Source organism: Hemicordylus capensis, chromosome 3 (genome assembly GCF_027244095.1).
Source record: "Hemicordylus capensis ecotype Gifberg chromosome 3, rHemCap1.1.pri, whole genome shotgun sequence".
In the NCBI taxonomy this organism is placed as follows: Eukaryota; Metazoa; Chordata; class Lepidosauria; order Squamata; family Cordylidae; genus Hemicordylus; species Hemicordylus capensis.
In genome coordinates this window covers 110,646,107-110,774,226 of record NC_069659.1, presented here as the reverse complement: position 1 = coordinate 110,774,226, position 128,120 = coordinate 110,646,107, and the positions used below count along the sequence as shown (strand labels likewise).

The 128,120-nt window shown below is 43.5% G+C and overlaps 1 protein-coding gene and 1 long non-coding RNA gene across 11 annotated transcripts; one reads left to right on the top strand and one right to left on the bottom strand.

The window, feature by feature from the left end:
- Positions 1-12,304: 12,304 nt before the first annotated feature.
- LOC128349636 (uncharacterized) lies at positions 12,305-24,154 on the bottom strand. Of its 5 annotated transcripts, none has more exons than XR_008318901.1 (4): positions 23,954-24,154; positions 15,093-16,305; positions 13,437-13,573; positions 12,305-12,622 (listed from the first exon to the last, which is right to left on the bottom strand). It is a non-coding gene; the product is annotated as an uncharacterized LOC128349636 (long non-coding RNA). The 5 variants fall into 5 exon arrangements; XR_008318902.1 differs by having other exon boundaries at positions 15,093-15,199; XR_008318900.1 differs by lacking the exon at positions 23,954-24,154 and having other exon boundaries at positions 15,093-15,199; positions 15,513-23,936.
- Positions 24,155-24,577: 423 nt separating this feature from the next.
- On the top strand, positions 24,578-124,361 carry PDK3 (pyruvate dehydrogenase kinase 3). Of its 6 annotated transcripts, none has more exons than XR_008318897.1 (12): positions 24,578-24,710; positions 50,581-50,722; positions 52,851-52,922; positions 63,521-63,705; positions 66,733-66,822; positions 69,049-69,126; positions 70,767-70,843; positions 80,168-80,269; positions 95,335-95,445; positions 113,991-114,104; positions 118,305-118,602; positions 122,488-124,361. XR_008318897.1 is itself a non-coding variant. In XM_053306249.1 (11 exons), exons 1-11 carry the CDS (start codon positions 24,605-24,607, stop codon positions 118,446-118,448), a joined length of 1,221 nt encoding a protein of 406 aa, XP_053162224.1. In that variant the 5' UTR covers positions 24,578-24,604; the 3' UTR covers positions 118,449-124,361. The 6 variants fall into 6 exon arrangements, 3 of the variants coding, with proteins under 3 accessions (XP_053162224.1, XP_053162226.1, XP_053162225.1); XR_008318896.1 differs by having other exon boundaries at positions 118,305-118,611; XR_008318898.1 differs by lacking the exon at positions 122,488-124,361 and adding an exon at positions 98,542-98,647 and having other exon boundaries at positions 118,305-118,442.
- Positions 124,362-128,120: the final 3,759 nt, after the last annotated feature.

Sequence of the window (128,120 nt, the reverse complement as noted above, 5' to 3'; positions counted from 1 at the left end):
TAAATATGCATGCATCTTAGTTCAATGTCCCTGGTTTCATATGTAGGCTAGTAAAAAGAGAAAATATAAGGTGTGATAGTTTTGTTTTCATTTAACATCTGGGTTGAAGAAATAAGGTCCAAATCATGTCTTTATTATTTGTACTCTAATTGTACAAATGCAGTCTTTTGGCCAAAGCCCTCTGTACAATATTAAAACAACATGCCAATAATAGAAAACATCCGCTGACAGCAGCCAAGACAATCTACAGGTGGTGCAGTCATCCTCAACTGAAGACCCAACTCATAAATGGTGTGGTGTTAACTCAGCTATAGTGTGGGACACAATGAAAGCAGTGATGAGAGGCAAATTAATCAGCGTGGATTCTTTCTGGAAAGCAAGAGCCCAAAGGGAATTCAAGAAAGTCCCTTCAAAGGTGCAAAAACTAGAAAGACTACATAAAAGACATAGAGGCCATAGGATATACAGAAGAATTTTAAAAGAGAGGAGAAAATTAGAACTGCTAGAAACACAAAAGATAAGAAAAGCAATATTATACCTAAATCAAAATTGCCATGAAGCAGGAGCTGAAGCTAGCAAATTTCTAGCTCATCAGCTTTCCACTAAACTTTCATCTAACACAGTGGCTACATTGGTGTCCAATTTAAGAGACCCTATAGTGGAAGCCGAAGATATTTCAGCAGAATTTGCCACCTGCTACAAAGAGCTGCATACATCTCAGAAACCATCAATGAATCAAAATTAAATTTCTTAGAGATTAGTAACTTACAGATTCAGTCAGAGCAACACATGAATCTCCTCAACAGACTTTTAATTGAGGAAATAACTGCAGGCATAAGACTAAAAATCAATAAAACACCAGGCAGAGATGGGTTTATGTTAGAATGTTATAAGAATGCTAAGGACTTTCTAGAATCATATTTGATGATTTTGCAGAAGGGATAAATCCCTAAATCCTGGGCAGATGCATGAATCATTGCCTTGCCTAAGCCAGGCAGAGACCTCCCATCACCTGTGTTCTTTCACCAAATATTGCTTCAAAACCAGGGTGTAAAACTATTTGCTGCTCTACTTGCATCCAGACTAAACATATTCATTGAACATTACATCCATAAAATCAGACAGGATTTATCCTACACAGACAGATAGCTGACAGCATTAGCAGGACATGGAATGTGATAAATTACTGTGACAAACAAAAGAGACAATTGGCAGTGGTCTTTCTTGATGCAGAGAAGGCTTTTGATGGCCTTGAGGGGAGCTTTCTAAAGATGCAATTTGGGGAGAGGTTCCTGTGGGTGATTAAGCTTTATATGTAAACCCAGTGACACACACAAAGCTGAATGGACATCACTCTACAGTTTTTGCTATAAAGAGGGGTACATGTCAGAGATGTCCCCTCTGTCCTATCCCCTTTGCTATTTAATTGCAACTGCTTACAAATGTCATCAGAAATCAAGTTGACCTAATGGGAATACAAATTGGGCAAAGTAAAAACATATGGAGTGCATTTGCTGATGATGTGACACTGTACCTCTCAAATCCAAAAGTTGAATTGCCTATTATTTTACACATATTCCAGCAATATGGGCTGGTTTAAAGGCTGATAATCAATTATTTATTTATTATTATTTTTATTTAACACATTTGTATACCATCCCAAACTCGTGTATCTGGGCGGTTTACAACGAAACAATACACATCGTGTTAAATTTTCAACTATTTTGAACAGGGGCGTAACAAGGCTGGAGCGGGCCCAGAGACAAAATTTTAAAATGGGTCCCTCGCTCACACACACACACACACACACACACACACACACACACACACACTTACTTCACATGTGACTTGCCTCTGGGGGGCCCCTCGAGGCGTGGGGGCCCCCAGGCAGCTGCCAATCTTTGCCTAATGGTAGTTACGCCCCTGATTTCAAACATGATGTTATACTATTAAAATCTGTAAGTCTAATTAAAAGCCTGGATGACCAAATGTGTCTTAACTGCCTTTTAAAAAGTTGTCAGAGATGGGGAGGCTCTTATTTCAGCAGGAGCTCAAGAACTTTCAAAATGGTGACCACAACACGAGTCCTTGTCTTTCATTGTTAGTGCTGTGCTAGCACCAGCAACTGCCTCACTCTCTCCCATACTCACTCTCTTGCTCTCTTCCAGCATAGGAGTGAGTGAGTCAATAGCTGATGCTAGTGCAGTGCTGGCAGCAAGAGACAGGGGCCAGTGCCATGATCACCGTTTTGAAAGTGCTTGAACTCTTGCTTTTGCTTCAACTGAGCTGCTAATGCTGGCAGGAAGGACAAAGGGCAACAGACCTGGATGCATGCACGCTACTGGCTTGCCTGATACAGCAAGCAGCAGTGCATGGTGACCCCAGAACAGAGCGCATGCCTGGCGCACTTGATAAGACAGGCAGTATAAGCACTGCACTGACCAGGAAAGAAGGGGACAATGAGGGCAGGGCCAGGAGAACAGAGGTGGCAGCGGAGCTGAGGTGGGAGTAGCAGCAGAAGCAGGTGATGCTCAGGCCATGATGTCTGCATTTGCTGCCTTGTAGCACATGTGCCATGAGGCCGTTGCTTCACCTGGCTCCATGAGGGAGCCACCACCCTTGAGTCCCATGTAGAGCTCATTGCATTCATCTAGTCTCCATGCAGTCAGTGCCAAAGTAGCCACCTCAGCACGCAACTGTGCAGGCTGGTCCACACAGCAAGACATCTGTGCAAAACAGTTCCTCACATGGTTGTGGCAATTTTCACCAATGTCTCTGTAATCTCTCATTTGTGCTTTGTGACTGTGTTGGCAGAAGTTGCTGAGATCACCTCAGAAGCAGTGCACATAAGCAATTTGCCAAACAAAGAAGCCTCAGCACTGACAATGAATGTAAACTAGGCAGAAATTCAGCATGAAGTGACCGGCCAGCTCTGGTCTGGGATTGAGAATAGTTTTTCAGAGCCTCAATAGTGGTTGGATAGAGGTGTTTGTTTTTAATTTTTCCTACAGATTTAAATGGGATTCACCCCCTGTTCAACAAATATGGTTTGCAGGTTTTTGTAGCACTTTGAATACCAGCAACATCTGTTTTACCATAGTTAGAGTGAATGAATGTCTGCACCCATAAGCAATTACAGCTCTATCATAGAACCATAAGATCTCTAAAAAACTAACAACTATATCCAGACTTCATAAATCACAGACTCAAACTTGGCTGGTTCTGAAAATTGGGGGGGGGGGGGACACAGAATGGTATTTTGAATGGTCTATAGTTTTTGTGCAGTCTAATCCTATGTATGTTCACTTGGGAATATGTCCCACTAAGCTAAATGGATATACTCCCATGCATGTGCCCATAAGATTCTAGTCTATATTTATTTTTCCTTTTACCTCAAAATAGTTAGAGAAATATTTGTCTCTTCTACATAACCCTGCTGCATTCAGCCAGCAAAATGGCAGTGGGGGTGGGGGAGCTAATTGTTAAATTCAGTTCAACAAGTTCCTCATTAAGAACAAATTACCTGAGTTTGAAATCTGCTAATTTTCCAATCAGGGTGAGTGTTTGCACTTGTGATTTGGAAATAATTACCACAATGTATAACATCTGAACCTATGTAGAGGCTAATGAGAGAGGGATTCATTTCTTTGGGATGAGAAAAGAGCTGAAATCACCTATGTTGTTCTATGGCTTTTTATTAGTTACACGTGTATGCCTCTCATGCCCTTGACAACTTTTCATGGACCATTGCTTCAGTGTTACTTGATTCTGTACCAAGCTTTCTTCTGGTTCCAAGTGACTGACTTAAAGAGAGTGGTAAGATGTCTTCCTTCAAGAAATTCAGGTCTTCATATGCTACAAGTAGGGATCTGCCACAAAATGTTGCACTACATAACTGGTATGTGTAGCCTCTGGCTGAGCATGGTGAAAAAGCAAAAATTAACAACAAAGATAGGAGTCCTGGCTCTAACTTGGGTCTTACATCATGTGCAATCCCACCCCCAACCCACTGTTTTCATGGGGGGGGTTGTGGGGGGGGGCACTGGTGCTCCATCCCAACTCATTTTCATTCAGCCCTAAAGCTTAAAGAGTTAATGTTAAGAACTAGGGTTCTTCCGCTTTGTATAACTCTTAGAGTGGGCTATGCACATTTCTTCTGTTAATTCTTATTACTAGCCGACCCCGCACAGAACATCTGTGCACTCTTTGGGGCCAGCAGTTACCTCTCCCTCCCTTCTGCCCCAGTCTCTGCTTCCGGGCCCAGCCACCTCTCCTCCCCACTGCCACTTCTGCCCCTCCAACTTTCTTTCACCCCTCCTGGGCCTTGCCTCCGCAGCCAGGCCAGGCCCACCGCCTCTGGCCTCCATGGCTGGGCCCCCACTGTGGCAACCAATCCTCCTGGGTGTGCCTCAGCCAATCAGGCGCATCCGCCATCCAGACAATCAGCTGGGCTCTGGGACGCACATTCCAAGGAACACCCAGGAGAATTAATATAATAGATGGTTATCTGAACCTCTAGAATGTTCCCATAAAGCTGGAGCGTTGTAAGGAATTCTCTCAAAACTTGCCCACAAGCACCTGGGAGGGAAGCACTTCATTACACCAAGCAGGGGCAGAGCCACCATTGTGTGGACAGGCCACTCCCAGTCATTGCCCTATGCAAGCTAGCCATGCTCCTGCGTCTGACGTCAGACACAGGGCCATGTGTGTAAATGGAGTGCCTGGTCCTGTTTGCCAGCTGCTTCAGCCAGCGGAGCGCCTTTTCCTGCTGTGTGGCCTCATTTGTGAGATGCTTCAGTCAGTGCTGGGTTCCCAGCCTGGCTGAGAACATGTCTCTCTGCCTTTCCAGGCAGGGAAAGGCACTTCTTTGGCTTCAGTGCCTGGCAAATAGGGTCATGTGATGACATCTCTGCATATATCCATGCCCCTGCATCTGATGTCAGATACAGGAGTGTGGCTGGAGGATTGCACCTGCTCCACTGCCGGCTTCCACATGCCTGACAACAAGAGATTAACTCTGGCAAACTCCTTCCTCTTCAAAAACAAAACTGGGTTACCTGGCGGGTGAGGAAGCCATAGAGTTTCAGCATTTTTTTCCCTGTGGAGACTATTGGACAGCTTTCTCCTCAGAAACAGAAGGGGTTGTTCAAGCTGAGAAATTTCCCACTCTTTTTATTTTTTGCTGAAGCTTTCTCACCACTTGTTTCCATTAGCTCTCTCCGTCTACTTGTCTTAACTGTCAGCTCAGAAACATTCTGTCCCATTGACTAACATGGGGGCAACTGGGGTTTGGTTTCCTCCCTTCTCCTTAGGGGCCTGCTCCCTGGATTTTTGTGAAATTGACAAATCTGCAGGTCACCCTGATCCTGCTGGTACCTCTCACTTGCCCACAGGCACTCTGATTCTCTGTCCATAAGGATTGTAACATTTCCAACTTTTTGGAAATAGTATATTGATGCTGCTCGGCACAATTTTCATTCCAAATCAGTGTTATTCCACAAATACAGATGGGACTGCGAGTGTTTCCTTTGCAGGAAAACACTGATTTTACCCTTAATTTTGTCTAATGTGGGCATGGGACACTGGAAGCTGCATGCTAATAGTTTGACTTTGGGTGCTTCCACATCATGGTTTATTCCATCATGAACACTGATTGTTACAGAAGATTTTACAGGACATCTGCATGACATCACCCACATTCTGTGCTTGATTTATTTATTATGCAACTATTAAAAAGTGGAGCTACTGATAACTATAACTTTTTTTTTTGCTGCTTCTAGATGTATTTATTTTCTCATCAGTTGCAGTAATTCAACAGAAAAATGGAAAGAATCTCATTAATATTATGCAATAGCCAGTGCATATTTTGCAAGGCATGTAAGTATCTGACTTAGACAGAGATGCCTGTTCAGTTCTTATTTCATAAGAGCACAACACAAAATGTGTAGAAGTGATTCATTTGGTGCGTGCAACTGCATTTTGTACTATTGAGTGTACAGACATCACGAACTAAATAAAAGTCCACATTGTATCTCCAACTATCGCCGAAACTGCACTATTACACAAATACCACGTACAAATGATCGCTATGAGTTTGATGGAATAGCGAATCTATGTGCTTTCAGTGTGCATGAATGCCACAAGAGTGGGGTCAATCACATTGGTCTTTCCCAGCTGATCAGCACTCACCTAAGAGTTCATCCACTAGAAATGTCATGGCAACACAGCACATAAACCTACAATTATAAGAATACAGAGTGGATCTGATCTGAGGACATGGAACTTCGTTATTACCTCTGTTGTTTAATGTCCGTGTATCTGAAGAAACAGATGAGATGTCTGTGAAGCCTGGCCTTCGTGATTTTGTCATGTTGAAAGTAAATGGAATATCAATTTCACTGGAAACACAATAACCAATCATATGTGTGCAAGTCTGTGCTATACAAGTAGCAACATTAGCTGGCCTATACAGCCATGGAGATTCTCTTACAATTTCTTGTGACCCTCAGCTTCCCGGACGTATTATCTTTGGATTGTTTGTTGGGCCTCGGATTCAGCATTCCAGTTCCATTATCTTTTGTCTATTCCACTGTCACCATGAGTCTTCCTGCTGTTATCAATGGCACTAGAAGCCACTACCTGTGTACTACATACAATAGAAATCTTTCATATGTGATTTGGTTGCTCTGGATACAGGCAGTTTACTATGTGTTAGGTCCTTTAGAGCCATAAATTAAAGTGCTGGGGGGGTGGCGGCTAGGGTAGACATTTGCTGTGCTTTTATATGCAGCATCCATCTTCAATGAACTGGCTATAGCTCAGATTACAAATACATATCAGCTTCACAGATGAATGAGCTGCAACACAATTTTATTTGGGTGAGGGATTTCTTACTCTTTTTAATCCAGAAAGGAATATTTTGTCCCAACAGTTAAGAACTAATTATAATTGGCTGACGTGCTGTGCAAGACTCTGTCAGCCTAGGAATGAAGTGTTTACGCAGTTGTGCAACAGCACTTTTGCGCAAGACCTCAGAGAGCACTTCAATTCAGCAGAGACAATACTGACCCAGACAGACCAATGGTTTGATGCAGTATAGGGGAGCTTCATATGTACATCTGTCTTCATGTCATACACAAAACTGTTTATGCATAATGAAGTTTGAATATTCTAATCAAGGTTTGTGAGCAAATGGCCAGCAGATGGCACTGTGGAATTGCACAATGGCTGAAGAAGTAATCTGGACAATAAGTAGAAAAGCAGCAAAAACTTCATTTAAAAAGTCCTGACTGAATTACCCATTAGTACTATTCAGGAGTTACTCTAAGGGCTACTTAAATTTCAACAGGGCTTCCTTCATCCTAATTTAGTTAGGATGCCCGCCAACCATTTCTCCATCTGGAAACACTACCAGGACTGGTCTTTGGGGGAAAGATTTTTTGTAACAGCTTGTCAAGTTCTTTGCACCTTTGTTAGCAGATAGCTGCACAAATCCACAATATAATCCAACTCTTGGACCTAAACAAGTTTATGCAGACAGAAAACCAGTTGATTTCAATTTAACTTTCCTTTAAATAAATGTAGTTGTGTGGAGATAATGCAGCCCAATCCTATATATTTACATAAAAGTTAGCCCCATTGTATTCTATGGGGCAAACTCCCAGTTAACAATGCACAGGATTTCAGTCTTGGGGGTTTTTTGGGTGAGGGATGGGGGATTAGGAAGCTCTGCATTTTTAGTTGTAAGAAAATAAAAGCAGTTCCGGAGAGCACATATTATTTCCACATATATGTACAGTGCTGAATGAGACTAATTTTCACTTGACTCTTGCAAGTATAGCTTTCATATATACAGGCAGATTCTGAAGTCAAGACTAATTTGTCCCATTAATTTCACTGAGACTGATTACAAATAATTTAGGCTGGACGTCAGCTGTTCTTTGATGGAGGAACATGCACCGAGAAGGAATGATAAATTATTATGGATACTAGGTTGGTTCCTGCTTGTTACTGCTCATAGATTTTTTTTTTTTTAAAAATCAACATAGACTTGCTACTCTGACATAATGTTTTTATTCCATTTCCTTCCTGCCCCCAGCCCATAAAATTGGAATTGTTTCATAGTATGGTCTCCCCTCACCCCCTTCTGTTCAGTTATGGGACATCCAAAAGATTAAAATTCCTTTAGTTGTGTAAACTTATAGCTTCTGGATAGTATCTCAGATCTAAAATAAGCAAATATCCTTAACTATATGAGAGATGTGTGTGGTCTACCTTGCAATTCAAATGGTCACTAGATGGCACACTAAATTCACCATTATAGATCTCTTGCCATTCCCACCTGCTCAGCATCTCTACTTTGTAAACCTGCTTTGCAGATAAAGGAGGAGGTATGTGAATAAACACAGAACCTTATTACAGATTTTAGGTGTTTGTGCTTGGTTCTGTTCTCTGATAATTTAATGATTTTGATCAATATGCTTTATTAATTCTGCTTGTAATAGTTCAACTGCTATGCCTATTTAAGATTTTTAAATCGTTTACTTTATTGCTTATTGTACTGTAGATCAGTTTTTTTCTTGCGGCCTTTTTGCAAAAGTGACATGAAGAATTATCCCTCTTGCTCCTGCCATTTGTGCTGATAAATATGGGTCCCTTGTGACTTGCTTTCAGTAAAACAAGATAAAGTAATTTTTAAAACTCTCTGAATTGTTGCATACAGTTTTGAAGAGAGTTTTATTGATCTTGGTACCTTTTAAGATACATGTTTTGAGAAAATATCAAACTGAAACAAAATGCTTTTTCGTTCTGCAGACTGAAAAGACAGTCAAATATCTATACAGAACCCAAAAGAAATTTGTTTTCATGACAAACCTGTTTTGAATATATAGTCAAAATATAAAAACAACCCTGTTTGAATATATAATATGAAAAGTCATGCTGTTTTTAAAATTTTTAATACAGAAATTTTGCAAGAAAAAATATGGCAACTTGAATATTGGATTCTTGCAATTCATAAATTTAACATTTCAAACAGAAATAATACATGTCAGATATGGCAATCAAATACAATGCACACCAAAGATAAGAAATTAAATTGTACATTTAATTTTGAGAACACTTGAGAAAACTTCAAGCTGATTTCCGAAATCTTAATATTAAAACAGTTATTTATGTTTGAAAACAAACATTAGTAATGAATTGTGATAGATTTAAGGTGAAAAAGACCTGAGAAACAAACAAATATTTGTGACACACACATGAACATTTGCATTTTAAAACAGCAGGCCATTATAATAATATTATTATTATGAGCACTGTATGCATGTTTTCCTATCAACTTTTATTTTCTGTTACTAGTGAAATATGAAAAACTACATTAGAAAAACCAACATCTTAATAGTTAACTATGAAGGAACATCTATCATGTAGCCTAATTCTTAAGCTGAAATCTGAGGCAAAAGTAGTCTTTGCCAAAAAGCTTAGTATACACACTTTTTTTTAAAGTTGCAATTTTAGTTCTATGTGATATATGATGTATAGGGTATAGATTCTGTGGCCAGATATTGGAGTTGGCTCCAAGTTTCAGAGGCCTTCAGCTAACTGTCCTCCATGGGTTATAGGAGGCTTGCCAGATGGTTAAAAAAGTCAAAACATGTTTGGTGGCAATTTGAGACTGGGCCTTCTCTGTGGCAGCCCCAGGGTTTTAGAACACACTCCCTGCTGAAGTAAGAGCATCTTCTTCTCTGTTTGTTTTTAGGAGGACCCTGAAGACATACCTATTTTTCCATGATTTTAACTGAAATCTAATTTAAAAATTTTAATGTGTTTTTATTGTGATTTTTATCTGTTTTATGAACTTTAAATATTTTATATTTTATATTATGTTTTAATCTGTACACCGCCTAGAGAATTCTATATTAGGTAGTATAGAAATTCAATAAATAAATATCCATCACCAAAAAAGTGGAAATAGGGGACGCTTTTCACCCCCAAAAAGTCTGAAAAAAGTCTCCACTTGGTGTAAAATGTGCATATGTTTATTGGCATTATATATGCATATTTTGATTAAAATTGGATAATTTGAGAATACAGCTCACCACTGTGAAGCTGATGATCAGATGAGTTGCATGTCTGTTCAGTCCGCTGTCTAAGTGCAGAATTCTCAAGGCCCCTACTTCTTAACCGTCAGTTTATCTCCTGGAGCATTCCTACCCAGACAGGGCTTTTAGCTCGCATCTCCACCGAAATGGAGGGGTATGTTCACATATGGGCCAGATTTACCCTGAAGTCCTATCAGAGGGCACTATAGACACAATTCGGGTTTCCCCCACATATTGGAGCCTAGCCCAATTTATGTCTGGGATTAAAAAATCCACTTTTTGCATCGGAGTATTCAATATGCTCCAAACTCACAGTAAAGCCTTGCAGTAAATCCACAGTAAAGCCTGCTGTCTGAAAAAACTCCTGGTTAGGTATACCACACACACAGTCCAGTGTCCTCTTTCCCCACAGGCCACCCAATCTGCCCTTCCCAGTCAGGCCAGCAACTTCACCTCTTGGCTCAAGGCAAGTCAGCCAGCTAGCTACCTAGTCAGCCTCTTTGCATGCTGGCACAGTGGTGTGTGCATGGTTTCCCACTCACTTGATGTCCTCTACAACGACAAACATTTATATATTGCTTTTCAACCGAAGGTTTCAAGGTGGTTTTCAAAGAAAAATAAATAATCAGATGCTCCCCTGTCCCCAAAAGGCTCACAATCTAAAATGAAATGGAAGGCAACACCAGCATCAGCCACTGAAGGGATGCTATGCTGGGGTTGGATAGGGCCAGTTGCTCTCTCCATGAAGAGACTCGTCACTTTAAAGGTGCCTTTTTACTCAGGGGTAGTTACCCCTTTTTAGCATGGGTAGCTGCTATCTGAGTAAGTTAGCTAACTTCTCACTGCCACCAGCACCACCACATGAAGGAAGGAAGGAAGGAAGGTGCACCGGCAGCGCCCATCTATCCGTGCTCTTCGATCACATGGTTCTACAAGCTGCCACTGAAGCAGAAACTCCACTCTGGCTTCCCCATTGGATGGATGGTCAGTAGGATGCCAACAGAAAAGGAGACAAAGGAAGAGAAGATGCTCAGGAGAGCAAAGTGTTCTGAGCGAACAAAATGTTCCAGCTGCTCTCGGACACCAAAACACATTCAAAAAAAGTTGTTTGGTCCCCAAAATAGTTGCACATCCTCTATAAAATTCCAAAGTTGGCAACCCCTCTACCTAAGTAGGCCCCAAGAATTGTTCCTACCACCACTTGAAGGCTATAGGCACAGAAGTGATCTCAGGGATCATTGCTGCTGAGCAATGCAGATCTTGGACACCAACCCTGCCCAATGCAACATCATTTGCCATAGTTATAGAAACCACAATGAACAAGGTCCCCAACTTTGCAGGAAAAGTGGGGAGGCCTTATTTGGTCCTCTACTGCAGTTTGTAAAAAAACAAATGACCTGAAACTGGTTTGCAATCCAAGGGAGAAAAATAAGATAGAATGCAGAGTATGCACGTTTCCTGTGCAAATGAACAAGACAACATTGTATTCACACTCAGCTCACAGGAAATTTTTCTAGTTCCATCAAGATTCCCCTTTTACTTCACCTGGTGTTTATTTTCCAGGTGCACAATGGCAATAAAAGTGCTTCTGAATTGTGTTCAGTATTGAGTGAGTTATAAATGAAAAACATAAATGGACAGATAAGTCTGGGTAAGTGGTGTCCCCGTCTCTACCTCTTATCAGTTGTTTCTGGGCACTTCAAAGAAGCCCCAAAATGAATGCAGCCAGCCAAGGGGGCTCACCACCCTACAGGCAAAGTTGTATGCACTGCATAAGTCATTGCAAACACTGCAAGTGCAATATTAGGCACTGGGTGCAGCATTCCGATAAGCTCTGTTTAGAGCTGTTTATTCTAGGATAAGAAGACACATTTATAGCATATTGCTTCTCTGAAGTTCCCCTGAATAATCTGAACTGAGTAAGGTGGAAAGTGAGATGAAACTGATAGAGCTGTAATCCTGTACATGATGAGGCTGTAATCCTTTGTATACTTTGGTAAATTCCACAGAACTGAGTGGGATATACTTCTAAGTAAACATGCATATGACTGGGTTATATGGGAGCTAAGGGGGTAAAAGTACATTCTGTTTGTTTGTTTGTTTGTTTGTTTGCTTATTACATTTCTATACTGCCATGCACAAATGACCCATGGTGGTTTACATTCTAGATGAAATGAATATTCACACACTCAAAACTTGGAAAATGTCTAATTTCATCACTGAAACTTTTAATAAGAAATTGCAAAGGATATTTCATGTTTTGAATTTCAAAAAGTCCAATCTGAAATCGACAAAAACCATCCGTTTTATTGGCATTCAATTCGACTCAATAAGCATCTCTACCTCCAGACCATGTGGACAACACCTCTCTGGTTCTTTGCATATCGCACAATTGCTGCCACCCAGCCAGAAGGGTACAATGGATCTTAGGCCTTGGGGCATCAGCCACCTCCGTACTTCCTCATGCCCATCTCCACATGCGGATTCTTCAGCGTTGATTCTTAGACCATTTTGACTCCCTAAGGGAGGACCAGGCAAAAAGACTGTATTCCACCAACAATCCTTCAATCACTCATGTGGTGGTCCTCCCACAGGAACTTACGCATGGGGACATCTTTCTCTCCGGTGACCCGGACTATGTGGTGACCACTGATGCCTCAGAAACAAGCTGGGGCACCCACTGTGCCACTTCCACACTTCAAGGTTGATGGAATGCGGAGGAGGGTCTCGACCACATAAATTACTTAGAACTGCTGGCAATTTTCAAGGCACTGAAGGGTTTTCAACCTATTCTCAGGGGCCATTCGGTACAAATTCAGACCAATACAACTGCAAAGTCCTATGTCAATAGAGAGGGTGGCACCAGTTCAAGGACCCTCCTGCATCTCACGCTATGGCTTTGGAACTGAGTCCTCTCGCAGAATATGCACATATCAGTCATTCACATCCATGGGAAGGCTAACGTTCTCGCAGACTCCCTCAGTCAAAGTTCAATGGACTCACATGAATGGTGTCTGGACCCAAACTGCCTAAGGTCCCTGCTCTGTCATTGGGAGACTCCAGACATAGATGTCTTCACCTGTCCAATGAATCACCAGTTCACCCTATTCTGCACAAGGGCAGGAATAGGAGAAACATCACTAGGAGATGCCTTCTCCCTGGATTGGAGCATAGGTTTCCTTTATATGTTTCCTCCCATCCCTCTGATTTCAAGAGTGATTCAATGCATTTGCATCCAGCGTGCCAAGGTACTTCTAATCACACCCTGATGGCCCAGGAGGCTATGGTTCCTTCACCTCAAACTACTAGCAACAGGGGGTTGGCGCCACTTACCTTGATCGCCACATCTCCTGACTCTACAGGACAGGCAGCTGGTCAACCCCAGTATGGATCATCTCCACCTAATGGTGTGGCTGCTCCTCCTTTCTTAGATTCAGCACTTCAGGAAATACTGGCAGTCTCCAGAAAACCTGCCACAAGAAAATAATAACATCATGAGTGGACACGGTTCACCGTCGGGATGCACACCTTACAGGCAGACCCATTGAACCCTATGTTTTCAAACATTCTTACTTACCTCCTTGAACTGAAGTCTTCTGGCCTCAAGTTATCCTCCATAAGAGTGCACCTGGTGGCCATTACATGTTACCTAACCAATCTTGGTCACCTTTCCCACTTCAAAGACCCTACAGGGAAGCATTTCTTGAAGGGCCTGACACTGAGTTTTCCAGATGCTCCTAGGATTGCCCCTCCCTGAGGCTTTCCTCTCGTTCTTATACAATTAATGGGGGCCCTGTTTGAACCCATGGCTTCCTCCGCTCTCCGGCTTTTCATATGGAAGTCAGTGCTATTGGTTGCACTCACCTCAACGCGCAGAGTAGGAGAACTGTGTGCTCTCCAGACAGATTCACCCTACCTAGTTTTCCACAAGGATAAGGTACAACTTTGACTTGATATCAAATTTTTACCTAAGGTGTTCTCCACTTTTCATCGTGCTCAGACATTTCCTTGCCAGTGTTTTTCTGGAACCTTTCATCAGACCCGGAGCATAAGCTCCACTCCCTAGATGTCCGAAGAGTGCTAGCTTTCTATACCCAACGGACCAAAGAGATCCAGAGGGGCCTCATTTGTTTGTTTCCTATGCCGAGAACACCAGGGGACAACAACCTTCAACCTTTTCAAGATGGATTGTGGAAGCCATCAAATTGGAAAATGTGCTCTGCTCCATTTTCCAGTGACTGCTGTCCCACCTCCTTTCAAGTAAGCTTGCTATGCACCTATGTGTGACAGAGACCACGCCAAAGAACAACAGGTTGCTTACCTGTAACTGAGGTTCTTCTAATGGTCATCTGTCTGTTCACCCTCCCATCCTGCCCCACTACAGTCTCTTTTCTTCTAGTCCTTACATTTCCAGATCGAGGCTGGAGGGGTGGAGCTAGTCAGAGGGAGCTTGAGAGTTCCAAGCACTGCTCCTGCACAGATGCAGAATCCATTTGTGAACAATCAGATGACCACTAGAAGAACCTCAGGTACAGGTAAGCAACCTGTTGTTTCCTTTGGAAGAAGAGTCACTGCAGACTGATGGTGTCTTTGTAATATTTGGTTTTTCAAACTATCTTCTGGAGAATTCTGACTTCCTTGAAAGCTATTTAGAGGTCCTTCAATGAGAAGAGTAACTGGAAAACAAGTTTGCCCTTGACTACTGCATTTTCTCTATAATATGTGGAGTTCTTCAGGTGTGATATTTATGCCCCGGTAGTGGTGGTACCCATAATTAGGAACCTGTCTTAGCTTGGCTCCCACCTTGGCAGCTATATAATCTGTTTTGCAAATAAAATTCTCACATCATACATAAGGCAAAAAAGAGGCAATGCTCTTGTCAGTGAGAAACATAGGAATAATAACTGCTCATCACAAAATCCTTGTTCAGAAGTCATGCATTCCCTGCATTAATGAAAGAATGGGAATGTGCTAGGTAAGTAACTATACCTTCCACACGGACATGCCTGATGAACACATCTTTGTGTGCAGCATTTGGTTCTGAATCACATGTGGAAAATCCCCCCGTATTCTACTCTGCCTTCTGCAGACAAATGCTGAATGAGAAAACATAAGGAGAATATGGTCAGTGCAAATGTTGGTGTGCAGGCTGTGGCTAAATAGCATGCTCCTGTTTCCCTCTACTTATGTTCAATGAGCATGTGGAACATAACCTCTGGAGAAGGCGAAAATTGAGCACAAATATATGGCTGTCTCTTGACGTCATGGAAAACCTGAGGCAAACCCACCTCAGGTTGGCCCTCCATGACATCTGAATAATCGGAACTGTGGTTCCCAGACCCAACCACAGTTCCAATTCCTCCCCCAAACCTCCAATAGAACTCTTGGTTTGAATTAAGGTGAACTCACCAAACCTAGTTTCCGGAGGCTCCAACATGTCAAGCTGCACAAACCGGAGTTAAGTGTTGTAAGCTCCCCGCTCTCTGCAAAGCAATTGGCTGCCATGGCTTTCCTTCATGTATTGGAGAAAACCAATGCAACCAGTTCCTCCCCCTTTGCAGTCTCCCAGACTGCAGATTGCAATTGTCTGGGAGTGTGCTGGGGGAATGGAGGCAAACTGCAAGTCGATTGGACCAGCAGTTTGCCATTATGTCTGAAGGTGGCCATTGTGTACTGGGGTGGGGAGGCATACAGCTGTCTTCTACTTCTTAACCAGGTGGTAGGGGAAACCAAGGGAAATGTAGTATCCTAGTTGCTTTCCCTAACAAAGAGTACTATTTCCCTGTTTGGCACACACATGAATGGTAGGCAGAAAAGAATGGGTGACAGGTATATAGACATAGCATAGGTGACATAGCATGGACAGAAACAGCAGTGCATGCCTCATTTTCTGCACTTTCACAGCCTTTACTATGTTTTTCAGATGTCTTGGCAAGGAATTCATCAGCACACCTAAGAACAACCTTTTTTCATTCCGCTTAGTACGGTACTAAATTTTCTCTCTATGATTTGGAAGCTCTATAAATAAATACACACTATCACCCATTTAAGTTATTTTAGACCTCTTATTTTCAAAGCAAACAATATCTTTTCACCTTTAATCCTCTGTTTTGTTTGGAATAAAAAGAATTCTAAGCTTTCCACAGACTGTATGGCAAAACTGTTTCAAGTTGCATGTCAGCTGGATGTTTCAAGTGGAAGCCTGGAGCACAGTGATTAAAAAACACTTCCATGTTGTGTTACCATTGAAAAGATGGCAGGAGGTGCATTTAAATTATACTGCTTAAAGCCTCTACAGTTCTTCTGTCTCTCAGTAATGTTAATATTTATATTCCTGATGACTTTTTTCTTTTCTAGCAATTCAGTTCTTAGATAGAAAAATGCAAATCACTTAGTAAAATTATGCTTTTTTAGTTAAGAAATTGAATCAGCAAACAAAATAGACAGAGAACGCTCTTAATATGACAGGTTGAATGGTGAAGCTGCCTTCAGTCACTGAGTTCCATAAAGGGGATTCTATAGGTGATACAATTTTCCTGCACAGGGTGGGGCCAACTCACATAGTCATTTGTGTGAGCCGGTATGGTTCACATAATTAAAAGTTCTATGCACAGCCAGGGATGGAGGTGGGGGCACAATCCCACAGATTGCTCTTTGCCCAAAAATCTCGTTACTTGTGGGGGATCAATTCCTTTTCTGGCGTTCCATTTTGGGTTTCCATACTGCGAGTGATGAAACTGTGAGTAACGAGGCATTAGGCCTATGGGGAAAGTGGGGTTAGGTTCCAGGGTGGAGGGGAAAAAATTTAAAACCCCAAACCATGAATAGCTGTTCTGCAAATAATAAGGTTCTTCTGTACAGTCTACAGCCGAGCTGCACAGCTTTGGCCCAAGGTCTAACATCTGTGGGAGGGCCAAGGTTGTGCAGCTCTGGTCTACAATATGGTACCATGTGTTGAGCCAACCCAAGGAAGCTGGGTTGAGGCCCAACATAAAAGAGGAACTCCAGATTTTTATATCATCTCTAGATGGTACTGAGACCCCATTCTTGCTTCCAAGGTAAGCTAGTATAATTGGAGCTCTTCCCCCCATCCCAGACTTTTTGCTAAAATAGTCCTCACAACAGTCATGTGAAATGAATGTACAATATTAAGGCAATATGGCCCATAGCTTTGGTAATCTGAAATAATGTGATCTACTTGCACACGTGCCATTTGTAGCATGCTTGTAGTCAAAATTATACACCACAGCTCCCAGATTGGTTGGTCCTGCACCTTACATGTTCACAGGCATGTCCCTATTTTCATTAGTGAAATATTGGAGGGTATACATGAAGGTAAAATGCTTTTATTTGAATGAGTCATCTATGCAAGCTTTTCTTTTAGTATGGTCCTGTGAGCTTAATCTGTGTTCTTTTTGCAAATTGTATGGATGATATATTCCATTGTTTTGATGTTGATCCCATCCTCATCACTCAATGCAGTGCTTATTAGTAGTAACTCAGAAATGTGACCTGAATAAATGTAGATATAATACACAAGTTTCTACTTGCAACATGAGTCAGACTCAAGTGGACTTTGGGGAGTCTGGCTTCTAAGAAGCAAGTTTTCGAGTTCTCCAAAACTACCCAATTCTTTACCTAGAGTATCACCTAAAATTAATTAGAGTATCACCTAAAATTATTAGAGTTAAATTATTAGAAAAGTCAAGTATCACCTAAAATTAGAGTATCACCTAAAATCTTTACCCTGGTGAAACAGGTCAACCAAGGTAAAGATTACTACATTTATCTTTATTACTGCTTTATGCTTTCCAAGAGATGCATGTGTTCAATTCAGTGGAGATAGATCTTTTCCCCTTTTAAAATTTTTATTGGTTTTTACAATATCTTAACAATCCTGTTACATCTAATTAAGTAAATATAGACTTCCCGCTCATCAATCTGCATGATTCATTAACTATACAAGTCAATCATTGCTATAGTAATTCAAAACATATATCCTACACATTGCAAACTTGATTTTACTCTACCCAACCTGCTAATTATTACTAAATTTCAAACCCTGCTGAAAAGTCCATATTAGAAAAATAGTTCTTTAAGTATAGTAAGAATGGTTTCCAATCTTCTTTAAAAGATTCCAAGTTTTCATCCCTTATCAGTACTATAAGTTTTGCCATCTCAGCATATTCCAAAATTTTTATCAATCAATCTTCTTTTGAGGGCATTTCATTGTCCTTCCATTTCTGTGCATATACTATTCTGGCTGCCGTGGTTGCATACATAAAAAATGTTAAATTTCTTCTGGAAAACGATCCTTGGGTTATTCCCAGCAGGAAGGATTCTGGCCTCTTAGGAAATGTCATTAAAATTTTTTTCTTCAACTCATTATATATCATATCCCAAAAGGCCTTTGCCTTCCCGCAAGACCACCACATATGAAAAAAAGTTCCTTCACAATGTCCACATTTCCAACATTTACTTGGAACATTTTTATACATTAATGCTAATTTTTTGGGTGTCAAATACCACCTGTACATCATCTTATAATAATTTTCTTTTAAAGTAATTTTCAGTGGAGATAGATCCTGAGCTGGTCTTGTGGTAGCAAGCATGACTTGTTTCCTTTGCTAAGCAGTGTCTATCTTGCTTGGATATGAATGGGAGACTACATGTGTGAGCACTGTAAGATATTCTCCTTAGGGGATGGAGCTGCTCTGGGAAGAACATCTGAGGTTAAGAACACAAGAACAGCCCTGCTGTATCAGGTCCAAGACCTATCTAGTCCAGCATTCTGTTTCACTTTGTGGCCCACCAGATGTCTCTGAGAAGCCCACAGGCAGAGGGTGAGGGCTTGCCCTCTCTCCTGTTGTTCTTTCCCTACAACTTATATTTAGCGACATCTTGCTCTGAGGCTGGAGATGGTCTATAGCCACCAGACTAGTAGCCATTGATAGAACTGTCCTTCATGAATTTGTCTAAGCCCCTTTTAAAGCCATCCAAGCTAGTGGACTTCACCACATCCTGTGGCAGAGAATTCCATAGATTAATAATGCGCTATGTGAAAAAGTATTTCATTTTGTCAGTCCTGAATTTTCCAACCTTCATTTTCATGGAAAATGGAAGGTTCCAAGGTCCCTCCCTGGCATCTCCAAGATAGGGCTGAGAGAGATTCCTGCCTGCAGCTTTGGAGAAGCCACTGCCAGTCTGTGTATACCACCCGATACAGAATCTCTAGGTGGTATACAAAGTTAAAACATAATTAATATAAAACCGTTAAAATTCACAAAACAAGTAAAAACAATCTCAAAAGATAAAAACTTTTTAAAAAATACAGTTAAAAGCTTGAGAAAATAGGTAGATCTGTTTAGACAATACGGAGCTAGATGGACCAATGGTCTGATTTGGTATATAGCAGCTTCCTATATTCCTAACTATTATTATTATTATCTTATGGGAGATTATCCATTTTTGTTATTTTGTTTTAGTAGTCTGCTATGCAAACTCAAACTTGTCTTGCACTTAGCAGAAGCTACTCTAAATTAAGGGATCAATCCTATGTACATTTACTTGGGAGGGCCTATTGAACAAAGTGGGACTTACTGTATAGTGGGACTTTCAATAGGAAGGCCTATTGAGCATAGAGGGAATATTGTTGAATATTGTTTACTTTATTTCTAAATGCACATGCAAAGGATTATGCTGGTCGTCCACATAAAACCACCTGCATTCTTTAAGTCTTAAACTGCGGCCTTTTTAAAATTAGTCCCAACTATTACCTCTGCTCTGTTCCCTCTGGATGTTGTTTTAACATCCTTCCTGAAGAAGAATTCTGGAGAACTCAAAAGCATACTCTCTTATTTGCTAAATTTGGCAGAAAGCCCCAGATTCATGCCCGAGTATCAGCAAATTACACTAGTGTGTATTTAAAGGTCATGGTATCAGAAAAAGGTTAAAGATCATACTTTAATCCATTGTACATAAAACCAGCTTCTGTATGTTTATGTTTTGTAATGCGGACTGTACAGATGAAACAATAACAAAAAAACACCCTGCTGTGGTAACTGGATAGTTTCTGATTTAATTATATTCTGTGTAGTGGCGATAAAGTATAGAATTTAGATGAAAAAATTTGCAGCAGGGGAAGAATTCCTCGAGTAATAGCAAAATTAATGAAACTAATACTTGTACATGGATACGGTAGCTCAAAAGGCTTCATTTGATAAATGTAACTAGTGCCTACAATCTTGAATAAACAACTTTGGATTAACAAATCTTGGTGATAGGAGGCTCATGCCCATATGATGAAAACATAATAAAATAAATTAAAATGTGCAAGGTGAATTGTTATGCTAAGACTTCACCTACATTTATTTTCTAGCACTAGTTACCTCCCTAAGTGACATCAGTACTAATTTTTTCTTTTTTCTGCTTCCTACATGATTTAGTTATTCCTGGTTTTGCATATATATTGGGAAATTTGCAGATAAATGGTTATTCCCAAACCCCCTGCTTAAGTGGCTGAGACAGAAAGGAATAATAGAAGGGGGGGGGTCTCACTTTTTGCTCAGGTAGAGAGAAATAACTAAGGTTGCAATCAATCATAAGCACTCGTATTATCACCCATAATGATTCTGTGGAGGACTCCAGGTCCACCTAGGTTTTCTAGCTTGTTGGAATCTATCCCTTCTTTAATATACAGTGCTACTCCTCCCCAGTCCTCTCCTCCCTGTAGAGCTTATGTCTAGGAATAACAGTGTCCCACTGGTTTTCACCATTTCACCAGGTTTCCATTATGCCCATTATATCTATGTTTTCATTAGTAACCAAGTAACCAAGCACTCCAGCTCACCCATCTTTGCTTGGAGGCTTCTGGCATGGTATATAGACACCTATATGCTGAGTCTCTTATCTGGTGTTGGGGTGTGCTATCTCTCTTACCATCATTTGACCTTTTTGCCCAGTTGTCATATTAGCTATAGCCCATGCACAGAGGTCACCAATCACTGTGCAGCAACAACCAAATAATCCCATGATGTCATCACCAAACACAGTACACACATCCCTGCTCATATATTGTGCACAGTCAGGGAGTAAGAAAGAGACCTCAGCAATTCTTCTGCACAAGCCAACATGGTGGAATTGTTAGGAAGTCAAGTCTGCATGGAGAACCAAGCAGCTTCCCAAGGCAAGGATCTACATCCTGCTGTGGAAATAATGTGTCCATGCAATTTTTTTAAATAACACACTTGTATTTGATTCTGGGAGGGAAACAAACCATTTTCAAGGGAAAGGGGAGGTGACAAAGGGAAATAGCAGCAAGCTCACAGAAGAGAACACTAGGCAAGGGCAAAATCCATGGGGGAAATGGATTTGATTCCTATCCTGGGAAATGTGAATGTGGCCTCCAAAAGGCAAATTTTACATTTTAGCCATCATGCTGGCAACAATTTCAAACAGAAAAAGGAAGTGTTAACAGTACCAGAACCCAGTAGCCCTACATCTCAGAGCAACATTCACAACCACACAGGCGAAGACAAAGGCAAGGCCCATGATGAGGCACCTGCAGTTTCCAAGGGCCTTAGCCCATGAAAGTCCTCTTTTCCAACTCCATACATCATGCTCAGAAATCTCAGTCATGTAGCCTAGCCCTGAAGGGCCCCTAAGCATGACCAGCCTAAGCACCCCGGTCAGCACCTGAGGTGGGACAACAAGGTGTCATCCCCTTGCATGGCCTACTCCTACTGCTTCTTGCTGGATTTTTAGGAAGAGGAAGTATAGCCTAGAACATTTTCCAGAAGGCACTCTAGACCTCTTCCATACTCCCTCTTCCTTCTTAAAACCCAGCAGGAACTGGTAGGAAGAGAATGAAGAGAAGAAGAAACAGTGGATAGTAAGCTGCTAGGTGAGGCAGGCAGTGACCATGGTCAGAGATCAGCTGGAGGTGGTTGGTGAGTGCAGGACACACACACACCCCCCCCACACCAATTCACTTCCTTTGCTAATCCCCACACTTAGCTTCATGGATTGGCACATTGCTTCTTAGGTTTTGCTATATCTTAGCAGAAAGATACAGGATTAACTTACATAAAGTTCAAGATTTGATCCTTGACTCTAGTATCCTGAGGAAGATATATACTTGGGACAGTGTAATGAGATAGTTAATCAAAGTGTTTGGCACATGAACCTATGGTTCCTGTTACCTTAGGTAACTTTGACCCTGAAAACCACATTATTTGGTTTTGTAATTTTTTCCTGGTTCTTCAAAAACTTAAAACTTGACTCTAAATGGCAGTAAGACAACTGTGTATACAATGGAAAACAACTTCATTATATCACCTTCAACTCTCTTAAAAACTGTTGTCGGTCTTCAGCTTTCATAAAGTCTCTTTTTCTGAGAGCCAAACTACAAGTCATGTTAAACCCTCATTAGGGCTTACATGCTTTTTACAATAGCAGTTTCTGGGGCAACCTAATCAGGATCAAAGCCACAGGTGGGGGGATGCAGATTGAAAGCTTTCCCCTCGCCATGGCCCCTATACCCAATAAATCACTGTTCCTATTTTACTTTTTGGGTAAATGACATCTTATAATGTTGTTAGTACATGCACATGTGCACTAGAGTTCTAAAGGCTCCATCTCCTTCACCCATCTTCCTAGATATGAAATATATCTAGGGATGTATTGTGATTCTTAGTGTACATGCATGTTATTACATTTATTTATTTATTTTAGATTTATGTTCCGCTCTTCCTCCAAGGAGCCCAGAGTGGTGTACATAGTTAAGTTTCTCCTCACAACAACCCTGTGAAGTAGGTTGGGCTGAGAGAGAAGTGACTGGCCCAGAGTCATCCAGCAAGTATCATGGCTGAATGGGGATTTGAACTCGGATCTCTCAGGTCCTAGTCCACTACGGTCCTAGTCTAACCACTACATCATGCTGGCTTGAGCAGAATTGCACATGCACACGGACATGTCATTGTTCTGCTTCTGCTCTTCTCACTGCCTATTTAGATAGCAATGCTACTGAATGTATTTGAACTGCAGCTATTTCGTTGTAAGAACAATCAGATCTCTTTTGACAATGTCTCTGGGCAGATCTGTGTCACAGAAGCCACCAGAGGTGTCATTCACCTTGATGATGGAGAAAGTCAAGTCCCCTACTACTACTAGGATTTTAACTGCCATCAAGTCAGCAATGTTTAGGAACAATTATGTAGCAAAAGCAGTGCTGGAGTCACCACTGGCATGGCTAGGGAAGAAGGCAACCCCATCAAGCCTCTTTTCCTGGAAAGTGACTAGCCAGACAGTCCTCACACACACTATACTAAGCTTAAGCATGTGAATATGAAATGGACGCATATTCTTCCCGAGCTTATCCCTACTTCCATTTTCCTCCCCTTAGAATCATAGAATTTTACAGCTGGAAAGGATCTTGGATGTCTTCTAGTCTAACCCTTACTCAGTACAAGAAACGGTGATAGCATCCCTGGACCCTGACAGATGGTTCTCCAGCCTCTGTTAGAAACCCTCCAGCGACAGAAAGCTCACGACCGCAGTTGGCAGACCGATCCACTGTTGAACAGCTCTTACGAGACCTGTCGTCTTCCTATGTCGATTGCAGATTGTGCGCCCACTGGGACAGTGTCATTTCTTCTCATTACTTGTAAATATTGCCATGTACGTGAATGGTGCTACATATATTATCATTACAGTATACTATTGAGATTAAACATTCAAAAGGTTCTCCCCCGGCCCCGCTACAGGAAACTGTTATGAAGCAGGGTTCCTAACATACCCTACTTCAGAAGCAGGACAGGCTTCCCCCCCCAGAATAAATGAATGCAACGTACAGGAGAAGACGCAGAAAAGGGACACAAGTGCGTCCCTATTTACCCTTGCGACCTGCCAGAACGGGCGCAGCGTCAGCCTCGCCACTTTGTTTCAATTTCTAAAGGCCCGGAGGCCAACCAATGAAGGCCGGCGCATGCGCACTGTTTTGGGTGTCGCGGTAAAGGCAGGCGGTACTTAGCTGGATGGGCAACCAGGAAAGGGAGGGGTGCGGGGATGCCGGGTTGCCTGTTGCCCAGTCAGAAGGCTGGGGACGTGCGGAAGGCGGGCGCTCGCTGTAGTTGCTGGGCCAGGGGATACCACCAGCAGCCAGTGGAGGCGAGGGGAAGCATTTACGTGCCCGGGCGCTGGATATGCGAGGGGGCGGTTGTGTGAAGGACGCGGAGGAGGGATACCAGCAGCAGCTGTGGCTAATGCCATCCTCCCTGACGTGAGCTAGACTGGCAGTGAGGAGCCGGGCCCTTGTGACAGCTGCCAGTGCCTTCCCTCCTCCCCCTTTCCCCCCTCGCGCCGCTTGTGTGCGTGAGTCTCCGCACGCGCCAGGCGGTTGCTCGGCCGGTTTGTTGACGGGCCAGTCGCGGCTGGTTGTGCCTGGCGCGCGCGCCCGCTCCTTCCGTCTCGTCCGCGCTGCGCTCTCTCGCAGTTTGCGAGCCATGCGGCTGTGCGGGGCGCTCCTCAAGAGCCCCATCCCCAAACAGATCGAGTACTATTCCCGCTTTTCCCCGTCGCCGCTCTCGATCAAGCAGTTCCTGGACTTCGGTGAGTGACGAAACGGCACCTGCAGCACGCAGCGCGGCACCAATACACCCGCCCCTCCCCCAGCCACCCGGGATCTCTCTCGCTTGTGGGGAGCAAGCCCCTCAGGACGGCGTGCTTCCTTGCGCGGGCTGTGACGTCGCACCCGGCGTACCGTCCTGGGGGGGGGGAGCGGCGGAGGGCTCGAGGTGGGGCGCCAAAGCAAACGGCAAAATCTGAAAGTCCACTGGGGACCCCCTGAGAGCTTCAGCGGGGCCTTCCTAGGAGCTTCCCCGAGAAGAGCCGGTGGAGAACGCCGGCATGAGAAGATTGTCAGTAGGCTGTAGTTGAGGATAAGGTTAGGAGTATATTAAGGAAGGACGTAAAGATGCCTAGGAAATTATAGGGAGCCTAGGCCCCGCTTCTTTCCCTTTAAGAGCTGCAGGACAGGCAGAGATGAGGGGCCTTTCCCCTCTAAGCTGGGGATGTAATCCTGAGGAAAGTTAGGAACATAGGAAGCTACCATATGCTGAGTCAGACCATAGGTCCATCTAGCTCAGTATTATCTACACAGACTGGCAGCAGCTTCTCCAAGGTTGCAGGCAGGAGTGTCTCTCAGCTCTCTCTTGGAGATGCCAGGGATGAAACTTGAAACCTTCTGCTGTTCCCAGAGTGGCTCCATCCCCTGAGGAGAATATCTTACAGTGCTCACATATCTAGTCTCCCATTCATATGCAACCAGGGTGGACCCTGCATAGCTAAGGGGACAAGTCATGCTTGCTACCACAAGACCAGCTCTCCTCTCCTATTCCACTTCTGTGTATGCCATGCAGCTGTTGAAGGTACATGGTCCCTTTAAAAAACAAAAAACCCACCACCAGCTAACATTAGTGGGAAACATTTGCCAGGTTCTGTCTCTTTGTTTAACTATTCACTACATTTGTCCAGGAGCTGAAGGTGGCATACATGAGGTGTGCAGAGTGTTTTCCAGTCTATGAGATTTGCAACGGGTAAAGCATTGCAAAGTGTGACGGAATAGTGCAACAGTTTAAAACCGAGCGCAAAGCGTTATTCAATGCTTCGTTTTAGGTTGGTGGCCATTCATATTTTCTGTCCATTGCAATGTGTTTTCAAGGCAGGACTGTCCATATTCTCCTTGAAACACATTTATCTGCTCCTCTTTCTGCTCCATTTGGGCCAATGGAGTTGCAGGGGAAGGGGTGACATGAACACTTTTTGATAACTTCTCAGCTGCCTTGTGCAAATCCGCCAGCAGGGGGAAGCGCAGTTCCAAAACAAAAATCTAACTTTGCCTTGCATCATTCCAGTCTTGTGCAAGAAAACCCAGGGGGAATTTAAAAAAGAAAAGAGGGGCAGTGGGGTGCGTGAAGAGATCTTTTGGAGTGACAAAACAACGGAACTGTTTATGGGGGGGGGGAGTGAAAGGGAATCCTGTGGCGAGCCAAGAAGGGGGAAAGACAGGAACTGACATGCCTCCAGAGAAATAAATAAATTGGAGGGATGAGGTGGAGAGGAGGCGAGCGCTCCTCCAGTGAGGGCTGTGAGATTGCACAGAAGTAAATAAATCATGATTCATTTCAATGTGCTTCCTTTTAAGTAAGTGACTGTTCTCTCTCACCACCCTTTGCCTTGTAGTAAGCAAGTGGGATTGCACAGAAGTAAATGATTTAGTTCAATGGGCTTTCTCTTCAGTAAAAAGTGCATGAGAAAGGGTTGGATTCAGAAATCTGTTCAGCTGCACTCCGTTCCCCTTCTGTGTAGACAAGCTCAAGTTAAATTGGAAGCAAGCAAAGGAGGAGGGAGGTTTGGGGTTTGGGATATGTGGGGAGGAAAGGAAGGGAAAGCTGAGATTTCTCCCTGCCTGTTTCTCTCCCTGCAGTGAGGGGGTGAAGGAAGCAAGCACAGGTGGTGGTGGGGAAAGAACTGTCCATACTACAACACACTGCAATGCATAAACTCTGTTGCAAGCCTCTCTACCACAGAAAGGTACAGCTACTTTCCTGCAGTGCAATTACCACATTATAGGGCCATATCATTAATATTTGCAACAAGGCATCAGAAATGTGGATGGCACCCTGCTGACAGTGCAGCAAGCGTGCCAAAACACTGGCAATACTGAGGGGCACTTATGGGACACATGGCAGCGTGTAATCTGGAAAACGCCCAGGTGATCTCCCATCAAGAGAGTGACCAGATTCACTTTGTTTTAACAAGGTGGCGGAGTGATGTATCTTCATACAATTATGTGAGCCAATTCAGATATTATGATCTAGTTCTTCAAATCATGGAGAATTGGGAACGTGCCATGGACTTGTGAGCACCCTCTCTCTTCCTCACCCCCATGCATAAATCTCCTCTAACCATAGTCTGCCATTGTCTAAATAGGGCAGCTATATAGGTAAAGCTAACCTCAAAACGTGGTTTGATGTGGATCCCAAACCTGGTTTGGAGGTCACCTATTCAGATGTTGGCAAGTGATGGTTAGAGGAAACCTGAACATGGAGAGGGAATTGGCATGTAAGAAGGGAGGGCAGAAGGGAAGGAGGTCCCACCTCTGTTTCTCTCCCCTTCCTCCATTGCCTTCCCTGTGTTATCTATGCCCTGCCATAGATTGCAAGCTCTTTGGGGTAGGGACCTGTAAAGTACATGCTATGGCATTCCTCCCCCTCCCCGCCCTGCGTCACCACTGACCTAAATCCAGCCCTGCTTCCTAGTTTGTCTCAAAATAACATCATGTCCCTTCCCATGTGCCATGGCTCAAATGTGCTGCTCCCAACCCAGAGCTGTCCTAGGCAGCCACCAAGGGACTCCTGAGAGAAAGCACAGGGTAGCAGCTAGTGACATCTCGGGAAAGTGATAGTGGACAGACAGCCCTGCCCATGCCAGAGTGGCCCAATGCACAGATTTCCACTGGGGGTGGTCAATATGTGGAAGATGCTGCTGTCCCTGAGGAATAAAGTGCTGCGGCAGTTTCCATGGCAACTACTTTTTTCTTTCTAGAGCAGCAGAAGCAACCCTGAACTCCGTGTTAGTGTTCCCTTATCGCCACACTGCCCGTTTGCTCATGTGGAAGCTGATGTTTGCTTCTCAGGAAAGCTGGTCTTGTGGTAGCAAGAATGACTTGTTCCCTTAGCTAATCAGGGTCCACCCTGGTTGCATATGAATAGGATACTAGAAGTGTGATCACTGTAAAATATTCCCCTCGGGGATGGAGCTGCTCTGAGAAGAGCAGAAGGTTTCAAGTTCGCTCCCTGGCTTCTCCAAGATAGGGCTGAGAGAGATTCCTGCCTGCAACCTTGGAGAAGCCTAGGCCAGTCTGTGAAGACAATACTGAGCTAGATAGACCAATAGTCTGACTCAGTATATGGCAGCTTCCTATGTTCCTATGAGGGAGCATATGAGCCCATGGCATATTCCTAACTATGGAGAATCAGCTGGACCAGGCTTGTTCCTAATTACTTTCTCTGTTGCCACTGATGAGCTGCGATTTTCTTTGGTCAAATGGTGTTGCAGGGTTGGTCTCTCTCTTTAAAAAAAAAACACCACCACTCAACCCAGCCCTTTTTATGGAACTTCTTATTCTTATTGGTCTAGAATGAGGTAGGAAAGGAACCTATGTCATGTTTTAGGGTCATTTCCTGTCTGATTCTAGAGTTTAAAAAGGTAGCAACCTGGGCCTCCCCCAAGAATGCCACTGCTGCAAAAAGGATTTAAAAAAGTGGGGGGGAGCTGCCCCTGACAGGTGAGTACATTTTGAGGGTGGATTGTGAGTTTGGGGCGGGCGGGCTAACAGAGTTGCTCGAACTGAGCCACTGGCTTATTTCTACCGTACACTGATTATTCTTAGAAGCACTGAGTACTCTCAGGGCACTGAAGGAAACCTAGGATGAGGCTTTTTTGTTCCTCTAGTACTGTTAAGGAGAACTAACATATAGTGCACAACCAACCCCATCAAGAGCTAGTTCAGAGTTCATTAGTACCAGACTAATGATGGTACTTAAACAGTGTTACCAGTGAGGTTATGTCTTTGATTTAGTGAGTTGAATGTGAGTCTTCATGGAGTTGTTTGAAGGAAACCTAGGATGAGGCTTTTTTGTTCCTCTAGTACTGTTAAGGAGAACTAACATATAGTGCACAACCAACCCCATCAAGAGCTAGTTCAGAGTTCGTTAGTACCAGACTAATGATGGTACTTAAACAGTGTTACGGGTGAGGTTATGTCTTTGACTTAGTGAGTTGAATGTGAGTCTTCATGGACTTGTTTGGTTTGGAAAAGCAGACTTTTCCCATAACTGCATGTTTTCCCCCAAAACTGTCATCCTGTACCCTTTTCTAAAATGTTGTAGTGTTCTTCTCCCTCTTTCATGGCTGTTCCAAAAAGGCTTTTGTCATTCTCCTTGATTCTGTTCCAGCCACCATACTCTTTCTAGCACAGTTCCTGAAAATTATCTCTTAGTCCCAATTAAAGTTGCTGGTTTGGGGCAATATCCAGACTACATTAGTCTTGAATCTCATTGATATTAATGGAGTATTGTCTTATTGGTTTGTTTAAAATATTTATACTATTCTCCTCCAGTGCTCTACTATGCCAGGTGGCTCACCAAATTAGTAAAATAGGAAAAAAAACCAATATAATATTAATAAAAACCATATTGAAAAGTAGCAAGTTAAAAAGTTAAAACCCACCAGATATGAGCAACAGATAAAAAATGAAAAAGCCTTTCTCAAAAGACGGGTTTTAAACTGTTTTTTAAAATCCCTGAGGGAGGGAGCATGGCAAAGCCCTTCTAAGAAGACATTCTAAAGGTGAGGGACCACAGCTGGAATGGCCCTGACTCTAGTCCCTGCCAACTAAATATCTGTTAGTGATGGGGCCATGAGCAGGGCCTGTGATGTTGAACAGAGGACGATGGCAGGTTCATATAGATAGATGTGGTTTGAGAGATACCCTGGCCCCAAGGTGTGTAGGCTTTAAATGTCAAGACCAGCACTTTGATTCTAGTCCAGAAACAAATTGGTAACCAATGAAGTCTGACAAGTTAATCATGACTGACATGTCTCATTGATTTAAGGCAGGGCTGCTCAACTTCGGCCCTCCTGTAGATGTTGGCCTATAACTCCCATAATCCCTGGCTATTGGCCACGGTGGCTGGTAATTATGGGAGTTGTAGTCCAAGAACAGCTGGGGGGGCTGAAGTTGAGCAGGCCTGATTTAAAGGGTGCTTACCCTTAACTGACTAGATGGCAGTTGCTTGTTCTTATTTTCTCCAGTGTTGTTCTGTGAACATTCTGGTTTTTCAGCTTGTTTGTATTGTTTCCATTTTGAGTACGTACACAGTTTTCTTTGTACATCCATATGTACCTCCCTGGCAAGAGGAGGCATAGTACTGAACTGGAATGGCTTCTGAAAAAGGTTCTAGAGATGCCAGTTTGTATGGACAAATGTTAATGTAGAAAAAATTGAAGATTTTATACACCTGTTTCACTAAGAATGAAAGTGGAAGTTAATCTACAGGTGAAACTCGGAAAATTAGAATATCGTGCAAAAGTCCATTAATTTCAGTAATGCAAATTAAAAGGTGAAACTGATATATGAGACAGACGCATTACATGCAAAGCGAGATAAGTCAAGCCTTAATTTGTTATAATTGTGATGATCATGGCGTACAGCTCATGAAAACCCCAAATCCACAATCTCAGAAAATTAGAATATTACATGGAACCAAGAAGACACGGATTGAAGAATAGAACAATATCGGACCTCTGAAAAGTATAAGCATGCATATGTATTCAGTACTTGGTTTGGGCCCCTTTTGCAGCAATTACTGCCTCAATGTGGCGTGGCATGGATGCTATCAGCCTGTGGCACTGATGAGGTATTATGGAAGACCAGGATGCTTCATTAGCGGCCTTCAGCAATTCTGCATTGTTTGGTCTCATGTCTCTCATCCTTCTCTTGGCAATGCCCCATAGATTCTCTATGGGGTCAGGTCAGGCGAGTTTGCTGGCCAATCAAGCACAGTACACTGTATACTTTTCAGAGGTCCGATATTGTTCTATTCTTCAATCCTTGTCTTCTTGGTTCCATGTAATATTCTAATTTTCTGAGATTGTGGATTTGGGGTTTTCATGAGCTGTACGCCATGATCATCACAATTATAACAAATTAAGGCTTGACTTATCTCGCTTTGCATGTAATGCGTCTGTCTCATATATCAGTTTCACCTTTTAATTTGCATTACTGAAATTAATGGACTTTTGCACGATATTCTAATTTTCCGAGTTTCACCTGTACTTAACAGCAGGTTTGGTTGCCTTTTGCTAGCTGTCTGGGAAGTTTCTTTCACTTGAGATATAGGGAGAGACGCAAGAATAGGTAAAATTCCAATTTGTATATTGGTTAATAATCCCTTTGAGGCAAAATCCATGTGGAAATACTTCATAGATAGGATACCACAGTCTTCATTTGGGCTGCTGATGTAAAACTGCCTGAATGCTCTGGAAGGTGAGACGAGGCTTTAGGTCTGGGATTTCTGGAAGCGTTTTCAGTTGTTTTGAGAAGCAAATGCAGCAAGTGTGAGTTGTGTTAAGTAGCAGTGTATAAAAACAGATTTAAAATATGCACATATATAAAATAAATTGAGGCCGCACAACTTTGGCCTGCCAGCTGTTGGACTACAACTCCCATCATGTCTGACTACTGGCCTCTGGGGATCAGAGTTCTCTCTAATTTTTCTTCATCTGTGTGTGGAATGAGTTTTGTTCTGGGCAGCAGTATCAAGGCAGTGTGTTCACACGTACATTCAACTGAGCGGATATAAAAAAACTTGTGAGTGCGCGCCCATGCTCACGCCTTAGCGGGAACACTGCTGGGGATGAAGGGACTTGTCATCCAACAACAGCTGGAGGGCTGAAGTTGTGCCGCTCTGAAATAAATAGAATAAATTAAATTTTAGCCAAAATAGGACTTGTATCAATTCTGAAAAATGCTCTCCTTTACTATGATGAACTGTCAGTAGGAATTTCATAAAAGTTGGAATGTGGATGTATGGTCAAGAGGATATGCACTGCTTGCAAAGGTTTCCATCAGGTATAGGAAAGTTTATGTTTTTCATTTATGTAAGGTTTGTTTCAGAATCAGTTTATCTGTTTTTTAAAATGGTATTGGGGAAACAGTGCAGGGTTATTTCTTTTTAAAAATGCACTGCTATGCTTTATATTTAGATGAAACACAAAGTGACAGACTTGGTGGCGGCAGCAGGGTAACTTAGATGCACAGATTGTCTAGGTTACAGTTCAATCATGATCCTGTACTATCCACTTAAGTTCATTAAATGTGAGTTGTTTTGAGGTATGAACTAGAAGCAGGCTTTATATTGCTTGAGCAAGGTGTTCTATCATATACATATTTTAAGGATATCTTTATGGTCTCTGAGATGCACTGCGATGTTAACCTGAGTCTTAGAAGTAGTGTTCTTTTTCATTGGCTAAGGCTACAGTCAGACCATTGGTCCATCTAGCTCAGTATTACACAGACTGGCAGCGGCTTCTCCAAGGTTGCAGGCAGGATTCTCTCTTAGCCCTATCTTGGAGATGCCAGAGAGGGAATTTGGAACCTAGATGCTCTTCCCAGAGTGGTTCCATCCCCTAAGGGGAATATCTTACAGTGCTCACATGTAGTGTCCCATTCAAATGCAACCAAGGGGACCCCGCTTAGCTAAGGAGACAAGTCATGCTTGCTACCACAAGACCAGCTTTCCTCTCCTTTGCATTTGCATTTTATTTTTTAAAATAAACTAAATGTTTTTTAAAAATGAAGTACATTACAAGTGACTGACAGTCTGGTTTGATTTTATATCAGGTTACAAAGCAAATCTAATCAACTCAGAATAGTTAATAAATATGGATCAAGTTTTGAAGGATAGGCTCTCTTAGATTTATAAAATACCCTTGGAAGATTCACTGAAATATTGAGAGAAATGGATCTCTGTTGCTTTTGAGAAGATAGCAAATATTAATCATGCACACCGATTCTATTGAAGGGTAGCGGAAGGTGGTGGAGGTGATGGTGACAGTGCTCTCTCTAATTTTCTTCATCTGTGTGCAGAATGAGTTTTGTTCCGAGCAGCAGTATCAAGACAGTTTGTGCACATGTGCATTCAGAATGGCGCCTTCCTGATTCAACCTGAGTGGGAACTAAAATTAACTGAGTGGATATCAAAAAAATGTGTAAGCGTGTGCATGCTTTAGAGGGAACACTGGATGGTGACTTCTTTGCCTAGCTGCCACATCCTCCCCCACCCACCCATAGACAGTTGGTGGTTCTGTGTGAGAAGGGAGGGGCCTATTTTTGTCTCTATAATTCACACTTTTGCTTGTTGACTTTTCCTGCAGTTTGTTGTTAACCAGAACTGCTGTTCAACTCAGTTATAGAATGTTTGTTGCATTTGTACTGCTCTGAATGGAAAAATTCAGAATAATGGTAGCCCATAATGTACTGTTCACTATAATTATTTATTTATCATATTTATATACTGCCTGATAGTTATATCTCTAGGCATTTTACACAGTTTAAAACACAACAAATATAAAACAGAGTAAAAACAATTTCACAGAACAAAAGGTTAAAACAATTTCATGGGATAAAAGCAATTATCTTCCCCTGCTAACTTGGCAAAGAGGCACCTTTTAACATGGTGATTCTCTTTATTTAGCAGTGGGAGAGTAACTGGTCCTATCCACCCCCAGCACAGTACTTCCAGTGACTGTTGCTGGTGTCTATCTTATGTTTCTTTTTAGATTGTGAGCCCTTTGGGGACAGGGATCAATTTTATTTATCTTATTTATTTGTTATTTCTCTGTGTAAACCACCCTGAGCCATTTTTGGAAGGGAGATATAGAAATCAAATACATAAATAATAAAATTAAACAGTTTAAAATTAATTTCAGTTAAAAACCTTAGGAAACAGGTGTGTCTTGAGAATCTTCCTAAAAGCAGCCAGAGATGGAGATAAGTACATATTGAGAGCATATTCCGAAGCTTTATGGGCAGCCATAAAGAAGGCCTGGTCCCAGGTCACCACCAAACAAGCCAGAGGCAGCCGTAACAGGAGCTCTCCAGGACACTTTACAGCCAGGACTTTTATTTCGAAACCACTCCAAATTGAAGTTTCCCAGTCCACATATTAGCTGGATTTACCCCAAAGTCCCTGCAAGCTATCAGGGACCAGGACAGATAGGACTTTGTTTTTCCACAAATGGATGCTGTGCATTCTAGCTTAGCTTGAAGTATGTCTGGCTTTTAAAAATCCTCTAGTTGCAGAGGCTTTGGTGGAAGGAAAAAACCAGGGCTTCTAACTGTACTCTTTTACTGGTCAATGACTGAAATAAAATTTATCTATCTAACTAAAACCAGGGCATCTGTTATGCCCCACAGTTTCTCTGTTATGTTGGGGGTGGTCATGCCAGTAAATCGGCGTTTTTCAAAAAAGGGGGATTTGACAGCTGTTTGGGGTATGGTTTGCTCTAAGTGTTTTGCAATTGTAAGTGCTGGGGGCGGGGATGTGTTGTTGCAGATTGGTGATACTCTGTGGAAGGAGTCCAGAAGGGGAGGGGAAGGAGAATTTCCTGAGTTAAACATAAGCACAAACTGCAAAATGTGTGTCTTCCTATGTTTTACATTGGCTTTAGATATGCAGAATGGATATAACCTGAGCCCCCTTTTGTCTGAGCTGATTCTATCAGTTGTGTGTGGGACGGGGGGGCACAAAACATGAGATGATGAAGGCATTCACTCACAAACGCAAGGATTAAGCGTCCTGGTGTTTGATCCAGCTTGGCAACTCGTCATGCCGTCCTGCTTTTAGCTGTCAAACTAAAAAAAACCCAAACACTCTTTTGCCTCTTCCTCTGTGGCGTGATTGGTTGGAGGAAAAACCCGGAACAAGGAGGAGGGGACACAGGAAAAAGATCTGCCAGGGAGTGCGGGGAGGAGCCAACAGCTCTGTGAACTGTCAATTTAATCTTTTGAATTAAACATCTTGTGAATCTGCTGCAAAGCAGATTCGCTCTTCGGATACCCCATGGCATGAAGGCATGTGTGAATAACTCCCAGAACTCAATAGGCAGCAGGGTTCATGACAAAGGATGCACTCACTTAACTACCCTGGAACCAGGCTGTTTAGGGCTTTATAGGTAATAACCAGCACTTTGTATTTCGCTTGGAAGTAGATCAGTACTAACCAGTGCTAGGGATGTGCACGAACCTGTTTGGAGGCCCTTTCACAGGCCTCTGAACAGGTTCGAAAGACAGGTGGTTCAACCAGTTCGAAGGCAGCGGGGATACCTTTAAAGATTGGGGAGGGTGCACTTACCCCCCTCCCCGCCGTGTTTTTCCCACTGGGTCCAGCAGGGCAGCAGCATACCTCCATGCCGCCCTGTTGCTTCCTCGTATCGGAAGTGACTGGAAGTACCTGGTGCACATTCCAGTCATTTCCAGTCCAAGGAGGCAATGGTGTGGCAGGGAGATATGCTGCTGCCCCACTGGACCCTTTTAAACTGCAGCCCCGGCAGAGGAAATGTGGGAGTTGGGGGTGGGGGGTAACGCACCCTCCACAGTCCTTGACGGTATCTCCCCTCAAGCCACCCCCTGCTGGTTCCGTGTACATTTCTAGCCAGTGCAGTTCTTTTAAAATCAGTTTTACATGGTCCCTTCAGGTTGTCCCAGAGACCAGTCTGGCTTCTGTATTTTGTACCAACTGTAGTTTCTGAACTACTTACAAAGGCAGCCCCATGTAGAGTGCATTACAGTATTCAAGCCTGGATGTTACCAGCATATGCATCACTGTTTTAAGGTAATTCACCTCCAGAAATCGGCATAGCTGATATATGTGCATTCCCAAGCTATGTAACTGATCTTTCAGGGGAAGTGTAACCCCATCCAGAACAGGCAGATCTAAATCATCTCTTGGGTCCCCACCTCCCACAGTAAGTTCTTCCGTCTTATTTGGATTAAACTTCAGTTTGTTATCCCTCATCTAGCCCATTACTGCTTCCACGCAGGCATTTAGCGAAGACATAGAACTTCCTGATGAGGTCAGTATGGAGAAATAGAATTGGATGTCATCAGCATATTGATAACACCCTGCACCAAATCTCTTGAAGATCTTTCCCAGTGGTTTTATGTAATATATAAAGAGCATTGGAGACAGTATGGAGCCTTGTTGAACTCCATACTTTAGTTCTTGATTTTCAGTGCTGCTGTCCCCAAGTGACACCATCTGGAATCAACCAGAGATGTAGGAATAGAATGACTGTAAAACAGCATCACCCATATCCTCCTCCCTTGGGTGACCCAGCTACAATGGAATCTCAAATGATCTTCTCCCACTTGGCTGGTGAACTTGTCAAAGTGAAGGGGAAAGTGACTGCAGAGGCCAAGAGCTTTATCCTTGAGCTGGGCCGGGATTGTTCTGATCTGATGCTTCACTTTAACCCTCGATTTGAAAGTGATGGAGAGGCCAAGACAGTTGTGTATAACTCCATGACAAGTGGAGAGTGGCGTGAGGAGAAATGGGTGATCAATGGTACTGAAAGCTGCCAAGAGACCCAAATGATCAGCAGTGTCAATAGCCAATTGGAGATCATTCATCAGGCTGACCAAGGCAGTCTCATCCCCATAGCCCCCTCGAAAGACAGTTTGAAATGGGTCTAGGTAATCTGTATCATCCAAAACTGCCTGGAGCTGAGAGGCCACCACCTGCTCAATCACCTTGCCCAACTATGGAAGATTGGAAAAGTGTCTGTAATTGTTAACTCTGAGGAATCCAATGCAGGTTGCTTCAAATAAGGTTTAACAATAGCCCCCCTAAGGCGAGGTATCCTGCCCTCCCTCAGAGAAGCATATAATAATTTATAATATTTACCAGACCCTCCCTGATAATACAATTACCAGATGAAATAAGCCAAGTTGGGCAAGGGACAAGAGAACAGGTTGTAGGATTTACAGTTTGTCCTCATCCTCAGGAATCACAAACTGAAAGTGATCCAATCTAATGAGTTGCTGGACACCTCCACAGGAGACTGTTTATACATGACATATGAATCAAAATCTGCAATTAGCTTTTGCTTATGTTTATGGTTCCAAGGAATGCTCATTTATATCTGTTTATAAGGTATGTTGGTATATTGATTACATAAAACATTAAAGAAAAAAACACAGGTACACTTGATTTTATGCTTGGTATAAATGGTGTGGATAACTGATAAAAGCAAATTAAAATATTTTATTTATTTATTTATTTTATTACACTTTTTTTAATACCACCCCAAACTTGTCTCTGGGCGGTTCACAATGATAAAACAGTTAAAAACACATATAAAAACAAAACAATTTAAAAATCAATCACAGAATTAAAAACCTGTACATTATCAAGAAGCTGAAAAAGCCTGAGGAAAAAGATGGGTTTTTAAAAATTGTCAGAGTTTTCAAAGAGATATTCAAAGTTTTATGGTCCAAAACCTGCTGTCATGGTCCCATCTGGTATAGGTGCTTTGTGGAAAAACAAAGTAAAACAGTATTCTCTCCTACTCCTCCCCCCCCCATTATCTAAATTGAGTGCAATTACGAACAGAACTAGTGAACACTGTTTGGAAAGGCTTCATGCTCAAATAATCTAGTGGGAACCTAGTATTTAAGTTAGATTATGCTAATCTAAGTATTAAGGTGACATGTGCCCCTTCTCAGTTCCTTAACTTTAAAGGAGTAGGAAGAAGTTAGTAAACTTGAATATAATTCTTTTTAGTCACTCTAATGAACTTGTTTTTAAGATGTGCCTTATACATTAGGAAAACTATACTAAAGCATTGAGATAAAATTGTGTGCTTGATATTGATGAAGAAATACCTGTGCCTTTTGCAGTTTACAGCTACCTAATACTTATTCTGAGGAACAGTTTATCAAAAATTACTACAGGTGGCTGTGGTTAACTACTTAACCCCAATATATTTGTTTATACATGCAATGTAAAGTATTATGTTAAACTAGCCGACCCCCGCACAGAGCATCTGTGTGCTCTTTGGGGCTGGCGGTTACCTCTCCCCACCCCCCACCTCCTGCCCCAGTCTCCGCTTCCGAGCCCAGCCGCCTCTCCTCTCCACCACTTCTGCCCCCGCACTTTCTTTCCACCCTCTTGGGCCTTGCCTCCATGGCTGGGCCAGGCCTGCCACCGCCTCTGGCCTCTGCGGCTGGGCCCGCGGCGGCGGCGACCAATCCTCCTGGGTGTGCCTCAGCCAATCAGGTGTGTCTGCCACCCAGCCAATCAGCTGGGCGCTGGGACTCACATTCCAAGGCACACCCAGGAGGATTATGTTGAAATGTCTGACAGCCTCTCGGAGTTGAAAAAGAAATCTAACAATGCTATTTACAATCTTCTTACATGTGAAAGGTTGATGCTTGATAGAGATAGGCAAGAATGAGAAAACGGTTGTAAATAACGATATGTATGCTGTGATACTTTGGTGGATTTTTTTGGTTCAACTTCTATTAGGACACAAATTGCTGATGGAGAAAAAAGTAGCTACAGAAATACTTTCTCCCCCAACCCCTTGTGAATCATCCCTAGTAGCCCTGCTGGTTATTACCTATAAATGGCTTAGGCCCAGGGTACTTAAGAGAGCGCCTTCTCTGTTGTGAACCCTGTCTATTAGGATCATCTGGAGACATGCAGTTACAGTTGCTGCCAACTCGTTTGGTGGCAACTTGGGACCAGGCCTTCTCTGTGGCTGCCTCAGGGATTTGGAATGCATTCCCTGCTCAAATAAGGGCGTCTCCCTCTCTTTTTGCTTTTAGGAGAACCCTGAAGACGTACCTATTTTCCCAGGCTTTTAACTGAAATTAAATTTTAAATTTTAATGTGTGTTTATCTATTGTGATTTTTATCTTTTTATGAATTTTAAATGTTTTATATTTTATATATTATGTTTTAATCTGTTGCTGCCTAGAGATTTCTATATTGGGTAGTATAGAAATGCAATCCTCTCTAATAAAAGCCTTGGTGTCCGTCCGTAGACACCAAGGTGTGTGTCTGTGCCTCCCTGGGCCGTTCTGGGCATGCGCGGAGCGCATGCCCAGAACGTGCCGAGGGAGACACGACTGCCGACACCGGCCGCCATGTTGGGCGGCCAGAAGCGGCCGCCACGAAAAAGCCGGAGAAGTGGCGGAGCCATGGGGAGCGGCGATGGAGGAGGAGGAGGAGCGGGGATGAGGAGGAGCCAGAGTATGCGGCGAGCCCCGCGAGGCAAGAGGTGGCGGGGGAAGCCGGCCGAGGTGGTGGCGGAGCCGCCACCGAGGCCTGGCGGCGCCACCGAAGCCAGGCAGGTGGGAGACTTTGGGGCCCTTGCCCGGCCGGGGAGACCAGCCGCGGCATGGAGGCTGGCGGCGGCGGGAGGGGAAATGACGGCAGGGGCCCGAACACCGGGAGGAGGAGAACCACAGACCGGGGAGGGCAGCAGAGACAAAAAAAACAAACAAACCAAAAACCTAGCGCCCGTTATTATAACGGGCTGAAAAATACTAGTGAATAATAAATGTTTTGCATCTCTCACTAGAGGGCTGCATGAGAAAAGTGAAACTGAATCTAAAGATGTTCTTCCACTTGTGTGAGATTGTGCACAAACAGAAACACGAGAACTGCTATCCCAGTATAGCATTGTGAAAATGCTTGCACAAGTATTTGTGGAACAGCAGTAGTGACTATTTTCTTTCTGCTCGTGGTTCTTAAGATAAACCCATAGTAAATAGTAATAAAATCTATATGCAATTTGCTGTTTCTGTATACAGAGGGGTGATTAAAGTGCATTAATTAATGAGCAACAATTTGCATAACTAATTCTCGGTGTGTATACTGTATTTTTTTGTGGAAGAATAACATGAGAGTACTTTGTGCTAATGACACGATATTTTTTGAAATGTTTACGGTCTTCACTGAATGTGTACTTGATACAATAACTGCGGAGCCAGCTTATGCAAACTGGTGTCATAATTGAATTGTAGGTAGATACAAAAGCACAATCCTTTGCTCAAATGCTGAGGCTTACCATCTTTGGGACAGCTTCATATACTGTGTGGTGACATATGGGTCCAATATAACAAGTGCATTGTAAAGACACATTTGTCATGTGCATGCACAACATTTTAACTTAAAAGTCTATATTAAAATGTAATGTGTGGTCCTTGTTTGCTGATTACATAATATGCAGAGCTACTGTATACATAAAGTTAAAACTTATTTATGTTTAAATATATAGATTGCATTTCATTTATAGGTGGTCTGAGCAAATTTATAACAAAGTAAAATATTAACAAATCTCAATTTAATTTTTTATTCATTCATTCATTCAGTTTTATACTGCCCTTCCAGAAAGGCCAGATATCCTTTCTAGAAACCACTGGGAGAGATCAACAGGAGGTTTGGTGCTGGGTGTTATCAATATGCTGATGACACCCAGATTCACTTTTCCATGTCAACCTCATCAGGAAATGGCACATCTTCCCTAAATGCCTGCTTTGAGGCGATAATGGGCTGGATGAATCCAAATAAGATTAAAGTACTGACTGTGGGGGGTCAGGACCTGAGAAATGGTTTATATCTGCCTGTTCTGGGTAGGGTTACACTCCCCCTGAAATATCAGGTACATAGCCTGGGAGTGCTCCTGGACCCTAAGCTTTCCCTGGTTTTGAAGGTTGAGGCGGTGGCCAGGAGCGCTTTTTATCAGCTTTGGCTGATTCATCAGATATGTCCATTTCTAGAGGTAAATGACCTTAAAACAGTGGTACATATGCTGGTAGCCTCCAGACTTGACTGCTGTAATGCGCTCTACATGGGGCTGCCTTTGTACGTAGTCCAAAAACTACAATTGGTACAGAATGCGGCAGCCAGGTCGGTCTCTGGAACAACACGAAAGGACCATATAACACCAGTTTTGAAAGAACTGGTTGTCAATATGTGTCCGGGTGAAATACAAAGTGCTGGTTATTACCTATAAAGCCCCTAACTGCTTGGGACCAGGCTAAGAGAGGGCCTCTTCTTTCATGAGCCCACCCTCCTTTTACGATCTGGAGAGGTCTGTTTGCGGTTGCCACCAGCTCATCTGGTGGCAACTCAGGACTGGGCTTTCTCTGTGGCTGCCCCAGGGCTTTGGAATATGTTCCCTGCTGAACTAAGAGCATCTTCTTTTCTGTTTGTTTTCAGGAAGACCCTCAAGACTTTCCTGTTCTCGCAAGCTTTTAATTAGAGTTTTAATAATTTGTTTAATATTGTTTTTATTGTGTTTTATGTATTTTAACCTGTGACTTTAATGTCACAGGTTAAAGCCAAACAGATGACATAATAAGACAGTAAAAAACATAACTAGCTAAACTTTCATGAAAATAGAGATATAATCCTAAATACCTAACTGCAGTTACAACTCTGATGGGTGCAATTTGAATAAGAGAGCTAGCCCTGGAACTACACCTTAGCCAGATGTGTAGTAGGGCTAGCACAGGGGTTCTCAACGTTGGGTCTCCAGATGTTATTGGACTTCAACTCCCATAATCCCCTGCCCCAGTGGCCTTTGGCTGGGGATTATGGGAGTTGAAGTCCAATAACATCTGGGGACCCAACATTGAGAATCCCTGGGCTAGCAGATACAGTTCTCTTCCTAATTTCAAAAGGCAATAAAGCAAAAATGGCCACTTGATAATTAACATAAGGAAACATATCCACAAGCAAGTAATTAACACATTCTGTTTCAGAACCTGTTTTTTCTCTTATTGTTCCCTAAAAGGAGTGGTGTAGGATGTAATGTTTAATGTCCTCCACTTGCCCTAGGCAGAGGTGCTGTTCCACGGGAACTTTGTGAAATCTACTCTCAAGATATGCTAAGGGCATGGTTTGAAAACATATACGGGTAAATGCCTTCCTAAGTGGTGCACTGGTGAGGTTGAGTAGGGACTGTGAAGCGGATGCTTTTCTTGAAGTGAGGATACCATAAGGACGACTTTGAATGTTGGACCAAACCAGCGACTCAGCTGGCATCCCGCTCAAGGAACCAATCGCAGTCTCCTCCCTGTATCCCAAGACTTAAGTTCCTTAGTGAAGGCAGAGAGTACATTTGTAAAATATGGGATAGCATATCTGCCCACTGATTCCCCATTGGTAGTGTCAATAGTGTGATTTAATTAGATGGTCTTCTGAAAGGTTGTCAGATTCCTTAAAATATTTTAACAGTATTGGGTTGACTCTAACAAATTGAGGGCAGCCCTGCCTCCATTCTTAGATGTGCAGCAGGGATGACCAGGAGAAAGCACAGAATTTATCTCAGGAAATTATTCTGGACTATTTATAATTTTTCACTCATTTTTACATTCCACCCCCAGATTTCTGCCCCATACAACATCTGCAGAATTACTTTGCCCTGAAATATTTTTAGTGCAGGAGCTATTAATGGATGCCCTGCCCCCGAAGAAGAATTTTTAAATGATCCCCACTGTACATTGTGCAGTTAACAACAATTCTTTGCAGTAATCGGCCAATCTGACCAGCACTTTTCTAAGCCCGATCTTGAAACAAGATAATAAGTGCCATATCATCAGCATGCATCAAGAATTTGCACCCATTAAGTGAGGGGGAGAAGAATTTCTGAGACTCTATGGCCTGTACTGTATAATTGATATACAAATTAAATAAAGAGGGAGCCAATAGATAGCCCTGTTTGACTCCTCTTAATAAAATGGGGTCAGATAGCAATCCTTGTCAACCCATTCTTGCCCTGGTTGTGAAATTAGAGTGCAGTTCATTCTGTAACCCAAGAAGCCGTCTGTCAGTGTCAGTCCTCTTAAGCTTTTCCCACAATTTAGAAGATCTATCAATAGAATCAAAAACTGACAAAAGGTCAAGAAATGCAACATAAAGGTATGTTTTTTAAAAATGACTGTTAGTATATTTCTGGATCAATGCCTTCAAGATGATACAGTGATCTATTGTGCTGTGAAAGAGAAGTTAGAAATATGTGAGCGGGTAACTTTCTTTTCTTTCCCTATGACCTTGACAACTGTGTTAATTCAGTGACAGACCAGAAATAATACTTGTATACAAGACTACAGGAAGAAATATCAGCACCTCCAAAGACAGCCATTCAATCAGAAACTTAAACTAGAACAAGGCCAACTCTGCAAGAACTTGGAGGCAAACAAACAGCATCTTAGATTGCCAGGTCCATTCACCGACAATCCTTGTTCCTGTAAGACACACCAGCTGACCTCAAATACAAACCAAAATAGCCGCTAGCACTATCAAGCTGGCAAGTCATGCCTTCACATGGCATGATATAACATCAGACCGATGGGTTCTACGTGTAATCCAAATGGGTTATGCAATAGAGTTCAAGGTTCTGCTGAAATTCATTGGGATAAAATACACCCCAGCTAACTCTGATGTTGATGGAAGAGGTCGAGACTTTTGAACAAGGAGGCAATATCACTGGTACGGTGGATGGATCAATGGAGCACCTTCTACTCATCCTACTTTCAGATCTCCAAGCAGGATGGAGGCATAAGGCCAATCATGGACCTTCATTGGCTGAACCTATACATCGATGTGCGGAAACTTCATACGATAACGTTGCAAGGCATCCTTCCTCTGTATGCTTGTGACATTGGATTTGAGAGACGCCTATTTTCATGCCTGAGATTCGCAGTAGGAAGCAAGGTGTACCAGTAAAACATACTTCCCTTTTGGGTTAGCAACAGCACCGTAGATGTTTACCAAATGTATGACTGTGATAATATCTTATTTCAGTCCAAGGGGATGATAATATTCCCGTACCTGGACAGCTGGCTGCAAAGAACAGAAACGAGTTAGCTTCGCAGATCTCCATAGTCCTGGATCTTCTGGTGGACTTGGGCATCCAGATCGATTGGAAAAAGTCCCATCTGGAGCTTGCAAAACAGATAAGTTACATAGGGGCTGTACTCAATACACAAAAAGCATATCTTCCACAAGCACACTATCAGCATATCTGCAAGGTGGTAATGAGCTTTTGGAACAAATCAGTACAGAAGGCATGGAAAGTCCAAAGGCTTCTGGGTCTCATGGCTTCTTGCAACTAGGGGTGTGCCCGAACTGGTCCGGCGGCCATTCTAAAGAATGGCCGAACTGCCGGACCGGTTCGGCCCTGGCTGGTCCGGGTCCGGGTGGGGGGTATGTCTTTAAGGGCGGGAGCGCTTGCTTACCCCTCCCGCCTCTTTGCCCCCTCCAGTGCCCGTATTTAACAGAATAACGGGGCGCTGGAAACCAACCCCCCCCCGCCGTGAGCAGATTTAGCCGAAAAACTACCAATACCACTGCCCCCGCCGTCGCCCGCCAGCCCTCCCTCCCTCCCAGCCGCCCGCCCGCCCGCCCGAGTCCTCACCCGATGCTTTGTAAATAACGAGAGGAGCTCCTGAACAGAGCTCCTCTTGCTAGGAAATCCTTCAGCATACTGAAGCTTTGCGCGCGTGCGCGTATGCGCACTCCACAAAAGACGCCGATCGCCAGAGGCCCGGTCTACCCGCCGGGAAAAGGCCGGGTAGACCGGGCCTCCGATCACCGGGTAGACCGGGCCTCCGTGGGCGGGCGGCTGGGAGGGAGGGAGGGCTGGCGGGCGACGGCGGGGGCAGTGGTATTGGTAGTTTTTCGGCTAAATCTGCTCGCGGTGGGGGGTGGTGGCTGGTTTCCAGCGCCCCGTTATTCTGTTAAATACGGGCGCTGGAGGGGGCAAAGAGGCGGGAGGGGTAAGCAAGCCCTCCCCGCCATAAAAGGAAGGCCCCCCTTCGGTGCCGGTCCGGACTGCTCCGGACCGTGCACATGTCTACTTGCAACTCGACGGTGGATTATGCAAAGCTTCGTCTCAGGAAGCTGCAACTCTGGTTTCTGTCTGTATTCAGTCCAAATGTGGACCCACATGCTCCTAACACTCCTTTACTTGGTCCTGAATTCTCTCCAGTGGTGGACCAAGACAGACAACATGTTGATGGATGGAATTTCAAATACTCCAACCAACACATTGGGTCACAACAGATGCCTCTCTAAGGGGTTGCGGAGCTTCAAGCACAAGGGCTATGGACACCACAGCAGCAACTGCTGCACATACATTTCTTAGAACTATTGGCGGTATTCCACGCCTTACAGTTGTTCCAACCAACTCTAAAGGGACATGTCCAGATACAACTGGACAACGTGGCAGTGATTGCATATCTGAACCACTAGGGAGGGACAGTATCCCGATCTCTATGCCAATTAAGCCAGCAAATTTGGAATTGGAGTATTGCACAGAACATGTCATTGGTGGCTATACACATAAAAGGTGTGGACAACACGCTAGCAGACCATCTGAGCAGGTCTCAAATGTGCCAACAGCATCACAAATGGGAACTAAACCCAGAATATCTCGAGGTTGTATTCAGAGCTTGGACACTGGGAATGGATCTATTTATGACTGCACAAAACAAAAAATGCAAACATTATTGTTCAAGAGTGGGTGCCGGCCACAACTCCAGAGGGGACGCCTTCCAATACAATTGGAGTTGGGGATTTATTCCCACCTTATCCTCTACTGAACAGAGTTGTGGCATAACTATTATAGGAATCTGTGAAATGCATCCTGATAGCTTCACGGTGGCCAAGGCAACCATTGTTTCCACAGACACTCAAACTCTCCAGAGGTATCCGCAGATGGTTGCTGCAGCACACAGATCTCCTGACTCAAGCAGGAGGAAGGATACTACATCTGGACATAAAGACTCTGAGCCTAACAACATGGTGCATAGGCTACTGAAAAAAATGCTCTTAAATGACAGAAAAGCATCAAAGAGAAGAAACTATGGCTGCAAGTGGAAGCAGTTTACAACATATGCAAGTACTCGTGGATTTCACCCACATGAGGCTTCCATTAAGCAAGTGCTACTGTATCTGATGGATTTGAAAACAAAAGGACTGGCAGACATTTCCATCAAGGTACATTTGGTGGCACTCTTGGTAAGACATCGATGTGTGTTCCATCGGCTGGGATGGAAAGACATTATTCTCCCATCTGGAGACACAGTGATTTATTAAGGGCATCAACAACCTATATCCTCAATACACAAGCCTGTAGATCAGTGCAGCTTGTCGCTGGTCTTAGCAGCTCTGAGTACCCATTTGAACCATTATCAACAACACCATCAAAACTAATAACCTTGAAAATTGCTTTTGTTAGCAATCACAACAGCTAGACAAGTGAATGAACTTAATGTACTTCACATTGATGAGCCATACACAAAAATCCACCCGGATAAGGTGATTCTCCAACTAGATCCTGAATTCCACCTGAAGATAGTGACGGACTTCCATATCAACAGTGATATAGTGCTACCTACCTTTTTCAGAAATCCACAGACACCCCTAGAGAAATCACTTCATTCTCTGGATGTCTGAAGGGCTCTGTTGTATTACCTGCAACAAACCAGCCCCTACAGAAAAACAAAACACCTGTTTATGGGCTACAAAGGCAAGAGAAAAGGTTTACAAATCTCAAGGCAACTGTTATCCTACTGGACTGTAGAACTAATATACTTCACATACTACTACCAGAAGGTGGAGGCACCAGGGGCCATAAAGGCCCATTCAATTAGAGCACATGCTATTTAAGCAGCATATCTGGCAGGCATAAAACTGATAGACATATACATTGCAGCTACTTGGTCATCAGAGCACACCTTTGTGAAACACTACACCTTAGATCTCTGCTCAGCGGCACAGGCAAACTTTGGGAGAGGCGTGCTGAAAAGGGTTCTACCATAATGTACTGCGCCCACCTCCAGACTGACAGCTTGATAGTCACCCACTATTAGGAAAGCAACGGATCACGATCCAGATAAACAGGTTGTTTACTTGTAACTGATGATCTGGTAGTGATCTATTGTATTCATAAGATGCCTGCCCTGCTGCCGTATTTAAAACACACACCCCCAACAAGTACCGCACGGAGGAGCGAAAATGTCTTTATGACGGTCTTCAAGGAACTGAGGGGAGAAGCGCCGAACTGCCGAAAATAATAGAACTGCACCTCGTGCAGTGGGTGGGGCTAGAGGCTATGGTCCTGTGTAGGCACAAAACCCACTATTATGAATACAACAGATCATTACCAGATCATCAATTACAGGTAAGCAACCTGTTTTTTCACTCTCTCTCCTCTACTGTTTTCATAATGAATATATTTTTGTTGTTGGCATTAGAATAGAAAATGTGGAGGGGTTTCACACATGAGTATAATTACTTGGTAGTAACATTTAACATCTTCATCAGCTTTGGCAGGGACTTGGAAGTTCAAGGGTTCCTTGTACAAGGGTTCCTTCAGTAGTGTTTGGTACCCCAAAAAACTCTAGTTCCATAGAATTGGAGGGATCCCAATAACCCCATCTCCAAAACTGCTGTTACCCTTTAGGGTATTTTTAATCAAGAACTTGGGGGATAGTCGAGATAGATAAATCAAGACAAGACAGATAAGACAAGACCGCCTCCTCCCGCCTGTGGCTTCTTATCAGTAAAAATTGAAATGTTAGGAGATCCATTTGCAGGCCTTCTGCATAACATGTAATTTGGCTCTTTTTGCATGGGGCATAAGAGAGAGCTCTTCATCAAAATGTGCTTGTGTGGAATGAGGTGAAGCCTGGATGAGGAATGGCAGAAAGAATTCCAGACACTTGTTTTTAGTTTTTAAATATGGTTTAATGTCTTAAACACAACTTAAAAGCTCAGAAGTAGACACTCTTCCCAAACCTTCTGTCAATAGTTCTTCCTGCAGTTCTTCATTGACCTAACCACAGGTAAGCATTACATCAGCATTGTTAATAGTGGTTAACACTGTTAGGTTCCCTCTTAATCAGGTTTGCTAATCAGTTTCAGATCCTTATTAATTCTTAACCAGGGCTCCATCTCAACTACAGTTAACATTGGTGCTAATGTAATGCTAAACTGCAGTTAAGGTGGAATGAAGTCCTGAGAGTGAGCCAATGAATCCCTTCCTTAATGTGGAGAGTGGTGGCTGTGGGCAGAGACCAATGAGTGCAGTTTACTTGTCTTCTGTCTCTGAGCCAATCTCTCTGTTCTAGTTCCAGAGTCTCATGGCATTGGTCCTCTGCAGTAATCCTACCCTGACAAAGCAGAGTGTCTTGCAGTTTGCAAGGCTAAATTATAGTGAGGAGTCATTATCTTCTGACCTGTACCCTGTAATAATGGTTCAAATAACTCTAATGAAAATTTGATTCCTTGTGGCAGCCAGAAATGCATCTTAACTCAACCAGAAGAATAACTGGCAGGCAGTTATAGTGGTTTTAAACAGTTTTTACAAATTAATTATTTAATGGAACTGAACTTCCAATTAATTTATTAATCCTTGACAAAAAGACCCCCCCACCCCCACCATTCTCTACGTGTGAGCAGATGAACAGGAAAATGCATACATCACTAAAATACTTGCAGGATCATATCTAAAACAAAAAATTACTAAGCTATAACAAGCCATTGTCAGGCATACCTTTAAAGGATCAAGCGAAACTGAGTACTTAAGGGGTGGGGGGAGCTGATTGGGTTCTATCCTGCCAATGTACATTATCTGTGAACAGATGCTGAATGATGTGCTGTTGAATTGATTATAATGGGACTGCCTTAAAAAGTATGACCTTGATTGTGCCAGTTGCACTACACTTAAGGATTTTTCAAATTGCAAATCTTAGTTATTATATGCATAGCAATGCTTTTAACATTATTTCCTGGGCTACATGAACATAACTTAATCAGTACCTTGCAGCACTTGTTCATTTTGCAGGCGGTTGTCTTTTGTGACCATGACTAACACATTTGCAATCTTTCTCTTGCTTAAAGTGGAATACTGACAGCTCATTACAGGTAAAACACAGGCCTGTGAGTTTACCTGGCCTTTCTGAATATTACTGTAGAGTTGTCTGCTCTTAGGAGGAGGTATGAGGAATGAAAATATATGTAGTCTCCAGTATGAAGCCTAGATGTCTCGTTATTGGGTAATGTTTAGAATATCCAAGTTGCTTTAAAATAACAATGAATAAACCTTTACGAATTCTTCCTCATTTGTAAGTGTTTATATAGGGTGTAATGTGGTATGGTCTAGGCATGCCCAAGTCCTCTAGGAATACATAAGAATGAATCGCATTGTTTAAATACTTTATTTTTATTTCAGTAGGGCTGGCAACTCTGATCTTCTCAGGATTGTGCTGTAAACCAATGTCTTCCACACATTTTGAATTTGTTTCTCATTTCTGCCTTCTCCCAACCCGTGCAGTACTATCTATCTGTTCTGCAGCAGAGCTTAAAAAACGCCTTGCATGCAATATCCTGCTGTATACAGACATGTGTGCACTAATTCACCATTGGTATTGATTGGTTTTAGGATTGGTAGAGATGCTTTGTTCTATTCCCCCTTTCTAATATCAAAGAGAATGAAGACAAAATCATATAGTGTGGAATTATTATCTAATCCAATAAAAAATTTTAAAAGAAAACTTCTGCTATAGACCCACTTCCTTAGTCACTTGAACACAGAAACAATTATATGTTGGGTGTCAATTAATACAGTTACTTAAGAAACATAAGAAGAGCCCTGCTGGATCAGGCCCAAGGCCCATCTAGTCCAGCATCCTGTTTCACACAGTGGCCCACCAGATGCCGCTGGAAGCCACAGACAGGAGTTGAGGGCATGCCCTCTCACCTGCCATTACTCCCCTGCAACTGGTACTCAGAGGCATCCTGCCTTTGAGGCTGGAGGTGGCCTATAGCCCTCCAACTAGTAGCCCTTGATAGACCTCTCCTCCATGAAGTTATCCAAACCTCTCTTAAAGCTATCCAGGTTGTTGGCTGTCACCATATCTTGTGGCAGAGAACTCCACAAGTTGATTATGCATTGTGTGAAAAAGTACTTCCGTTTGTTGGTCCTAGATTTCCTGGCAATCAATTTCATGGGACAACTCCTGGTTCGAGTGTTATGTGAGAAGGAGAAGAATTTCTCTCTATCCACTTTCTCCATACCATGCATGATTTTATAGATCTCTATCATGTCTCCCCGCAGTCGTCTTTTTTCTAAACTAAAAAGCCCCAGGTGTTGTAGCCTTGCCTCATAAGAAAGGTGCTCTAGGCCCCTGATCATCTTGGTTGCCCTCTTCTGCACCTTTTCCAGTTCTACAGTGTCCTTTTTTAGATGTGGTGAGCAGGTCGCTGCTCGGCTGGCTCCACGCCTGCATCCACCCCAAGTCAAGATGGCGGACGTGTGGACGTTTAAGGCTGAAGTGGGCTAACTTGTCAAGATGATAATTATCAATTAAGATTATAGTGAAATGAAAGTAGGCAGATTAGTTCTTACCAGAACAACTTATTAGGATGTAATCCTTTGATCCCAAGTGGCATCAGAGGGACATTTGGAATGAAGCAAATCACCAATATTTGTTTTGTAACTGATCAGCTGGTAATAAGTAGATAGACACATGAAATCACAAAGGCTATTTGGACTCTGATTAGTGCAATCAGTTGATGTTAGCCTCAGGGGGAAACACAATGGGTGTTAATTGGTTTTAATACACATTACAAGCTGCATCTGGAATTTCTAACAACCTGATAGAATGCACTTCTAATAGGCAATAAGGAAATCTGTGTTCCAGATGTCCACATGATAGAAGTATAAGCATATTTCTTTTTTCATTATACATGTATTTTCTAAAAAAAACTATTCCAAAATGGAAAAATCTGAAATGAAATTTCAATTCAGCTATGGTGTCTTCTTTCTACAGGGCGAGATAATGCGTGTGAGAAAACATCATATATGTTTTTGCGAAAAGAACTTCCTGTGAGGCTTGCAAATACCATGAGAGAAGTAAACTTGTTGCCTGACAACTTGCTGAACAGACCTTCCGTTAAACTAGTCCAGAGCTGGTAGGTTCTTGCAGATTTCCTGCCTTTTCTCTGTATGTAACCCTGTGAATTTGTATCGTCATCTGTTCACTCCCATAAATATGCCTGTGCAGATCTATTCGGGCAAAATTAGTTAGATATTTGTGTTGCCGATAACCGCCATATACACGTGCTCAACATCCGTTGGCTTTGGCGGATTTGTTAGCCAAAATTGTCTTTGCAGCTTGGTCTACAGAAAGCTTGCATATAATCATTCAGGATTGGTCTCCTGCCCCATGCCTGAGCAATTCTTCCACTATATACGTTTTCTCCTCTACTCAAGCTCCAGAGCTGGGGTGGCTGCTCCTATGAATGGATGGATACCTGTTGTGCATATAGAACTATTCCTATCATTTATTTGAAGTAAACAGGGAGAGTCTTGCCTATACTAGAATTATGTGTGTGTATATATATGCATTGGGGCTGTTATAGTACAAGTGCAAATGCTATGGATTGCATGGAGGATTGTAAGGAAGAGAAAGGGTTTTGCCCCAAGGAGCTTACAGTCTATGTTCAGCAATGTGGCAGGTACTGTAGAGGGAGGATAGGCAAGTGTAATAAGCATTAATACAAGCAAATCCAGCTATTCCTGTTTAGGCTTCCTTTTGGCTGGTATGCTATTAAGATATCTGCTAGAAAAAAGTAATCATATTTGGTGTGGGTCTGATGCTAGAAATTTTCTAACATGGCATGTTCAAGGATTTTTACCCTTAATAAAGTGGAGAAATAAAAATTAGATAGTTAAACAGAGTACAGAATTTTACAATATAGCAAATACTTATATACCGTTTTTCAACAAAAAGTTCCCAAAGCAGTTTACATAGATAAATAGATAGATAAAATGGCTACTTGTTCCCAAAGGGCTCACAGCCTAAAAAAAACACACACATAAGACAGACACCAGCAACAGCCACTGGAGGGATGTTGTGCTGGGGATTTTGTGGTATGAAATTGTATACGTAATTGTATTCATAAATAGTCCTCTCCTGCATTGCATATATAGTACGCAGTTTGGGAGTGCTTCTGGATCTACACCTTTCCCTGGTTCCTCAGGTTGAGGCAGTGGCCAGAAGCGCTTTCTATCAGCTTCGGTTGATATGCCAGCTGTGTCCGTTTCTTGAGGTTCATGATCTCAGAACAGTAGTACACTTGTTGGTAACCTACAGCCTTTATTACTGCAATGCGCTTTATGTGGGGCTGCCTTTGTACGTAGTCCGGAAACTGCAAACAGTACAAAATGCGGCAGCCAGGTTGGTCTCCAGGTCATCTCGAAGAGACCATATTACTCCTATATTACAGGAGTTGCACTGGCTGCCAACAAGTTTCCGGGCAAAATACAAAGTGCTGGTTATAACCTATAAAGCCCTAAACAGCTTAAGCCCACGGTACTTAAGAGAGCGTCTTCTTCTGCATGATCCTCATCGTCTACTACCTACATCGGGGGGGGGCTGGGCTTGTCTAGCTTCATGTCGTTAGGTGGCCACCCAGGGACAGGCCTTCTCTGCTGTTGCCCCGAGACTTTCGAACGCGCTTCCCGTGGGAATAAGAGTCTCCCCATCTCTAGCGGCTTTTAAAAAGTGTCTAAAGATTTATCTTTTTACCCAGGCCTTTTAGCTTTTTAAGTTTGTAACTTTTTAAATTTTGGATTATTTATTGATTGCTTTAAACTGTTTTTAATATTTAATTCATTTTAATTTTTTGTTTTTATTTGTTGTGAACCGTCCTGAGACCTTGGGTTGTGGTGGTATAAAAATGCGCTAGCTAAATAAATAAATAAATATATAAGTCTAAATGGTTCATTCTAAATAACTTCATAATTTTCATCTTCAAATTATTTGTGCAGTATGATGCAAAGGAATTTAATAAATCAGAGTGATTGGTTTTGATGCTAGTTTTAAATGGTTCTCTTTATTTTAAAATTTAAAGATAACAGATAATGCCAGGCAAAATTTACCCTGTCTTCACAATGTTCCAGCCAAGCATGTTTGTAGGCTTTGTATTTCCAGACTGGTTTTTTTTAATTGATAGAAAATATCTTATATTTAACCTGTCCCCCCCCCGCCCCGCCACACACATGATTTTATGTGTTGTTGTTGATCTGTATTTTCAGGTATATGCAGAGCTTTCTTGAGCTTTTAGAATATGAAAATAAAAGTCCTGAAGATCCACATATTCTAGATAAGTAAGTGATTAACACTGTAGAAACGATGTATTGCTCTTCTGATGTAATGAAGATACATTTTTAATTTCAGTTCAAACCATATTATGTGAATTAAATGGTTTAATGAGTATTTTTAAATAAAACAAGTGTCTAAACTGAAAAGACTATTTTCCTATTTGTATTTACTGTGATTAGTATTATCATCATATTTGAAGATAAAAATAAAGTAACCTTCTTCCTTGATTTGGACAAATAGTTCAAAGGACATAAGATAGACAAACAGGCAAAGAAAATGATAAAGTTGTGATGTGAAATCCTTAAGCATCTGTATGGGGTTTTTGGCTGTGGACTTGTATGATTAAACTGATGAGAGACTGCACTGTTGATGCCAATTAAATCTTGATCATAAGTTCTAATTTCATTTTGAAACAACCTTTTTCCTAAAAGAGAGAGGGCTCTGCCTTCTAAGGTAGGCCATAAAATAGAACAAAAATAAAGATACCCAGCTTTATTAAGGTGTATCACTTCTCTATTTCCCTTATCTCTATATGTTAGAGAAGTAGGGTGCCCTTTGATATTTAGATCTCCTTATATACACATATTTTTTTTCTTCATCTGAAATAGCAAAGTAGAAGCATGGCCTTCTTGTGGCCTTAACTCCCAGATCCTCATAGAATCAGCAGGATCTAATCTAGCTGAAGCTTTTAAGCATTAAATAATTTTCAAGAAGGGGTGCTTGTCCAATCAGTAAGGCAGGTGAGTAGGTTAAAACCCTCCTTGTGCAATTTGAAGGTTTTGAGGTTTGGGATTTGGTTGTTACTGTTCAGATTTCTCAGTTATTATTTTTAGAGTAATGGATCATTTGAAAACCACATGAGGAATTTGCAAAGGCACTTAAGCATTGCTGATTAGACAGGAGAATGGCATATAAGATACCTTAAAAAGAGGAATACTCTTTCACAATCAGAAATGTATGTTAGAAAAGTGCCTGCAAAGAAAATGGACATGATTTTATTACTTGATAGAAAAGCTTATATTTATATCTCAGCAGTTTCAGGGGCTAGAATAACTTCTCAACACAGAATATCCCAAATGAAACTGATAAACATAGAGTTTTTGCATTCTTAATGAAAGTAAGACAATGAACTTAAGCATCACTTTTCCTGTGTGTCAAGTATTTAGTACTCTCGCTAGACTGTTTAAAATATGCATTTATTAGAAATGGAGGTGTGTCATGTTGGACCTTGAAAAAGAAAACTTGTAGGTCCATTCAGAATGCAGGAAGAGAAATGTATAGCCTATATACATTTCAAGCAAATTTGTGCAGTGGTTAGAGTGTTAGACTAGGACCAGGGAGACCTGAGTTCAAATCCCCATTCAGCCATGAAACTCACTGGGTGACTGAGATATGCCAGTTGCATATCTCTCAGCCTAACCCACCTCACAGGGTTGTCGTGAGGACAAACAAAACTATGTACAGAGCGGGATATAAATGTAATAAATAAACAAATTTTTTGCATCAGTTTACTTATTTTGCATCATCTTACTTTTCTGCAAGGCTCAAGAAAGGGAAAGAGCTACGCAGGGGACAGAAATTCTGTCCTCTGTCTCCATATGTTAAATCTTTTCCCCCCAGAATTAAAGGTTACAAAAACAGTTTGAAAAGGGGGTAAAAGTTGAGACTCTCAGAATTCTCTTGGTTATGCCCTGTACTAAATTGCATGGTGAGAGTAAAGGGTACTGTATCTATTCCCTCTCGCCAGAACTGGAGATAATTTGATGAAATCTGATGCCTAATTAACTCTTCCCACTCCTTCACTACTTCATTAAGCCTTCTTGTCCCCCTTCACTGTATTTATGGTGTATCAATTTGACACTCGGTCAAACCCTCAGCAGTTTTACGATCTGTTTTGCACAACAGATAACAATATTGGTTCTAAGTGAAACATAGGATGTCTACAGATGTACAAAATTTTAGTGGTGAGCCTGCTGTGGTGGTGCATTTATCATATGATGGTCAGATGTACAGTGTCCATCCCCACCCCCATAGTTGGGGGAGCTGTTCTGGTTTGCAGCAGAAGCTAGATTGGTGTAAGTGTTCATTGACCACCACCCCTTGTTTCAGTTATGAAACTATGTTCCCTCTTCCTGGAGTAGATCTGTGCATGATGCTGATTGGTTGACCCTTGTGACAGTCACAAAAGCGCTCTTCTCTTCCACCCCCACCCCTGAGCAATTTCATGTGTAAACAATAAAAAACATCTCTGCGTAAAATGTATTAAAATAACATGCCTAACAAATGTTTGATCAGATAAATATGTAAGGAAATTGACGAAAATAATGCAGAAGGCCTGGGTGTAGAGGAAGAGACAAACAGCATTGGATTCAGAGGCTGTGTGTCACTTTGAGGAGTTGGGGTGGGAATTGGAGCTTATCCCACAGCATGGTGGATTTCATTTAAACTAAATCTGTTTAAAACATGACTTAATTATTTAAATCACTTGTCAGGAAGATTCCATTTTAAGCATTGTTTACTACTAAAAGATCATTTTTCTTTTTTGATATAATCTTAGTAATATTTGTCACTACACAGATCAATGTAGGTTTCATTTTTAGAAGGTAGGTACACAGTATATATTGTCAAGAAATTATTTATTTTGAAATTCTTATAGATTTGTTTTGTAACAACATCAAGGAACAGTCATTTTACTTAGTACCACAGCTAACTGAAGCAAGTGCTTCTAAAATCACTGGGAGGTGAACGATCTACAGTTCAACCAGTTAATCAAGGATAGTTGGAGAATATTTTTGCCATACTATATTAGGACAACAGCCACTGTTGCCAGACTTGTAGAGCAACACTTGGAATCGGAAACTTATCTGGCGTATTTGGCTCCAACAGTTTTGCTATTTTGCTTTTTCCTATGTCTCTCTCATTGCATTTGTCTCCGGTCACCTCTTCCTTGCCCAGATCTACTCCACCTCAAATTATTAATAATTTATTTTGTCCTTGCATTTTTTAAAGAGACATAGGAACATAGGAAGCTGCCATATACTGAATCAGACCATTGGTCTATTTAGCTCAGTATTGCCTTCACAGACTGGCAGTGGTTTCTCCAAGGTTGCAGGCAGGAATGTTTCTCAGCCCTATCTTGGAGATGCCAGGGAGGGAACTTGGAACCTTCTGCTCTTCCCTGAGCGGCTGCATCCCCTAAGGGGAATATCTTAGTGCTCACACATCAAGACTCCCATTCATATGCAACCAGGGCAGACCCTGCTTAGCTAAGGGGACAAGTCATGCTTGCTACCACAAGACCAGCTCCCCTCTCCTGAATATTTATTTACTTATTACATTTATATTCCTCTCATGATTATTTTTATCCTCACAACAACCCTGTGAGATAGGTTAAGCTGAGAGATGCATGACTGGCCCAGAGTCACCCAGTGAGTTTCATGGTTGAATGGGGATTTAAACTTGGGTCTTCCTGGTAGTCCAGCACTCTAACCACTATGCTATGCTGGCTCTAGCATATGCTCACGCATGTTCTCTCCAGAGAGCACAGTGATCAGGTCTGCTATCTCTCATCACCATATACTGCTGTTAACAAACATGTTCATAGTATATAATTGGAAGTTTATTGTCCTACACATGATGATGCATTTGAACTATTTCACATATAATAAATTAAAACTATGTGCGTTTGTGGTTTTACAGAAAGTTAAAATAATTAAAATTATTTTAAAATAATTATTAATCTAAATATTTTATTTAAAAATATTTTAAAATTAATAATTTAAAATAAAAGTTAAAATAATTTTAATGTAATTTTAAATTTTAAAATCCTTTTTAAAAAACCACTGATTGAGCAGTGTAATATAAATGGTGCTGATCCACCTAAGCTGCTGAGATCTCACAATGAAGTCCAGGAGGTTGTGCACTTCTACACAACAGCGCAAATATTTCACGTAGCGTGCCACACTCTGGAAGCATTATTGGAAATATGTAACTGACTGTCAAAAAACATGTTTCTGACTTAACTAGGGCTTCCAGAGTGAACATAAGAACAGTCCTGGGGCGCCATTGCAAGCCCGCGGCAACCCAGGTAGATCACCATCATACATGTTACTCTGCTCAACATGTCAACACTTATTTTTATCCACCCTGCCCCAAAATAGAAAAACCCATGCCTGCTTCTGTTTAAGGGTACATCTGTACACAACCTTAGTAGTAGCATCAGTATTGTCAATAGCAGTGACAATTTGCTTGTTCACATGAGTTTAACATCTTTATAAATGCTGTTGATTGCACTTTGAAACAGCTAATTTCTGTTTTCAGACCTCTGTTCTTTTTAGAAAAGCTCCACATTGGTTTTTACTAATTGATCATCTGCTCAATTCATATAAACTTAGAATTTTGTTTCTAAATGTTCCATCAAGTATGTTGTGCTTTGATCAGTTTACTATGTCAAACAGTACCCTTCTGTTCTTTAAAAAATAATAATAATAACTCACCTATCAAAAGGTTTTAGTTTGCCACAAAACTCTTTGCACTGCTCTTTGGAAATGGTATTGTGTCTATATATTTATATTTTAAGTGAATAATAAAATTAAAATAGTGGAAGAAAATGTGAATTTGTGGTGCTTTAACATAAGAACAGCCCTGCCAGATCAGGCCAAAGGCCCATCTAGTCCAGCATCCTGTTTCACACAGTGGCCCACCAGATGCCACTGGGAACCTACAGGGAGGAGTTGAGGGAACACCCTCTCTCCTGCTGTTACTCTCCTGCAACTGGTGTTCAGAAGCATCTTGCATCTGAGGCTGGAGGGCCTATAGCCCTCCGACTAGTAGCTGTTGATAGACCTCTCCTCCATGAAGTTATCCAAACTCCTCTGTGACAAACCCAGACCTCCCATCATCTTGAAGCGAGAGTTCACCAATTTCCTATTCTTATCTGACACAAGAGATAGGGCCACTTTGCATCTCACCATCCAGAGGGGAGGAAATTAACATACTCTTTGAACTATGGACAGATGTGAGACCCACAGTCCAGAGCCAGCACACCCCCTCCCTCATGGCTTTAAAGCTAAAGGGCAAAGACCTGTCCAGTGTTCACTGTTTTCCATCTGCAAAAATAGGTGTTCCACTGGAGAAGCTGTAGAGATTAACGCTCTCTCAGCCAAGGACCTGCCTACTAATAGACTAAGGTAAAATTCAGAGCTATTAAATGCTTTTTGGATTTTCTTTTGAATTCCTGTATTCCTTTCTTTACTCCCAGTTTCACCCTATTTCCCCCAAATTCCTTATTCTGTGTGCAACCCTTGTTTCTTAATAAAGTTCATATACTTAGAAGTTGCTTCAGTCTGATTTAACAGGTTCTGGAGGATTACTTGTGAAACTCTTCCCCATGTGCCTCGTAAGGTCATTCACTACTGTTGAGTTATTTTCAGAATACAACAATATTTTCAGATTGTTGTCTAGAACTGGGTTGTGTGGACTCTGGCTGTACAGTGCCTGTAAGTCCCAAGCTGGGCAGTTCTAGGTTGTTGAACACATGTCTAGGCCTGGTCAGGGGCTTTAGATCAGTCTTCAACTGGTGGCAGCCTACCTTGAAGGAGCAGTGTGCTCCTAGATTTGGGATCAGAGCAAACTCTCTACTGAGGGTAGATCCCAGGAAAGCATAGAGTCACTCCTGTTTCATCACACCCTCTTAAAGTCATCTTCGTTGTTGGCTGTCACCACATCTTGTGGCAGAGAATTCCACAAGTTGATTATGCGTTGTGTGAAAAAGTACTTCTGTTTGTTGGTCCCAGATTTCCTGGCAATCAATTTCATGCGATGACCCCTCGTTCTAGTGTTAGGTGAGAGGGAGAAGAATTTCTCTCTATTCACTTTCACCACACCATGCATGATTTTATAGACCTCTTATGTATCTTTCCGCAGTTGTCTTCTTTTCTAAACTAAAAAGCCCCAGGTGTAGCCTTGCCTCATGAAGGTGCTGCAGGCCCCTGATCATCTTGGTTGCCTTCTTCTACACCTTTTCCAGTTCTACAATGTCCTTCTTTAGATGTGGCTAGAATTATACGCAGTACCCCCAAGTGTGGCTGCACCATAGTTTTGTATAAGGGCATTATAGTATTAGCAGTTTTATTTTCAATCCCCTTCCTAATGATCCCTAGCATGGAATTAGCCTTTTTCACAACTGCTGCACATTGAGTTGACACTTTCAATGAGCTGTCCACCACGACCCCAAGATCCCTCACCTGGTCAGTCACCGACAGCTCAGATCCCATCAGCGTATATGTTAAGTTGGTTTTTTTTGTCCCAATGTACATCACTTTACACTTGCCAACACTGAACCGCATTCACCATTTTGTCACCCACTCACCCATCATCTTGTATTTCTTTTGCCAGAGTTTGTGTTCCTTTCTGTTCTCTTCCTTTGGGCAGGCTTTCCAATTTCGGAATGAAGTCTTCTCCTTTATGGCTTCCTTGACTTTATCTGTTAGCTATTTAAACTAAACTTTAGTTTAAATATCAGCTAGTTTTTGTTTTCAGCAATTTAATTCAATTGGTTATAATAGGGTTGCATATAAGCAGAGCCGCTATTTGATTTGACTTTGTGATTTGATTAAAGAAATCAGCATCTAAGTTGTATTTTTTTTCCTTCAGTCACCATGTATCTTCAGCAGTAATCAAAATTAGAATTGAAAAAGCCCAATGAAGAGAAGACTTCCTTCCGAAATTGGAAAGCCTGCCCAAAGGAAGAGAACAGAAAGGAACACAAACTCTGGCAAAAGAAATGCAAGGCAACAATAAGGGAGGCGAAAAGAGAGTTTGAGGAACATTTAGCCAAAAGTATCAAGGGGAATAACAAAAACCTCTTTAAATACCTAAGAAGCAGGAAAACTGCCAGGGAGGCGGTTGGACCGTTAGACAATGAGGGAGTGAAAGGGATTATTGAGGATATGGAGGTTGCAGAGAAGCTAAGTGAGTTCTTTGCATCTGTCTTCACAGCAGAGGATACTGAGCATATACCTGTTCCTGAACCAGGCTTTTCTGGAACAGAGGCTAAAGAACTGAGTCAGATAAAAGTGACCAGAGTTAATGTTCTAAACTGTCTGGAAAAACTGAAAACTAGCAAATCACCAGAGCCAGACGGCATCCATCCAAGAGTCCTTAAAGAACTCAAAAAAAAAAAAAAAAAAAAAGGAAGGAAGGAAAAAAAAGAGCCCTGCTGAATCAGGCCCAAGGACTGTCTAATCCAGCATCCTGTTTTCCACCATGGCCCCCAACCATGAGATGAAGGCATGCCCCCTCTCCTGCTGTTGCTCCCCTGAAACTGCTATTCGGAGACATCCTGCCTCTGAACTTGTAGCCTATAGCCATCAAGACTAGCAGCCATTGACAGACTTGGTCTCTGTGAATTTGCCTAAGAGTACCCAGAATGTTGGGGGCAATATGCTAAAATCATTGTAAACCGCTTAGAGAGCTCCGGCTATAGAGCGGTATATAAATGTAAGTGCTATTGCTAAGTGCTATTGCTAAGATCCACTTAAATCCATCCAAGTTGATGACCATAACCTCATCCCGTGGCAGAGAATTCCATAGATCAGTTATGTGCTACATGAAAAAGTTCTTCTTTTCTTAGTACTAAGTTTCTTGGCAATTAGTTTCATGGAATGAAACTGATTTGCTGGGCATAGATCAAGGCAAAATGAATGAAATGGTGCAGGAGATCTGGCCAAATTTCAACTTCTGTTGCAGCTCCTTGACTACCAAATATTACTTCAAGAAAATGAAAAAAACTTCACGAGAGTGGCATAAAAAGAAAATTGTTCATATTTGCCTTGTTCTTAAATAGAGCTATACATGATACTTTTAGAAACTGTCAAATTTGACAGGAACCTCTTTTACATTGTGGAGGTTAGTTGGAATACCTGTCTCAAATCTTTTTGTGTGTGCAGAAGAGGGGAGCGGGGAGCAGTAGTAGTGGCCCAGGGCAGATGATTAAAGAAATGTTTTGTTTGCTCTTTGGACATTTGCAAGGACATTTTGACAAATGCAAGGACATTTCACAGCAGTGCAATTTAAAATACGTATGTGTGATCTTAATTAAGTCTTAAAGAGATTTTAATGTACAGGTGGCCCTCATTATCTGTAGACTCCCTATCCACAGTTTTGTGTCTCTGTGATTGGGTCTTAGAGACCCAGTTTCATTATCCACAGGTAGAACAATAGGTGAAATTTGCCTATCTGTGGTTTTGAGTGGCTAGAAATGACCTGGAAACAACTTTCGATGCCATTTCTGGCCACAGTTTTCCAACAGAGAGCCAATTTTTTTGCACTTAAAATGTTTTTGGTGAATATTCAACTGTTTTCAGGGTTTGGGGAGGGGTGTTGCTGGAGACCTGGAGAATAAAGTACTGTCTTTTTTTAATTTTATTTAACTGCCCTCCTTGCCCCCCCCCTCTGGTTAGGAAGCTAACCCCGCAATTCCCATTGTCTCAATATTTCATTATTTGTGGTTTCTGTATTCGTGCCTGTAGGTAAGAACGGAACCCCTGTGAATAACGAGGGCCACCTGTATAGACTGGCTCTCTTTAACTTCCTGGCATACCTATATTGGAAAGCACTAAGGGTTGTGGTAGTAGTAGTGCTGATCAACCCTGTGGTAGTGATTGGCTTAGTTATCTTAATGTTAATATAGACAAATGGCATCTATTCCCTTAATGCCTGTCTACAGGCAGTAATGGGCTGGATGAGGGATAACAAATTGAAACTGAATCCAAACAAGATGGAGGTGTACATTGTTGGGGCTCAGAATTTGAGGGATGAATGAGATCTTCCTGTCCTGGATGGGGTTACACTCGCTCAGAAGGAACAGGTATGCAGCTTGGGAGTACTCTTGGACCCAGGCCTCACCCTGGTATCTCAGGTGGAGGCTATGGCCAGGAGCGCCTTCCATCAGCTTTGGCTGATTCGACAGTTGCATCAATTCCTTGAAGAGAACGATCTCAAAACAGTGGTGCATCAGCAGGTAACCTCCAGGCTTGACTATTGCAATGCACTCTACGTGGGGCTGCCTTTGTACGTAGTTCAGAAACTTCAGTTAGTTCAAAGTGCGTCAGCCAGACTGCTCTCTGGAGTAACCCACTGGCTGCTGATATATTTCCAAGCAAAATACAAAGTGCTGGTTATTAGCTTTGAAGCCCTGAATTACCTAGGCCTGGGTTACTTTAGAGAGCTCCTTCTTCTGTATGATTCCCACCGCACGTTAAAGTCATCTGAGAAGGTCTGTCTCCAGTTACCAACAGTACATCTGGTGGCAACTTGGAACCGGGCCTTCTCTGTAGCTGCTCCTGGGCTGTGGAATGCGCTCCCAGCAGAATCTGTAGCTTGGTTTCATTGTTGGCTTGCCATGACAAAGGGGAAATCACAGGAGTCCCCACCCATGGAACACCACCCTGTTTGGAGTGAAAGACCAGATCAAGCACGTGACCAGCAATATGTGTCAGTCCTGAGACCACCTGGGATAGGCCCATAGTCATCATGGTCACTATGAACTTCTGAGTCGCCCCGGACAAATTGGTCCCAAAGTGAACATTGAAGTCCCCCAGCACCACAAGCCTGGGAGACTCCAACGCCAAGCCTGAGACAAGTCCATCAGCTCAGTTAGGGACTCCGTCGGGCAGTGGGATGATCGGTACACCAACAGAAGTCTCAGTCTATCCCTGGTCCCCAAACTTAGGTACACACATTCAGTATGGTCAGACACTTTGACATTGAACTCTTATTTATTTATAATTTATTTATTAGACTTATATACTGCCCTTCCAAAATGGCTCAGGGCGGTTCACAACATGGCCAATGTTGGCCAATGCACCGTAGATTGCATTGCAATATCTGTTTAAACCCTATTTGTTCAGTCTGGTCTTCCAGGGTTTTTTAAATTTAATTGTTTTGGTTTTAAACTGTTTGGTTTTGTAATGATTGTTTTTAAATGTTAGAGTCACGGGTTTTGTTGTGTTCCTGTTCATTGACCAGAGCCTTTTGAATGGGACAGTATACAAATGTAATAAATATAGAGAGGGGGCCGGCAGAAGTCTTTTGGCTGTCATTGGCTGAACCAGTTAGAGTCTTAAAAAGGGCAAGGCAAGCAGAAAGGCTTAGGGGGGACAGAAGGCCACAACTCCAGAAAACCATGAGAAGGACTGTGGCTCCCTGTGAAGGACTATAGCAACAGCTTCAGAGTACTGTGAGAGTAAGAGAAGAAGGGGAGGTGGACTGTAGATAGGAAACTGGTAAACCTAGCAAAAAGCTGTAGAAATTAGGAAGGCTGAAGATCAGATATTGATCTGAAATCTCTAGCTAAGGCCTATAATTTTCTTTTAATACAGTATGATGGTACTGAGTAATGATGTGAAGGCCTGGGGGAAAAACTGGATTATTCTGGGCCGGGGGGCAGGAGGGAAACCTTTTCCCAAATTTTTTCCAGGCCTTCACATCTCTAGCACTGAGGCAGTTTGTTATTATGAAGGAATATTTTAGACCTGTAGCCTAAAATGTAGAGGTTGTAGCTTATTCTAACATTTTGTTTCTATTTTCCCCTCTCCTTCAGCTTTTTAGATGTTTTAATTAAAGTAAGGAATAGACACAATGACGTTGTTCCTACCATGGCCCAAGGAGTGATTGAATACAAGGAGAAGTATGGCTTTGACCCTTTTGTGAGCAGTAACATCCAATATTTTCTAGATAGGTTCTACACCAACCGCATCTCATTTCGCATGCTTATTAACCAGCACAGTAAGTAACTGATTTCTGTTTCACCTTCTACTGAAATACTTGCTTTTACCCAAAAGAGACAGTATTGTTTTGGCTTTGGTTAGAACATAAATGTGTGGAAGTGGGGTGTGTGTGTGTGTGAAAATATACATTATAGACCTGATGCAATTCACAAGATAGTTTGGCAAAACAGACTCAGAGCAGTTTGAGCAGCATTATTCGATTTGCATCACTCACTTTACCATCTGTAACTTTGCATGCTGACCTGCCATTATGTTTTAAATTTGTAGTCTAAAACAAGTTAGTTCATTGTAACATTCAGATTCGGCGGGGTGGGGTTAGAAGTAGAGTTAGGAACCAGCATAATGATGTTCTTGCTACCATAGTTCAAGGAGTGATTGAATACAAGGAAAAATCTGACTTTGACTTTTTTGTGAGCAGTAACATCCAATAACTAAATTAGCGGAAAATAATTATCTGGGATTCTATTTGATATATGGGGAAAGGTAGTGGTGGACCAAGGGATACTGAAACATCCTGTGTCAAACAGGCTCTTCCTAAATAAATTTAACTGCTTGAGAGAGAGGTGGGAGGAGTAGTCTGAAAAAGGGCTTTTGTGTGTTTCAGCAGTCATTGCCTGGCAGAATCAGGAGATGACACCAAATGGGTGTCTGCTATAGTTTGGCATGACATAGTTGTTGAAGCATGCACATTAGGCAGAAAGCAATGCCATGCAGGGTGTCTCCAAGAGCTGATACCAAATCATTCTCTGTGGTCAATGAAATAACAAGCCGCATGAGATGCATCTCACCTGTACACTGCCCATGAGTTAAGGAAACCTGGTCTGCTCTGTTTGTCAGTGTGACTGTACTTGCTTCCCCCCACCCCGCAACTTAGTTAGCAGACAGACAGAAAGAACTTTTTTTATTGCTTATGCAAGTGGAATTTGCTTAAGACAAATATATTATTATTATTATTATTATTACATTTATATCCTGCTCTTCCTCCAAGGAGCCCAGAGCGGTGTACTACATACTTAAGTTTCTCTTTCACAACAACCCTGTGAAGTAGGTTAGGCTGAGAGACTGGCCCAGAGTCACCCAGCTAGTTTCATGGCTGAATGGGGATTTGAACTCGGGTCTCCCCGGTCCTAGTCCAGCACTCTAACCACTACACCACGCTGGCTCTCTATAATATAATCAGATACATCACAGATATGACTTTCTGGTTCTTATTGCTGAATCACTGGCTGTTCTCTCCATTTGCAAAATGTACACTTTTAGTATGAAACTTGTAACTTCTCTTGCTTTATTGATGCAGGATAATTTTGCATCTGAAGGATCCGAGATAGCTGTAGCTGTGAAATTTGGCACTAGGTGAAGATCTTTTTAGTCTCCCAGGCTTTTGATATCTATTGAATTCCAAATATGCACTGCTTTTATTGTGCTGTTCACACAATACAGTATAAAATCTGTATGCTGAATTTAAAAAAAAATTAGGGCGTGTGCTTGTGTGTGGTAAATCACCCCAGTAACTTTCACTGAAGGGTGGTTATAGACCAATAAGATAAATTTAGTTTATCTAGGCTGGCAGGTAAAAGTTGTGCTATGACAGCATTCCAAGGCTCAGATAAAGCTGCGAGAGAGCTGCGCGAGACGTGTTTCTAAATGAAAAAGCTGGCCAAAGCAGAGGCACGGCTTGCAGATGGATTGAACAGGTGTGGTCTGAAGGTCACACATTTGTCTGCAGAGTTTACACAGTGTGCAGAAGCTGAACTATAAGGCTGCAATTGGCAACAAAAGATGAAATACACTGGAATAGGAATGATGCATGGGTCCAGTGAGGAGTGGACATACCTTGGCCCAGAAGGCCTGATGGGAGCTGTGTACTTTAATATATGTTCTTGCATGCTGAATTGCATAAGGATAGCATTCCTTATCCACATACTAAACTGTAATATTCTGAACTAGTTAGGCCAGGCGCACAGCATCTCTGCCTCCAGCCGGCCCACCCACTGCCGCTGTCCCCCCTCCCACTGGCATGCCCGGCTTTCTGGCCAACCGCCCCCCATCCGCTTCTGCCCCCCCCCATGGCCGGAAAGCCAGCCCGCCGCCACCTCCTGCCGCCTCCTCTCTGCCCCCTTCTCCTCTTGGTGGCCGGCCCAGCCTGCCGCCACCTCCATCATCTCCTGCTTCCAGCAGCTGGGCCAGCCCAGCCCGCTGTCGCCTCCTGTTCCCAGAGGCCAGCCCAGCCCACACCACCTCCATCGTCTTCCCATCGCTATCTCCCAGGCAGCTGCTCTCGCAAGAACTGCCACACATGGGATTAGCGACGGGTACGCCTAGGAGAAATAAATATACTGATAAATATATAGGTGCTAAACTGTTAAGTACTACTATTGAATCTCACTGACAGGGTCAGGAGCATCTCTTAGAGAGATTTGTGGTGTGCTTAGTGGTTTGCTACATGTGCTTTGTGTATTGCCTTTCTAGAATTTATATCTTCTGTTCTTAAATACTACATTGCATCCAGAATGTACTTTCCGATATGTGTATCTTGTTCATGTAGTTTCTTTAAGTGTTCTTTCTTTCTCTTGGGGTGTCTTTAGATACCCATTCAAGGCTTAACCTATCAGTTGTGTTAAGCTAGACGATGCCGGACATCCAGACTAAGGGTGTGATGGTGCAGCATAGCTGCATGAGCATTCCAGGGGAGGGATGATATTCAGCGAGTATGTATGGTAATATAATTAGATTGGATGGGATCATGTAGTGATTGATAAAGAATCCTGGTTAAAGTTTTTAAAATGGTGTCATAGTGGCAGCAGATTGGGGGGGAAATGCACGCAAACTGGGAAAACAGCACCAAAAAATAGAGTGTAGGTCTTTGGGAGACATGCTTTTCTCCACTCAGAAATTCAGCGGAGCTCTAGTATTTCCTGCCTCATGGAAGGATTTCAAGTTTTGCTTATGCTTATAATTAGATTCCTATTCCTGTTACTATTTTAAAACTGTCACTTAATTTCTACTCTTTCTCCTCCCTCCATAGCACTGCTTTTTGGTGGTGTCACTAATCCAGCTCATCCCAAACACATTGGGAGTATCGATCCTACTTGTAATGTGGCTGATGTAGTAGAAGGTAAGGATAGACATAAGATTTCTTATGAACTTCAAATGTGGGGTTTAGTTGTTATCAATTAACTGTTTCTAACAGTAAAGCCAGCAGTTACTTGTTCTTTCCAGATTGAAATTTTCTCTCCCTTCCCTTGCTGGTTGTAATTGTGGCTTAGTATTGCATCTGCTATAATGCTAGCCATGGCTAATGGTAATCAGGGTTTCCTTTTTAACCAAGATTTACAAATGCACTCAAACCTTAGTTAAGATGGGAACCCTGGTTTGTGTTAACCATGGCTAAGAGACAGTGCAGATGCCATAGTTAAAGCTGACAAGGGAAGGGAAAGGCTTTCTCTAGATATCTCTAGGCAAATCATTTTGTTGGAAGCCAGCATTAAGTCTTAGTGGTCTTTTAATAGGTACATTCCCCTGGGAATTCCGTACTGAAAGGCAGCATATTACCTCACTAAATACAGTAAATAAAATGTCTTCTGAGGACCTCACAACCTTTGTTCCCTCCAAGGCTGCGCATGTGTTTGCTTTCACAAGTTTTTTGATGTCTGCTCAGTTAATTTTAGATCCTGCTCAGATTGAATCAGGAAGACCTCACTGAATGTGTGCACATACTGCCTTGATACTGCTACCCTGAACAAAACTCATTCAGCACACAGATGAAAAAAAATTAGAGAACTCTGCTCATGACCTTGTGCAAAAACCAACCATCTGGACTTTGGAACTTATTCTTTGACTTCTGGCAGTTCATTTATAGTGTTCAAAATTCTTTCCTTCACTTTTTCCCATCCTTTAGGTTAGTATTTCACAAAATAATTGCAAATGTCATTTTATTTGGGCTAGTATTCCTATGAATAGTTCCCAGACTACATGAGAGGAACAATGTCTTCCTTACTTAAATGAAAACTGTTGCCCTGGTGATCTTGGAGATATTATCTATTGTACTGACATTTTTTGTCACTAGATGGAGGTATAACATAGTCAAGTCAACACAAAATGTAATCTTCAAGGCATTCCTGAAGTTTAATTAATTGTCTTTCTAGTTTACCCCTAAGTGTTAAATTGATAGGAGTCAATAACACTACCCACCTGCACTTTAAGTACAGCGTTAGCATTTTTTGAGCATTGGAAATTAGCTTGGTTGGGCAATGTTTGCTTGCTGAAATAGGATTGTTAACTTTGAGGCTATAGCTGAACATCTTTACTATCATATTACTTTATTTATATAGATATCCCAATAATCTGGGAGCACAATTTTGGGGACATTTCTCATGATTATTTTGAATGCTGTGGCCAACTTCCAGACTAACCCTGCACTGACATGCTAGGGAGTTTCAATTGTGTGTCAGAGAGGGGTGTGATTTTTGGCAATTCCCTGTTCCCTTTGCAGCCACCTGTGCTTTGCAAAACTCTGTCCCTGACAGTCTTCCAGCCTTTGAATCTGGTGAACACATTAGTGCTTTCCTTTATATCTAAGACGTAGCACTCTATAGCAGTCAGACATATCTAAGACATAGCACTCTAAAGCACTCAGTTCTTTTTATGAAGAACTGACAAAATATGTGAAAATGGGATTTATAAGAATAATGGTAGAATCCCATTGTTGGCAGAACCTAATCTGTTTTTGCATTAAGAGATCTTTGGATAAAAAAGAGACATTATACCACCAACTAACTAACTAACTAACTAAATGTATGTATGTATGTATGTATGTGCATGGTGCCTTTATTTTTTCCTAGCTGAGCTACAGTGTTCTTTTAAATTGCTCTCATCTGTGTGTGGAATGAGTTTTGTTCTGGGCGGCAGTATCAAGGCAGTGTGTGTGCACATGCAGTCAGAGTGGGGCCTTCCTGATTCAACCTGAGCGGGATCTAAAATTAGCTGTGTGGACATAAAAATGTGTGAGTGCACACCATAGAGGGAACAGTGCTGAGCTATTATCAGTTTGCAGAGAAACAGTTCAGATTGGGAGGCGGGGGGTGGGGAGAGAGGCTTATAGTCCTCCATGACACCTGCTTCTAAATCAGGTTAGTGGAGTCCACCAGCCCTGACAATTGATCTAAAGTGGTGGTATTTTTTTAAAGGCATTGGGAGATCCAATCACAACTTTCCTGCATCAATGTAATTTGGCCCTCACAGGCATTGTCTAAAAATAGAGACGTATTTGTGCTCTGAATACTGAGGTACAGAATATAGTGTTACATCCTTGCATAATTCTGTATGTTTCCTTCCTTCACAGACGCTTTTGCAACTGCTAAAATGTTGTGTGAGCAGTATTATCTGGTAGCACCTGAGTTGGAAATAGAAGAATTCAATGGTAATACAGAAGTTAGTTGCTTCTTGGGTTAGTTATTAAGTATCTGGGCTTTGTGCAGTGTAAGGATTTAAAAACAAAAACCTAAAGCTTAAGTTAATTGCTACATTTGTCACAGCTTTTGACAAAGCGAAGATATGAATAGTGCAGGAAACAATCCCCCACCCCCAACTTTCCCTTCTTTTGAACACATTAAAACTGAGCAAGGTAAAGCCTCTCCCCACCCACTGTGTTAGCAGGGACATGGGATAATGGGGTGGGGGGGGGCGGGGTGGAGTTGTGGGCCCAGCCCAGGAGATGGCCATGTGGGCTGCCATTTTAGTCCCCCAGCACATAACACTGGTGGACCAATCACATGCAAGGAGCAACTTCATTAGCAGTTTGCTCTGTTGCTCTGTCTTTCAGTTGCTCTATTGGCAGGCACCCTCCCAACCACATCTGGACTTAGTGATGGATATTCTGGTCACTATTGGGGCCAAGTAGGACTTTTTTGGGTCTCAACTGATTGGCTGATGTTGGGGTCTTTTTTTCACCTACTTCTCACTGATTTCATTAAGGCAGTCCTTGGGGCTAATTGCAGTTGAGTGCGGGTTAGGGTAGGTTAATTTACATTGGTGTTGGGCTGGAGGGCCATTATGGTGAGTGGGAATATGAAGGAAGGCTTGGTGATCTTGTGACTCAGGCTGTATTTGCTCCCACTCGGATGCATGCCAGCAAATGCCGCTCAGTGCCTTGCAACCTGGGTTGAGGTGGGCTGGCATGCATCCCCTCGACAGAGGTAACCTTGTGGTAGAGAAGCGGTTCGGACTGGGTACAGAGCCAATATTGAAGCCCGGTCCTTCGCCCTCCTGTGGGCATACCTCCTATGAGACTGACCGACTTAGGGGATACCCACACTTTAGTTAAGATTCCTCATTGCAGGTTTTGTAAATATTCAATAAACTGGCCCTAGTTTTTTCCAACTACGCATGTCCTGTCGTTATTTCGGCTTGGGTTTGCAAACAGCTGCAACATCATCTCTGGAAATACAGGTGAGCTTCTGGCATATTTCCCATGGGTTGCAAACTAAAAAGCTGCTTGAGCATACATTTTTGACTTCGATTGCAGATCCCCATGCTATAGCACAAATTGCTTTTCAAACCTCTGTTTTGAAATTGGTTTGTCATGCAGTATGGAGAACTGCAGTTCAACCAACATAAGTGTAAAGCTCCCTGGAACTAGTCAGTGGTTCTTTGAATCCAGTCTTTTGAATCTAGTGTTGCTTAAGGAACATTTCATGTTGGTGGTTCTTGCACCACACACTATAATTAACCAAACATGGTTATGAAAAAACTACTTTGCAGATGGAGAATCTGGGCAAGCACAGCAGCAAAGGCTTCTATACAAAGCTAAGGTCCTCTCCGTTCATTCCTGCTGGATTTTTTTGGTAGTCTATCTTGATCACCAGATCTTTCTTTATGTAAGCTGTGTCCATCCCTCCCCAGCTTTCAGATTGTTTAGGCACAGGAAACAAAAGGCAGATGAAAAACGTATGAAGTTCTTTCATTTGTTACCAATTTCTAGTATAAGAGATGAGTAGACTGACACCACAAAGGCTCTTTTATCTTCATCAGTTAACTAAATGTTTTGTTTATGTTTTCTAGCTAAAGCACCAGGCAAGCCTATTCAAGTAGTTTATGTACCATCACATCTGTTTCATATGCTTTTCGAATTGTTCAAGGTAGGTAGAATAGTCTCTTGGGAGGGAGGCTAATTTTACTTGACTGCTAAATGTCTTCCTCGACTCAAGGAAAAAGTTTTTTTTTCTGGGTTGGATTGTGGGTCTGTGGATTTAATTCATAACTGAATGCATTGGAAGAAATAGTGTGACCAAGCTTTGACCTGAAAGCTGCTCTGCTTGCTCATTTCTGTGGAGTGTTGCCTAAGGCCTTTGAGGTACATACACACTTCAGTGTAGAAAAGTAAAATGTTGTTCTACATTCTACTCTCCCACAGGCTACTTAGCTTTAATAGTTAGCATGTGGTTTTGTTTGGGTTTTTTTTTTTTAAAAATCTGTAAGTAAAGTAAATGGGCTCGGCAGATCTCTTCTCTTTTTCATTCAGAAGGATGGTTGGGTGATACTATAAACAGGTATACGAAATATAGTGATAGAAAATGTACACAGATCTTTGATGGCAAATGACTTATTCTTAAGTTAATTTAGAAATTACCTTGTTAAAAGATAATTCATTAAAACTCAAGCCTAAGTAGTAGATTATTATTATATGACAACATTGCCAACACATGACACTTAAGGTAGATTGTGAGTGTTTATTGGTTTATTAGTTATTTATTTATTTGCATATTGCTAACACCTGTGTATTAATCTCTGGGCAAAGAGGCATCTAAAATGGTGGCTCTCTTGTATTCTGCAGGGGATAGATACTGACCCTATCAAACAAGCATAGTGTTCCCAGTGGCTGTTGCTGGAGTCTCCCTTGTGTTCTTTTAGATTATAAAACCCCTTTTGGACAGGGAACCGTCTTCTCACTCGTGTGTGTGTAAATGATATCAATATCAGGAAATGATATCAATAATCAATATCAAGAAATGACATTAGCCCTTAAAGGCTTGCCTACAGGCAGTAATGGGCTGAATGAGGGATAATAAACTGAAGCTGAATCCGAGCAAGGTTCATGTGCTCATTGTTGGAGATCATAATGTGTAAGACAGGAAATAGCTTCCTGTTCTGGATGAGGTTACACTCCCCAAGAAAGTTTAGGTTCATAGCTTGGCAGTGCTCTTGGACCTGGGTCTCACCCTGGTGCCTCATGCTGAGGCTGTGGCCAGGAGCACCTTTTTTACCAACTGCAATTGAGTTGACAACTCCGCCTGTTCCTTGGGAAGAGTGATCTGGAAAGAGTGGTACACCTCCAGGTTGGACTACTGCAATGCACTCTCTGTACATAGTTCGGAAACTTCAGTTAGTTCAAAATGTGACAGCCAGATTGGTCTCTGCGGTATCCTGGAGAGACCACATTATGCCTGTTCTTAAACACTTGCACTGGCTGCCAATATGTTTCCAGGCAAAGTACAAAGTGCTGGTTATTACCTTTGAAGCCCTGAAAGGCTTAGGTCCAAGTTATCTGAGAACACCTTTCTCTACTAGATCCTCACAAGTCAAGATTATCAGGAGGGGTTTGTCTTTGGGTGCCACCTGGGATTGGGCTTTATCAGTTGTTGCTCTAGGTTGTGGAATGCGCTCCCCGTAGATATAAGAGGATCATCATAGATATAAGAGGCCCTCAGCAGAGCCTTAGACACATCTGTTTAGCCTGGCTTTTAATGATATCTGGTTTTAATTTTGGTTTTGGTCTGATTTAGATGTTTGATTTTAATTATATGTGTTTGATTTTGGCATAGACTCCCCGAAACACTTTGGGAAGGGTGGTATATAAACTGAATAAACAAATAAAATAATATATCCACACACATTAGCGTATGAGAGGATTATACAACCTTGGCATTTTGGTAAACTGTCTTTATCATTCCTGATACTAGGCAAAAATTATACATCTGGGGCATGATTCATTGAATCCATTAGAATTGGCTCTGTGCCTATGCTGAAGCCTCTCAGTATGGAGTACCACAGCTCCTCTCGGTGCTTGCACTCCGCCCCACATGACCACTTGACTATTTAAGGCGGGAGGAAGCGCTAGTACCTCAGTTCCTTTGCAACTGCCGTAGGGATCAGTTCTTCAATATCTACAGCTCCTCATCCTGGTTTCTTGCGTTTCTGAGTGCTATAGAAAAAGAAATTGGTTTTTGATAGGTTAAAGAGAACCCTTGGACTGTATTCTGGACTAAGATTTGTGTTTAACGGACTATTTGTTGTGAAAGATTGGATGGATATTTTAATCAGATAAACTGACCCTTGGACTGTATTTCTGGATTATGTTTTTATTTGTAATGGACTATTTGTGACAAAAGATTGGACAGATATTTTGGCTTGTATATCGGAATTGAAATAGATACAGCTAAACACACTGAAAAAAGATCTAAGAAAAAACCATTTAAGCGCTGTTCAAAATCCAGAGCAAAATTACCCTCCCAAGATGGCCATGATTTATGCCTGCTGAGTCTGGAGGAAACCCATAACACCTCAGCATGTAAGGCTTGGCAGTCGTATTTGAAACAAACACAGCGTAACCAGGAGCTCTGTTTGAGGGCTGCGCTTTATGATGTCTTAATTTCCCCATGTCCACCAAAAGAGGGAACAAGTCCTTCTCCTAAGAAGGATGGCTTGAGGCTGTGGCTTTGACCCAATCTACACCCTTGTCGCCAACTTTTAAATCCCCAAAGGCCTCGAAAAGGCATGGAGACAAAATGGCGGACACCTCAGGGCATGCCAAAAAGAAAATGAAAACTTCAACATCAAAGTCGTCTCCTTCTCCAACATTGGCACAAGAAGTAGTCTTTGTATTGGTGTCCAGACCATCCGCACCAACTTGGTCGTGACCGAATAAAACACTGAGTAAATAGACAGCTACGATGCCGAGCTCGACATCAAAGGATCCACCATTGGTATTGACGAGTTCTGAACAAGCCCAGCCATCGACATCGACTGGATGGCCCTCAACATTGATACAAGCCCTAGCATCGACATTGAGAGAGTGCACCGGGACAGCATCGGAGTCGACGCTCCTGGCATCGAAACCTTGGACAGAGGTCGCAAAGCCCACCGGTTCCAAAGGTGCCGATATCGAGAGCACTGTTATCTCTGGCAGCAACACCAATAAAATCACTTTGGATGCCAAGAGAAAAGGCGTTAACCTCAACTTTAAACACTCCTGTTATTTTAACCACTGTGTCACCTTGATTCTGAGCACCAGTTACTTTTGAAATCAAGGAAGAGGATACTCCAGGAGTTGAGGAAGTGAGTGCCTTAGACTCAAATACAGCACAATCTCTTCTTACAATGCTGGACTCTAATACAACTACCCCGTCTACTTTCAAAGGCTTTCCCCAATCAGATGAAAGGGAGACACGTCCAGTACCCTTAGATGTCAACTACATGTCTGAGTCCACAGATACCCCTCACTCTAACTGTGGCATAATTGACTACTACATCTCCATGGCACACTTGTGGGTTCTCCCATGCCATATCTCCTACAAGGCAGGTGACTACCTTTGGCCAAACCTCTCCAGGATTGGCTTATAATTATGAAGAAGGCCATTCTTGGTGGTCAGGAGGATTCAATGGAAGTATTTCCTTGGCAAGATCATATTCACATTCTATACCAGTGTGCACTTGGGCAGGAGGAGATGCTCCTCATGCATTGCCAACCAAGGTGGTGAGGACAATAGCTGCAACCACACAAATACTATCAGAGGCTCCATCCAATGCTACTTACTTAAACAAACACCAACTAAGGATAAGCAGGTTATATCAACAGCCATCCAGACAGATCCCTTGGAGTCTGCATTGCCTATACCTACAATACTTCCGGATAAGGTCCCTCCTCCACATTCCTCTCCGGTACCATCAGGAGAGGGTCATCATGGATAATCAGATTTTGAATCTGACACTGAATTTACCGACTCAGACCCTTCACCTGATGTGGCAACGCCTTCACATTTGTCCCCTTCAGAAGAAATGAAGGCTTATCATGTTCAGCTTAAAGAAATGGCTTCAGTATTGGGTCTGGATCTGAAGTCACAGCTTGCCACAATTGATGACCCTGTCTATAACTTCCTGGTGAAATCCTTATCTGCTCAACCGGTTGCCTTGCCACTCTTACCTATTATTTCAAAAGCTGCTCAGTGCGCATGAGAAGTTCTACATACTTTCACTCCAACCTCCAAGAGACTAGAGGGCCTGTACAGAGTGCAGGAACAGGAAAATACTTACTTGTTAAAACATCCTGTATTGAACTCCTTTGTGATAGACTGAGCTCCATCATTAAGATCAGGCAGGTGTCACACAACACCCGTGGACAAAGAAGGGAGAAAATTAGACGCATTAGGGGGAAAATTTATTCAGTTATTCATTATATATGCCTGTCTGTAAAAATTGCCAATTATTCAGCCTGCTTGGCAAAATATAATTGTCTATGGGATACTTTGAGTCAAGATCTGGATATACTCTCACCTGAAGAGTTCAAAGCCCACTTTAAAAAGACATTGCAAAAATTAGCAGACATAACATGTCAACAGTGAAGTACAGCAAAACACCTAGCGGAATCAGAGTCCAGAGCAATGAGTACATCCATTACTTTGCGACGCCATGCTTGGCTACGCTCAGTTGCCTTACAGATGGACATGAAAGAAAAGATAGAGGGATTGCTATTTGATGGCAAAGGCCTGTTTTCAGAGCAGACAGATGCAACTATGGAGAAGTTTAAGAAGTCCAAATTCACTGCAAAGACTTTCATTTCTGCTTCTTCATCTACTGCTTACGCATCAAAATCAAAACCTTTCATCCATCCACGTTTCAACTTTAGACAACAGGACTGCAGAGATTTTAGAAAGTCTTAACAGCCTTATACTAAGTGGCATTACCCGTAAAAGAATAAAAACAGCCAAGGCCGATGTAACAAACAGGGAGAGGCCCAGAAACAGCGCCTTTGAGGCCACCTACAGCCCATCACACCCTTCATACATCAAAAGACACATTGCTAACATCAGTCTTCCCCAATACTGGAGGGCAGAACATGACTGCCTACAACACCTATCAGGCACTATTAACCACCAACAACATCAAATTGGCAAGCCATGCCCAAGCATGGCACCACATAATATCAGACCAGTGGGTATTAAAGATTGTGTCTTCAGGCTATGAGATAGAGTTCAAGGCTTGCCCAACTTTCAGGGGGCTACGCTTCATCAAAGCGACTCCTGCATTACAACAGGAAGAACAGGAGCTATTGCATAAAAAAGCAATTGTCCTGGTGCGATGGGCGCAGAAATGGGAGGGGTTCTACTCCCACTATTTTCAAATCTCCAAGAGAGATGGGGGAATTTGACTGACCTATAATGGACTTAAGACATCTGAACAAATATGTCAATGTGAAGAAGTATCGGATGACAACATTGCAAGACATCCTGCCACTTCTACATCAGGAGCGGTGGCTTGCAATGTTAGACCTACGAGATTCTTACTTCCACGTAGGGATCAGGCCTTCATGCCAGAAGTTTCTAAGGTTCACGATGGGGACTTCCATTTACCAATATCAAGTTCTACCATTTGGCCTCTGCACTGCCCCGTATGTATTCACCAAGTGCATGGAAGTGGTGGTGGGACACCCTCAGACAAAAGGACTGGTGATTTTTTTACCCATACAGACTGGCTCATGACATCAAAGGACAGAGAAGAGTTACTTTCTCAGATATGATACTTGTTGCGCCTTCTCCAGGATCTCGGTATAGAGGTCAACTTGAAAGAATCTCATCTAAACCCAGTGACATCCATATCATACTTAGGGGCTGTTTTGGACACCCAGAAAGGAAGAGCATTCTTGCCACAAGAATGATAGAAAGCCAGTATGGAACTGGTGCATCAGTTCCAAGCCAATCCAATTCAGCGGGCATGGCAGATTCAACACCTACTAGGCCTTCTGGCCTTCTGCAAGACCACAGTACAATATACTCACCTGAACATGAGGAAACTGCACATATGGCTCATATCCACCTTCCACCTAAACATAGACTACCTCAGAAAGAGGGTCACCATCCCACTATGAATCCTCCAGTCATGGAGTTGTTGGACTCGGGCAGACAATCTTTTACGGGGTATCCCCTTTCAACTACAAACCCCATCTGTATGGGTGACAACAGACGCCTCACTGCAGGGCTGGGGGGTCCATTGCAATGGCAGAGTGACCCAGGGTCAGTGGACTTGGCAACAGAGGCAATTCCATATAAACTTCCTAGAACTCTTAGTAGTTTACCAGGAAGGCTTTTCTTCCAATGCTCAGAGGGAGAGTAGTATAGTTGCAGTTGGACAACACTACAGCAATTGCCTACCTAAACAGGCAAGGGAGGACGGTGTCCAGATCTCTGTGTGTACTGAGTGTACAGATTTGGCACTGGTGGATCAGAAACAGCATCACTCCTTTAGCTATACACATAAAATGGATAGAGACCGTCGTAGCAGACTATCTGAGTTGCTCATTCACCAGGGACGAGCAGCACAAGTGGGAATTGAACAAATACCTACTACCAATATTCAGAGCATGGGGCTTCCCCAAAATAGACTTGTTTGCGACAGCACTCAATTCCAAGTGCAGAAAGTACTGCTTGAGAGCAGGGCATGACCCACAATCATTAGGAGATGTGTTCCAGATGGACTGGTCACAACACCTGATGTACATGTATCCCCCTCTTCCTCTGGTAGGGAGAGTGGCAGCACATATTCTGACCTACCAAGTCAGGTGCATCCAGAAGGCTTCTACAGTGTCAAGACCTCCTGTCACAAGAAAATGGTCAAGTACTGCACCCAGAGGTACCCACACTACAATTAACAGCATGGAAGATTGTCTTCTGAATAGAATATTACTAAATCAGAGAAAGCCATCCACTAGGAGGAACTATGCTAACAAATGGAAAAGATTTACTTGCTATGCTGCCACAAAGGATTTCTGCCCTCTAAATGCTACTGTCTGATAGGTTCTCTTATATCACCTTGCTAAAGACCTCCCAACTTTCCAATGTCTCCATAAAAGTTCACTTAGCGCAATCTCAGTGAGGCACCCCGGATGGAATGGAATATGCTATGATAGAATGAGAATTCACACCTCAGAAAAGACTTCTGAGGTGTGAATTCTCATTCTATCATAGCAAATGAGATTTTTTCAATTAAACAACTCTCATGACCCCACTTTCACTTTTTCACACTTTCCTTTACTATGAATAATATGAGGAAGTAATCAATTTAGCACACTTCACCTTATGAAGACAAACCTCATAAAAATAAATTCACCAAAATTCACCCCCTGCCCAATCACTCTTAAATTGGGGATGGGTGGTAGCCTCCACCCATTAGACACTATCTACCAGCCCACCCCACTCCTTTGGGGCAGATCCACTTTCTGCCCCCAATCTGCCCCAAAGACACCCAAACTTCAAAAATTCTCAAAAAATCAGCCCTCTGCCCAATCCCCCTGAAATTGGGGTGGTAGCATCCACCCATTAGGCACTACCACCCCACCCCACTATTTTGGGGCAGATCCACTTTCTGCCCCAAACTGCCCCAAAGTCACTAAAACTTCAAAAATTCTTAAAAAATCACCCCTTTGTCCAAACACCCTGAAATTGGGGTGGTAGCCTCCACCCATTAGGCACTACCACCCCACCCCACTATTCTGCCCCAAAGACATGAAAATTTCAGAAATTTACCAAAAATCAGCCCTTTGCCCAATCCCCCTGAAATTGGGGTGGTAGCCTGCACCCATTAGGCACTACCACCCCACCCCACTCCTTTTGCCCAGATCCCATGCTATGCCCCCGAACTGCCCCAAAGTCACTAAAACTTTAAAAAAATCACCAAAAATCAGCCATGAACCGAATCACCCGAATTTTTCAGGTCCGAAATTCGGGTGATTCGGCTCGTGCCCGAAAAATATCGGGGGACATCGGGGGTGATTTGGTTCGGCCCCGAATCACCCGAAATTGTTCGTTTCGGGCACAGATCATTCTGTGCCCGAAATTTTTTGCACATCCCTACCCTGCATTCCCTGGATGTCAGAAGGGCTCTTTCATTCTACCTGTCAAGAACTGTTCATATCCTACAAGGGAAGATCTATGGGTCAGGCCTTGTCCAGACAAAGGTTATCCCACTGGCTAGATAGATAGATAGATAAACTTTATTATGATTGTAGATCAGACTGTCCCACTGGCTAACAGAATGTATCCTAATGACTTACAAGTTACAAAAGGTACAGCCACCTAAGTCTATCAAGGCACATTCAGCTAGAGCGTATGGTGCCTCGGCGGCTCATTTATCTGGCATATCTTTTCAAGACATTTGTAGGGCTGTAACCTGGTCTTGAGAACAGCTCTTTGTAAAGCACTATGCTTATTGATTTGTGTTCTGCAGCGGAGATGAATTTTGGGGAAAGTGTTGTCAAAAGGGTGTTACAGTGACACTACGGCTCCCTCCTCCTAAAGGAGCTAACAAAACACCCATTCTAATGGATTCAATGGATCATGCCCCAGTTAAACAGGTTGCTCACCTGTAACTGATGATCTGGTAATGATCCCTTGACATCCATTAGACCCTCCCAAACCACCTCTCTGCAGTAGTGCACAAGTCTCCTACATAGAACTCACCTATTGCTTCAAAGATATTCGACTGCTCCAGCGGTCTTCAAGCAACTGAAGTGCTGGCACTTCCTCCTGCCTTAAATTGCCACGTGGTAACTTGGGGTGGAGTGCAAGCATCGAAAGGAGCCGTGGAACTCCACACCGAGATGCTTCAGCGCAGGCGCAGAACCCATTCTAATGGATGTCAATAGATCACTACTAGATCATCAGTTACAGGTGAGCAGCCTGTTATTTTTTTTTAGTTGCTGTCACATCTGAAAAATAATTGCCATCTACACTTTTTAAATTGAGCTCAGATCAAAATATCCAATAGATGAACACATTGTGAAGCCATTGCAGAGCTTAGTGAGCACTTGAATACACAAGTAGTTATGTGGTGATTGGGTTTTTTGGTTTTTTGTAAGCATAGGTTTTGCCCTTCAGTTTAATTTTTGGATACCCTGTATATTTATTGAGCAGCTATTGACATTGAAACTGATCAGGGAAGCCTGTGCGAACTTCATGTGTGCTTTGGAGATCCTGTGCCTACAAGTACAAAAACTATCACACAGGTTTACAAATGTATGTTATTTCTTTCTTTTTAATATGTGTACAATTTTAGGCTAGTTCATTTTGGCATTTTTATAATAAGCCCTTTCCAACCTTAGATTTGACTGGGAATCAGGAATTTGTAAGTGTTCTTGCTAAAGACAAAAATTAAGCATCAGACTCCTTAAAAAAACTAGTGTTCTTATATTTCAGAATTCAATGCGTGCTACAGTGGAATTATATGAAGGTAAAAGTGAAGGCTATCCATCAATTAAAACATTAGTCACGTTGGGTAAAGAAGACTTATCAATAAAGGTAAATAACTTGCTTAAAATATCTTGAATTTCTAGTAGTGAAACCATATTTTTAGCCTACTTTCCAGTAGACTTATGAATTACCCAGCATTCTGTGTTTGTATGTGTGTCTGTCCGTTTGCCCCCCTGCCTGCGCAATCAACTTTGCAATGCCTGGACCAAAATGAACCAAATCGGGTACAGTTCTAGGAACACATAGGGACACCTCAACAGCGTAGTTTGCGATGATGTCATCCACCCCAATCCAAGATGGCAGAAGCATAAACTTTTGAGGCATAAGTGGGCTAACTTGTGAACCCTCTAACCAATTTGAGCCAAATTTGCTACAGCTGAATGGACACATAGGGATGCCCCAATGGTGTGGTGTGTGATGTCATCCACTCCAATTCAGAATGGCGGCTGTGTGAACAATGAAGGCACAAGCAAGCTAATTTGTGGACTGTCTAACCAATTTGAACCAAATTAGGTACAGTTGTAGTGAGTGACACATAGGGACATCTCAGTGGCGTAGTTTGTGATGATGTCATCCACCCTGATCCAAGATGGGGATATGTGAACATTTGAGACACAAGTGGGCTAACTTGTGGACAGTCTAACCAATTTGAACCAAATTTGCTACAGCTGAATGGACACATAGGGATTCCCCAGTGGTGTAGTTTGTGACAATATCACCCACCCCAATCCAAGATGGTGAATGCATAAACCTTTGAGGCACAAGTGCACGAACTTGAGAACTGTCTAACCGATTTGAACCAAATTTGGAACAGGTGTAGTGAGTGATATACAGGGACACCTCAGTGGTACAGTTTGTAATGATGACATCCACCCCGATCCAAGATGGCGGACACACGAACATTTGAGGCTCAAGAGATCTAACTTGTGGACCTTTATTTGTACCAAATTTAGTCCAGATGTAGAGACAGTGAAAGGAACGTAGGCTAATTAGTTCTTACTAGAACAACTTGTTAAATATAAGGTGAGTTAAGAACCTACAATTTTATATCTTACTGGTTTAGGGATTAGTTTGTTGAAGGCCTCATCCATTGGTGGGTTCAGACAATATGGTAGAAGCTGAATCTGCTTCTTGCAGTTCAGCAGCAAGCCCAGCTTCTGGTGGTGAATATGCCAACATCGGTTGTGTCACTTGAACCAGCCAATGTTGGCTTATCACACCCACCTCCCTTACTGAATTCAATTCAATTCCTTTATTACGATCACAGACCAGCACAGTTTACAAACAGAAGTCCAACCAAAAAAAGTATGTAATCTACAGACTTATGATACAGTGGTTAAGCACATACTTAACCATATAGATCAGTTAACAATGATTCTTAATGAACTCCTGGTGGATTTTACTGGCTATCAAACAGAACCTAGCCACATTACAAGATCTTAGGTCATTCTGGTCATTTAAAAGATAATCAAGATAAAAAGAATCTGTACAACCTGGATGGCAACTAATAAAAGGGGTTATATGTTTAAGCCATATATCTTGGTAAAATTGACAATAAAGGAGCGCATGAGCTGTTGTTTCGATATCTCCCGATTTGCAGAGACAAGTACGTTCTTTGTAGGGGATTTTTTGATATCTCCCTTCCAGGCCTGCTGATTGCAAGGCATTCCACCGTGACTGTGTCAGAGCTCTGCGCTATTTTGACACTATTATTTGGTTTAGGTATCTGGCAGGGTTGAAACTCAGAACTTGGTTGCCCAAGTGGACACCAACAGGAATTGAGTCCTGATCAGTTTGATGCTCAGTATCGTATATCTTTTTGTTTGAGTTTGACCCTGGCATTTTCATTCCTTAGAGTTATGAATGCAGAAGGGGAGAAACCATAATGATGCAGCCCTTCATCCAGCTCTCTTTTCCACCTGGAGTGATAGCTATCCTTTAGCACAAGTGGAGCTAGACCTGCTGGGTGAAAAACCAGCTTCAGCCAGAATTCAAAGATATTGATCCATGCTCTGGCCTCCCTCCCCCCTTACTGAAAATTGAGTTTGCTGCTAAACTCTGGGACACTTTTACTGTGTCATCCTATATAAAGAGAGAAAGAATTTCAGAGGTCCCTGTGGCTGGAGTTGAAGGTGGTGCACAAATTAGGCTTGTTCAAGTGGGCTAAGAAAATTGGGATTTTCTACAAATTGTTTCTGACTGGCAGCAGTTCTAAGCATATCTTGCATCCCACTATATTTTGTATCTCAATGTGGAAGGATTCATCAGCTCCTTGAAGCGCTCTGAAGTCCCTCCCTTCACACACAAAGCGCGCTTGGTCTCTTTTGGTGCCAGAGTGCTTTTCTCTTCACTTCCTTTCTATCTACTGTAGTATGCGCTTCTTTAGGGATTCACTCCTTCATTTTGGTTCCTGGAACAAACTGTGTTTATAGGTTAATTAATTAATTGGACTGCCATTTGACATCATCTTTTTGCCTAGTGTTTCAGATTTGGTTGTTTGGTCATTTGATTTTTTGGCTTGAACTTTGGACTGTCTCGAATTCTTTTTTGCCTGCAATTTGGACTTGTCTGCCTCCGATCTCATGGACTCAACCAAAAAATTTAAGCAGTGTTCCTTGTGCCGCAGCACTTTGCCTGTGCTGTGCCTAGGAGAGGACCATATTGTCCGCTCATGTAAAATCTCCTTCTCGAAACAGACCCAGAGGAGTTGGGACTTACAGTTATGGGCTGTGCTTTACAAGACCGCCTTGTGCCTGCTGACCCCGATGCCATCAACATCATCTCTGTCAATGCTCTTGAAGGTGACTCCAACCTCTAAAGCTCAGTCGGAATCTACCTCTGGTGCTTTTTAAAAGCCATAGGATGTCCCTAAGGAGTCCCACCATAAGAAGAGGAAGCACAAGGATTCAGAGTCCTCATCTGTCCTGAAGTGCCCCAAGACGACATCAGTGCCTTCAACTTCAATGTCAACACTGCCCTCGACCTCATCAGCATTGGTCAAGTTGGCTCCATCGTCGACCCATATGCTTTCAACTTCAGCTTCGGCTCCTTCCTCAACTTCACCTGTTGAGCGCTGCTCCACATTGTTGTCACCTTCTGCTCCGTAGCGTCCACTGTCTTCTTCGCGACTATTGATGCCTACACTGTCTTCTATCCAGGTAATCCATTCATGCTCATTGTCCTCCTCTCCTGAGGTTGGTGGTGCTTCTTTTGCACCGTCATCGATGCTGGGCATTCTACAGACTCTGCCATCAACACTGACCATTGTTGCACCGACATTGACCTTAATCTCTACAGTCCATCTTTCTTTTCAGATATTATTATTATTATTATTATTATTATTATTAGTAGTAGTAGTAGTAGTAGTAGTAGTAGTAGTAATAATAATAATAATAATAAATAAATTTCTATACCACCCAAAACTTGCACCTCAGGGTGGTTTACAATTAAAATCATATAAACATTAAAAACATTAACATTAAAATAATTTAAAACTCAACATTAAAAGTATTAAAACTATACATTTATTTAAAAGCCTGGGTAAACAAATACGTCTTCAGTGCCTTTTCAAAAGTTGCCAGAAATGGGAAGGCTCTTATCTCGACAGGGACCGCATTTCAAAGCCCAGAGGCAGCAACAGAGAGGGCCAGTCCACAAGTAGCCACTAGGCGAGCCAGTGGCAACCGTAGACGTACCTCTCCAGAAAATCTCAATGGGTGATGGGGCTCATGGCAAAGAAGATGATTCTTAAAAACCCAGGGCCTTAGTTGTTTAGGGCTTTATAGGTTATAGCCAGCATCTTGTATTTTGCCCAGAAACTTTTCAGTAGCCAGGAAGAATATGGTCTCTCTGAGATGACCCAGAGTCCAACCTGGCCGCCACATACAATATTCCCTCTAAGGCATGTGCATGTGCATGCACTCATACATTTTTTATGTCCGCGCAGTTAATTTTAGATCCCGCTCAGGTTGAATAAGGAAGGCCCCACCCTGAATGCATGTTCGCACACACTACCTTGATGCTGCAGCCCAGAACAAATCTCATTCCTCACACCAATGGGAAAAAAATTAGAACACTGGCCAAATTCTGTACCAACTGCAGTTTCCAGACTACATGCAAAGGCTGTCCCACATAGAGTGCATTACAGAAGTCCAGTCTGGAGGTTACCAGCATATGTACCACTGTTCTGAGCTCATTCATCTCAAGAAACAGATGCAGCTGGTGTATCAGTCGAAGCGGATAGAAAGCAACTCTGGCCACCACTTCAACCTAGGACACCAAGGAAAGGTTCGGATCCAGAAGCACCCCCAGACTGCATACCTTTTCCTTCTGGGGCAGCAATGTTCCCTTTAAAAAGGATTCCCAGATGTTGACTACAAAACCCATAATCCCTAAACAAAAGCCATTGTAGCTGGGGACTCTGAGAGTTGTAGTCAACTACATCTGAGAATCCCTAAACTTTGGAGGAGTGTGACCCCATCCAGAACTGGCAGATCAAAATCGTCTCCCACGTTCAGACCCCGCACAGTAAGTACCCCTGTCTTATCTGGATTCAGCCTCAGTTGGTTATCCCTCATCCAGCCCATCGCTGCCTCCAAGTGGGTCTTTAGGGAGGTTATGCCTTCTCCCAATGAGGTTGGCATGGAAAAAGAGATGTGGGTGTGATCAGCATATTAATATTACCCTGCCCCAAATCTCCTGATGATCTCTCCCAGTGGTTTCATATAGATGTTAAACATCAGAGACAATATGGAGCCCTGAGGGACACCATATGAAAGTTCAGATTTTGAAGAACAGTCTTCAAGAGACTCCATCTGAAATCTGCCGATGAGGTAGGAGTAGAACCACTGCAAGGCAGTGCCTCCCAATCCCCTCAGATGTTCCAGAAGGATTCTATGGTCAATAGTATCGAAGGCCACTGAGAGGTCCAAAAGGACCAACAGAGTCACACTTCACCTGTCAATTCAGGCTGATCAAGGCAGTCTCCACCCCATAGCCCACCCAAAAGCCAGTTTGAAATGGGTCTATATAGTCAGTTTCCTCCAAGACTGCCTGGAGCTGGGAGGCCACCACCCAGTCATTCACCTTGCGCAGCCACGGAAGGTTTAAGACAGGCTTCTAGTTGCTTAACTCCAAGGGATCCAAGGCAGGCTTCTTCAGAAGCAGTCTAATGATTGCCTCCTTGAGACAAGGAGGCATCCTGCCCTCCCTCAGAGAAGCACTTATAATCTCTACCAGGCCCTCTACAACAGCTTTCCTTTCTGATAATATAGGCCATGTTGGGCAAGGCTCAAGAGGGCAGGCTGTATGATTCCAAGCAACTTGTTGACATCCTCAGGAGTCACAAACTGAAACTGATCCAGTGCCACCACATAAGAGGAGCTGCTGGACACCTCGGCATCAGACACTAATGAGATTTTGTCCACAAAAAACTCATTAAAAACATTGTGAGTAATTGTTGGTTCCATGTACTGATTCAAGGGGAAAGGGGCATTCTCTTGCCCCCTCACAACCCTGAAAAATTCCACCAGACATGAACTTGCTGGTGCAATACAGGCAGAAAAGAATTGCTTCTTTGCTGCACTTATCACCTGAGCATAGATCTTCAAATGCACTCTATGTAATAATCTGTTGGATTTGAGTCAAGTCTTTCTCCACTTGCGCTCTAGTTGTCAACCTTTCCACTTCAGCCCCCGTAGTTATTCCGTATAACAAGGAGCCGGTTTCAAAGTGGGTTGGAGAGGACACTTAGGAACATAAGAACAGCCCTGCTGGATTAGGCCCAAGGCCCATGTAGTCCAGCATCCTGTTTCGCACAGTGGCCCACCACATGCCGCTGGAAGCCACAGGCAGGAGTTGAGGGCATGCCCTCTCTCCTGCTGTTACTCCCCTGCTACTGGTAATCAGAGGCATCCTGCCTTTGAGGCTGGAGGTGGCCTATAGTCCTCCGACTAGTAGCCATTGATAGACCTCTCCTCCATGAAGTTATCCAAACCCTTCATAAAGCCGTCCAGGTTGTTGATTGTCACCACATCTTGTGGCAGAGAATTCCACAAGTGGGTTATGCGATGTGTGAAAAAGTACTTAGGTTTGTTGGTCCTAGATTTACCGGCAATCAATTTCATGGCATGACCCCTGGTTCTAGTGTTATGTAAGAGGGAGAAGAATTTCTCTCTATCCACTTTTTCCACACCATGCATGATTTTATAGACCTTTAACATGTCTCCCCGCAGTCTTTTTTCTAAACTAAAAAGCCCCAGGTGTCGTAGCCTTGAGACAACGATCGTATTGGATCCAATAACCTCGAGTGGACCATCCTAATGGGCTCCTCACTTGGGATAGGTCCATAGTCATCATGGCTGCTATGAACTCCTGAGCCACCTCGTACAAATTGGTTCCAAAGTGAACATTGAAGTCCCCCACCACCACAGACCTGGGAGACTCCAACGCCAGGTCTAAGACCAAGTCTACCAGCTCAGTTAGGGACTCTGTTGGGCAACAGGGCAGTCGCTAAAGTGTGCCGTCAAGTCGATGTCAACTCGTGTCACCCACAGAGCCCTTTGGTTTTCTTTTGGTAGAATACAAGAGGGGTTTACTATTTTCTCCTCCCGCACAGTATGAGATGATGCCTTTCAGCATCTTCCTAAACTGCCCAATACAGGTGTTTCCCATAGTCTGGGAAACATACCAGTGGGGGTTTGAACCGGCAACCTTCTGCTTGCTAGTCAAGTATTTCCCCACTGCACCACTTAAGGTGGCAAGGGACTGTCAGTACACTAACAGAAGTCCCAGTCTATCCCTGGACCCCAAACTTAAGTATGCACATTCAATATGGTCAGACACTTCAACAGGGATCTTGGCAAGGGAGATGTTCTTATAGACCACAGCCACTCCACCTCCTCACCCACATCCCCTCACATGCTATTCAACAGAAGAGTACCCTGGAGGGAGAAGCTGGGACCAGACCGGGACACCAGCCTCCCCCAACCAAATCTCTATGAAACATACCACATTGGCCCCTTCATCCAGAATCAAATCATGGATAATTTCAGGTTTATTCTGGACTGACCTGACATTGCAAAGGAATAAGGTGAGGCTGTGGGTGGTTGGCACTGCTCCCCAAGGTCAAAGAGCTGGTAGGAAACCCAGAAGGGAAAACAGCGATTACGTTTCTGAATTCCCTTCCCCTGAAATAGCCTGCTGACCTGCCAATGTTACTACTTCTTCAATGTTACTTCCCCACCACCACTGGAATATCCACCCCATAATCTGCAAATATGCCCCCTGTCTCCCCATCTCCAGACAAATGCAGGGACTTTAAAACTTAAATCACCCAGAGTTTAAAACAGAAACCAAATTTAAAAACACCCACCCACCACTATCATACCCACGAAGATTCCAAGGCCAGGAAGCCTGACCCTCACTCTCATTATCCCCTGAAGTGGCTCCCCGACCCCCTTTGGTGTCACCCCTTCAGTGGTGACCCTACTGATGGTGGGCCTGCCGCCACAGGCAGCATTCATATAAGAGGCCCAGAACTGGGCAGGTGGTACCAGGAACGGCTGAGCCACTCACCCCTGGCCCCTGTCCTGCATCAACTCCCCACAGATGTTCAACAGGGGCATCAGGCGAAGCAAGGGGCAGGCAGGTAGCAGCAGAAGGAGCAAACTGCGCGAACACACAGAAGCTCTCACCCTGAGCAGCACTGAATGGGAAGTAGATGGTCTGATCTTTTCTTCTGCTGGGTTTCCATTCCTCTGCAGTTCGCTTCATCATCTTCCATAGACTAGATCCTTTGTCCTGCATCGTCCCTGACTTTGCCAGCCTTTGGCACTGGGTTCCTATCAACATTGAGGGATTTCCAGATGCCAGATTTGATTCCATGCTTGACTCTCCCTCAACTGTGTCAGGATCAATATTCAAGGGGTTTTCTTTACATGGGCTTGACAGTGAGTCCAATGTCAGTGTTCCATGTGTCCCAAAGACACCATCTGCATTGCCTGCCAGAACAACTCCTGATGCCTCTCCTTCCTGACTTCCAACAAACTGCAAGGAACCGCTTAGTTTTTCTGTACCAGCTCTTTCTCCATTTCAAAGGTAGCTGGATTATTGGAGCTCTCCAGGTGCCCTTGACCCTGGATATATCACAGGATAGGAAGGTTCCAGGATCCCATGTATGGACACTCACCTTCGCTTCCTTATGACTACAAGGAGTTTCAGATCTGGAAGTTAAAGTTGAAATCATCTTACACTCCTAAGGGTCAGCCTTCTAGATCTTCTCCTTTTAAATGTCCATGGGCCCTCCTCCTATACCTCAGCCTCCACCTTACCAGCCTGCTGCTCCACTTCTCCCATCTACTCTACCTTCTCATACACTACTTCAGCCTTGGAACTCTGCTGCACCATCCCCATCTCCAGATGCTCTTACTATACCTGACAAACGCCTCTCAGATGAGGATTACGTTATCAACTTGGAGTCTGATGATGATTCCACGGCCACGAAGACTCCCTTCGCACTTCACCAAATGATAATGTTCCAAAAAGCCTGTTGGATTCTCGCACTGAATTCCTATAGAATTCAGCTCTTTGATATGGCAAAGGTTCTTGGACTGGAGATGAAGTCTCCCACCAAAACTGTCAGTGATCCGGTCTATGACTCCGTCTTCCACCACCACATCTACTCCTATGGCCTTGACCATGTTGCCTATATTGGTTAATTCGGCCAAGTCTGCTTGGGAGGCCCCCTCATCTGCAGTTTCAACTTCTCGGAGATTGGAGAACTTCTATCAGGTGCATGAGGAAGATTGCCATTTCTTATTTAAACATCCTCCTCTGAACTCCTTAGTAATTTATTGTGCACTTTCTTCAAAATCTGGAAAGAGATGTTCAGCTTCCATGGATAAAGAGGGCAGGAAGCTGGACTTGACGGGTCATAAGATCTACTCCTCTTCCTCCCTTTGCATAAAGGTTATGAACTGTATGGCCAAATTCCATTACTCTATCTGAGAAGGTTTTAAAACTGACATGCAGAATGCTCCTGCACCTTTACAGGCACATTACAAGGAGCTTCTCTCCAAATCGGCTGACATTAACCCACTAGTCTCCGAGTACAGCAAAACATATGACAGACTGGATCCTGCACCATTACCAGTGCCATCTTGCTGCAATGTCATACCTGGCTTCACTCTTCCTCGCTCCAACATGATGTGCAGGATAAAATTGGGAATTTGCTCTTCAATGATGAGGAGCTTTTCAGTAAAGAAACAGATGATGTAATGGAGCGCATAAAGAAGTCCAAGTTCACTGCACGGACCGTAACTGCTGCTGCATCTACAGCATGCTCCTACTCTCAAAGATTCCGTAGGCCTGACAGACCCAGGACTGCGAGGGACTACCATCACTCCTTTCTCAGTGTGGAAAACAGAACCGTATCTTTCCAAACAAAATCTTTGACTCCTCCGTGCCCTTGCCCATTGCTCCCACTCCTTCCTCTATCTGGCTCACCCCCTACTTAGCACCCTTGCATCTTAGCACCCAGTCAAAAGTGATGTATTATCTCCACTGGCTACACCATAGAGGTCTTCACGCCTTCACCTGCTGTCTGGAGAGGAGTGGTTTGCCACTCTGGACCTGAAAGATGCCTGTTTTCATATCTCCATTCACCTGCAGCATCAGAAATATCTATGTTTCATTGTGGGGGACCAAGTTTTTCAGACCACCACTCTTCCTTTAGGCTTGTCCATGGCTCTTCATATGTTCACGAAATGCATGAGCGTGATCATTGCCCATTTGTGAACATACGGGATTTCTATCTTCCCCCCTTTTGGGATGATAGGCTAATCACATCACATGACAGGGACCTTTTACTGGTCCATATTGCCGAAGTTCTCTCTCTTGGACACTCTGGGCATCAAGGTCAACTGAAAGAAGTCCAAAGAACTGCCCCCTTAACACTCCCTCCCTTACATAGGAACTGTGCTCGATGCAGGTCTCAAGTGTGCGTTCATTCCTTAAGATGTCGCCTTACCATACAGAACACAGTTTATGCCTTCCACTCCAATCCAACTCAAACTGCTCAATCTGTGCAGTGCCTATTGGGCCTCATGACTTCTTGTACCTCCACGGTGGCTTACAAGAGGCTCCGTATGCATCACCTACAGCTGTGGCTACTTTCCATGTTCCAACTGAATGTAAACCAGGATTTCCAACTGGTTGTTCCCAGGCCCTTGTTGGACTCTGTTCTGTGGTGGACTCTACTGGAGAACCTCAATGTGGGTCTTGCTTTCTAACCACCTACTACTTGGTTTCAGTCACAATGAATGCTTCTCTGACAGGCTGGGGTGCCCACTGTGTGGGCCTTCACTATTGAGGCCTTTGGAACCATTCAGCAGGTTTCCTTGCACATCAGCTTCCTCAGAGTTATGGTGGTCTTCTTGGCCATGAAGTCCTTTCTTCCTCACTTTTCCAGCAAAACCGTCCAGGTGATGCTGGACAACTCCACGGCCATAGCATATTTCAACCATCAAGGAGGCACAGTTTAAAAATCCCTGTGTAGTCTAGCCATTCAAATATGGAACTGGTGCATTCACCACCAAATTTACCCTTGGCTCTACATATAAGGGGAACCAACATGATTCTAGCAGGCAGCCTCAGCAGGCAAACTAGCACTGCTTCCCAACACAAGTGGGAACTTCACAGTGGCCCTTGCCTTTCTCATCCAACAGTGGGGGATTCCCCCAAGAGGAGCTCTTTGCCACCCTGAAAAACAAGAAGTGCCCTCTTTACTGTTCAAGGGTGGCAGTGGGAGGCCTTGGACAGGCAAGTTCTTTTACACCTCTCCCCCCTACCACCGCTCCTATCCAGGATTGTGAGCAAGGCCTCACTACAAAAAATGAACCGCATTCTACTCACCCCGTAGTTGCAGAGGCAGCTGGTTCCCTCTCCTCTTCCATCAGTCTCAGGGTTCCCACCATCATCTTTGGCACCATCCGGACCTTCTCCACCTGAATGGTAGTCGGCTTCTCCACCACAGCCTCAGGATCCTGAACATGACGGCATGGAGGCTGAACTAATATCAAATATGGAACTGGTGCATTCACCACCAAATTTACCCTTGGCTCTATATATAAGGGGAACCAACATGATTCTAGCAGGCAACCTCATCAGGCAAACCAGCACTGCTTCCCAACACAAGAGAGAGAGGCCTCCACCAGGCACAATTAAACTGCAAGTGGAAAAAATTTCCTATTTATGCCCCGTCCAAAGGCTTTGACCCCTCTACAGCCTAGGTCTGCCACATTCTGCTTTATCTTACTTGTATCAAACAAACCAGACTGTCCAACTGTTCTATTAAAGTACATATGTTCACCCTGTCAGCAATGCACCCTGGTCGGGGGACAATATCCCCTTTCTCCCACCCAGACTGCAAGCATTTTCTGAAGGGCCTGAATAATCTCTTTTCTTCAGTCAGTCAACCTGTGGAACCCTGGAGTCTTTCTTTGGTCCTCTTTATGCTCACAGAGGATCCCTTTGACCCCTGTTCTTTAACCCTCCTCAAGCTACTCACCTTTAAAGCAGCTTTCCTCATTGCAGTCACAACAGCAAGAAGCATTAGTGAGCCTCTCTCCTTGAGGATCAACATTCCCTGCACTACATTTTACTCTTACAAGGTGGTGATGTATACCGACCCCCCCTTCCTACCTAAGATTGTGTCAGCTTTCCATATTAACTAAGATTAATCTTGACCACCTTTTTTCCTGCCCCTGTCTCACCCCTCAAATGCTCACTGAATTCTTTGGACATCTGTAGGGCCCTCTTGTATTATATGGCACACACCAAAGACTTTTGATTTGATTTGATTTGATTTGATTTGTATACCGCCCTTCCAAAATGGCTCAGGGTGGTTTACAATTAAAACAAACCACTTAAAACAGTAAAGAGCTTAAACAAATTTAAAAAACAACATAACAATTAACAATTTAAAAACATTTTAAAACAGCAATTAAACAATTATAGTGATTAAAAACCCCAAAATTGGGTTTTGAATTTTAAAATAAACCAGATATTATCCCACCCTCCCACCCCACCCCCAATTTAGGAAGCTGAGAAAGCTTGGGTGAAAAGATGGGTTTTCAGGTGTTTTTTGAAAATTGACAGAGATGGGGAGGATCGTATCTCAGCAGGGAGCGCATTCCACAATCTCGGGGCAGCAACCGAGAAGGCCTGTCTCTGTGTAGCCACCAAACGAGTTGGCGGTAACTGGAGACGGACCTCCTCAGATGACCTCAATGGGCGGTGGGGCTCATAATGAAGAAGACACTCTCTTAGATACCCAAGGCCTAAGCCGTTTAGGGCTTTGTACTAGCACTTTGTATTTTGTCCAGAAACCTATTGGCAGCCAGTGTAACTCCATCAGTAAAGGAGTAACATAGTCTCTCCGAGATGACCCAGAGACCAAACTGGCTGCTGCGTTCTGAACCAGCTGAAGTTTCCGGACTATGTACAAAGGCAGCCCCACGTAGAGCGCATTACAAAATTCAAGTCTAGAAGTTACCAACAGATGTGCCACAGTTTTGATGTCATTGATCTTGAGAAACTGGCACAGCCGGCGTATCAGCCGGAGCTGATAGAAAGCACCTCTGGCCACCGCCTCAACCTGAGAAATCAAGGAGAGGTATGGATCCAGAAGTATTCCCAGACTGTGAACCTGTTCCTTTTGGGAAGTATGACCCCATCTAGAAGAGGCAGATCAAAATCATCTCTAGAGTTCCGACCCCACACAATAGGTACCTCTGTCTTATCTGGATTCAGCTTCAGTTTATTCTCCCTCATCCAGCCCATTACTGCTTCCAGGCAGGCTTTTAGGGAGGATATGCCAGCTCCTGAAGAAGTTGACATAGAGAAGTAGATCTGGGTGTCTTCAGCGTACTGGTAACACCCAGCTCCAAATCCCCTGATGATCTCTCCCAGCGGTTTCATAGATGTTAAAAAGCATTGGAGAAAGTACGGAGCCTTGAGGGACACCATACTTAAGCTCAGATTTTGAAGAGCAACAGTCTCCAATCGACAGCATCTGGAATCTATCCGAGAGGTAGGAGCGGAACCACTGTAGAACAGTGCCTCCCACCCCCAACCCACTCAGACGTTCCAGAAGAATACTATGGTCGATAGTATCGAAAGCCGCTGAGAGATCCCAAAGAGTCACACTTCCTCTGTCAATTCCCAATTGGAGATCATCCATCAGGCCAACCAAAGCAGTCTCCACCCCATAGCCCGCCCGAAAACCAGTTTGAAATGGGTCTAGATAATCAGTTTTCTCCAAGACAGACTGGAGCTGAGAGGCCACCACCCTCTCAATTACCTTGCATGGATCACCAGCAAAGCCAACATTAAATCCCTCCAAGGTTTCTTGGAATCTTAGCGGATCCAATAACCTCTTCGAGCAGACCATTCTAATGGGCCCCTCACCCCTGCGGAGTTGGGAAGTGGTCGTAAGTCAAACCTTAACCAATGGTGGTCCGTCCATGACAATGGGGAAATCACAGGAGTCCCCACCCACGGAACACCACCCTGATCAGAGTAAAGTACCAAATCAAGCGTGTAACCTGCAATATGCATCGGTCCAGAGACCACTTGGGATAGGCCCATAGTTGTCATGGCCGCTATGAACTCCTGAGCTACCCCAGACAGATTGGTCCAGAAGTGAACATTGAAGTCCCCCAACACCAAGAGTCTGGGAGACTCCGACGCGAGTTCCGCGACCAAGTCCGTGAGCTCAGTAAGGGATTCCGCTGGGCAGCGGGGCGATCAGTACACCAACAGAAGTCCCAATCTATCCCTGGTCCCCAAACTCAAGTACACACATTCAGTATGGTCCAATACCCTGACAGGGACCCTGGTAAGGGAGATGTTATCCTTATAGACCACAGCCACCCCACCTCCCCGCCCATGTCCCCTCACCTGCTCCTCTACAGAATATCCTGGAGGGAGAAGCTGGGACCAAACTGGACCACTAGCCTCCCCCAACCAAGTCTCGGTAATACATACCAGATCGGCCCCTTCATCCATGATCAAATAATGGATTAGTTCAGATTTATTTTGGACCGACCTGGCATTACAGAGGAGCAGGGAAAAGCTATGTGGGTTGTTGGCAGTGCTCCCTGAGATCAAAGAGCTGGCAGGACAGCCGGAAGGGGAGACAGCTATTAAATTTCTGACTACCCTTCCCCTGGAATGGCCCGCTGACCTGCCAACATTACTTCTTCTATTCCTCATCACCACCAGGATAGCTGCACCATAGTCAACGAAGGTGCCCCTTTTGACGCACCAACAGACTTTTTGTGATCTTTGAAGGTCCAACCTCTTTCCAGGCAAACGTTGTCACAGTGGCTGGTTCAGTCTATCCTGTTCTGTTACAGGAAACAAAGACTCGCTCCGCCTTCTACCATCTGGGTTCATTCCACACAAGCGATGGCGACTTCAGCTGCTCATCTATTAGAAGTTAGTTTTGCTGACATCTGCAAGGCTTCTACCTGGTCTTCTGATCAACCTTTTATGCAACACTACACCTGCTCTGTGGCTCTGTGGCTGAGGCTGGTTTTTGGCGTTCTGTTCTTTAAATGTTTCTTTAAATCCCACCTCCTTTTCTTTTGGGAGCTAGGTACTCGCTTATTGTTGGGAATGATACCAGGCCACCTCAAAGATAAACAGGTTGCTCACTTTTGATCTTTTGGTGGCCCCACCCACCCAACCTCCTTGCTCATCAGATGTTCTTACCTCCCCCCCGCCCCCATACTTGTCTATAAGATGAAACTTCAATTTAATGTTATCTGTCCAGGAACTGAAAAGAAAAGCGCTTTGACGCCAGAGGAGACCAAGCGTGCTTTGCACATAAAGGGCAGGGCTTCAGAGCACTTTGAGGAGCTGATGAATCCTTCCACGGTGGCCACTATGCAGGTGCTGAACCCAATGTTGAGAATGATACTGGGTCATCAAAAGTTGCAGCTGAGCAACCTGTTTTTCCTAATAGTGTAAATTATTTTTAGTGTAAATCTGATTATTTCAGATTCTCGAAGGATGTCTTACTTAAATGAAACTTTGATTTTGTTCTATAGATAAGCGATAAAGGTGGTGGTGTACCTCTGAGAAAAATAGATCGTTTATTTAACTATATGTATTCAACGGCCCCCAGACCTAGTTTGGAGCCATCAAGAGCTGTACCTTTGGTAAGTTTTATTCTGTAGGCAAAGATTCTTCTGTCTTGTCTTTTTCCTTATGCAAACCTTGTCTAGTACTGCTTTTTATATGAGGGTCAAACTGACCCAGAAAAGTGGGAGAAAAATAATACACCTTCTTATTTCAAACTACTGGAATGCCATACTGTTTGTCAACCTCAATCTTAATGAGGTCAGCTGCCCTATGATGTTTCATACCCCCAGCCCCTTATAATTTTTTTGTAAATTCCAATGTATATTCTGGCAGTGCTCCAGTCAGATTGACCCCAACTGCATTTAACGTGCAACTGAAAGTTTTATACACCCCTGCGTACTAGGGGTCATAATGACCCCACAAAGGCTGAAAGAATGACTACTTATTCTTTGTCTATTGATCCTTAGACCAGAACTGTTATTTCTTTTATGAAAAGGGAGTGTATATGGTGAAATATAGTACTTTTGTCTGTTTTCTTAGTTATGTGTGTGTGTGTGTGTGTGTGTGTGTGTGTGTGTACAAAAATATCGCTACAAATACGTTGGGCCAGGTCAATAACACCCCAAGAGAAAAATGTCATTTTTTTCAAACCTGAATTACATATTTTTGGCAATTAGAACCTTCCTTGTGTGAACCATCAAAACTTTTTCTTGTTTTGTTCTTAGGGTTTTTTTCTTTGAAATCATAGCTATTTGCAGTGTTAAACAGTATTTACCAGTTAAGTACACTTGTGCACATTTTCTCTCTCTCTCTCTCTCTCTCTCTCTCTCTTCCTCCTTTATTGGCTAGCAGGTCATTTGCAAAAACTTTGCAGTCGGCTGTATAGATTACAGCAGATGGCCAGACTTGACTGGCACCTCTTAGTTAATGACCCTCAACTGACTTTTTAAAAGTTGATGAAGAGATTCACATATCTAGGCAGAGTATTGGTGGAGCCTTGACAAGGTAAATAAAAAAATTGTCTACAGCTATCTCAAGCCATCACCAACCTTTTGAAGGCCTCCCAGAAAAATACTAAGGCAGATAAAGAGAACCACTAGTTAGAATCTATTGGAAGTTGTAAGAATACAATTTGTATTCTTAAAATGCAGGACGGATGTAGGTTGATTATAGCTTACGCTATACACAAGTTTTGCAAAATTTGCAAGTTTTGCTGTTGATTATTCATCTCTACATTGTCATAGTTCTGTGAATGGTTAATTTCAAAATGTGTAATTTTATGTTGAAAAAACAGAGGGGCTCCATTGAATCCTAGTACCATTTTGTAACGGTTGATGTGGTTGATGCGCTATCAAGTAGTGTGTTTTTGTTTTTATAGCTGGTGTAATGCTCAGTGCAACTCACCCAGGTTGTGGCCTCTGTGATTTACTTTGAGGTACATTTGACGCCATATCAGATTACTAAAGTACACATCTTGTTTGGAGCAGGACTAGAAACAACCATTTGCTATGTGTGACACAAGCCCTTCTCTTTAATGATCAGTAACCTGTCTCTAGAAGAGCCTGAATAGTTTAATCTGTGGGGTGCAAAACACTTACAATTAAGGATATGCATAAATTGATTTTTTAAATTTGATTTGTGCCCAAAACAAATCACCCTGATTTGTTTTGTATCCAAACCTACTCCCTCCAAATCAACCCAGATTTGATTGTATTTGCTTTGATTCGATTCGGATCACTTAACCAAGGTCCATGGGGTACTAAATTTGGGTGGTGGGTAGGTCCCCATGGGTGACACCTGCCACCCAGATTTCAAGGCAGTGGGGCACTTGGTTGATTTTTTAATGAATTTCTTTAGTTTTTACTGATTTTGAACATTTCCATCATAGGAAACAATAGGGATTCAAAGTTGCCGTATCATAACCCTAACACGGATTTCCAGCTTTCATTAAACAACAAAAAAAACACAACAACTAAGCTCTAGCCCTTGTAGAAGTGGAGTTATGGAGCAAAATGTGCGGTCATTATTTTTCAAGTGTTTGGATTCTTTGGGGTATAATACATTTTCCTCATAATGAATCCCTATGAGGATTCAGTCTACACCTTCATTTCTTCTGTTCATTTTGACTATCATTGGACAATGCCAACTGTCAACTGCCATGTGTCAACTACACCCTGCCCGCCCACCCCCCCACGCACACTGGGGTACTCATTTTATTTTTTAGGTATTTTTGAAGTGTTTAAGTTATTTGGTGTCTTCATTACACACATTCATTTCTTCTGTTCATTTTGACCCCACACTTTGCAGGTGGGGTTGGGAATTAATGGCATCCTGTGTTCCAACTACCCTGCAACCCACAAGGTACTCAGTTTAGACTGAGTTTAGACTCTTTGGTGTGTAATGAATCCTCATAGGGATTCATTATGAGGAAAGGTTATTAGACACCAAAGAGCCTAAAAACTTGGAAAAAAATAAACTGAGTAGTACCTACTGCCTTGTGGGTGGGAGGGAGATGTAGTTGGCACACGGCAGTTGACAGTTGGCACTGTTGAAAAGACAGTCAAAATGAAGAGAAGAAATGAAGGTGTGTAGTGAATCCTCATCGAGATTCATTGAGGGGAAGTTATTATACGCCAAAGAATCCAAACACTTGAAAAATAGTGATCACACATTTTGCTCCATAACTCCACTTCTACAAGGGCTAGAACTTAGCTTTATTTTTTTTCTAAATTAAAGCTGGGAATCTGGGGGAATTAATAAGAGGGACCGGAATCTCGAATCGAATCATGCACGATTCGATTTGGACCAAAATCAAGCCAATGGACCACAGGGGTGATTTGTTTTATCTCCAAATCACCCGAATCAGCTAGATTTGAGTACAAATCGATTTGTACCTGAATCAGTTTGCACATCCCTGCTTATGATAAGGTGATGACTGATATATAGTGGGACTTTTACATTATATGCTAGATGTTTCCTGTAAAAAAGCTCATCTGTGTAACATACTAGGGTTTGCACATTCATATGGATAGCTTATGCTAGCTCATCCCCCAATTTTGAGACTCTGGTGTGGTAAATATAGATTCTGTATATTTCTTACAATGGCAAAGTTGTGTTAAATTCGTATGCTCTGCTAATCCTGCTATGTAACATACTCCCATCTGATTTCTCAGAGTTACATAAGAACAGTCCAGCTGGATCAGGCCCAAGACCTATCTAGTCCAACATCCTGTTTCACACAGTTCCACCAGATGCCTCTGGGAAGTCCACAGGCAAGAGGTGAGGGCATGCCTTCTCTCTTGTGAGGCCTAGATTTCCTGCCCTTCAGTTTCATAGGATGACCCCTGTTTCTAGTGTTGTATGTGTGAGAGAAAAATTTCTCTCTGTACACTGTCTCTACTCCATGCATAATTTTATACATCTCTATCATGCCTCCCTGTGGTTGCCACTTTTATAAGCTAAAGTAAAGATGCATTGAGATCACTATTAACGCTCCACTTGAGTCTTCTGCTAAACAATGCTTTATGCAGTACGTATGTCAGGGCAGAACTACATGTTCAGAGAGCATTGGAAGGGGCTTTATAGGTCATCTAGCTAATGCAGGAAATTCAGAGCTAGAGCTATCATTGATATCTAGCTTCCTGCTTGAGGACCTCCAGCAAGGGAGAGTCCACCCCTAAGTAACTAGTTCCAATATTGAATTGCTCTTACTACAGAGAAGTTTCTCCAAACATTCAACTAGAATTGAATATTTAAACATTTTAAAAGTCAGTTGAAGGTCATTAACTGAGAGGTGCCAGTCAGGTCTGCCCATCTGCTGAAATCTATTCTCTTGTTAACTTTTAAGCCCTTTAGATCTAATCCTGATCTAACTCAATCTGATCCAGCCTAACCACATAAGAGGAGTTGCTGGACACCTCCGCGTTAGACTCTGCAGTAATTGTTCTTTCCACAATTACTGCAGTGATTCCTGATACTCTACATCAGACCCCACAATTACTGCAAAGTCTAATGCGGAGGTGTCCAGCAATTACTCTTATGTGATTAGGCTGGATCAGTTCACGTTTGTGACTCCTGAGGATGTGGACAAGCTGCTTGGAATGGTGCGCCCTACCACCTGTTCTCTTGACCCTTGTTCAACATGGCTTATATTATCAGTTGGGGGATTGCTGAAAGCCTGGTAGATATTATCAGTGCTTCTCTGAGGCAGGGCAGGACGCCTCCTTGCCTTAAGGAGGCAATCATTAGACCTCTTCTGAAGAAGCCTTCATTGGATCCCTCAGAGTTAAGCAGCTACTGTACAGGCCTGTCTCAAAATATCAGTGGCTGGACAAGGTAATTGAACAGGTGGTAGCCTCCAAACTCCAGGCAGTATTGGAAGAAATTGATTATCTAGACCCATTTCAAATTGGCTTTCGGGCAGGCTGTGGGGTGGAGACTGCCTTGGTCGGCCTGATGGATGATCTCCAGTGGGGAATTGACAGAAAGAGTGTGACTTTATTGGTCCTTTGGATCTCTCAGTGGCTTTTGATGCTATTGACCATAGTCTCCTTCTGCAGCATCTGAGGGTATTGGGGGTGGGAGGCACTGCTTTACAGTGGTCTTCAAAATCTGAACTTGTTAATATGGTGTCCCTCAGGGCTCCATATTGTCTTCAATGCTGTAGAACATCTACATGAAACCACTGGGAGAGATCATCAGGAGATGTGGTACATGGTGTTATCAATATGCTGATGACACCTAATTCTATTTCTCCATGTCAGCTTCATCAGGAGAAGGCATCACCTCCCTAAATGTCTGCCTGGAGATGGTGATGGGCTGGATGGGGGTAACAAGCAGACTCAATCCAGATAAGATAGAGGTCCTTATTGTGTGGGTTCAGAGTTCAGGAAGCAACTTTGATCTGCTAGTTCTGGACGGGGTAATACTTCCCCAGAAGGAATAGGTATGCAGTCTGGGTGTGCTTCTGGATCTAAAGCTCTCCCTGGTGTCTCAAGTTGAGGTGGTGGCCAGAGATGCTCTCTATCAGCTTTGACTGATACGTCAGCTGCATCCATTTCTCAATAAAAAACCTCAGAACAGTGGTACATATGCTAGTAACCTCCTGACTTTCCGACTGCAATGCACTCTATGTGAGGCTGCCTTTGTATGCAGTCCAGAAAGTGCAGTTGGTACAGAATGCAGCAGCCAGGTTGGCCTCTGGGTCATCTCAGAGAGACAATATTATTCCTATACATCTCAGAGATACATATTATTCCTATACATCCCTTCAGTGGCTGTTGCCTTTTGTTGCTTTTTAAAATTGTGAGCCCTTTGGGGACAGGCAGCCATCTTATTTATGTATTTTCCTATGTAAACCACTTTGAAAACTTTAGTTGAAGAGCATTATATAAATATCCCTAGTAGCAGAAGTATTCTAAAAGAGCTACACTGGCTTCCTATAAATTTCTGGGGAAAATACAAGGTGCTGGTTATAACCTATAAAGTCCCAAACACCTTAGGCCCTGGGTATTTAAGAGAATGACGTCTTCAGCCCCACTGCCCACTGAGATCATTTAGAGAGGTTTGTCTGCAGTTGCCACCAGCTCATCTGGTAGCTACCAAGGGACGGGCCTTCTCTGTTGCTGCTCTGAGGCTTTGAAATGCACTCCCTGCTGAAATAAGAGCCTCCCCATATCTGAAAACTTTTAAAAAGACAGTTGAGACACATTTGTTCACCCAGGCTTTTAATTACTTACCGTTTTTAATATTTTGTTAAATTTTAAATTGTTCTAATGTTTTCATTTTGTTTTAATTTGTACTGTTTTATTGTAAACTGCTCAGAGGCATAAGTCTTGGATGGCATATATCTATATATTTAATTCTCGTAGACTTGCCTCAGCCTCTGTGGGGATGCGTCCTGGCAACCCAGCTGATTGGCTGGGCAGCGGAGCGGAGGGACGCACCTGATTGGCTGAGGCACGTCTCAGTGGTGGAGGACAGAGGCGGCGGCGGGCCTTGCCAGGCCATGGAGGCCAGGGCGGCGGTGGGCCTGGCCGGGGAGGCCAGCGGCAGTGGGCCTGGAGGCCGGCGGCGGGCCCGGAGGCCAGCGGCGGGCCCGGCGGCAGAGGCCGGCAGCGGTGGGCCCGACCGGACCGCGGAGGCCGGTGGCGGAAGTAGTGGGCCAGGCAGCGGGTCCGGCCTGGCCGCTGCGGCGAGGAGGCCTGGCCGCGGCAGCGGCACTCGACCGGGCCGGAGACTGGGGCGGGGGGAGAGAGGCGGCGGATCCGGCCCAGCGCGGAGGCCAGGCGAGGCGGCGGCGGCGGCCCGGCTGGAGACTGGGGCGGGGGGGGGGGAGGTTGCCGGCCCCAAAAAACGCACAGATGCTCTGTGCGGGGATCGGCTTTTATATGTTAAATGAACAATGTGTGCAAGCCCTTCATGTATTTGAAGAAGGGCTATTTTGTCCTCACTTGGTCTTCCCTTCTCCAGGCTAATCTCAGGACCTAGGACTCACTCTGCTTTCTTAGGGTAAGGCTATGGCCAGGAGCGCTTTCTATCAACTTCGGTTCCTTGAAGATAGTGATCTCATAACTATGGTGCCCTCTCTGGTAACCTCTAGGCTTTACTACTGCAATGTGCTCTACATGGGGCTACCTTTGTATGTAGATCGGAAACTTCAGTTGGTTCAAAATGCAGCGGCTAGATTGGTCTCCAGGGTGTCTTGGAGAGACCATATTATGCCTGTTTTAAAGCAATTGCATTGGCTTCCAGTAGGTTTCTGGGCATGTATAGCACATATTGGAAAAGCTACAAGTTCAATAGGACACTAATGTGATTAACAAACAGAGTCAAGGAAGCTATAAAAGGTAACAAAACTTAATTTAGAAAGTGGAAATGTTGCCCAAATGAGGCAGGGGGTGGGTGGGGACAGCACAACCACTGGTAAAACAAATGGAAACTGATGACTAGCAAGAAGCCTTCAAACACTGAAACACAAAATAAATATATTGGAATTAGGAAACCAGCCAGGGATATGGTTGAACTGTTAGACAACAAAGGTGTGAAGGGATTGCTACAGGAGGACTCCAGGGAAAATGAATCAGTATGGAAGAAGTTGGGAAGATATCCATTTTCTTGGCAGGAGGATTCCTGAAGAACTGAGTCAAATAGAATGACAAGGTGAAGTTCTACAGCTAATTGACTAAATTAGCAAGTCACTGGATCTGGGTGGCATACAGCCAAAAACTCACAACTAATTTAAAACTGATATTGTTGATTTTCTAACATAAATATGTTGCTCAAATTGGCCTCCATACTGGAAGATTGGGTTCTTGCCAATATAACAATTGTATTTGTTATATTGGATGATGGTTTTCTTCCCCAAACAAACTTAAGTGATTAAACTCCCGCTGGCTAGGTCAGGCCAGCCCGTCACTGCTTTCTCCTCCCTCCTGTTCCCACCGCTGACTGACATACCTATTCCACACACACACCCCCGGTCGCTAATCCTATCTGGCAGCTGCTCGCAAACTTGCAAGAGCTGCCATGCATGGGATTAGCGACGGGTATGCCTAGGAGAAATAAATAGATAGATAGATCTATTTGAGAGATGATGTTCTGTCTTTTAAAAAATCAGATTCAAAGGACCTGATAGCATCCACCCAGGGGTTCTCAAATGTGAAATTGCGGCTCTCTTAGCAAAAATATGTAACTTGTCCCTTCAGTCAGGTTCTGTACCAGAGGACTGGAAAGAAGCCAATATAATGATGATTTTCAAAAAGAGATCAAGGGGGATCTGGGAAATTACAGGTCAGTTAGCTTAACATATGCTCCAGGTAAACTGATGGAAAGCATGCTTAAGGATAAAATTGTTAAACATATGGAGGATTGGAACTTGCTGAAGGAAAACAAGCATGGCTTCTGCCAGGGGCGGAGCCACCATTGGGTGAACAGGTTCAAAGAACCCAGGCCGTGCCCAATCAGGGGCCACAAGCACGGCCCCAGACACACACACCCGCATCTGACGTCAGACGCAGGGGCGTTATTTCGGTCCCAAATGGGGTTGCGTGGTCCTGTTTGGAGCCGAAATCAGCCCACACTGCATTGGTAATGTGGCCCAAGTGAATCTCCCTGCCTTAAAGGCAGGGAGAGCCACTCCTGGTCCCTCTGCCAACGCAGCAGGGCCGATTGATCTCCCTCCCTAACAGGGCTGCCAGGCCCCATTTAGGAGAGAGATTGGTCCACGCTACATTGCCAGCATGGCCGGAATGGCTCTCCCTGCCTTGAAGGCAGGGAGAGTTGTTCCGGCCCACGCTGCTCAAAGCAGTGCGGGCCAATCTCCTTTCCAAACGGGGCTGCGCGGCCCCATTTGGAAGGGAGACCATGCTCCGCATCTGACATCAGACGCGGGGGCATGGCTAGCTGGACGCGTCTACATCAGACGCGGGGGTGGGGCCAGGGTGCCATGGTGGTGGCCACACATGGGCCGCCGCCAGCCTGGCTCCACTCCTGGCTTCTGCAAAGCCACGCTTCACCCTAATCCTCACTAATCTCTTGGAGTTCTTTGAGAGTGTCAGTAGATAAAGGGGTTGGCATAGAATACTTGGACTTCTAAAAAACTTTTGACAAAGTTCCTTATCAAAGGTTCTTGAGTAAACATAACAGTCATGGGATAAGGTGTTCAGTTCATGTATGGATTGGTAACTTGTTGAAGGACTGGAAATGGAGGGTCGGAATAAATGGAAAATTTTCACAAAGCAGGGAAGTAGGAAGTGGTGTCCTCTAGGGATCTGTACTAGGACCAGTGCTTTTTAAGGTATTCATAAATGATCTAGATGTTGGGGTAAGGAGCAAGGTTGCCAAACTTGTAGATACTAAACTATTTAGGGTAGTGGAATCTAAAACAGATTGTGAGGAGCTCCAAAAGTATCTCTCCAAACTGGGTGAGTGGGCAACAAAATGGTAAATACAATTCAATGTAGGTAAATGTAAAGAGATGCACATTGGAGCAAAAAACCCGAACTTCAGATGCACATTAATTGAGCTTGAGTGACTGATCAGGTTAGGAATCTTTTGTGGTTGAGGTGAACAGCTTGTTGAAAGTATTGACTTGGTGTGTGACAGCTGTGAAAAAGGCAAATTCCATGCTCGGGATAATTAGGAAGGCTATTGAAAACAAAACTGCTAATATTACAACGCCTTTATACAGATCTATGGTGCAGTTGCATCTATGGTGCAAAAAGGGACTATGGGGAGACATGTTAGGTCTATAAAATTATGCATGGTGTGGAGAGAGGTTTTTCTCGCTTTCTCATGACACTAGAACCAGGGGCCGTCTCATGAAACTAATTGCCAGGAAGTTTAGAGCTAACAAAAGGAAGTACTCTTTCATACAGCACATAATTAAACTGTGGTACTCTTTGCCATGAGATATGGTGATGGCCACCAGCTTGAATGGGTTTAAAAGAGGTTTAGACAAACTCATGGAGGACAAGTCTTTCAATGGCTACTAGTCTTGATGGCTATATACTTCCAGGATTCCTCTGAATACCAGTTGTAGGGGAGCAACAGCAGAGAGAGGGCATACCTTCATCTTTTGCCTATGGTGTTCCCAGAGGCATCTGGTGTGCCACTGTGTGTGAAACAGGATGCTGGACTAGATGAGCCTTGGGCCTGGTCCAGCAGGGCTGTTTTTATGTTCTTACATTATATGTTATCACAAGCATACTTGTGGTTGCACAACTGCAACATACCTAATATGTGTTAATGGGCATAGTGCAATTCTGCAAATCCCGGGGGGGGCGGGGTTAGCGCAAATAAGCCATCTTGCATTTTGTTTGTCCATTTTATATTCCACCCTTCCTAAGGTGGCTCAGGGTGGTTTAAATTAAAATCAAAATAACGTAATAGAACAATTAAAAACAGAAAAAATTAAACCAAATTTAAATAAAAACTAGATATTAAAAGGTAAGCTAAAAATATGAGTCTTTAAGGCTCTCCTGAAGGCTCCCAAGGAAGCTAATTCTCTTATATCCATGGGGAGCACATTGCACATTCTAGGAACGACAACTGTGAAGGCCCGATTCCAGGTCACCACAAGATGAACTGGTTCCACCCAAAGACAGCTCCCTCCTGATGCTCTTAATGAGCTGTAGGGAATCTAGCAGAGAAAGGCACTCTCTCCTATAACCCAGACCTAAGCCATTCAGGGCTTTAAACGTAATAACCAGCATTTTGTACTTTGCCCGGAAACATATCAGCAGCCAATGCAACTGTTTAAAAACAGGCATAATGTGTTCTCTCCAGGATACTCCAGAGACCAGTCTGAGTGCTGCATTTTACTCAGCATTCAGACTGAAACTGAAATAAATCGTTGGCACTTACCTGAAAGTCCATTTTCCTCAGAAGTATAGGTTGTATCCGCAAAGGATGCTGGATTGTCTGGACTTCCTGCTCCTAGACAGGGCCAATCAAGAGCTTTGGCTCATCTCAGGAGGGAGGGGCAATCCCCTGGAACTCCAGTTCATAGCCAGCTCTAAGAAATGCTCCAGAACAATAAAGAGAGGAAACAAACAGGCAAGCAAAACAAATGCACCATAGCAAACAACTGAGAACTCGGCACAAAACCAATTCCAGAATGCTACCCGGACTAACTAAATAGTACCCTGCAGGGAGAACAAACTACCCCCCTGGAGGGAAACCACCCCACAGGTATATGGGAGACAGTAGGGTGCAGGATCTCAGGACAGAAGAATATAAAGACCGGATGAACAAGTGGGTGAGGGAGGATACAACCCATACCTCTGAGGAAAATGACCTTTCAGGTAAGTGCCAACGATTAATTTTCTCTCAGAGAACGGTTGTATCAGCAAAGGATGCTGGGACCTACCATAGCCCCTATGACGCACCGGGTGGGAGCTGTGAGGTCTGGCCTCAGGAAGGAACCACCTGCTGCAAGACTCTCATCCCAAAAGCCGCATCCGCCGAAGTCCAATCGTGGATTTTATAGTGCCTCACAAAGGTGGAGAGTGAGGCCCACGTGGCAGCTCGACAGATATTGACCAAAGGGGCCAAGGTGGCAAGAGCAGCAGATGAGGCCGCACTCCTGGTAGAGTGGGCTGTAATTCCCTCTGGGGCTGGAGTAGCTGAAGCAGCGTAGGCTAATCTGATGCACTGACAGATCCAGCGTGACAGAGTGGATGTCGAAATTTTATTACCTAAGGAACAGTCCCTGAAGGAAACAAAGAAGGATTCTGATACTCGAAAGGACTTAGTGCGCCTTAGGTAAATCTTTATTGCCCTACGCACATCAAAAGTGTGCCATTCACGTTCCTTAGGTGAGGAAGGGTTGGGACAGAAGGAGGGCAGCATCAGCTCCTGAGCCCTATGGAAAACTGAATTAACTTTAGGAAGGAAAATTAAATCAGTACGTAATAGGACATAGTCTGGATAAACCAGACATAATTTCTTCTGCACAGACAATGCGTGCAGATCGGAAACTCGCCTGGTGGAAGTAATGGCAACTAAAAACAGAACTTTAAAAGAAAGCAAGTGCAAAGGCACAGACTGCAGAGGCTTGAATGGGGCTTTGGTAAGAGCCCAGAGGAACAAATTAAGGTTCCAAGTCGGGAACCTATGCACTGTAGGAGGTTTAAGGATAGAAGCCCCCTTGAGGAATCTTTGAACATGTGGATGCTGAGCAAAGGAAGACCCCTGCAACTGTAGAACTGATGAAATAGCAAAGACCTGGTGACGCAGCATATTGGGACGGAGCCCCTTATCAAGGCCGCTCTGAAGAAAACCCAACACATGGCGCACGGACGCGCAGAGTGGCGAAACCCCCTGAGTGCTACACAAGGACGCGAAGGACTTCCAGGTCGACTGATAGACTCCGACTGTAGAAGGCCTTCAGGAAGCCAAAATCGTATCCTGAACTGAACTTGGATAGCCACACAATGCTAAAGAGCCCTGCCTCCAAGCGAAGAGATTGAACCACTCTGGTTCCAGGTGCAACACCAGACCCTGGCGGAGAAGATGACTGTGAGACCCCAGTGGAAGTGGGGGTTGGCTGGACAACTCCACCAGATCTGAAAACCAGGGCCTGCGTGGCCAGTGCGGTGCCACCAGAACGATCTCCGCCCTCAACTGACGGACCTGTCGAATGGTCTGCGGAATGATGGCAAACGGTGCAAAGGCGTATAACAGATCTGGAGGCCACAGGAAGGTCAGAGCATCCATTTCCTCCGCCCCGGGGGAGAGATACCTGGAGAGGAACCGCCCCAGCTTGGCATTTCATGGAGTAGCAAACAGGTCCATGACCAGTTGACCGAATCTCAGAACGATCCGCTGGAAGACTCGAGGATCAAGAGACCACTCCACCGGGTCTATCTGCGACCGACTCAACCAGTCCGCAATGGTGTTTAGCACTCCGCTGACATGATCAGCCTCTAGGGACAGAAGATGTTGCTCTGCCCATGCCAGAAGAAACGAGGCCTCGAGCATCAGAGCTCGGGATCTTGACCCGCCCTGCCAGTTGACATGAGCCTTGGCTGTAGCGTTGTCCGTGCACACAAGGACATGGCAACCCTGGATCACCGGCAGAAACTCTGCCAGGGACAATCGTATTGCTCGCAGCTCCAGCCAATTGATGGAATTGGCACGCTATTCCAACGACCTTGTGCCACTTGTCGGTAACAGTGTCCTCCCCAGCCCAGGAGGCTGGCATCCGTCGTGACCTGAATGCGAGCCACAGGAAGGAACTAGATCCCTTTCATCGTGGCTGGTGACACCCACCAGTGCAAGGACCGTACTACTCGAGGTGGCAGATTGACACACCTTCTGGACCTGCACATCACCTGGTCCTGATACTTGAGGAGAAACCACTGGAGCGAACGGGAATGGAAGCGACTCCAGGGTACTTTGCCCAAGGTGAACACCATGCGCCCCTGCAGTTAGGACAGAGACAGGACATTGGACCTGGGACGCTGTTACCATCCAGGCCTGATTTATATACTAAATATGCTCATTAGCTAGTATACAAAATTAGGTCTGGCTCATAGTGTCACCAAGTGACCACGTTCTTTTATATTAGTGACCATGTATGATCTGGGCGCATGGAAGAAAGGAGATCAAACCATTTCTCAAAGATTCAATGGGCTTTATTGAGTATAAAAGACTAACAACATAATCTAGCAAAGCAGAAAGCAGAACCCTCTATCAATATTAGCAACAGTATTTAAACAGAACATCCTAACCACAACCAGTGTTCCTAACTACCATATGTGTGTGCAATTAAATCTTCCTAGATCCTAATACAATTCAAATACAGATGGAAAGGGGGAAAAGGAAAGCTGAGGGCTGGCATGGTTTGGGGAGATTAGTAGAGGAAAAGGGGGGGGGAGGAGAAGGAGGCAGGAGAAGGGGAAGGGATGAGGGGATTCCAGGCTTGTAGGAGCAGCATATTTACCAGGATCAGAGAGATTTGAGAACAGTGAATCTCTTCGGCTGAAGAAGCGAGGCGCTTGGCAGGAGACAGGAGCGTTTGCAGTTGCTCAAATCACGGCTGAGAGTCAGAGCACCATGGCTGGGGGAAAGTCTTAACTTCTCACTGCGCAGTAGAAGTCACAGACAGTTCCTGTCCATGGACAGAGTTCCTGCTTTGCCCCGCGGCTTAGCAGCAAACTCTGGGATATTTGTGTGAGCAAGATTGCCCGTAGGCATAAGTCTGCTGACTCTCTGTCTAGTAGCCTCATTCTTTATAGTATATTTTCCTTTGATCTATTCAAAGAATCTATTCAAATCTCATCTTTTCCTGGGTCCCCCCAAAAGGTGACAACTTGCTGCTACCTTCTGTACAATGTCTTAATTATTCAGGATATTGGCCAGTCCAGAGAGATCTGAATCTCATCTTCTGTAAACTGTGCGCTCAGAAGGGAGGGGGGAACATTACTCAAAGCAAATCTGCATCTTCCCAAAAGGTGTTAAAGTCAGGAGTTAGTGAGAGAGAATTAGTTCCATCTGTGTGAGACAGCAATTCCATTATTTCTTGTGTACCTCTATCTAGTGTGTAATTATACATGTGTGAGACGTTCAATACATTTGGCTAGAAGCATCAGTGAGGTAAGAATTAAAGTCTACAGGTATTTACTTTGTATGCACTTACCTATGTGGAATTTCTATAGACAGCAATTGAGTTAATCACTGACAAGGATTAACACTGGCTTCTTGCAACAGGAAGAGGGAGTTCAGCCCCTGGCCTCTTCCACAGACATTTGGTAGTCAGTGGCATTTTAGCATATGAAGCATTCAGCATTCAGGCCTGGCTTTTGTGTTTCCTTGCATATTCATTTTTACAATACAATGCTGGATTGTCTCCTGCTCACAGAGCAGTTGACCTGGACATCAGTTTACCTTGAGTTCAGGAGTTAATTCATTTCTTAATATAAAATGAAATCAGACACAGGCCTATATTTCACATACTTCTGAGTTGGTACCTCTGGTTCTAATATTTTGTGGTGCATTACAACGCGAGAGCAGGACACGACAGCAAGCTGCCAGTGATTTCCTGCGTTCCGAGGTTAAAAAACTGTCCCCCGAACAGTGTTGATTACCGCACCTAGGTGGAGAACCTCGGTTTGGGGAATAAGTGAACTCTTGGGGCCGTTTACTATGAACCCGTGTGCCTCCAGTATGGAAAGGGTCAGCTGAACATCCCACTGACCTTTGGAGAGGGAGGGTACCTGATCAACAGGTCATCCAGATACGGGTAAAGATGGACACCCTTGGTCCTCAAGTGTGCCACGAGTGCCACCATGAGTTTGGTAAACACACGAGGCGCAGTCGAAAGACCGAAGGGAAGAACCCTGTACTGAAAGTGGTGAGACCGGTAAGCAAACCTCAGGAAGCATCTGTCCTCCAAAGAAACTCCTCCTCCAAAGAAACCTGTTTACAAACTTGAGGTCTAGGATAGCTCTCCACTCCCTGTTCTTTTTGGGGACTAGGAACAGGATGGAATAGACCCCCTTTCCCTGCTCCCCTAAAGGGACAGATTCGATCGCCTGAATGGAGTGTAGGTGCTGAATATCCTCCATCATCAAGCGGTGCTTGGATTCCTTGCGGGACCTTGGTGATGGTAGGAACCGATCTGGAGGTTGCGCAGCAAACTCCAGAGAATACCCCAACACGACCGTCTGCAGGATCCAGGTGTCAATACAAGTTTGAGCCCAGACTTGAGCAAACTCCCCCAGCCTCTCCCCCCCCCCGGGAGGGAGAGCTTGATTCTGGAGGAGGCGATCCTGAGGGCAGTCATTGGGCCTGATTCCGCTTGAAACCGGGCTTGGCAGGTTGGCTGGCCTGCTGGGGTTTTCAAAATGAGTTGTCCCGAAAGGAGGACTGGTTCTTAGGCCAGTTTGATCTATCAGGCCTGTTCTAGTGGAAACGAAATGAAGGTCTGTATCCCTTGAAGCCAGACCTGGTCATAGAGAAAGACCGTCAGTCCTGGCACTGAGATGCAGCAGCAGAAGGCATTGCCTTCTTATTTTCCTTCGTTTGAATCAAAACAGGTTCCAGCACTTCCCCGAAAAGTTTGCCCCCCTTAAACGCTGCATTAGCGAGATTAGACCGGGACTTTTGGTCAACTTTCCAATTTTTTAGCCACAAATGGCGCCTTACGGTAATGTTGGATGCCAGGGCCCTGGCAGACAAGTGGGCAGCGTCCAGGGATGAATCTGCCATGAACTTGACCGCCTTCCCCAATTTGTTAAGGCCCTGCTGGAGGCTGGTCAGCTCTGGGGGAAACACGGGAGTGAGGTCCTTCACCCAGAGAACAGCAGCCCTAGCAAAGATGGAAGTAGCATTAGAGGCCCGGAGGGAAAACGCTGTTGCTTCATGGGACCTGCGGAGGGCAGCGTCACACTTTTTATCCCCCACATTCTTTAAAACATTCTCCCCTTCCTTAGGGAGCACTACCGCCGTGATAAGGGTGGCCACTTCAGCATCAACCAGAGGTACCTTCAGTCTACTCATGAGCGCAGTACTAGAGTTATACATGCGCCTTACTGCGGGGGGGGGGCTTGCCCTCGTTGGGCCTATCCCATTCACTTTGGAACACATCTAAAAACAGTTGGGGGCAGGTAACATTGATCTCCTGTGAGCGCAAGGAGGGAAGAACCGCTAGATCTCCTTCCATGCCGTCAGGCACGGGCTGAGCCACCTCCTCCAACCGCAATGTTTTCCTGACTTTGTGCAGGAGAACAAGATAATCGGCTTGGAGGAAAAGGCGGTAGTTGGCCTGCTGAGTGGAAGCAAGTTCTTCCTTGTCCTCAGAAAGTTCCCCTTCCTCACGGTCAGACTCTGAATCCTCAGAGGGAATGGGAAACTCCCGACGAGGGCGGGGCAGTGGCACCACAGCAGCCAGAGAAGCATTCAGGCAGCAGGAAGGCAGGGTGGGAGTCCCACTATCCCGAGCACGCGGCTGGGCTGTGGATCAGCGCATGACGTGCCAGGAGCTGGAGCCAAAATGGCAGCTCCTAGGATTTGGGTGGGAAACGTCTGGGCAGCAGGCAGAGCGTTAATGGGCATAGGCGGCCAGGAGAGCTTTTGGAACTCCTCGACCACCACACGCCTTAGCAAAGCCGCAAATTTTGGAGGAATATCCTCATCATCATCATCTGTGCCTGCCCCTTGTGGAGAAGCAGCAGCCTCTGCAAAGGAAAAGAGTGCTTGGCGGGAGGGGTGGAATGGGGATCCCCCGTACCCGATGGACCCCCCAAAGCCCCTAACGGCTCACTTGCCGATGCCCTGGTGTCAGGCTCATGCTGCAGCACCGGAGGAGCCGTGTCTGAAGCAGCGTCACCCCCACCATCCTGGAGGAGCTCTCCTAGGGCGGACGAATGGGGCGTAGCCTGGCTGCCTGCCAATCTGGCCACAGACGAAGCCCTTTTGTGCTTCTTAGCCTTCTTAGAGGCTTTGGCGGCTTTGCGGGCCTGAGAAGAGGGTGCGGGAGAGGAAGCCGCGACCCACTTGGCCTGGCACACAGATTGCACCACAGAATCCTCCGAGAGAGAGGGAGAGACCTCTCTCTCACCGCGCTGAGTCTCTGTCGCCATAGAAAGACACACAGGCACTGCAGTAGAGGAGCTGAAATTTTCTCTCTCCCTCCCCCTCCCCCCACTTTTCTCCCTGCTATCCCTCACTAATGTCGAGGGAGAGAAAGGAAAGCTGGCAGAAAGCTCAGGCAGAGTAAAAATATCCCTCAAGATGGAGCAACAGTGAAAGCAGCGCTTCTGGAGCGAGACAGGGCGAAGAACTGGAGTTCTAGGGGATTGCCTCTCCCTCCTGAGATGAGCCAAAGCTCTTGATTGGCCCTGTCTAGGAGCAGAAGGTTGAGACAACCCAGCATCCTTTGCGGATACAACCCTCCTCTGAGGGAAAACTGAAGTTTCCTAACTATGAACATAGAGCACTTTGCAGTAGTCCAACCTAGAGGTACCAGCTGGTGTACCACTGTTTTCATATCATTCTCTTCAAGGACCGGGCAGAGTTATCGACTCAATTGTAGGTGGTAAAAAGCGCTCCTGGCCACAGCCTCAAATTGAGGCACCAAAGTGAAACCTGGGCCCCAAAGCACTCCCAAACTATGAACCTGTTCTTTCTGGGGGAGTGGAAACCTTTGAGAATGTCTTCACTCATATATTCTTCTGTACTGAGAACTATACCCTGCTGTGTTTGCTGTTAGCCAGAGACATACGATCAAGTAGCACATGGAGTGGGGCATTCTCTATGGTGGTCTCTACTCTGTGGAACAGCATTTCAAGGGTCACCAGTTTGTTATCACTCACTACACTGAAGAGCTTTTTATTTTTAAAAGCATTTCCAGAATATTATCCTTTAGTCTGTGCTGGCTTTAAATACAATGGCCAACATCCAGAGCGATGCACCGATGAGCAATAAGCAAAGTTGTGCTAACGTCTTGAAGGAAACTGATTATCTAGACCCATTTCAAACTGGCTTTAGGGCAGGCTGTGGGGTTGAGACAGCCTGGGTTGGCTTGATAGATGACCTTACCCAGGGAATTTACAGAGGGAGTATGACTCTGCTGGTTCTTTTGAATCTCTCAGCAGGTTCCGTTACCATCGACCATGATATTCTTCTGGATCACTTGAGGGAGCTGGGGATAGGAGGCACTGATTTACAGTGGTTCCACTCCATCTCAAATAGAATTCAGATAGTGGTGCTTGGTGACAGTTGCTCTTCAAAACAAGAGCTACTATACTGAGTTCTTCAGGTCTCCATTTTGACACCAATGTTTTTTAACATCAACATTAAACTGCTGGTTGAAGTCATCAAGGGATTTGGTGCTGGGCCTAATCAATATGCTAATGACACCCAAATCTCTATATCCTTGTCATCTATATCAGGAAATGACATTAGCCCCTTTAATGCCTGCCTACAGGCAGTAATGGGCTGGATGAGGGATAATAAACTGAAGCAAGACAGAGGTGCTCATTGTTGGGGATCGTAATCTGCAAGACAGGATAGAACTCTAATGATACTCCATTCAGAATATTATGAGACTGAAAATGCAAGCTGTACAGAAATGTGTAGGTGGGTGTTTAAACAACATTTTTCTTTCTTTCTTTAGGCTGGGTACGGATATGGTCTGCCAATCTCTCGTCTTTATGCAAGGTACTTTCAAGGTGATCTCAAACTGTACTCAATGGAAGGTGTGGGAACAGATGCTGTAATTTATTTGAAGGTAATAACTTGACTCCTTTTTATAAGGACACTATCAGTAAGACTGTAGTGACTTCTCCTGCTTGACTTCTAAAGCTTTATGGTGGCTAAATGCTTGGTATGCTGGTATCTCTTGTATTCAACACTTTAATGCAATGTATTGGCTTTAATACATATTGATGGTAATTAATTTTTAGCGTTAGTATGCCCCTGGTCCCTGGCAGTGTTCCCTCTAAAAAAAATTTCATCAGTGAGCAGATTGAGTTTTGTTCTGGGCAGCAATATCAAGGCAGTGTACGCACATGTGCATTATTATGTGCCACTATAGATACAGCACACACACATACCCCATAAATATGGAAAGAAAGAAAAAAGTGTACTGTACTTTACAATTCTATTTATCCATCTTGTATTCTAATAGCAATTGTATTTGTCATTGGTGATTAAAAATGGCCTATAAAATAATATTTAAAATTGTCTAAGTTCTGTTTATTTAAATTTGAGTTCATCCTTGCTTTCTTGCTCTTAGCTGTGAAATGTTGATTGTCTGAGTGTTAGTTGCCCCTACAATTGGATAGCTAGTCACAGTAGGCTTCCCATTTCCTTCCAAATGTCCTGGAGATTGGCGCTAACACATGCCTTAGATTAACCAAACTAGCTGCTTGCCAAAGTCAGAGTGTTAAGTAAGGGCTTTAACTGTAGATTTTTTAAAAATCTACGTAAGCAAGGGTAAGAAATTTTTAAAAAACAAAACAAATATAAGCATTGGGGCTTTTCTGTTTTACTTCCCTTGAGAGAGACACATTCAGCCAGCCCAGCTCTGTTTCATCCACTTCCTATTCAGCTCCTTCCCATGCTTTGCATCTACATTCAAATGCTGCAGAAGAATGCAGCTGAATGAGTTAGGCTGCTGCTCCTGCTAGGAGAGGGCAGGTCTAAGGCAGAAAAGCAGAAGTTAACCCTTTTTTAACCATACTACTGCTGATCTCGCTGCTGTGCTACTGCGGCCATGCCAATCTTCTTTCACATTCATAGGGACTGTGCTGGAACTAAATCAGCTGAGGGGTGGGGGTAGAATTGACTGTGAGGGCATGCAGCTTAGAAGGAACAATGGTCCCAGGGCATTGTCAGAGCACACGGTACAGTCCCCTTGCTGAAGCAAAGCAGGCATAGGTCTGGTCAGTGCCCGGTGATTGCTTAGAACTCCATGTATGCCACCTTGAGTTCCATTATGAAAAAGGTAAAGGGTAATAAAAATACAATGTTTGCATTTATTTATTTATTTATCATATTTTTATACAGCCTGATATGTACATCTCTAGGCAGTGTACGAAAATTTAATATAATATTTAAAAATCAGCACAGATTAAAATACACAAAACAAAACAGTAGCATAAAACAGAAATAAAAACAGCAGCATAAAACAATTATTAAAAATAATTCTAATTAAATGCCTGTGAGCACAGGTGAGTATTGAGGGTCTTCCTGAAAACAAACAGAGAAGGAGATGGTCTTATTTCAGCAGGGAGCATATTCCAAAGCCCTTGGGCAGCCACAAAGAAAGCCCGGTCCTGGGTTGCCACCAAATGAGCCATTGGCAACCATAACTGAATCTCTCCAGAAGATCGTAACAGGTGGCAGAGTTCATGACAAAGGAGGCACTCTCTTAAATAATGCTGGACTGAAGCCGTTAAGGGCTTTATAGGTAAGAACCAGCACTTTGTATTTCACCTGGTAACATATCGGCAGCCGGTGCATTTCCCTTAGAACTGGTGTTATGTGGTCCCTTTGAGTTGTCCCAGAGACCAATCTGTCTGCTGCATTCTGTACCAATTGTCGTTTCTGGACTATGTACAAAGTCAGGTGCCCCCCCACCCCATAGAGTGCATTACAGTAGTCAAGCCTGGAGGTTACCAGCATATGTACCAATGTTGTAAAGTCATTTATCTCCAGAAATGGACGTAGCTGTCGTGTTAGCCAAAGCTGATCAAAAGCACTCCTGGCCACTGCCTCAACCTAAGAAAACAGGGATAGCTTTGGGTCCAGGAGCACTCCCAAGCTATGTACCTGATCTTTCACGGGGAGTGTAATCCCATCCAGAACAGGCAGATCTAAACCATCTCTTGGGTCCCGACTGCCCACAGTCAGTACCTCCATCTTATTTAGATTCAGCTTCAGTTTGTTATCCCTCATCCAGCCCAATACTGCCTCCAAGCAGGCATTTAGAGAAGATGTGTCATTTCCTTATGAGGTTGATATGGATGATCTCCGTGTCATCAGCATATTGATAACACCCAGCATCAATCTCCTGATAATCTCTCCCTGCGGTTTCATGTAGAAGTTAAAAAGCACTGGAGACAGTATGGAGCCTTGTGGAATTCCACACTTTAGTTCTTGCTTTACAGGACTGCAGTCTCCAATTGACACTATCTGCAATCTACTAGAGAGGTAGGAACAGAACCACTGTAACACAGTGCCACTCAATCCCACCTCCCTCAGACGGTCCAGAAGGATACCATGGTTGATGGAATCGAAAGCCACAGAGAGATCCAAAAGGATCAGCATAGTCACACTCCCTCTGTTGATAGCCAGTTGGAGATCATCCATCAGGCCGACCATGGTAGGCTCAACCCCATAGCCCACATGGAAGCCAGTTTGTAATGGGTCTAGATAATCTGCATAATCCAAAACTGCTTGGAGCTGAGAGGGCACCACCCGCTCAATCACCTTGCTCAACCATGGAAGATTAGAAACAGGTCTTTAACAAGCTAACTCTGCGGGATCCGGTGCAGGTTTCTTCAAAAGTGGTCTAATTATAGCTTCCTGAAGACAAGGAGGCATCCTGCCCTCCCTCTGAGAAGTATTTATAATATTTATCAGACCCTCTCTCATAATATAATTACCAGATGAGATAAAGCCAAGTTGGACATGGGTCAAGAGAACAGGTTGTAGGATGCACAGTCCGAAACAGTTTGTCCGCTTCCTTCGGAGTCACAAACTGAAAATAATCCAATCTAATTCCATAAGAGATGTTACTGGATACCTCAGCAGTAGATTCTTCAGTAGCTATGGAATCCAGCTCAGCCCGAATCTGACAGATTTTATTCTAAAAAAAAAGTTATTAAAAACATCACAGCGAGTGACCAATGGTTCCGTTTAAATTCAAGGGGGAGGTGGTACATACTAGATCCCTCACAACCACTGTTCCCTCTAAGGCGTGTGCACACACACAAGTTTTCTGATGTCTGCTAAGTTAATTTTAGATCCCGCTTAGGTTGAATCAGGAAGACCCCACCCTGAATGCATGTGCGCACACAGTGCCTTGATACTGCTGCCCAGAACAAAACTCATTCCTCACAGAGACTCTAAGCAGCTCAGCTGGATGTGAATTTGTGGAAGCAATGCAGGCAGAAAAGAACCACTTCTTTGCCACCCGCACTGCCAGAGCATAGATCTTCAAATGTGCTCTGTGTTGTGCCCAATCGGACTTGCGCCGATTCTTGCTCCTTATTAGAAGTAATAAGTAGCAATTTTAGTTTAACATAATTGGCCTTGCATTTTTCTATGTTCAATATTTTGTATAAGACAAAGGTAGGTGTTGCCTTTCATGTATTTAACTTAGAAAGCTAGCAATTACTTTTCATTCTTGGAACCTTTTCCTTGATAAGTGGGACTATACCTAGTTTACTTTTTTTTTTTGGTAGCACTGTCCATTAATTCTTTATTTTAAACCTTTCTCTGTTTTCAGTCCTGGGAAGATAGAAACATGTCTGTAAAAAGAAGCTCTAGGATAGCATACACTGTCCCTAGCTAAAAGTGTGCTTCAGTTTAAAACAGACAGTGGGACCTTGTGAATCTGAAGCAACCTCCAGATTTCTTCTTTTTGTAAGCCTTTTCTGACAAATTTATACTGGCTTAAGTAAGGCTGACACCATCCAGATTATGAAATGGCAAGACTTCAGTAGCCAATATGATATGAATATATAACAGAAAGAGATGAATCGATATCCACATGTCCCAGTGTCTACAAAATTACTACAAAAACCATTCGGAGATTACAAAATCTAGCACCAGTGTGTCTCGAGCATACATGCTCTTTCAGTTGAATGTATTTATACATTTCTGTAAGTAAAGTGTTCTTATGGTCATGTCTGTTGTTGGGGGATGGGTGGGGCGAAACCTGAAACCCGATTCTGTAACTCTGTCCTTTCTTCTTCATTAGGCTCTTTCCAGTGAATCATTTGAAAGACTGCCAGTTTTTAATAAGTCAGCCTGGAGACATTACAAGACCACGCCAGAAGCTGATGACTGGAGCAACCCTAGCAGCGAACCCAGAGATGCTTCCAAATATAAAGCTAATCGATAACTTGCCAATATTTGCACACCTGCATTCAGAAACTATCTCTATTTTGTTCCAAATCACTCTAATCTACAGTAGCCAATTATTTCACTAAAAAGATCTCTTATGGGACTGAATAGCAAGAACAGAGGGGACTTTAAAAGACTGACATGCATTTTTGGTGTGTGTTGTAAGTACTTTGCCAAAATATGTGTTAGTTTGGTCACAAATAACAGAAGTGGTTGCACAGTGACTGCAGTTAAATTACACAATTCCGTAGTAAAAGGGTACTGTGTTTTTGTTTTAAATTGGTTTCTAGTCCTAGGTAAGAATTGGCAAAATTTGTTTGATTCCTTTATTTGACAGTAGTGTCTTACAAAGCAATATAGTGAAACAGACAAATTCTAGAGTAGTTGAATGTGTGCTTAGAAAACTCACATTGCTGCATTTTTATGACACCATGTTATTTGTTATGTTTAAAACAAAAACTTTGGGGGCTCTTGTCTTACCACCAGTATCTGTATACATACTTAGTTCTTTTAGGACGTTTAAGTTATTCTTTCCATAATTCAGGAAGCTATTTTCCCTAGTATATGCAAAACATTCTTGCTGAGCATTGGAATTTTCACTTTGGAATAAGCATTATGATAGTTTTAAAAAACCTATCACCCAGTTGTGGATTTGCAAAACATTTTCCCACTAAGCCAAGCTTAGTATGAAAAAATAAAAAGCCAGTCAGTTTTGACTACCTGCAGCCATTTCAACTAATAGAGAAAAGAGAATTTATTCAGACCAGGTAGCTAATGAATTGGCTTTAAAATGTTGGTCATCTCAAAACCATTCAAAACTGTAATGAAATAACTTGAAAACATGGACAACAAAACAAGACTAAATATTCATACCTAGGAATACTTGAGGAAAACAAGTTTAGCGAGGTATAAATTTAAAAATAACCACTTCCTTAAAAAAAGAAAAAAAGCTACTTTCAAGAAAGAAAACTTCAAATAAGTAAAAACAAGAAGACTGAATGGTTGGAACGACGTGCCTGAAATAGTCTTAGTCAACCACTTGCTTTGATACTATGGATGTACACTGAGCAGTACTTGAAGCAGTGAAGGAAAAATTCTGGTAACGCCTTTTCAAAAGCGTACGCTAGAGTGGAGTGTGAGGGCATTGGAGCACCCAGATGCATTCCTTAGTGTCTGTATTGTATTATGTACATTGGGTTGAATGCTAACCTGCTGCAGAATCCTGTCAGAATCTCGTTCCGCAGGGTACAGCCTATTGTTTTTACAGTAAGAGACTATGAACAATTTCTTTATTTGAATACAGTTTAAGCTGTTGGGAAAAGGAGGGAAAGTTGTGACTTTAAGATATTTTTGTAGGTGGTTTAAGCATCTATATCATCCTTTCCCAAGAATATTAGTATGTGTATTAGCAATTAAATATGAGTTATGCAGTTCAAACTGAGATAGGCAAAAAGCATTGTTCTGGAGCCAATTAGGTTTGCACACATTTGTGTCAATGAGTATATGCATGAATTTTAACAATGTGCATAAATGTTTACAGTGCTGGCACCTATATGTTTTTCTGAGCATTTTCAATCTTTGCACTCTGAAAAATTGAACCAGTACACATGAGATCTGTGTGTATTTTCAGTGACTTATGATTTCATTAAAGGGAAGTTGGTTTTTGGATGATCAGACCGATAGAATGACAAGATAACTATGTACAATTGCGACCGACTTCTATAATTCCTAATATTACTTTGTGTGTAAAGGTTGCCATTCCTATTCGGAAGGTATATCATGGCACCTTGACTCAAACAATGAGATGGATAGGATTTTCTATTAATAAATGTTTATAATTTCTTGACTTTTACCCTGAAAGGGACAAGAATAGGAAATTCCATGGTACAGTCACTAGATTCAGAGAAAGATTGATGGACATGATTATATTTAAATGTCATGTTTCTGCCTTACATGTAACTGTGCCAGCTTGATGCTCATTTGTTTGGTCTGCTAAATACTGGCCAGCTGGTAGAAAGTGATGTCTACATAAAGAGGGGATTACTTTCTTTTGATTCAGTGCCTTGGTATGGTTTGGGGTTAGGTTAACATTGCTGGAGTTTGATATCAATAGGATGTATGGCAAACCGTTCACCTGGCCTAACTTTGCGCCCATATAAATTGTACCTGCAGGTCCAGAGTGATACAAACGTTGACATCCAGACTAGTGTTGCACTAGTGTAACGAGAGAAGTTGCACACACTTCGGAAGTTTGAAGAGCTGTGTGTGGTGGTCAAGGTTGTGCCACCTCTGGTGGAAGACTTTATCTGAGACACATGTGAAGTTGTGCAACATGTTATAAAATATGCTGTTCAATGTTTCAGGATTTTCTGCTAGCTCAAGAACTAGTCTGGAACAGACATTTCTTTCTTTGTGCAATTTCATTGCACTACTTCTGTACTCTAGCTCCACACTAGTCTGGATGTAGACCAGTATTTTTACCTTTTGAAGCGTTCCAACTATATTCACTGCAGAACAACTCGGGGCCAAATGAGACATGGCATGGAGTTCCGTGTTCCTATTTCCAGACATCTTAAAAATGAAAAGCAGTGGACTGCAGTCTGTAACAATAATACTTAACATTTCTATAGCATGTTTTGAGCATTCACATTGCTTCACAAATTATCTTCCTAAACATGACAATGTAGTTGCAGTAGCTCAAGCAGTGATTTGTACCATCATAGCTATCCTATCAATGGCAGGTGTGACAGGGCCCCATGGGAAACCATTAGTTTTGGGGCAAAGCATTCCTATCAAACTGGCAATCAGTTCAGCAGTGCATCATCTGCTTCTTAATTACAGGGGCAAAGGACCAATTGAATCCAATGTAATGGGACTGGCCTCCATCCTGCCAGTGTTTCACACTTCTGCAGTGGTACACCAGAAGTGTGCCTAGTGCACCTGCTGGCACAGGAGACCCATGAATTTCTTCTGTGCCAGTGATCCTAGAAAATTTGCATCTGGTTCTGTGCTCCAGTTAATAAGATTCCATTATGTCTCAGTGACTCAGTGTGATAAATCAGCCCATGGATTAGAAGATAAAGTAAAATTCCAGGAAGGAGTCAGTATATTGAGAAAAGCCAGCTATAGTGGGTCTAGCCACATGAAACCCAAAGGGATTACCACCAGTGCAAACACTTTGAAGATGAGAGAATGTAACTCTTTACGATTTTTTACACTTTTATAGTTACTATTTCAAAATCACTGTAAAGCAAAAGGAACTCTAAAAGTGTACTTCAATAATCTTAAAAGTGTTTGAAGCAGCAAATATGTCAGTTAACTATGCTATGTATGCTCCTTTTAGAAACTACAGAATTACCAATGGCTATATCAGCAGTTTTGAGTAGATGGCTTAACATCCCTTGACTTAAACTTCACTGGAAGTATAATTAGAATATATCGACTGTAAAGAAACCTTTTGCAAAGGATTTGTCCTTTTTCTGGGAGAAGACAGAAAGGGGAACTATTGTACTGAAGAAATTTAAACACACACATGCCCACACCCCTTCCTATTGTTTATCACTACCATTCTTTCAAGATCCATTTGATTTGTGATTCAGAGCAGTTGGGTAGCACTTTCAGCATTGAGAGGTGTAAAAAGCATTGCTGCTAGAACATGTAAATGAGTCACATCCACAAAATAACTTGCAGGTGGTGTTTTTTAAAGAAAAATATTATGGTCATGTTAATTTCTAGCAGTTGAATGCCTAGGGATGCCTTAAACTTAGTATCCTGGTCAGTAGAGCAATAAAACTGGTTCTCTTCTCCAGCTTCTTTCTAGTACAGAGTATGTAAAAATTGTCAGGGATACAACTCATACTTGGATTTTTGTTGTCCTTATTGCATGCCTTTTGATTTTTTTAAAATTTAGAACAGTTTGAGTATCATCTGAATTTTCTTTGCAGATATTATAATTAGTGTTAGGGGATACTTAGGGCAGTATTCCCAAACTTGGTCTTCACTTTCTAAACGTGTGTATTCTTCTGTCCCCTACCCAGCACCAGCCCACTGTTCTGTAGATGAATGAGCAGATATACTCAAGCAATCTCGTATCTATGCAGCCTGCTGCTGAATGCAAGGATGAATTAGGCACAATAAAGGCACTAGAAGTGGAAAATAACAGGACATCTACAAGCCGCCTCCTACAATAACATACAAGGGAACATTATTTTAACAAAGCAGCAGCAAATCTTGAGTTTCATTTTGTTCCCCAAATTAGTCTGAAGTGATGAGACAGTGAAACTACAAACCACCCCCCACAAAAAATCTGGGGGGTTCAGCCTGCCTGGTTCTCCCAAATGACCACCATGTATCATTTCTGTTCTCTTCCCTTGTGGGGTTTTTCCTGGAGGATGTGGGTGTTCCAAACAGTCCCCCACCACCACCTGAATTCAATTTGCTGTCAGAATAGAACTGGAAGACATTGCCAACTGAAAGTGTTTCCAATGGATGTTGGGAGTAGAGACATGCCACCGGGAGAATGTCTGAAATAAACCATAACACATGTGTATATGCATGCACGCGCACACACACTCTCTCTCTCTCTCTCTCTCTCTCTCTCTCTCTCTCCAGTGTCAGGATTGTTTCACCTCTTCCTTACAAGCAGTGGCAGCTTCAGTGCCAAAACTTGGCTGGTAAGAGAAAGGATGTTTTTGTTTTTGGTGGATCTGTCTTGTGATACTTTTCCTCCATGGAATATCATCCCCTCCCCCTGCATGATGTTCTGTGCTTGTCATAGTTTTAGGACATAGAAGGATCTCAACGCTTCTTCCATCATGTTCTTCTCAGCTGAAAATGGTCTCCATACTCGATAGATGCATATTATTCCATAGAAATTAAACTGTAGTTATCTTTAATCCACTTATTTCTGGTGTGTGCCTATTGACCTTTGGGCCAGTTGCTTTAACTCAGTTACCTTGTAGTGAAATCAGTTGAGGATTTTAGTATACAGTATCCATTTAAATTTCCATGACATGCAATGGCTTTTTAGTTTTGTTAGAACTGGGATCAGATGAGATCTTATGTTGGATATTTATTTAGAATGCCTTGAATGAAATGACATTAAAAATGTTTTGGCTTGAGAGGGTCCATGGCATTGCATGCAGATGTTTAGTCCCAGATTGAACTTGCAAATACAGGTGGCCCTCATTACCCATGGTCCTGGCACCTGCAGTTTCATGAATCCACAGTTGGGTCATAGGAACCCAGTTTCTTCATTAATAGGGTGGAAACAGGGTTATTTCCACCTATTTGTGGTTCTTGAGTGGCCAGAAATGACTTCTGACATTTCCTGCTGGTCACCAGGAGTCAACACTGATTCAACGGCACACTTTACCATTTTGTGGCTCATTTCTGCTGCTGAAGCAGCAACAAAAAGTTGGGGGGGGCATTGCTGAAGAGCAAGGTACTGTGCTTATTTCTGCTCCCCCTGCTTTTTCTTGTGATTTTCAGCACATTTTAGTGTGCTTAGGAACCTAAATCCCCAATCCCCATAGGGTTAATGTTTCTTTATCTGCTGTTTCATTATCCTTGGAAATTGGCGGGAATGGAACCCCTGTGAATAATGAGGGCCACCTGTAACACAAGTAGGGCTGGGAAAGACCGTGGAGAGCCACTGCTAGTTATAGTCCAGTATCATCTCCTCAATGGAGCAATGGTCTGCCTTGGAGTTGAACTGAACTTGATTGTGTGGCTGGAGAGAGAAAAAGAAGGGAATTTAGGTTTTCAAGGGATTTCAAGTAGATGGGGTTATTAATTGCTTCCTGTAACTTGTGTTGCAAATTCAAAGCTACAGTATACACTATTCTTTAACTGCAAATGCTGCTTCCCCATTTTCCCTTTTCACTGTGCAATAAAAAAAATTTAAATTATACTTTGCAATTTATGAACTTCTTTTGACTGCATCCAGTTGAATACAAGACTAACTCCCACTAAGAGTAGATGTGACAAAGTAAAGGCTTTTATGGATCAGCACCATAGGTTCAGGAAGAAAGGCCCATGCTAACTTTCTCACCCTAGCAGGGCCCCTGTTCCTTAGAGCAGGTATGGCATTCCCCATGGCTCATCTCCATGCTGGTTGTGTTTTCACTTCTAACATAATTGCCTGTCATGAGACTGGCAAAGGTGCAAGAGCTTGTCTGGAACAAGTCTGTCGGCAACCCCCACTAAGGAGCAACTGGAATTACACAGGCCTGTGCTACTTGTCATGCTGTGAACTTCCCTTGTGGTCTTGCGTAGCATTGGAGATGTGGAAGGTCCTGTCCTGAACATCTATTTGAGAAAGCCCTATCCAGAGCAAAGAGAGATCAATAAGCAATGGTCAGCAACTGCAACAATGGTCACTGGACCTACATACATACATACATGATTGGTGTTTGTGAGTGAGTGACAATGTGATCTGGGTCGAGATCGGTCAAGACCCATAAGAGTGGGGTTACTGTGCCTGCGCAGGGACCACACGGTAGCTATGCCGAAGCTTGCCGAGGTGTCCTGACCATGCCCCCACACTCTCCGTGTGCTATTTATTTAAGGGCGGGCAGGATGCACGTTCCTCAGTTCTTCTCCGACCACCATTGAGTTCAGACCTTGGTTTGCCGCTAGTCGGGAAGTTCCTCGTACCTTTATTTCTTAAATTTTCGTGAGTTTTTGCTCTTTTGGACTGATTGCATGGTTTTTGTGACTTGGACTGGCTGACGGAAAACATTTATTCTCTGACCTGGACCAGCGGACATGCCCCCCCCCCCCCATTTTGACCTTGGATCGGCTGACAGAATATGCTGGATTTTGATTTGGACTGACTAATGACATTCTTCTACTAATCCCTGACCTGATGGCTGTGGAGAAGAAATCCTTTAAGAGGTGCGAGAGCTGTAGAGCCAAACTCCCCTCTAAGGATTTGCATGACCAGTGTCTCATCTGCCTGGGTGAACAGCATAATGTCGCTGCATGCAAGATATGCCTGTCCTTTTCCAAACAGACACGGAAAAACAGAGTGCTCCGCCTTCGCGTGGCAATCTATGATGACATGCTGAGCCCTTCAACGCCGGGCACGCCCAGCCCTTCGGTGTTGAAAGCTAAGACACCTCCAAGGGCCTCTTCAGCTCCGCCACCTATATTGACGTCAACTTCCCATAAGCCGAAGTCGCAATCCATATCGAAACGGAGCTTGACATCAACTTCGAACACAGCTTCAACGTCGAGTGAGTTGCTGTCTACGAGATCCCCATCGACACTGATGCCGAAGGGCGCCTCAGCCTCGACAAGCAAGGAGAAAGATCGCTTGGCGTCGACCTCAACACCGAAAGACACATGGCAGCAAGGAACTGGGGAGGCATCATCTACATCACCACCCTCTAAGTGCCACGACTCTGAGCATCAAACCGCACCAAGTGCGAAACGTCAAAAGTGCATCGACCTGACGGTGGCCCGTATGCCTTCCCCGTCGGATGTTCAAATGATTTCACTGATCCCGGATGCTGTTTGTACAGTTTCTACAGCTCCAACGAATACCGAGCCTTCGACGTTGATGTGACCATCATCAACCCTGCCTTCAATGTCGATTGCAACGGTACCAAGGGCCCTCACCAGCACAAATGCCGATCTCGTCTTCTCCTCCCTGCACACTGATGGTAACCAGCCAGTCCCTCTCCACCCTTCATACCCCGGTGCTCTCAGTCTCTAGACAGGTTTCTCCTCGATATCGACCACTGCCACCTCCACCACCATCCTTTGACATTGATGTTGAGGACAATGTCGACACTTGCGTAGTGCTCCCTCTGCAGGACACAAACACGCTCCTTACATTACTAGATTCACAATCAAGCACCCCTTCGACGTCGACATTCCTGGGTTTTCTCCCATCGGAGGTGGAACCTCAAGCGTCCACGTCGTCACTGACCTGCCCATCTCCGTTGTCGGCCACCCATCTAAAGGGTCCTCTTTCTTGGCATACATGTGGCTTCTCCCACATCACGTCAACCCAGCCTATGGGCACTCCTTCACCTTTGGGGTCCAACATTGCTGAATCCAATAGGGCATGGAGACCTATATCCCAACTTCCACCACCGGCTCCATTGCCTTTCCGTCCACGTCCTGCAAATGTTACTGTTGCAACTCAAACAGTGACTACTTCTCTGGTGCACCAAGCGTCCCAAACTAAATCTTCCTTATTACGTACAGTGGTCACCCAAACAGAGAGCCCAACTGGACAGGGCACGACAGCAGAGACTCAGACTACAGTGCCACCTTCAACATCGGCCTCGCGCTCCGACCACTACGGTTCATCCGATTTTGAATCAAACTGGGAGGATGAAGAAGAGATCATTGTGGAACCACCAACTGATGTGGCCCCTTCCACTTATGTATCACCCAGTGAGGAGCTCAAGGCCTACCACAAGCACGTCCGAGCCATGGCCACTGCTCTAGGCTTGGAGCTACGTTCAGAACTGGCAACTATAGATGATCTTGTTTATAATTTTATGCTGAAGACCCAATCTACAGTGCCAGTGGCACTGCCAATGCTTTCAGTGATAACACATGTGGCCAAGTGCGCCTGGGAGGTACTCAACACTTCCACTCCAACATCCAAATGTCTTGAGAGTTTATATTGGATCCAAGACAAAGATAATGGCTACCTTCTAAAACACCCGGCACCAAATAATCTGGTGGTTGACTGTGCCTCCACCTCAAAGACTGGTAAGAAGTTCACAGTGCCTCCTGATAAAGAAAGTTGCAAGCTGGACCTCTTGTGGAGGAAGATTTATTCAACTTCCTATCTTTCAATTAAAGTGGTTAACTATTCCGCCTGTACAGCAAAATACAGCCATAGCATCTGGGAGAATCTACTTACGGACCTAGACACACTGCCCTCAGAGGAGTTCAGAAAGAAGTTCACACAAACTCTGGAACGGTCAGGTGACCTGACCAGACAACTCCTTAGCATCGCCAAGCACTTGGCCGAGAGTGAGTCTCGCACAATGACGGCTGCAATCACTTTACGCAGACACACTTGGCTGCGCTCAACTAACTTGCAGCCCAATATGCGGGACAAGATAGAAGGCCTAGCATTAAATGGCTCAGGGCTGTTCAGTGAGACAACTGACTCCACGATGGAGGAATTAAAGAAATCGAAGTGTACAGCAAAGACCTTTGTAAATCAGGCTTCCACATCATTCTCTTACCAATAATGGTACCGCCCTGCCTTCCTGAAGCAGCGACCTCCGTACAAACACCAGGATCGACGGGACTACAGAAAGCCCTATTCCGTGTACCAGAGAAAGCCCTATCCACCTAAAGCAAAGTCGGGACAGTCCCAACGCAAGGCCACCGACTTGCAAAAAGCATCCCTGAAATATTGGTCTGCTCACCAACACTGCCTCCCTTCCCTTCCCTGCCTGCGGGGGCGCTACTAACATCTCCGCTGCCTCACTTGATCAGATTGGTGAGCCATGCCCCCGCATGGCACCACATAACATCAGACCGATGGGTCCTGAAGATCATATCTATGGGTTATGCCATTGAGTTCAGGATGATACCACGGTTCACGGGAATGCGGGTCACCCCTTCAATGGATACCCTGCAAGAAGAGGTGAGGGAGCTATTGGAGAAAGGGGCCTTAACCCTGATGTCGTGG

What these genes read in the sequence shown, in the direction of transcription:
- PDK3 (XM_053306249.1), top strand. Translation starts at nt 24,605, where the DNA reads ATGCGGCTGTGCGGGGCGCTCCTCAAGAGCCCCATCCCCAAACAGATC. An exon ending in GTTAAACTAGTCCAGAGCTG is followed by an intron (nt 50,723 to 52,850) that starts GTAGGTTCTTGC and finishes CTGTATTTTCAG; the next exon opens with GTATATGCAGAGCTTTCTTG. An exon ending in ATGCTGTAATTTATTTGAAG is followed by an intron (nt 114,105 to 118,304) that starts GTAATAACTTGA and finishes CTTCTTCATTAG; the next exon opens with GCTCTTTCCAGTGAATCATT.